The 144179-nt window shown below is 39.7% G+C and overlaps 3 long non-coding RNA genes across 3 annotated transcripts; 1 reads left to right on the top strand and 2 right to left on the bottom strand.

Annotated features, from left to right (window-relative positions):
* Positions 1-52705: 52705 nt before the first annotated feature.
* LOC140626800 (uncharacterized) lies at positions 52706-77651 on the bottom strand. The gene is made up of 6 exons (XR_012025806.1): positions 76933-77651; positions 61612-61806; positions 56802-56941; positions 55065-55243; positions 54594-54705; positions 52706-54175 (listed from the first exon to the last, which is right to left on the bottom strand). It is a non-coding gene; the product is annotated as an uncharacterized lncRNA (long non-coding RNA).
* Positions 75776-95692, top strand: LOC140626799 (uncharacterized). The gene is made up of 3 exons (XR_012025805.1): positions 75776-76051; positions 79279-79418; positions 95432-95692. It is a non-coding gene; the product is annotated as an uncharacterized lncRNA (long non-coding RNA).
* Positions 95693-131964: 36272 nt separating this feature from the next.
* On the bottom strand, positions 131965-135350 carry LOC140626618 (uncharacterized). The gene is made up of 2 exons (XR_012025681.1): positions 135007-135350; positions 131965-134911 (listed from the first exon to the last, which is right to left on the bottom strand). It is a non-coding gene; the product is annotated as an uncharacterized lncRNA (long non-coding RNA).
* Positions 135351-144179: the final 8829 nt, after the last annotated feature.

Below are 144179 nucleotides of genomic sequence, written 5' to 3'. Positions count from 1 at the left end.
CAGACCTATCTCAGTGCTCATTTTGTCTCCAGTGAAGAGAGTTGTTCTTTTCCTGGTTCTGGAGAGGGGAGTGGGAATATCTTCACAAAGAGAAATTCATGTTCTGCTTTTAGGCAAATAAAGGGAAGCCAGAGAGCTCTTTCTACATTTTCTGCTTCTCAGTTGTCTTCAGCTCAACCCAATCCTTAGGCCAAAGTATACTATTTGGGGACGGGATATATTGATTCCTGACAATATCAACTGAGATTTTGGGAAAGATGAATAAAACATATTTTGTGACTTCAAAGATCCCATTGTCTACTAAAAAAGGCATGCACACAAATAATCACAATAATGCATGTGATACTTTAAAGTTTGGATTCCAAGTCCAAAGTTGGTGTGAGGAGTGGGTGATGACTTTACTTTGGAGGAGTCAGGGGAGGATCAGAGGAGTGATGCCTGAGCAGAATTTGGAGGGCTGGGGAGGTGAGGTTGAGAGTAGAATTTTCAGGCAGAGGGGAAAGTATGTTGAAAGCATGGTGGCAAGAAAAATGTGCTGGGTGTAGTTCAATATTGCGGCCTACTAAGGTGCAACTGGCAGGGGTCCCAGTGTGGGGATGGGGAGATGAGACTGGAGGGCAAGAAGGACAATTGAGTAGCTTATTGACCATCAAGAGCAGGTCAAGGGAAAGAAGACAGTTGGGTTGTATAAACTCCTCTCTAATGGATCAAAAACATGAATCCAGGTTTTATGGGACCACAAGTTATAAAATATTTAGGATTCTCCTAAAGAAGTACAAAACTACGGGCACAAAATTTGTGTGAAAGTTAATATTTGTTTAGAATGAAAAAAGAAATGGCCACAAATTAAAATTTGTTTAAAAATCTGAAAAATAATCATAATAAAAGTAAAAAAAAGATTATAAATTAACTAATAATCATTAATTTTAATTAATTTTTGATTGCATGATTATTTAATGTCTCTTCATATAATGATTTTGTAATACTCTTTTTTTCTACACTGGACTTAGAAAGATTTTTCAATCCTTCCTCTTTTATGGTTGATCCCAAATTATTTTTAATATTGATGTTTCTTTGCTGAAGTATAATTAACATACAGTGTTTTGTTAGTTTGAGGTCTACAATTTAATACTGACAATGTAATAATGGTTCTTTTATTTTTTAAAAAAGATTTATTTATTTATTCATGAGAGACAGAGACAGAGAGAGAGAGAGAGGGAGAGACATAGGCAGAGGAAGAAGCAGGCTCCTTGCAGGGAGCCTAATGCTGGACTCAACCCAGGACCCCAGGATCACCCCCTGAGCCAAAGGCAGACACAACGGCTGAGCCACCCAGGCGTCCCAATGATGTTTTGTTTTTTTTTTCAAACGACTCATTCATAATGTTGCAAGTTTTTAGAATTGTTGCCAAATTTGGGAAAACATCAAGTTTCTTTCGTATTTGATTTACAAGCTTTAGAAGAATTTTCCATAGATAAATTTGGATTCCATCCACTTTAGACCTTACTTCTCTGCTACTCACACATTTGTTGTGCTGGGTGCTACAGCATGTGTTCACATTGTGGGTCTGCGTCTTCCTGTCACAACTTGGGGTGGATCATGAATGTGGCCAACAAGAATATTCTTGGAAGCCATTCCTACACTAGCACTATTAGCAAGAATTTACCAATCCATGCAAGTGTCTATGCTCCACGCAAATGCAGTTCACTAAAGCAAACTAAACTGATCTCAAACTTCATTTCTTTTATTGGGATTTCAAAAATGCCCCATATGAAAAAGATAGAGTGGATGGACTATTTTAGCTGTGTGAATTAAAAAAAAAATATTTGACCATATAAAACACTTTGTTAGAGACCTTCACAAGCCTTAGAAAATCCTCGTTCAAATGAGTTTAAGCTTGAAGCTTAAGCTTTAGAAGCTTAATGGAAAAACCATCCCTATAGTAAGACATAGGGGTCAATGAAAGCATAAAATTCTCTTTCTATGGGAAGAGGCACTCCCACTCAGGGATGTTCCTCTTATCTTTCCTTTTCTACTTACTCTTGGGACTCCAGATGGGTCTATAGAATAGATTCTATTTGTACTGCTTGAAAGATAAGAGTGGAAACCTCTGCCCTGGTGAGGGAATTTGCATTTGTTTAGAACCTTTCGGGCAACAATTGTCTTTCCAGCTATAGATTATTGTGGAGGAGATGGCTAGCATGTAGACACTGGCAAGAATAATGTCTTTAAACTTACTGTTTGCCAACACCAGGCATGGCCATCTTTCTCCATATAAGAAGGTTAATAAACATGGGCTTTAAACCAGCATTTCAGGGCTTGTTCATTACATTACTCAAGAATGAGGAAACAGAAAAATAAACATGAGACCTTGAAAATCTTTTGTGGCCTAAGAGAACAAAGCACCAGTTACTCAGAAAAAGTGGACAGATTTATTTCATGAGGTATAAGAAATATTTACAGAACATCTTGTTCACCCTGAGAATATGATTTCTATTTAAAGCAGGCTGAGATAAGAATTTTCAAAACAAAAACAGTAATCAAAGTAAGTTCTCTTTAAAAAAAAAAAAAGTAAGTTCTCTTTTAAAATACTGAAATGCAGACTCCATGTCACAGAAAACTTAAAGAATGAAATAGAAAATAAACTGAGAAACTATCCCAGAATGCAGAAACAATTAGTGTAAAGATACAAGTACAAAAGAACTGTTAGCAACTGGAAGGGCAACTGATGGAGACTCAGAACTTGAAGAATAAGTATTCTCACTTAGAAATAACAAAAACAAAGTTGGTTTTTGGTGGTTAAGCATTGGACTCTTGATTTCAGCTCAGGGAGGTGATCTCAGTGTCCTGGGATCCAGCCCTACATTGGGGGCTCTGTGCTCAGTGCAGGGTCTGCTTGTCCCTCTCCCTCTGATCCTCCCCCTACTCCTCCCAGCCCCCCGTCTCTATCTCTTAAAATAAGTAAATAAAATAAATAAATAAGTAAATAAATAAATAAATAAATAAAATCTTAAATAAAAAAGAAATAACAAAAACAAAGATGAAGAAAGCTTCCCAGATATAAAAAATTATGATACTAATAGATTAGATTTGCCCTTTCCCAGTTTGTAGTAGGATTCACACAATAAAATACACTGAACACTGCTCAGAGGCTTCAAGGATAAAGGGAGATCCTACCACTCTAAGGCAGAAACAACACCATAAAAACAAAACAAAACACGATGGTCTGAAGAGGCCGTAGTCATCTTTTCCGGGACAAAGAAGTTTGAGACAATGGCTACAGAACCTTTTCCAAAAAAGAAACTGACCTTTGAGTCTCACAACTAGGCAAATTGACCTCCTTGTATCTATAAAGTTTGATGAAATTTATCAACTGACCACCACAAAACTGCTAAAAAATATACTCAAGATAAGGGATGAGTTGAAATGAGCACTGAAAGAGAAATATGCAGTAGATTACCTCTTCTGTGCTTGATATCACAACATTCTGAGGTTCCCATATTTCAGCAGATTTATAATCTTTGTATTTTTAAATATTTTTTCCTATATATTTTGGAATGTTATCTTGAGAGTATTGCTTTCTATCACAGCATTATTTGATTAGGGAATATTGAGTTAGAAGTCAGTTAGAAAGGCAGTATTTTCTTGAATTTTCCTGATGATGCACATGTGTATATGTGTGTTCCCATGTGTATGTGTGCATGTGAAAGGTAGAAGAATGAATTTGTTGATAGAACTAGATTGTCTATGAACTAGACAAAAGCATAGTTTTTTCTTCTGCTAAAGGAGTTTACTTATATTTAACTGGTAACAATTAAGAGGTAACCAAAATGTAGGTAGATGGGTAAATCAGGATGTATATATACTCAATATATATAATTTAAGTGCTGTTCTAATGTGATAAAAAGATAAACCAGCTACTATGTATGTCAACAAAAATGTCACTTTACTTGTATTTTTTGCTAATATAAATCATACTATTTTACATGTAAACTTTTTAAAGTAAGAAATCAGGCAGCCCCCATGGCTCAGGGGTTTAGCACCATCTTCAGCCCAGGGCATGATCCTGGAGACCCAAGATTGAGTCCCACGTCGTGGGGCTCCCTCCATGGAGCCTGCTTCTCCCTCTGCCTGTGTCTCTGCCTCTCTCTCTCTCTGTGTCTCTCATGAATAAATAAAATCTTAAAAAAAAAAAAGTAAGTAATCATGATCTTACTAACTTTGCATTTCTGAATTTCTACTCGAGCTGAAATATTTTGTAAAAAACTAATTTGGACATTAACATAGCGATTGGGTTTAAATTGTTGTTATTTCAAATACAAAAACAAACCCATGCCTCACTTTTGCAATTGAAAAACATAAACAATTGAATTAACAAATTATGGTAAATTTAAAGGTAAGTACTTCACTGTTATATGAATCACAGTAGATAGAATGTAATTCACCGTATGCCAGTTGAATATGAATTTCAAACTGTAAATGTATTTCAACCATCTAAGCTTCAGCTTGTTAAATACAAATTGATATTGATTTATCTCCCTTAGACTGTCTTCTATGTGACCCTACTGAAACACTATATTACCAATTATAAAAGTAAAATTTCTGGCAAATATTATTAGTTCAGAGAAGGAAAATAAGAGAACAGATTAGAGTTAAGGAAGGCTTCAGGGTGGAAGTTAAGCCTTTTCTAGATTAATAAAATCTTATTTTAAAAAATAGCCTTTTCAGGTTCTCCTCTTGTCTCCCCCCAGGGGCATAATTGAGGAGGAAGCTATCTGCTTTCAGACTGCCACCAGGTGACCCCCGGGGGGCAATCATTGGAGCCTAGCACTCTCCCAGCTGTGCTGGTGCCCAGGAGTCATTCAAGATCTGTCCCAGGCTTTCAAATCCATCCTCCTTAGAATTGAACCTGATGATGGTTCAATTGGATTGCGGTAATCATTTCTTCAAGCATGCACATATAGCAACATCTCATTGTACACCTTAAGCATCTACAATTTTTATTTGTCAAAAAACAAAATTAGATCCGAGTGTGTCCACAAACATAAGAGCAAGACTGACATGAACCTTTGCCGAAAATGCAAATCCAACCTAAATTGCCACCCTGTTTTTTAGGTTAAAAAATTCTGGCTGGCTATTTTTTTTTCCAAATTAATTTTGGATCATGAGATTCTATTAGCTGGTTTTTGCTGGCACCACATCGCTGAAAGGATGACAAGAAATAGGGAGCCTTGGAAATTTTACATGTCTGCCCTAAGAATTCCACTCCCATTTTATAACCCAAAAGTCTTAGATCATTTGGATCTGGTTTAGATAAGCCAACTAAAATGAAACCAAATCAGTGAATCTTCTAAGCTTCTCCCAGCCATCCTTCATTAAGGGAAGAGTCATTTTTGCCTTTTATGAAAAGGCAGAGCCAAAAGACCAATCTTCACTGATTTTCCTTTCATCCGAAACTTTTCCCACAGTTCTGCTGCCAACTCAAGAGCAGAAGTTTCAAGTTTTTGCATTGCTGTTTTCAAATACAGGGAAGTTATATGGGGACATTCCCTATAGCCTTGTTGGGCCACAGGCTTCCCTCTGGTTCAAGGGCTCTCATAGAGCCATAGACGTGGGCATCTTTGAGCCTTCAGGCACCAGCGCGTCTGCTCCCGAAGATATGCTGAGCCACGTGCCTCTTTGCTGCTGAAGGCTCAAAAAAGAGTCCTTATAGGGAGGCTACAGTGTTAAAAGCTCTTTTTGGTCTTTGTCAAATACTAGCTGGAGGGGCACTTTGGGACCACTGCAAGAGGTTGTAGAAAGGAGATGTGCGAATATTCTTACCTCTGGCTGTTCAAACTCTCTCTGCAAACCCAAAAGAGGGACTATCATAAGAGAGAAAGAACTGTGTTCTGCCTTTGGTGGATATGTTCTTCCCTGACTTCTTGGGAGATCTCATCTTTAAGGAGGATATTCGGCTCCCCATTCACTTCCAATAGGTGACATGTGAGGCAGAGCAGTCTTGTACTAAATTATTACCCATAGCTGGGAAGCCTCGGTGGCTCAGTCGGTTAAGCATCTGCCTTGGGCTCAGCTCATGATCCCAGGGTCCTGGGATGGGGCCCCGAGTCTGGCTCCTTGCTTAGTGGGGAGTCTGCTTCTCCCTGCTTGTGCGTCCCCCACCCCTGCCTCATTCTTTCTCAAATGAATAAAATCTCAAAAAAAAAAAAAAAAGAATTCCAATCTATAGCAATTACAGAATAGAACCTTAGAAGTAGAGATGGTCTTTGAGATCATCTAGTCCAGTATCCACATTTTATATAGAGAGAAATGTGGCTCAGAGAGATTGGGTGTCTTTCCCACTCAAACTGGTCTCACAGCCAGTTTGAGTTTGAACCAGGATTTGAGGTTAGCTTTTTCCATGCTTGGCAGCTTCAAATCTATCCTTGGAGACTGATGGTTTCTTTTGGTCCTTATAAATTAGAAAATCTCTGAATTGCATTCAAGTAGTTACTTTTTGTTCTTTATGTTATTACATTGCAACTTCTAGTCTAGACCCTTAAGAAGTTTATAAAAGTGGCTTAAAAATCGCTAATGTTCTCAGTGATGACTGTGAATGCTTGAATATAGTTTGACTAACCTCAAAAAAGGGTCCTTGATTGTGACAGCCCATGAAACTCTAGAATGTATACTGTCACAGGCACCATGAGATTATGACTTCTGGAGAGCAATTAATTATGGTTCTCCTGCTCAGAGCCTAGCACAGAACCTGTATATAGCAGGTCATTGACAAATAATTTTTCAAGAAGTTCTTCCCCCACCTACCAGTTGTCCAGTTTAGCAACTCAAGTGATATTGTCCTTCCAGCAGCATCTCATGTTCAACAAGTTTCTACAGTCAATCCATCAATCTCACACTGATCTTCAATTGGATGCTCCCTAACTTATGTTCTATGACTTCCTATTTCTCCACATTGGCTTGGTCCATGCATCAATTGTATGCATGGCTGTTTTGTTAAGTCTCATTTATTGAACCATAATATAAAGAAAGATATTTATAAATGCATAAGCTTCCTGAATTTTCTCCAAATGAAGAACGGTCTGCTTTTTAATGAAAACACAAAAATAATGGTAGATCATGTCTATGGCACTGAGAAATTCAAAATCTCTTAGAAAGAAAATACCTACATGTAAAAAAAAAAAAAAAAAAGATTCTTCAAAAGACGTGTGCTAAAATGAACAGACCGTATGATATTTGTTGGGAGAGCTCCGAGGCGAGAGAAGACTAAGCTAGAATAGTCTGGGAGGATTTCATGGAAAACAGAGTGTAGGCTAGGATTTAGAGATTAGCCATGACTTGGAAAAGGAGAAAGAGAAGGAAAGATAGTTTTGATTGGAGGGACAGAATGACCAAGTGTCACCATGGTCAGGGTAAGGCCCGTTGGTGAACAGTAAATGGAACTACAGTGAGTTGAGAAGACTGATGTTGTCCATTACAAAAATTCTGTTTGGAAAGACAGGGCCTTATGCTTCACACTATACTGTATGTGGATTATACCAGAAGGGTGAATTCTTTTTTTTTTTTTTTTTTTTTAATAGGACAGGAGTGAGAGAAGAGGACAGGCTTATTGGGTGGTGTAGGCTCCTGTATAGTGTATGGCAATGGTATGTGTGGGAGATGTTCAGCGCTCAACCTGCGCATACCCATGCACCAGCCCTGATGCGCCTTGACCTAAAGTGACAGCATCAGGAATGATGTATGAGAGACTGTCAAATAATTGAAGTGTTGCTGAACATGATTTGGTGGGTAGTAAGGAATTAAAGGCCAATTATGATTTAATATGTCATTCCCCTAATCACATTTTAGGTTGACCACTTGATGTTTTAATTCCAAAAACTAACCGGTGAGTTTTTACTATGAGATTCGCCCAAAAGGTGATATATTTTTTGGTCAAAGGCTTTTTTGATGAGCCTTAAGAAACAACTCCATACTTCTTTCATTTGTGAGCCTGACCCCATGCGGAGGTATGGGCTAGGCAAATAAATAACAAGAATAAGAACGTCTTTATTCCTCTTACATTCCCTTGACTTTGTCCTTTGTACCATGGCAAACTGGAAGGGGACATTGAAGCATTAATATGGTTGTGTGAGGCACTCACAGTGGCCCCGGAGGAACAATTTTCAATTTGCTCCACTGTTATGCTAAGAAAGTTTGCAACCTGGATTGTTCGACTCAATCCCCTTCTAGTAAGAATCAGCAGCATCAAGGTGCTCAATGAATATTCACTAAATCTAAATAAATATGAGAATTTTAAAAATTCTCCACGAAGATTTACTGGGCACCTCTTGTGAGGCTACAACTCTGGAGTGTCTTCTTGGCCTGTAGGTCAGTACTCGATAAATATTCATTGGGAGAAGAATGAATGAATTGGTGAACACCAGTGTTTTAGGAGTCTAATGGGCTGGATTTGTGAGGAAGGTGGCCAGACACAGGGACAGCACAGGAAGTCTTGTAATCCAGACCTGTGATTGTGAAGGCTTAAATGCCAATACAAAGGACAGGTTAGGATGTGATATTCTATGGGAAAAGCCAGAGGTTCATTGTGGCTCAATAGGGAAACTATCACTGTAAGGAAAGGAAAGGAATCTGACAGTTAGGTGTTTGAATCTGAATAGGAGTAATCAGGCTGTGGGGAGTGAGGAGGGGCAGCATCATTTGTATGCAGATTTGATTGGGGTTGTGATAGAAACCTTTGCATGGAGACATCCTGAGTATAGGACTCTCCAACTGGTGTCCAAGCCAGAGGTCTGAGCTAAAAGTGTCCTCAACCAATCAATCAGCCAATGGAAGGTACACTTGCCAGCTATTATGTTAGATGGACATGTTACCTTGCAAAATCAACCATGTTAGGCTTTAAAAAAATCATTTCAGGGGCGCCTAGGTGTGTGAATCAGTTAAGCATCTGCCTTCAGCCCAGGTCATGATTTCAAGGTCCTGGAATTGAGCCTGGCAGCATCGGCTCCCATCTCAGTGGGGAGCCTGCTTCTCCCTCTCCCTTCTGCTGCCCCTGCTTGTGCTCTCTCTCTCTCTCTCTACTTTTCTGTCTCTCTGTCAAATAAGTAAATAAAATCTTTTTTAAAAAATCGTTTCACCATAGCCCAAGAATCAGAGTTCTTTTGCAAAACTGGAGCATTTTATTTAAATTCAGAAGGCACTCAATCTGATCTGAACTGCATTTGTAGTGTCCAAATCAAGGGCAATGCTGTATCAAAGCGTTTCTCCATCTTTTTTCATTATCATCCCCTGAGGAGCCTTGGTGGGCAACTTGAGAGTGATGGTATTTAAAGATAATGAAAAGAGATGACTTCACTGGGAGAAGAGCATAAAGAGCAGAACCCTAAGGACCACACTGAGAGGACAGGGAGGGGGTGGGTGGAGGCGGCGCGTGGAAATAGTGACATGAGGCTAGATGCACGTAAAGGATTTTGAGTCTGCAGGTTTGCAAGTCACTGAGTCAGGCAAACAGAGTTGTAATGAGGCGGTAACAATAATTGTCAGGTACTAAAGAAAGGTAAAAGAGAAAAAAATCAAGACAAGGCTATTGAATTACAACTTTTCAAACTGGACTTAAAATCTACGTCTCTGGCCATGCATGTGTGACTTGTTGATAACTAGTCAGATCAGTTTCACATATTAAGTGGAAATAATTGCTTGCCCTGAGTTATTTGGAGCTCTGCATACATTTTAAAATAAAGTAGTTCTGTAGCTGGTTTGTAGCTCTCAATGAGCTGTGTTTGCACCGGGGAGCTGTATCACAAGCACTCAGATATACAGTCCCTTTCCCTAGTAGTGAAGGCTACTCATTGTGAGCATCAGGGAAAACACAGTCCATCTAAGGTCGAGACATATTTGCAGCAGGAACTGGCAGTCGTTGGGTGGCTAACAAAGAATTTTCAGTGTAAGGACCAAGGGGGTGGTCACTGGGCTCCAATGTTCAGGTAGCCAATGCGCTCAGCGTTGTGGTTGAACAGGCATGAAGACACATCACTAACCACAGAGGGAAGATTTTCAGGCCACTGCTCTGTGGGATTTTGTTTATGGGTCAATTTTGCAAACAACTTGCCTCAAACCAAATATTCAAGTAGCTTCGGGTTGGAGATAATTAGGTAGGTGGTGGTTCTGCATACACATTGAGTTTTAGACCTGACACAGTCTGAGAGATCACCTAGCCCAGGCCCCCAACCTATGGTCTGGTCTGCTTTGCAGTATCACGGACCAATACACAACCAGTTTTTGCTTGAATACTTCCAGCAAAGGGGCATTCATTATGCTGCGAAAGAAGCACTTCCTGAAATTAGAAGCTTTATCTCAGAATTGTTAATTTCCTGAAACTAACATTGACTGGGATGGTGCACGATATCTATTGGTCGCTATTCTTAGCACTTTACATACATATAAAAACTCATTTAATGTTCTCTTTAACCTCATGGATAATATGGCCATATAATAAAATAAATGCTATTAATATCCATATTTTTTAGACGAGGAAATTAAGGCATGGATTGGTTACATAATCTTCCTAAGGTCAAAGGGTTCCAACCAGCATCCAGGCTCATAGTTTGCTTTAATGCTTAATCCTCCTTGCTGGTTATTCAAATATTTGAGGACAGTTATTGGGGTTCCCCTAAGCACTCTTTTCTCAGGCTGACTGCCCCTGGTTAATGTAACCATTTTTTTCCCATGCCATAGTTGTGATCTTCTAGAAAAGCATAATTTAGTCTGTCATTGCCCCTCTTAAAACTAATGCCCAGAACTGAGTTACAGACTCAGCCAGGGTCTGACTAATGCGCAGAATTGTGTGGAATCATTCACTGGTTGGGTTCTAAAATCAGCATGCAAGGCGAAAATTGAGTAGAGCCAAAATTACCCTTGAGAAAGCCCTTAACTAACTCATAATAGAGAGTACATATGATATTGTGTGTACAATCCTGTACAGAAATTCTTCTGTTCGTTAAAATTTGAGAACCATTGTGGTCAACTGCAGAAGGAACAAAAGGAAAGTCGATATGCAGATGCCTGGGCATTAACAACATTCTGCTTTTAAGGTAATGATCAGATTGCTAGTGTTGAGTGAAGGGTGGGCGGAAGAGAGTTCATTGGTCCTGTTTACCTGCAGTATTATTTCATTCTGATTAAATATTAATCTCTATAACTTTGCATATGTTAATATATTTGTGTTGCCGCGCAGATTCAGCAAGACAGGAGAGGATAGAGTCTAAAATCAGTTTGTAAGTTCAGCTTCATGTAATAGTAGGCTACACCATCCAGCGGCCATCGTCAGCAGGGGAATATCACCCCCCGGGGGCACAAATTGGTTCTTGAAGAGGGGCTCTTACTCTTTTTATGTATAAAGCCCATGCACACAATGCACAGAGAGATAGACACCATATCTACATCGTTAAAATTTCATGGGACAGATGCCAATTATGAAAACATGTCTACAAAGGCTCCTCAGGGGGTGACAACAGAAAGATCAAGAAACGCTTTGGTACAGAATTGCCCTTGATTTGGACATTCTGAATGTGGTTGAACATTGATTACATTTGTTATTTCAGCAGGCATAGTGCGCGCGTGCATTTACATAAAATCTTACTGGTTTTACAAAAGAAATTTGGTTATTGAGTTCTGATGAAAACAAAAGTACTATCTACCTAAAGTGACTAATGGTGCATTGTAACATGTCGATCAATTTTAGTGGCTGACATCTGTACGTCAGTTGACTGATGAATTGAAGGTACTTTTAGCAAAACAGAATAGGTGAGTTTTCTCAGCAAATGTGGGGCTTTCAGCTCATATGCTGTACTCTGTATATATCTGTAGAGGCAGATGAATTCAATTGCTTTTGATTTCTGATTTATGAGTCCATGTAATGCTGCACTGAGAAAAAAGCTCACTAAATCACATGACATGACTCATTCCAGCAAAAGTTCTCTCAAATCTATCATCATCATTATCATCGCCAGAAACGAAGCTCCCAGCTCACACCTATTGAGAGGGAAGCAGTTGCATCAGTGTGTTTGTTTGAGAAGGATGGAGCATTTGGCTTTTGCAGGTATCTTTTGTAATAATATATTTTACAAAATATATTATTTATAATATATATTATTTATAATATAATTTATACTATACTATATTTGTTCTTTTCTCCTTACCCCTTAACAACACCCATCAAATTCCTTTTTAGGGAAGAAACTACCTGGGTAACATGAAATACCATTTAGTTGTGAAGTAATATGACCCAGGAAGGGTCTAGAAGGAGAGGGCAGATTGAAAGATAAATTGCTCGCACAAGAAAATGCGATCCCTGGAGAAAGGGAGTAGAGGGAAGGACATGGTGGGATTGAGATGGGTTCTTGTGGCCACACCTTGAAGAAAGAAGGGGTTGCTGGATAAAATGGCCATGTCTTTATTTGTAAAGAGCCCAGTGTCTATCTCCCAAGGCTCAACCCTGAATTATAATCCCTCTTCCATTATCTGTCATGTCAGTGTGTTCTTTCAAAATAAAAAACATTTCAAGTAATTATAATGGAACCTCATGTGTGCATTGAGACAGAACAGATGTCGATATTTTATATATCTGTTTCAGATCTATTTTTATTTTTTAATAAGCTTTACAAATACAGCTAACATTCCATCTCTACCCTTTCTCTTTGTTTCTCTTCCAGAGGTAACCAATTTCTGAAAATTGGTGGACCATCATCAGAGTTTCTTGTTACATATATGTTTATTGTATCCTCGCATATATACATAAATATTTATTAACAGCACTCACTATTATTTTTGCCTTTACATTTTTAAAAAGATTTATTTATTTATTTATTTATTTATTTGAGAGTGAGAGAGAATGAGTAGGGAGGGGCCGAGGGAGAGAGAGAATCTTAAGCAGGTTCCACGCCCAGCGTGGAGCCTGATGTGGAGCTCAGTCCCACAACCCTAAGATCGTGACCCGAGTAGAATCAAGAGTTGGACACCCAACTCATTGAGCCATCAGGTCTCCCTTGCCTTTACATTTTTTTTTTACATGAGTATTATCAAACTGAATGTTTGTAATCAAAATTTCTATGCAGCATGTTTCACTGAACATTATGTGGAATTTAGCCATGTCAAAATGCATAGTCCTGGTTAATTTATTTAACTCCATCATAATATTTCATTGTGTATATTAACTTAACTTCATTCATTCATTCCTCTGTTGAAAGAAGTGAAGTTGATTCCTTTTTTCTTATCTTGGTATGGAGTTTTCAGGTTCCCTCAGGAAGCCTCAGTATCCTTGAGAACATCTTTTTATAGAGCTCTGCTGCTCTCACTACAACTCTGATCAACTACCCATTTCACTGTCCCATTTTCTTTATCTTACTTGTTTTATTGCCTTCTCCTATTCAGTGAGTCATCTAGCCTGTTCCTTCTTGTTGCTGCTTTTACTTAAAATAGGAAGATTATTATAAAGTACTTCATCACTATATGAATAAACCAGAAACTACGTTTATTTTATGTGCATCCTGGCCAGTTAATAACATTGTGATTTTTTACTTTTTCTTTGCTTTGATACTCTGTACACTTGATTTTATTTTTGCTGCTTTCCCCTACCCTGGGTCCAACATATGTTTATTATTTCCTAGTGGACCATGCTCTATACTCCAAAATGGCTTTGAGACCCTTCACTGAAAAGTGCATTCTGTAGCAAGTGGTTGTACAGAATGCTCAACTTGATTAGCTAACTTTAGAAGGTGATCAAATATTTGTTTTTCCATTAGAAATTCCATTGATTTGAAGAAAATAACTAGTTTTCTGGGATAAAGCCATCAAGGTGGTCATCCTTCCATGGAAAAAGTGGTCCTGTGTTAGCATGGCTTTCCAGGCCAGTTTTATTTGATGCAAAGGAACTGATGCTTGGAGCTAAAGACACTTTGAGGATTTTTTTTTAAAAAGATTTTATTTATTTATTTGAGAGAGAGAGAAAGAATCTTTTATTTATTTGAGAGAGAGAGAAAGGACAAGCAGGGGGAGGAGCAGAGGGATAGGGAAAAGGAAAAGCAGACTCCTCACTGAGCACAGAGCATAATGCAGGGCTTTATCCCAAGACTCTGAGATCATGACCTGAGCTGAAATCAAGAGTCAGATGCTCAACTGACTGCACCACCCAGGTGCCTCTGACATATGAAGGATTTTTAAATATGTTATAGAACAATTCTTTATGTGCATGTTTTATGTATATACTGGACAAATATGTATTTGCTAGAAAATCGTCATCAGCAAACATTTGTCTATTTAGTACTTTCATTGATTGTGTGCCTTGGACACCGAAAGAATTTTGAAAAGTTCACATATTGTATCTGATTATATTTTTAAGACAACATCTACTTCCATTGTATGTTATAATTTTTAATGCAAAGGTGTGTTGCTGAAAACAGAGTTAATTTATTAAGTATGCTATATCCTAGGCTCATTGCTCGGTGGCTCATGTGAGCTTCTCTGAAGCTCTGTGATTTGGAAAACTCTGTTCAAGGCAGGCTGTGTCATGTACTTCTACAACAGTTGGATTTCTTTCTTTGCTTGCTATGGAGTCTCTGCAAGTCTTCAGATGTCCAGCACTTGGCACCTGTAAGGCTACAAGGAGGCAGCAGATAAAAATATTCTTTTGCGTGAGCTCCATGAAATGCAGCTTTCAAGTTTTGTTAGCACTGCTCTGCTGCCTATGGGACTGAAACCCATTCCTTTGCTTGTGATCATTTACTATATATACAGAAGCATTTGTGCACAGCAGTCCCAGATGGTGAAGTAAGAACGTTCCTATTGGCAGCGCTCTGTGAAAGAGGAGATACACAGCACCAAGGACAGACCCAAGAGGCTGGCCACTGCTCACAGGGCAGGATAGGGTCGTAGTGAGGGGACCACAGGAGACTCATATGTACCTAACTCTGGGTCCTCTCTGAGTGTGCATGGGCTTTGGTCATGTGTTGGCTCACAGCCAATTGACATCACTTTGGATTATTTCCTCTGGGCCTGAGCTGAAGGGAGTAATGGAGCTGGATTTTTGACACTGAATCGATGAATAATCAGGGGCAACATTCTGGCAAAACATACTTCTGTGAAACTTCTTTTTAGTCTTATAACAAGATATAAAATAAAACAAAATACACATTTCTATATTCACTCTATCCTTAATGTTTTAAAACTACTATTTGATTAGATACCCATGAAATGCTAAGTTTGTCTCTTAGAAATAAGTTTTATATGTATATGTATGTATATATACATATATAAACTACATTTATATATTTAATGCTCTTGTTCATGAAGTGTTTCCCCGAGAGGCCATATGAATACAATTATGGGAAGCAAGATTAAAAGTTCCAACAGATGCTTTAGTGTGAGCTACAGAGGTGCACTATTAACAAAGAAGTGATTTCCTGGATAGAAACCGAGTTTCATCACTCAAAGATATCTGTAGAAGGAAAAGAAATAACCAAGGCATTAACTGTTAAATGTGAGGATTATTTCTAGGGCCACTGAAATCTAAGCAGTACAGGTCAACCAAAGAAAATTCCCTAACCATCCTCACATGAATGAAGTGGATTTTTATTCTATTTCTCCATAGGTGGAAAATTCAAAGGGGAAATAGTGTGTTTCAAGCATTTCTTAGTCATTCAAGCACATACTTTGAATATTTGCTATGTGCAAACAATGTACCCTGCTAGGTGCTCCTATACTTCGTCTTTTCCCTGGGATCAAAAATCGTGCAGAGATAATCAGTACTAGGAATAAAATATGGATTTAAAACTAGAGCAAAATACCAGCTAGTGAAAATCATTATGATACCAGAAAGGTATGTTTCGTTGGTGAAACCAAAGGAGGAAAATGTAAATAATATAAGAAGTTAATGTAAGATAGAGATGAAGAACATTTAGAATCAACCAGGTTTAAATCCTCGCTCTGCCGCTGACCTGCCATGAGACCTTAGACGAGTCATCTACTCTCCTTGTACCTCACCTTGTGTATCTGTTAAATGGACATCCTAACAAGACCTTTCCAGAGAGTTCTTCTGAGGATCAAATGAATACATTAACGCATTAAAAGTACCTGACCAAATATCTGGGATAGAATAGCATTTAGTTATTCTGGTAGCTGCTACTACAACAACAACTGCTACTACTACTACTACTACTACTACTACTACTACTACTACTACGATTACATTTAACAATGAAATCTAGCAAAAAGTGAATCCCAAATGCAGTTTGATGAGAGAGAGGAAGAGAAATCTAGATGGGTCAAACACTGAGATGATACAACTGAGGATGAAGTTGCCACTGGACAGAAGATTCACAACCAAATCCTCATTCTCAGAGTCCTCGGCATGCAGGACCCATTCCCTCAGTGCCATGCTAAGTGTTCCCAGGGATGGATGTATATCTAGCTCTTCCAAGAGCCCTTGATGCTCTCTGTCAGAGGGTCCAGGCAGTGAGGGGCTGCTGTGGATCAAAACTTGAGATTCTCTTTCAAACTGTGGTCCATATGGCAAAGCGTTCCTCTCTCAGGAGGTGATTCAGCCCTGTGATTCTCCACAAGGATTGCATTTCTTACAGAAACTCCAATTCTAAGGCCTTACTCAGTAGCTTTCAGGTTCAATAAAATGGTTTTATTTAAGAACTCTTTTGTCTGGGACAATAGAACATTCTTCCTCCAGTAGAATTGGCAAATGAATGTGCATACATTTAACTGGCTTTATGCTTGTATTTTTTTTAGTAAAGTAGTGTGGGGGCTGAGTATGTAAACTAGAGAGATAACCACAGAGTTTAAAATTCAAACCTGTTAGATTTAATGACTACCTTTTCTTAGATTTTAATTAACTAGCGAGAATATCTTAACAGTTTGAAGTGAACAGTAGGTGCAGATTTTCTTTTTTTTTTTAAAGATTTCTTTTTTTTTTTAAATTTATTTATTTATGATAGTCACAGAGAGAGAGAGAGAAAGAGGCAGAGACACAGGCAGAGGGAGAAGCAGGCTCCATGCACTGGGAGCCCGATGTGGGATTCGATCCGGGGTCTCCAGGATCGCGCCCTGGGCCAAAGGCAGGCGCCAAACCGCTGCACCACCCAGGGATCCCCGTGCAGATTTTCTTAATCCCCTTGTTGCATGTAGTATTTCAGTGGGGAATTTTTATATGTTCCAGTTTTTTGACCAACACTCAAGTGTCTGCCACAATGAAAGGGAAGGGAGCTAGATTGAGGATAATGGCTTGGAATATGAATTAGGAGTCTTGGGGTTCTAGATCCAGATTGCCACTTACTTGGCAAATCTGTGTGACCAAGGCAAATGGCTCCCCTTTCCTAAATTGTAGTTTGCTCACTTGACACAATTGTGAGTCTGGGCAACACAGTCCAAGACCCATGGTTGTAGTTTTGATATTCACAATGCTTCCTCAGATAATTTATCCCTGTTATAAAAAAACATTATACTTGTAGTGGAGATCAATAAAGACTGTATTGCCGACATGATGTTTTTTGGCAATTACAGCCAAAATTTATTGAATGCTTCCTATGTGGGATATAGGTTAAGCATCTGACAAATATGACCTCAGTTAAATTAATCCTTATAATAATACTGTGATACTATTATCATTATGCTCATTTTATAGCATAAAAGGAAATTAGGACAAATAAAAGTTAAATAAAATGACAAACACCAATAGATGACTCCCAATATCCACAAATTCCTTATTCCCCAACAGAATCTCTGAATTTTAGCTGGCCACCTAACCTACTCTCCCTAACTTCCCTTGAATTAGGTGTTGTCGTCTATCTATGTTCTGATCTATGGGATATAAGTGGAAAGTGTTGTATGGCCACACCAGGGAAACTTACTTATATTATGTTCGCCTTGTGTCCAGTTTTTGTTTGTTTATTTGGTGGTGTTGTCAGTTTGACTAGAGGAGGCACAAGCATTTTCATTATTCGTTTTGCCTATCCTGCAGGACTAGCCAAGAGGGTCCCTGGTGAGGCCACAGGATGGAAATCAACTGGGAGCCAGCAGGAGGTGAAAGCAGAGGTTATTGAAGGTATAGAGAGAGTATAGGTACAGAGTGTCTGGGAGACTCAGAAAGGAAACGAGGGAGAGTCCCACCTTTGTTCAGCATCTGGGGGTTGTTTTTTTTTTTTTTTTTTTTTTTGGGATTGGATAGTCAGTCCTCTTGGGCATCCAGGAACAAGTTAGAACAAAGATGAGGGCCTAGGTGTTATTTCTTGGAGCCAGGGGGTTTTGGTGTTGAGATGTCTAGTGCTGGTGGTCTGGAATACATATAGTGGCTCACGCCCATCATTCTCTCCTGGTCTTTCCTTAGATGTTATCTGTTTTAAAGAGATCATTAATTCCTTGTCCCTTACAAGAAAAACATGCACCACTTGCATTATGAGGCATGTGCAAAGTGAGGGTGCAGGTTGTAGCGAGAAGAGAAGTGAGAAAAGAAGCAAAAAGTGTTTTTTTTTTTTTATGGAGTCCTTCAGTTTCCCTATCTTACTGCCAGAGATGCACACATGACGTCTGAACCACGAGGAGGAGGGAAGGGCAGTGTGGTCTCTGAGGTCACTGTGAAGCTGAGCCTCTATACTATTCCCTTAATAACTAAGTCCAGACTTTTAGAGGAAAGAGAAATAAAGCTGTCTAATTTTATGCCACAGGTACTTTGGGCTAGAATCAAATCCAACCTTAACTAACATGGGTATATAGCCCTAGGTCACACGGCTAGTGAAAGGCAGAGCTGGGATTTTGACCCTGGTTTCCTAGACTAGAGGAGGCACAAGCATTTTCATAGCATTATCCTGAGGCTGGAATTAGACCCTTCGCTCTAAAATACTAGATATTTAAACTAGGTATACTTGATCCTGGAATACAGTCGATATTTTGTTTCCAGTTAGTCTGTCTTACTAATTACATTTGACTCTGGCTGATATTAAATTGAGTTCTATGCCATAAGCATCTGCATACAGTTTTTGGCAGCAGGAAGAGTCTTATACAAAGGCCAGTTTGACCTTAAATTTTTGTTGCAAATGCTTGGACAATGTGGATAATGCACACCAAAGCTCTTGAAAAATTAGATTTTCATCACAATGATTTCCATCTGCCTTCTTCCTTTGCATGAAGGGAACCATGCCTGAAGGACTTGCTCTGTGACATTCTGGGGTGCCTATCTGCACTTGAAAGGGGTTGCTGGGGGCCCCATGACATTACCTGCATAATTTGAACAAATAAAAGCACTCAACATTTCTTGGCTATTTTAAATAAATGGATTTTGGATATCATTAACCTGCGAAGTACCTCAATTCTGCACTTAACATTGCAAATGAGATGACAATGAACTATACCTTGTCCTTGAAGATGATGGCAGTGGAGAGGTAGAAAACAATCGTTATTTGTAGGGAATTTGACTTCACTGCTTAACATCCTGAGAGGACTAAAAAGAAAAGCTGTTAAGTCCATGAAGAGTTCATAAGGTGGACAGATGTGACACAGTTACAAGTATTGGTAGTTTCCTGTATAAGACATAATTATGTAACATATTGGAAAAATCTCAGTTATGTGAACAATCAAAAACAAAACAAAACAACTAAAAAAATAAAGGTTTAAAGTAACCTTAACAATAAATATACTGGACTTTTAGGAAGAACATTTCAAAATTTCTGAGGACTTTAATGTTGATTGAAATTAATGAAAAGACATATTACCTTCTTCTCTCTGATGCTGGCAGGCTGGGTCAGAGGACCCAAAGGGGGTCATGCAGGACCTGCCAAGAAGGTCCTTGATTGTGGGCAGGATAGAAATCAAATGCAAGCCAGCAGGAGCTGAAAGCAGAGTTTCCTGAAGGTATGGAGACATTGTAGGTACAGACAGAACGTCTGGGAGACTCAGAAAAGGAAAGGAGGGAGTCTTGTCTTTGCTTGGGGTCTGGGGTTTTTATTGATGATTGTGGCCTGTTGCATGTGTCCTCTCAGGCATCCAGGGACTGCTCAGAATAAGACCAGGGTCCAGGTGTCCATCATAAGTCACTTATTCCCTGGAGCCAGGGGGTCTTGGCGTCAAGATGTCTAGCACCAGTGGTCTGGAATATGCACATGATGGCTTTGCCTGGTCGTTCCTTAGATGTTATCTGTTGTGCTGGAAGATTCCAAACAAATCATTAACTCCTTGTCCTTTACGAGGAGGACATACATTAAGGCATGTGTAGGGTGGGAGTATAGGTCCTGGCAAGAATAGAAGGAGGATAAGGGAAGAAAGAGCAGATTTTCATGGAGTCCTTCAGTTTCCCTATCTCATATGGAACAACTGAATATTGCAAAAGTATTGGCTTTTCCAAGTTGATTTACAGATTATTCATTCTGATCAAAATTGTTTTAGAATCCTGTGAGTTAGCAAAATATATTATAAAATATATAATATATATATTATAAGATGAAATATTCATATAATGTGGTATATATAAAGACATACATGGACCAACATTTTAGGTAACAGCTCAATAAATGACAAAAGGTAATGAAAAAATCGAGAGACTAAGAGAGCATTCAACAAATGGTGTTAGGATATTTTCTATTTGGAGAAAAGTTAATTTTGATAGCAATCATGTGTCTTAAGATAAATTCTGGATGTACTAAAAAATAAGGTGTCAAGTTAAGAAAACATAAAAATAGGTGACTATTTTGCCAAGTTTCCAGATGGAAATGAATTTCCAAGCCTAAAAGAAGTAAAACAAATAATGGGAGAAAATATGAATAGATCTGACTCTATAAAAACTTAATGGCTTTTCTATGTCAAACAAACAATATAGAATTAAAAGAATAATGGGAGTTCCAAACCTGGGCTAGCATCATGGGGAGCCTGTGGACTCGCTCCCCAGTGAAACAAGCGTAATTGGTGAAAATTATACATATAAGTAACCCCAACCATTTCAAGTCTCTGGCAATTGTCCTAAAAACATATGGCAAATGAAGAAATATTTATTCAAGAAAATCTAATCTCAGTAAGAACAGCAAGAGTCTGTGGCATTTGAGCCCTGACCCGCTCTCTCTTTCTCTCTCAGCTCCTTTCCCAGCTCAGTTTGATGATGGAAGCTTCACTCTGGGCAGATGGGGCCAAATATACAGGACTCCCTCTCCACTCAGCTCCCAACCTAGAAGTATGGTACCTTACCAAGAAGAGCAGGTTGCTAGCATTTCTCATTCCTTTCAGCCTTGAGATGAAAGTGTGAAATTCATGGTAAGCACACCATGAATTTAGGTTGGGGGCAATCTTCCTCTACTTAGCCCCTGTCACAGGACTGAGGCTCTAGCTCAGATGGCAAGTGGAGAATATTGGAGTCCCAAGAACCCTCAGCTAACCTCACTGGTAGTTGCAAGGATACAGGACAGAGGGGAAAGCCATCAAGACCAGAGGCTACAGTCTGACCCAGTACCCAGAGCAGCGGCTCAGAAATTTTGCCAAAGGGAAGAGGCCGTAGTTTCATCAAAGGAACTGATTTTGTTTAAACAGTGTTGGAAAGTTCAAGACTAAAGTCACTCTTAAAAATAACAGCTCCTCTTAATTAGGAACAGTATGCAAAACCATAGGTCAGTTAGTTCATCAGAGAGAGCCAGGGAGAAGGAGAGCCTTCCTGGACCCAGAAGAAAGCTCAAAGACTGGCATCAAACACTGCCCTTACTCAAACAACAGAATAATCAGCCAGTAATTAGTGAGGCCTATTAGCTGGGTGTGGTACTGAATGAGACAGCTGAACAGAGGAATCAGGGGAAAAGAGTCACTGATTCCAACTAGTTGGGTGGCCCCAAAATACTCAAACCATGAATTTAATCTCAAGTATTATTGATTGGTAATCTCTCTAGTCTCTTAACAAAAACCGATGCAAATTCTCTCTGGAATCACACACCTTTTCTCTAGACCTCAACAGAGTCCCAAAAATAATTTTTTGAAGATACTGGGCATCTTACAGTCACATATGACCAAACCTACCTCGTGTTCAGATCTGGGTGTCAAATGCTGTTTCTTTCTTAAGGGAGAACCAGGAAGCAGTGGGGAAATAGCTGGGCCCAGGTGTGGAGCAAAGAAAGGAAACATTGAGTCTGAAACATCCTTTTGTGTGAGAGACCCAGAGAGTGGTCCATCTGAAAAGATCACTGAAGCCAGCTTAAAGGGGCTTCCACCAGGTAAATTGGGAAAAATTTGAGCATCAAAATTACCCATAGTAACGAACTACAGTACATTGTATAAGATTATCAGGACTCCATGAGAAAAATATACATAAGGAAAGTGAAGAAAAAGCTTTATTTCCTTTTTTGTTCATTTGTTTATACTCTATTAACTGTCAGGTAACTCATCAAGAAGAAATGAGAGAATTGGAAAATCACCATTTTGCAAGTCTCATAAAAATAATTGATGGGGGCAGCCTGGGTGGCCCAGTGGTTTAGCGCCGCCTTCGGCCCAGGTCCTGATCCTGGAGACACCAGATTGAGTCCCACGTCGGGCTCCCTGCATGGAGTCTGCTCCTCCCTCTGCCTGTGTCTCTGCCACCACCCCCTCTCTCTCTGTGTCTCTCGTGAATAAATAAATAAAATCTTTTAAAAAACTAATTGGGCCAAGAATCTTCAATGGAAACTTAAACTATGGAATGAGAGTTTGTTGGGTAATCAGATAATTAGTCTCATCTTCCCACAGGTTATTTATTAGCTAGAATGTTATAAAAGGTACCTTCAGACTGGAGAAATTTGGCAAACACCGCCTGAGCTAGGTGATCAAAGCTAACATCCCTAAAAAGGGGACCCACTGACATCACATGCCTCTTGATGAAGGAAGGACACAGACCACTTATGTCACTTTCCTGCCGAACATGCATAACCTGAAACCAACCAAGGGGAAACAACCAGACAAAGGCAAATTGAGGCACATTCAACAACACAATTAGACTGTGCTCCCCCGTGAATTCTGCTTCCTTCTCATCTCTCCCATTCAATAAATCATCTTGTTCTGCTGATTTTCCCTCCTAAATATCACTAGAATTCATTCAGTTCTCTCCCTTCTCCCAGTTACATCATGTCACCTAATTGCTAAAACAGTTGCTGGCCATGTTCCCCTTGAATCCATGCTTCACAGGTTAGCTTGAGTGATATGTCTACGGCATAAATCTGATCATGCCACTTCCCTGCTAAAAAGGTTTCTGTGGCTTTCAGTGGCTATTAGAATAAATGCAGACTCTTAAATCTGTTTAACAAAGCCCGTCTTGATTTGACTCCTGCTTTGCCCTCTCACTCTATCCCTTGATACTCCTTGGAGCCAGCACCGTACTCTCTCAATTGGCCACTTCCCTTCATTTTCAGGCTGAGGTATGTTCTCTTTGGTGTAGGCTGTTAACCATGTCTAGAATGTTTTCTCTTCCTCTGCTTCCTACCCCATTACCCTCTTTCTGAGACTAAGCCCTTTTCATACTTTGGCTTAGATAGGATTTATTCCGAGAAGCTTTCCTCTACCCCTCGCCCCATGTCTCGGAGGTTCCATCTGCGTGAATCTGATATACTTCATGCTGCTTAGGTCTCCATACTTAGCATATTGCTTTGTAATTTCTTCTTTAAAGTCTGGTAGTCTGTAAGTCTCACAGAGCAGGGATTTAATCTATCTCTTTCACTGGTTTATTACCCAAGGCCTAACACAGTGTCTCCGACACAGAATTTTGATTGATTGAATGGACAATATGCAGTGGGAGAAGGAGGGACATTTTATACAAGAGTAGTGAATGTTTTAAGTGGCATATGCTGTGTGACACCAGCCTTAGGGGTTATTACTCAAGATGATGTTTAAAGGCTGTGGAGTAACTTTTCTAGTAAAAAAAAAATATATATATTATTGGTGTCCGGCTCTGAGTTCCTACATATCATACTTCAGTAAGGGTTCCTTGGAGATGTGCTTGGTTCCAGGATTGGGACAGAAAAAAGTAAGATGAGCCTGGAGTATTCTACAAAGCCTGAATGCAAGGAGGTGCTCCAAAAAAAAAAAAAAAAAAAAAGAAAGAAAGAAAAGAAAATGAGATCATGTTGATAAGACACAAGGGCCAACTGAAGGAGATCCCCTTGGCCAAAGCTGGAACAATTTGAGCAACAGAATGAATACTATGGAATTAGAGTTCCCCAAATAAAATAAATACCCATAAATCTAAAATTGATATAAATTAAATAAATGAATAAATAAATATATGGGGGAGAAGATAACTTATAGAAGATTCCTACAGAAAAATTCCAATTGGTAAATGTAGAAGGAATGAGGAAAATAGAAATCACCATTAGGTAAACACTACAGTGATCATTGTTGCAGGCTGGAGGCATCAATAAGTCCTAAGATCAATGGGCAAATGTTTGAGGAAGAACAGAATATTTGTACAGCCTCACAATATCTTCCCTGAGACATTTATTAATTAGAAAGGAAGAAGTAGTGACTTTGTAGTTGAGAAACCTGACAGATACCACCTCGTCCAAATGCTCAAGCTTACTATGACCACGGTAAGCGACGTGGACATCACCTACCCCCAGATAGGATATATTGATGGGCACAGAACATCACCTGAGTGGTATTTTTGCCAAAAATGCATAACCTCAATCTGATATTTTCTCAATGAGAAAATAGCAAACTGAAATCAAGTGACATTTTATAAAACAACTTTTCAAAAAGTGTCAATGTCATAAAGGACAAAGAAAGACAAGGAAGAGACGCAGCCTGGAGAAGACTAAGGTGACGTGACAACCCCAATGCAATCCTGCGCCTTGCGTTGGAATCTGGAACAGATCAAATGAGTGGGAAGCAGAGTTCTGATGAAGTCTGTAGGTAGGTTAACAGTAGAGGGAAAAAGGTTGCCCTAGCAACCAGATTATTGTGGAAGAAAGCAATTATTTGCAAACATATTAAAATTGTAAGAGGTATGAAATGAAACATAATATTCAAGGCGTTGAAATATCTACCGAATTTTTTTCTAAATTGAAACAAATCCTTCAAGGTGCCTGGCCCTTGCCAAAGTGCTGGGAAGTCTAACAATAATTTTCTTTATTTTCTTACTCCTTTGGCCTTTATTAGAACCCATGGCTTGTGCAGTTCAGGTTCTCCATATGGACTGATTTTGTATGGACTGACTTTGGTATGGATTGACTATGGGTCCTTCTGACTACTACACGATCTTGTTACGGCATGCTGATTCTCCAGATTTGGTCACGTCTGGGGTGCTTAGAGTTGTGCTCACTTCTGAGGCTTCATTAGAACATGCTTGCTGCAGCTCATGGGGTACAGAAATCCTTCCTCGCCAGCTCCACAGGACTCATGGGAACATTGCCATCCGAAGGGCTGCTAAGGTCTGGGTCTCTGGGTACAAGTGAGGCTATAGACTATGCACTAGGCAAATGCTTCACCCTCCTCTCTACTCCCTGGCATGTCATCTTCTCTTAGGAAAGATCCCCCTAGGGCAAAGCCACTTGCCTCCAGCAAAGCCTCCAACTGACCCTCTTTGTAGAGTCTCAGCCAGGTGGTGTGTGTGTGTGTGTGTGTGTGTGTGTGTTGATAAGGGGGGATGCGATAGTTAAGTCTATGTGTCACCTTGACTTGACCACCAGCTGCTCAGAAGTTTCATTAAATATTATTCTGGATGTGTCTGTGTGGGTGTTTCTGGATGAGACTACATTTGAATTGGTAAACTGAGGAAAGCAGATTGCCCTCTGGAAGGTGGATGGACCTCACCCAGTCTTTTGGAAGCCTGACTAGAACAGAGATCAGAGTAAGAGATATTGCACTCTCTCTGCCTGACTCTTAACGCTGGGACAACAGCTTTTTCCTGCGCTTGTACTGAATCTTAAGTTTCCTGAGTCTCCAGCTTATTGATTTCAAAACTTGGGGCTTGTCGGCCTCCATAACCTTGTGCGCCAATTTCTTAGAACACATCCCTCTCTCAACATATACACACATCCTATTGGTTCTGTTTCTCTGGAGAACCCTTACTAATAGGAGGTGTTTACAGGATGGGCTCTGCCCCTATTACATTAAAAACGTCTATCAAGTGCCCATTGAGGATAAATTCCCAGAGCTCTGAAACACACAACTGTCTTTCTCATGAGGAAAGTTAATTTCAAATTTTAGTTTAATTTTAAATTATGAAATATAATCTAACATGCACAAAGGAAAGAGAATAATATAATAAACACCCATTTAAAAATGTTAATATTTGCTCTAGTGGAAAATTTCCTATTCATTCTTTCGACAACCAGCAAACATCAAGAAAACATGAAGTAATTAAATTATAACATACTGCTTTGCCATAGCAGCTTTCCTCTCCATGCGTATGATTTCATTTTATTCTTACAAATAAAAAAAAAACATTCACAAAGAACTGGATTAAAAATTACTTTGAAGTTATTGTATTTGAAAGAACTTGAAAGTGATAAATGATATTTCTTTTCAGAATAATATTAACTCAGATTTTTCAAATTTACCTTCTGCCTAATTAATGAAGGTTTTATTTCTTTTTTTTTTTCCAAAACCCAGAGGCTGCAGGGGGTTCTCTCTATGACTCACTTCCTCTACCTTAAATACTCTGAAGAGGTTATTTGAATTTATAATATTTTACTCACAGGAAAAAAAAATCAGTGTAGCAATTTATTCAGGGACCGGTGTCACTTTGCCCACACGTCTCCAGCATTTTTGGAAAGAGGCTGTCCTCTATGAGGAGTAGTTTGAAAGAAAAACACCCAAAGCAGCCCATGACTAAGACTGAGCCTATTTCAAGCTTTTTTCCTAAATGAACAAGTCAAGTCAGTTTACTCACCAAAATATGATCAACTCTATCCGACACCTTGTTCTGATATTTTGAAGTTGATTGACCAATGATTTGACAAGGATGACGGGCTCCACTTCATTAAAATGATTAATGTATGTGGGTCCAGGCCCATGCACAGCCCTACTGTCCCTGTGTCTCAGGAGGGGGAAGTCAGAAGCAGTCAATCCACCTCAGAGAATTCTCTTGGTGGCTCCAGCTCCAGAAAGAGAATCTTTTTTTGAGATTGATGAGAATAAGAAGAGTGATTTCCTGAACCCATGGTACTTGGCTGTGTGTTTTCTGGAGCAAAATCTCATTTATAACTCATATAGCTTATATGTTCCTTTCGATGCCCCAAACCAGGGTGACTGTAAGGTCACTACAGAGTTGACTAACTTCTTTGAATCTTGTCACTCTTCAGTTGTGGAAGAAGGGCAGGAGATGGCCCATCCTCTGTAAACATTCTTTCCTCTTCTTTGGCTTCATTTATAAAGCCCACACAATACTTCTGTGAATGTTGATTTTATGTGTCAACTGGGCTAAGCCCTGGTGCCCAGGTGTTCGGTCAAACACCAGTCTCAATGTTGCTGTGGAGGTATTTTGTACATATGATTAACATTTACTATCAGTTGCCCTTAAACAAAGGGGAGCCCACAATAGGGTGGGCCTCATCCAATCAGATGAAGGCTGTAAAAGCAAAAGCAGGTTTCCTGCAGGGGAAAAAAATCTGCTTCAACACTGTAACATAAAATCCTGCCTACGTGTCCAGCTTTCTGTCTGTCCTGATGGATTTCAGACTTGCCAGGACACATAATCATGTGAGCCAATTCCTTAAAATAAATATTTTTACTTAACATAAATATCTATCTATAAGTAGATACACAGATAGATAGATGATGGGTGGATGCTGGACACATACCTATATATACCATCTCTCTCTCTCCCTCTCTCTCTCCTGTTCATGCTGTTTCTCTGGAGAACCCCAACTCATACAACTCACTAAAGACTTTTCTTTCACTTTTTCTTTCTCTTCCTTTTTTTCTCCTTCTCCTGCCCTTCCTCTTGCCTTTTCTTCTTGAGGCTGGAGTCACTGTTCCCAGCTCAGACCCCCACCAAGGAGCATGACAGCTTACAGCCATGCCCACCCACAATATCCCAGGATCCAGCATTAAAGAGATGGAAGACAGGAAAGTTGTCTCCCAGGACAGCACCTAAGAACCCCAATGGTTCCCCAACTCAGGCCCCAGAGCCCCAGGGGGGTAGTGAGGAGGCAACGCCAAGGTCAGCACTGGGCTCCTTTCCCCCCTCTCAGAGGATTAGCTCAGCTCCCCAGCCCTACCTTGGTACATTTCCTTATGGACTTTCCCACTCATGGCGTGTGGTCTTACCAGAAACATTGTCACATTCTAACAAGGAAATTCCTAGACACACATGAGACAGAGGCACATCCCCTTGTGTGGGATGACATGGGCCCGTTCCATCTCACTGATGAGCAGCTAGCCCTGGGGGACAGAGGGACAGCACAGGGAGATGCGAAGCTTCCCCTATGGAACTGTTTGGAACGCTCAGGCCATCTGAGCGCCTGGGTGGGTACGTCACACATTCGCCTGATTTCTCCACAACTCTTCAGAAAAAAAAAAAAAAAAAAGCAGGTAGATTTTAAAAATAGTCACTATTTTTTAGAATTTCTAAACAAGTTGCTTCGGTCTCAAGAAAACTCTGTGAAAGCCAAATCATGAATTCTTGAAAAGAAGAAATTATATGGAAATGTGTTCAGAACTCTGTTGTGTTAGCAAGAAAGAGATGTCAGCACTATGCTTGATAGTCAATTTTTCTTGGTTGTTCTTCTGGTCTTAGTTACAATACAATGGAAATTATTCACACAAATGTGTAACCTCCTTGCTTGCAGTTTTTGAAAATGCTACTTTTCCCCAACATTTTCTTTTTCTCCCAAATTAGGCTACTTTTGAAGAGTACATTTGAATGTGGGAATAGACATTTTAATCTGGAAGCATTTATTATAAACACACACTGGTACAGCAAATGGCCCACACTCAAGGAGCAAGCACTGTCTGTATCACTTTTGCCTCTCTGACGTTGTTTGAAACAGGATGGAGTGCTTACAGAGAGCACAAATTCAGTTAGCTAGCATTTCCATGGTGTCCCTGAGCCAGCTTTGTATGCGATACAGACAGGCTTACAAATGAAGAAGCCATTTATCTAGTGTCAACTTAAATATCAGGTTGGTTCTTTTTGTCCATTCATCACTAAACAATCAATTTCAGGGATTTTCTTTAAGACATTTGTTGGACTGGGCTGGTTGGGTTGGTGTCATATAGACCCAGTTTAATTTCCTAAAAATCAGTGTCAGGACGGCCAAGTACATTTGCTGATGATGAATTTTAGACATTTCTGTGTCTTAGAAAAACATAACCCAAACACCCCCATTCCCAGCAGCCTAACAATAAGTAAGTTAGCGTGTGATGCCGATGACTTCAACTTTAAAAATTTATGGTGCCTCTATTTATTCTTGTCAATTTTAAGAGTTAATGCAACTTCTTGAAAAATCGTTTAAAGGCAATGCGGTAAAACATGGGTATGTCTCATGGCTGAAATGTGAGATTTGCTCATATACAAAATCAAAACGGATCATAAAACAGCCACTGAAACCTTTTGCCAATTGTCTGTAAAAGGAGACCCCCAATGACCTACAGCAGGAATATAGATGCAAAGTTGTACTTTGCTGCATGCCCTAGGGAAGATTTTGGCTTTAAGATTTTGTCTCCTTGCTGCCAAATGCTAAAGCCAAGTGCATTGCTAAAGCTTTAGACACATTTTCATCAATAAAATTTCTTATAAAACAGATCCTGCAAATGCTGGACTTATCTGCCAAATAGCCAATTAATTATTTTACATCCTTGTTAAACAATGAAATAATTTATGATGGGTAAAGGTTTTACCATCACAAATTAGTGTTCTGGAAACCACAAGGCCTAGCTTTCAATTAGCAGGAGGCATCACAATTAGGGATGAAAAGAAGTAATGCTGCGTGTTGGAAATTCTCCCTGTAGAGAAATAAAACTCCCGAGGAACAATGACCCAACTAATTTGAGAGAGTTGGGTTTCTAGAAAAGCAGATCCTTGTTAAAGGAAAAAGTTCAAACGCTACTCAGATGCCTAGACCCCTGTCTTTGCCCTCTCTGATGGCTTTCTTTCCATAAATTACAGCTATTGAATGTAGACCATACCTGCCCACCACACATTAATGTGTGTTAATCCCAACTCAGGTGGTCAGTAAGTTCGCTCTCTCACTGACAGTCACAATTTCCTGCATTGGGTCAATGGTGCCTCCAATTCTCTGAATTTTCCAGGGAAGAGGAAAGCTTGAAATAGTACTCACACAGTTACCTTGTTTGTCAAGCTTAGGTCAGATCTGGCATAGAAGGAGAGGCCCTATAGGAGAGCGCGTTCCAGATTTCAGATGGCTGATTTGGATCTTACTGCAAGCCATTTGCAGATGATAACCAAATGGGCTGGGTAAGTAAAGTGCTGTATTTGGTTAAGTAACCAAATATGAAATCAGCATCCTGCAGGGACATGCATGAAGTAGGCAGTTGGGGCATGGAACCAGGACTTGTCTTACAGGTCACAGTCCAGAGAAGAGTGAGGCTGGAATGATCTTCATTCATGGCTGAAATTCTTGAACCTTCTGACATTGTTGGATGTTGAAGCAGAAAGAGGTGAGGAGAAAACGCAAAATCTCTTGGATCTGTTTCAAATGATATAACTGGATGAGGATTGAAATTGGGAAGCTTGACTTGTCTTCTTGAGAGTCTCGATATCCCCAATATTGTCTGTGGGTATCTTTACTTCCAAAATTTAACAACTTCCAGAAAGTGAACTTGGCCCCCTAGAAAACACCCACTCTCAGCTGGCTTTGCATGAACAGAAATCCCCTGAGTTGTGGATTTTGACCTTGGAGTCATAGGGGCGGCTCCTGTTGGAATTCCTGGAAGCCACATATTTACATCAGAGAAAAAAAGTTGGCTTAGCCTTTTCCTCTTTACCCAGTCCAGGATGAAATCCCATCCTTTCAGAAACTTGTAAGTGAAAAATGTTGGCAGGTCTTAGTATATGTGTTCAACACTTGTACCTTCTCCTGTCCCATGTGAATGAATGTTCAGCTCTGGTCTTGGGCATGTTTTCTATCTCTGTGTTGTTAGCCAAGGCAAAGTCAGCCACGCTACTTCTTCCCCCGATAGACCCTAACAAAGGCCCCCCCGAAGGAACTACGTGGGCCCTAACAAAGGCGCCCCGAAAGGAACTGTAGTATGGCTTTCTCTTTGGTACCAACCTGTTACCTGTGATATCCTCACTTTAAGGTGGCCCCAGATATGAAAGAAATTTGTATTTGGAAGTAAGATGAATGAGGTGGACTGTAACTCTCTCTTTTTTAAATTGTTCAACCTTTTAACGGCTTTCTTTCCTTTAGAAAAGGATTTTTGTTTTATTAGCAGAGTCGCTGATGGTTCCCTTAATAGCATCCCACTCTGATGTCCAATTGCTATGATGCTATGATTCTGATTCCTCCAAACCTGATTTCCAGAAAAGTCTTCAGAAACACGTCTATGACGGATCAATTACTAGTAAGCATTCTTTATGGAGACAGCCACAAAGTGCTTGAAACAAGTTGTTCCTGAAAAATATGATTGAAATTCAGCTGTCTGACAGACAAAACCAAACAAAACAATAACTTACGTATTATTAAGAGATTGTGTTCCCAGAGAAATAAAAACATTATGACTCCCCGATATGTCTCAAGCACCACCTCCCTCAGCATAGGCCCTCCCTAGGTTGATGAGAACCTTCTCTGGTGGGAGGAAGGGGGCTGCTGCATGCAGGTGCTGGTTTTCCCCTGGGTCTGGGAAGTCAATCCAAGCGCCTTCCTTGCAGAAGTCAGCACTGACAGTGCAAAGCCTGAATAGTCCCGCCTCTCATCTTCTGACCACCAGTAAGAAGTTGGAGTGTGGTTTTAGTCCTTGGGGACAAAGAGACCGACTTAAGGAGGATTTCTAGCTACTGCTTGTCAGAGGGTGGGGCTTGAGCCAAGAAACTGAAGCAGAAAGGAGGTTGAGGGGACATTAACAAGGGCTTGATAACGCCATTTGGGTTAAATAAGACCCCTGCCTTAAGAGAACTGTCCCCTTGGTTTGCTGAATCTGATGTTTCCTCTTCAACACACACACACACACACACACACACACCACACGCACACACACACTCCGAGCTAAGCAGGGAGCCAGATGCGGGGCTTGATCCCAGGGCCCTGGGATTATGACTTGAGCCAAAGACAGACACTTAACCAACTGCACCCAGCACCCCTGTGGGTACAATTTTAATGTTAGTAATAGCGATAGGAAGTTGGTTCCTGCCCAGATGGCAGAAAAAATAAGAGCTCTTCTTGTTGTCCTTCACTTAAATCTGACTTAATGGCTTATTTGTGAGTTGGGTGTGCATTCATTTATAACTCTTTTTTCATGGGCTCTAAAGAATTCTGCTAAGTTTAGGGGAAGGAGGAGATACCTAAGGATAACAGATCAAGAAATCACAGGGTTTTTTATGCAGTGCCTCCTGGAAAGTCAGTAGCCCCATAACTGGAATGAACCCTGTAAGATTTCGGGGTGTTCTGGAATTTCAACTATTTTCCCAAGTTGTTACTTTCTTATTATTTTCTGTCTTCCCCAGGATGAGCTGGAAAGCTTTTACACAAAGAAACACACACACACACACACACACACACACACACACACACACAGACACTGTGTTTCCGTATTCTACAAGCAGAGGCTAAAAACTAAGATGCTATGAATTATAAAATGTCTTTGCCTCCTAAAAGATCATAACCACCTTTTCTTGAAGTATGATGAAAGAGAAGGTTGAGGCCTTTATCTCTAAGAGTTTGAAAGAAGGCCAGACTCTCAGGCCCAATTGTATCCTTTACTGAATTTGGTGACTCTGTGCAAGTCTTCAATGTCCGTGAGTCCCATGTTTCTCATCCTTATTGTGAGGAAGGCCATTCCTACCTCAATGGATTGTTAAGAGATGATGTGTTGGGAAAGCACCTAGTGTACATAATTCCTGGAACCTCATACCACCTAAAAATAAATACTGAGTCCGACAAACTTGTATTACCGAAGGGCTTTTAAAACATGGGTTCTTTTGTTCTGTTCGAGATGGAACATTCACTTTCAGATTTTCCCTTTGCTCTATATTGTGTGTGTGTGAACCTGGGAAATAAGGGAAAATACAACAAAAATCCAACAACACCTCTTGATATATATTTTTTTTTTCCTTTCGGATATTTACTTTATTTTCAGTAAGCATCAGGTCTTTATTTTTATCCCATCCTGTCCTAAAACCTTGTATTGGAAAGGTTCAGAGAGGTAGGAACCCTTAGTTTTGAAGAAGCCTTTCCCAGTTCAGCCGACAAAGATGCCTACCTCTGAGAGATACCCACAGCTGCATGGCTCTGGGAGTACACACTTCTGAAGTAAATGGCAAGATGTTGGACCTGACACAGAGCCCTCTCCAGTTCCCCAGGGCCTGGGCAAGGAACAAAAGAGATCCAGAAATTTCTAACAAGGGGCACAGAAGACAGCTATCGCTAAGAATATTAACTAACGGGTGTGTTCGAAGAATATTGACTAATGGGAAGACCCAGGGCAGTGGGGGGTGACTCTGTGGGCAGAGGGCATGGGGTGGGCCACTTAGCAGCAAAGCAAGTGGGAGCTACAGTCAGGCATTGGGCACCATGAGAGGACCCTGAGAGGGTCCCTTCGGCACCGGGAATACCGAAGCTCTGCTTGGGATTAGCAAACAAGACCTGTGTCAAACACCCTGTGGACGCTTCAAGGATGTGAAGGGCATTAGAAGGATCAGAAAATCCTTTCTAGGGATCCCTGGTGGCGCAGCGGTTTAGCGCCTGCCTTTGGCCCAGGGCACAATCCTGGATACCCGGGATCGAATCCCACATCGGGCTCCCGGTGCATGGAGCCTGCTTCTCCCTCTGCCTATGTCTCTGCCTCTCTGTCTCTCTGTGACTATCATAAATAAATAAAAAAAAAAAGAAGAAAATCCTTTCTAATTGTCACAACATCCTACTTGAAGAGAGGGTTATTTATTATAGAACAATATCATCTCTCTGAGCACCCGGCTGGTCTCCTGGAGTGAGTTACTGGGGAGGTTGTAGGGTTTGTACAGGATCATGGAGGAAGGAGCCAGGACCAATTACAGTCACTTTGATTTTAAATCAATCCGGCTCAGTCACACTGGGAAAGCCGAACTCCTTTTGAGCTTCCTTAACAATCATGTATAATCAGTATCTTATTGGGATAAATCTATACCTTTAACACAGAGGAGCTGCACAGAGTAGAGCCACACAAAGACTCCTACGCAAATGAAATCATAAACTTGTAATGAAAAGACATACTGTTTTCCAGGACTGAATAATCTGCAGGAATCTTCTCTTTCCTGGTCGTTAGTTATAAGCTCCACCAGGTAGGGAGTTTTGTACGTTTTGTTCAGGAAATTGATCCAGTGCCTAGAATAGAACCTGGAACACGCATGCTGAGTCAATATTTGTTGAATTATTAATAAGGTCTCAGTAATTAGTAGGCTAAGGGAGAATTAAAAAAAGACAAATTTTTGAGAAAAGGCCAATTTAGGGAAAAAATCTGAAGTTTCGGGGCGCTTCGGTGGCTCAGTCAGTTAAGCATCTACCTTCAGCTCAGGTCATGATCTCAGGGTCCTGGGATCCAGCCGCTCATCGGACTCCCTGCTCAGTGGGGGAGTCTGCTTCTCTCTCTGCCCCTCCTCCTCCCCATGCTCTCTCTCTCTCTCAATAAATAAATAAAATCTTTTTTAAAAATATGAAGTATAATAGGTTTTTTTCTTTTAAATGATTTTTTATTCGGATATAATTCATGTAGAGTAAAATGCAGCCTTCTAAAGTTAATGTGTGATGAGTGTTGACACTTGGAGCCCAGTGTAACCACCAACCCAGTCATGACATAGAACATTTTCATTTCTTCAAAACGTTTCCTCTTGACCCTTCCTAGTTAACACTGACAATCCCTGCCCCCCCCAAGCAACCACATATCCCATTTAGGTTCTAGTTTAAGGTTAGGTTTTCTTCGTCTAGAATTTTGTATAAATGGAATCAGAGAGCACGTACTCTTTTGTGCCTGACTTTTTCACAGTATAATATTTTCGAGCTTCATCTTTGTTGTGGCATATATAAATAATTCATTTCTTTTCCATGTGGAGTAGAACTCTGTCGTAGTTGTATGAATATCCCGCAATTTGTGGTATCCACTTACTTCTCAGACATTTGGTTTGTTTCCAGTTTGTATTTATATTATAATAAATATGTGAACATTCATGTCCATGTTCTGGGCTGAAACACTGATGTGCTACAAACTACTTTATCACTACCAAAGGCCAGAGTCAGGCTTGAGACTCCTTTAAACTACATGTGCGGGTGCATGTTTACAAATGTGACATTGAGTATCTTTCTCCTTCCTCCTTGTCTCCACGACTGCGTTTCCCTTAGAGGATTAGTTTGCACAATGTGCAAAGAACAGGTTAAAAAATTGGCAATTTTAGCTCAGCCTTCGTTTGAATAGACCAAGGTCCACCAGACCACTTACCTGGTTTGTCTCTACCTCCACATCCACACACTGTACTTAGATAGCCAATAAGTGCAGGCCCTGGACACTGCACCCTTGCAGCCACCAATGATTGTCCTTCAATGACTGCCCACCTGCCTTGCTCTGTTCTTCGTCTTGAGCCTCCTTCATCTCTGACTCGTGATCTATCCCATCAGCAGCCAATCTCTCTTCTCTTTGAGCTCTAGCTTAGTTTCCCCATTTTAGCCCAAGGTGTCCCCAAATGGTAGCGGATTAGCGGTACCTCTTAGCCTGGGTTTTTCAAATGTTATCAGGCTTATTAAAAAATGTCGGTGTCTAGGCCTCGGCCACAAATTCTTGAATCGCAGTTGGTCTGAGATGGACCCCAACTAAATTTGCATTTTTCATAAGCACCCTAGCACCTGAAAAACATTTTGAGGAATATGTAGGCTGTCTCACCCTGGCTCCCACCCCGGGGCCTCATGCTCTGGTGGTGGCTGACGTCACTGGCTCCCAGGTCTGCTCTGCCTTGGGCCCTGGAAAGGGACATTACTCATTGAGAGTTTAACTAATGTGGTTTATGGCTATTTGAAGTGATCCCTGCCCCCCCTGGGGAAAAATAATCAGAGGATTATATAGCATTATCCCCCCCAAAGGCTATGAGGACATAGCCCATTATCCACATAGGGTGGCAGTATGGCGGATTATGTGACATTCATCTTCGCTACTCTCTGACTCAGAATATTTAGAATGTAAAGTTTAACTCAGAAACACCTGCCATGGATTGTCTCAACTATTCTCGGGCAATCTGGAAAACCCTTTCTCATCTGATACACATAGTCTCCTCAATATCTTAAGCTATTATTCAGAACATTTCTATTCTTCATTTTATAGTTAGGACTGCAAGCCAAGCCAAGAAGACATTTTTGTATTCCCCAGTCTCCTCCCTACCAGTGCTGGAGGAATGTCAACATGAAAGAACAAGGGATATTATTTAGGGTGGCCTGAGGGGTAATAAGCAGGATTAATGGGATGAAATTGAGCAAAGGAAAATTTAAAGTGAACATCAGGAACATTTTCCGAAGATTGAGATCAATGATCCTGTGGAATTAAGATCCCAGGGGAGCTCGTGGGAGCCCTATTACTTGAATCAGTTGAAACGAGACTGGACCAAATATTTGAATATAATCCCACCTTGGCAGAGAGTAAACCTGCAATGGCTGGAAGATGGAAAAAATGACCTAATAGGTCTTTTCCATCCCTGACTTCCATGAGTCATCCAATGTATGCTGTTGTGCGTCACACAGCCGGCCAGACCTGGGTCATTCGCTATACATTTCAGCCACAAAATCCTCAGATTCTGACGGTGCCCCAAGCGAACGGCTACCTCAGCAGAGGCTGGGGGCTCCTTTGGGATTTCTGGTTAGTTTATAATCAATTAAATATCAGAGATGAAGGCAGAAATCAGTCACAGGAGCGGAGGGTGGTGAGTAACCGGGTTTTTTTCCTTGCCCTCTGGGAGGCTCACCCTCAACCCTGCGCAGACAGACAGACAGACAGACAGAAATCTTTCCACTGCCCTAGCTGTCTGTCCCTCCGCCTCTCCTGCTTGGCTGGGTCCCGCCTCCTGCTGCCTCGGCTGCTGCTGCTGCTGCTGCTGCCACAGGCTGCCTGTGGCCTTCCAGAAGCCCTCGACCCCGGCTGGGGCCTGTGTGGGGGTGAGCCCCCTCCTCCCTTACCCTGAGGCAGGAGACCTGCTTCTTTGCTGTCAGCGGACCGGGGTCCCCGAGCTAAAACATTGCTGTCATTATTAGCTGCTTCCTTTCTTCAAATACAATTTTAGGAGAACACTAAAACTAGAGCCTCTTTGGTTTCAGTGGGGTTGTGGGGGTGGGGGCAAGGAGGTCTTGCCTAGAACCTTCCTTCTGGCCACTGCCCTGCCTCATCCCTCTTTCCTGAGGCTGCAGAGAGGAATGCATAGAAGCCACCATCAGGCACAGAGTCAAAACCCCTTCTCTAGGCCTTTCCATGGCTTTCTCGCCGTTTTATAGTCAGTTAAATCCACAAAAGGCAGACTCAACAATTGTCGCAGCTCCAGGCCTTGCAGAGCCCAGGGGTGGGGGGGTTGGGGGGGGGAACAAGGCCTCTGCTCTAGGCCTGCATTATGTGTTCTCTCCTCCCCCTTGTCCGACGTGCCAAGCTCCCATGGAAGCTGGTGGCTGCAGGATGCGTGGAGGAGACGGCAGGGAAGGAGGCTTGGCCGCTGGGCCTAGCAAGGGCTGTGCTGCCTATTAATCACACCAGCCCTGGCCCACTGCTTTCCCTGCCACGGGGCCAGAAATGGCAGTCACCTGCTCCCCCTTTTGCATTTCTCCTCTCCTGCACCCCTTGCACACTGCTCTCTAGACTTCAAGGCTGCCCTAAATACACATTGCAACTCAGTTCTGCTAGGCTTGCAAAGGAGCGGGGAGGAACACACTCCAGGATCAGTCCCAGCCGGGTGGCTTTAGGAGGTTTCGATGGCATCCGTGGGTCCCCCAGGGGACGTGTTGGACCAGTCTCCTCAACTGCAACTGGCCTCTGTGTGACTCTTTCATCTTACGGTTTTTAAAGCATCCTTAGCTAAAGTTCTAAGTCTTCGGTTAGTAGGGGGAGAAGTAAATGGATTTGAACCCAAGCTTGTCTGGTATCATAACCCCCTGCACTGCACTTGCCCTCACTTACCTAGAAGCCTGCACCACAGCTGGAGTTCTCGCTTCTGTGTTTCTAGACTTCTGCTCTGTGCCGGGTTTCCTTGGCAAGGCCAGGGAAAGGAGCTTGTGGGGTTCATTTTATTTCCCGCCTTCTTCCTTTGGCATTACTTCCCTGGTGCTCTCAGTTCAAGCATGCTGAGATGGGAGGGGACGGGTTGGAGAGGTAAGTTTCCAGTTCCTTGGGAGGCCACCGGTTGGCCTCTTTCTCTTTATCGTCCCTCCCATTTGCCAGAGCTAAGTGCTGCCCTTAACCAGAACCTATGGTTCCTTACTTATTTTGGTGCCATCAGTAATTTCCCACATTTGGGTTCGGAGCAAGTTGGGAAGCCTGTTAGCAAACCTGGAGGTCACTGAAGCCCATCTGGGTGGGGAACATTAGCATCCTAGACTTAGCACCGGGGGCCAGAGAGCCTTCAGGACCCTCTCCCCACCCTTTTTCCTGAGTGAGAGGAAGAGAAAGCTAAGGAGGTTATGTTTCTGTCTGAAGCCACACCGATTAAAGCAGAGAATTAGGAGTGGAATTAAGGAGTCAACGTCCATGCTTTTTTGTTTATTCCATATCAACTCACAGAAAAGTGGGGCAGAGGGTTAGGGGCCGGGCTTGAGCCAAATGTGGCAACTCTTAGAGAAAAGGGTTTGTACAGAAATTTCCTTGGAGGGCAATCTTTTATGAGCTGGTCCTCAGAGGGCCTTGTGTGAACACATCAGAGACGTCTGGATTACAAACATTTAAAATCCATATGGGCTGAAGAATGGAGACCAGGGGAAGATTTTGGCAAACGCATTTGCTCTTTTAATATATGTGTGTGTGTGTCTATATATGTATATATATTATCAAATTTAAAACATTTGAAAAGCAATCCCAGGCGTTTCAGCCTAAACCACAGAGCGGTTCATCCATCCCCACTAATAAGTTCCAATCCTTCTGTTGTGTGGTCTTTCCATTCCACGGGTTAGGACCCCACTAAGTCTGTTATATTTCAACCTAAATCCTGCCTGTTTTATACATTTTTAAGATAGGTACAGAGAGACTAACTCTCCCTCTCCTGTACAGGAACCCAACTCCCGGGAGTCAGCATTTAGCCAAATGGCTTCATTGTATTTTAAAGTGTTTTAAGTCCACTTATAAATGAATTGGGCTATACCAGGGCTTTTGTAATGCACATCATGAAAAATGAACAGTCAGCTTAAAATAGATTTTCTTTGACTGCCAAATGCATTATGTGAAAAATGTCCTCCATCTGGCAGGACGGGCCGTGTGGTCGTGTGGATGGATCTCAGATAAGGGAGCAGTCCTTTGTGTAAAGAGGACGCCACTCAGACCCCGATGGCTATCAGGATTCAGGCCACGATCCATCTAGAAGCCCATGATGGAACAAGTCATCTCCTCTTCCTGACACGCACTAACTTCCCTCCTCCAAACAACAGCAGCTGACACTCCTGACACTGGAATTAATCACACTGGGCCTCACTGTCTCCCTCAGTTTTCAACGTCCCAGCCCGCAGACCAGCACCTACAGTGGGTCAGTCTAAACCCCCCAGCCCAGCATCCGTCATTTCTCAAGAGCTGCCACCACCTGGAGCTTTGGACTGTTTCTTTACTCCGGGAAAGCTGACCTCACAACCAGCTCCTTGTGATTCTTTCATTTTTGACCTTGTTCACTTGCTTCTCTGACCTGACATGCCCTCCACTCTTTCCCATGAATGCATATCTGTCACTTCCTTCAAGGTCCATGACCATGTCCCCATGCCTCACCCCATCCCAATGTGATAGTCCCATTCCTTGAATAGAAGTACCCTCATATTCTCAGGCTTTTCTCCCCTTTGCCTTCCCTCTTCCCTTTCCTTCATATTTAACAAATACTCCCTGGGGGAGGAGCTGGCAACTTAAACCAAATAGAATATGGCTGCTAATCTGAGTCCTGCCTGGTGATGGGCACCTTGAGTCCTAGTTTCCTTCTAGGGACACTTTCTAAGACTATCTAGGTAACTACCCTGGTTACTATTCCCTCCAGAATTTCTGCTAACTAACCATATCATTCCTGTGAAACTCTTAGCCAATAACTGGTTACAACTTGGATGACCCTCTGAGTATTTGCATTTTAGAAGAGAATCTTCAAATAGGCCAGCACTACATTGAGCCTTTAACTGAAGCCACCTCGTCCATGTACCAGGTCATCATCACCAATTATCCCTATTTATTGCCAAAGTCCTGGAGCCATTCCTTATTCCTGGTCAACAGTGTCCAACTGCTCTGTGCTTGTAACTTCCTGGAAAGGTGATGTGTGGTCACCAGCTCGGACTTATGAGGCAAACAGAACTGACTTTGCGTCCTGATTTCAAATTCAGACTTGTGCACTTATGAGCTCTGTGACTTAAATCTATCCAAGCCTTAGTTTCTTCACTTGTAAAATGGAAATAATGCTCATTATGTCTTTATAAAAATTACTTAAAATTATGCATGCAAAATATTTAGCCCAGCGCCTAGTAAAGAATCCATGACTTTTAGTTAGGAATATTATCTGTTGCTCTGAATTTAATTTTCAGTATTGTATTTACTATATTTACTTACCATTTAGATATACATTATACTTTGTAATATACAATGTATATAAATGCATTTATATGTATTTACCAATCTAACAAATTGGTAGATTTTTTTTTTCTTTTTGTGTTTTGACTCTAGACTTTTTTTCTCTATATTTTGACTTTCTTTATATGTGGCTGTATAGCTTCTTTCATCCTAATTTGAGTGACTTCCCTGCCTGGTTTGCTTCCAGTGGCTGGGTCCCCCCCACCATACACTATTATACTATGTCCATTCATGAGAAGAAAAGGTCAGGACTCAGGGAGTGAATTTCTAAAATGGTAGGATAGCAGGAATCTTTACAGGCAAATGGTTAACACATTTAAGAGCATGCCCTACTCACACTAAAGAAACCATCACTTGGATCCTTCTACCTGGATTTTGTTTGATCCAGTGCTATACACAATAAGCAGTAATAATAGCTCATGGAGTAAGTGAAGGAAGAGGGAATAAACTAAAAATATGGTAAAAGCATTCCCATGGACCGTTTTGTCAAATGATTAGTTGAAGTTTGTCTTGTATCTGAAATTCTCCTGAACTGATTACTGTCATAAACTAGGCGTCACTCAATTTTCAGCTAAAACTTAGACCTGTAAGATTTTCTGACTGATTACCTTTCATAGATGCCAGGGTAAACTTGGAAGGAATGGTGGGTGGGCATGTGGGCAAACTCTAGGGAAAGGCTTCGCTAGCTTAATACCCAGAGAAGGTTAGAAGTGGACCAACCCTCCTAAGGCCTGGGGAAAATTCATAATCAAGTAGGGGGCTGAGATAGAAAGACCATATCAGTCCTCTGCACAAAAGTGCAAGTTCAAGATGGGGGATTGGGCAAGATGGTCAACATCAAAGGCAAGTTGAGAAGAGGTAAAAGCAATTATTGGAACATGATCTAGAAACAAGGCAGAAACATGGAAACTTCATACTTAGGGGCTGATGATGAGGCAACATTGGTTTTGAAATTGAGACAACTTTGAATTAAGAGCCTACTTAAAGCCTTTCTTCATGGTTTTCAAACTCAATTCTGCTACAAAGAGAGCTCTCCCTGCTTCTGCTGTTCCCTACTGTAGCATATTAGACACGTGGATAAAAAAAGTTCAGGGTGTCAATGATATATCAAATATAGTGTTACTTTTGTTTTTGCTCTTAAATCAGAGAAGGGGACCCTTGCCTAGCTTGTGGCTTATCACCAAATGAGGATTTCAGCCAACTTTTTAGTTACCAGGGACACTAGTAGACTGCAGTAGTAGGCAGAATAATGGCAGCTCAAAGATGCCCATGTCCTAATCCCCAGAACCTACGAATATGTTTCACGGCAGGAAGGACTGTGTAGATATGAGTAACTGAAGGATCTTGAGATGGGGAGATTATTTTGGATTATCTAGGTGGGCTCAATACACTCATGAGGGTATAAGTGAGAGAGTGGGAGAGTGAGTTTAAGAGAGAGATTTGAAGATGTTCCATTGCTCCCCTTGAGGAGGGAAGGGGCTGCAAGTCAAGGAATGTAGGCGGCCACTGGACGATGGAAAAGGCAAGGCAATGGATTCATCTACAGAGCCTCCAGAAAGGACACTACATTGCCATCAGTCCAGTGAGATCTATGTTGGACTCCTGACTTCCAGAACTGTAAGATAATGAGTTTGAACTGTTTGAAGCCACTAAGCTTGTAGTAATTTGTTATCGCAGCAACAGGAAAAGCAAATGCAATCGTGCTGCAGCTGTTATGTTAAGGACTACTCCCCCCACGTCTGCACTCAGGGTGAAATTTTTTCCTCCTGGGCATTTTTTTTTTTGAGATTCCATCACTTATTTAAAAAAGGAAATATTATACCTTGTGGCTTTAACTGCTTTTTCTGTAGAAAATACTAAGGAAGAGATACAGGTATGCCTTTTTACCTTCTATCTTCTTTCAAAATAATAATTTAAAAAACTTTCTTTAAAATTCTTATTTTAATCAGCTTTTCTTTTTCTCTGGTTACCTCCTTAGGAATATTTTGAATGCTTCTTTCAACTAACTTTGAGTTTTTACCTTAGAGTCAAAGCCCTTATGAGTTTGAAAGAATTTATAAAAACCAATCTTCTGTTTATCTCTCTAAAGGAAAAGGGCTTTTGTGCTACTCAAATAGCACACACTGTTTTGCCCTTTTTCATGCCATTTTTCCATGTTATCTGTGTCTCAGCTTCTAAAAAGAAGATAAATACCCTGGAAATGAAAATGGTAAATTGGTTTTCTTCCTTTGTTTTCCCACAAGATCCAGATTTCTTCATTTTCAGGCAGTTTTAACTCTTAAGCAAGAGACTCTCTCATCCTTCCCAAATCTGTTTTTCTCTACCTATATTCTCAATCTTATATACTTATTCTTCTGGAATCCTGTTCTACAAATTAATCTTTCTATCTCCTTCCCACATCCAATAATGTAAGCTAACAAACACACACAATCAATTCCTTACATTAGATCCTGTTTTCGTCTCTGCATACTCTTCTCTTTTTTTATCTCTGTTTACTTTAATATCAGATTTCTTATTCCTTAGTTTCATTCATATTTCAATTTTGGCAACATGGATCCCATACCAGCCTCATCACTGAAATTATGTTTGTAAAGTCATAAGTGGCTCCTGATTGCTAAATCCAAAGAGCATTTTGAAGCTTAAAAGTCCATCATCATATAACATCTTTAATCTGTAAGGACCCTTTGTACCTCAGTAAGAAAGAAGTGAATAGCTATATCAAAAAGGCAATTTATATAATCTAATAATCCAGGAAAGAAACATGGTCTGTCAATATGAAAGCATTGACCCTCTGGTAGTTGACTACTTGTTAAGATATTTGAAAAGTAGATGTCATTTCCAGTGCTAGTGAGGCTGTGATGAGTAGGTATTCTCAGAATTGGGCACAAAATTTGTGAGGATACTCATCAATTCTTTTTAACTAGTGGCATACATTTATAAACAAATCTAATGCCCAATAATTGAAATAACTGATTAAGTTACAATATGTTTTAATATTTAAAGACTATTTAGATAGTTTAATGACATTGGATAATAAGTAAGATTTAGTAGAGGGAAAAAATGCACAGAACCCCTGTGGTGGGAAGAAGAGAAATATTTCATAATGTTTTAAGTGGTCATGGATGATTTAAAAAACTTTTCTCTTTGTTTTTCTTTATTTTCCAAATTTCTACAAAAAGTATTGATTTCATAAGTAGAAATAACCAGAAAAATATTTTGTTCTAAACCACAATAATCTGTAATAACAAAAGAATCTTAAAAATAATTGCAAGGAGGTGAGATTTTTGCTAAGTCTATCGAAAAGCCATAAATTTGAGGTGGTGTTATTTGAAAACAGCCGGGAGGTAGCTATTTTGTGAGATCTTGTGCTCTAACCATCTGAAAAGCCTCATGGTTGGATCACTAATCTCTAAGGGGAGGAGGCTGATGAAAAGTATATCTGGTGAGAGAACCACCCCATCATACCATGGAAGAAAAAGCAGATCTATGGGCTTAATGAGTACAAAGAACTGATTGTGGTCTACTTTTCAGGAATAAGAGTTTATAGGAGTTGGTGAAGGTATGATTTTGGATGGGTCTTGAATAAACCGACTTGTTTCTATAGGCCAAAGTCACATGGGGAGGAGGTAGGAGGCCATTATGGCTCTTATAGGAGTTAGGGGCTAGAGCCTGACCTAGGGTCCTGTCCAGAACTGTGGAAAGAAAGCACCACTGTAAAGAAAGAATTTTTAGCACTTGGGGATTGTCTGAGGACAGTTTCCAAACTGACTGCCTTTCTGAGCCAGGGTATGTCAAGAAATGGGCAAAAAATCTGTCAGAAATGCACTTATGAGTTGAAGTTGGCTTTGATGGAAGATTGTGGATTTTGCTTTTGATAGAACATGTGAACAAAATGGCAGGATGGTTTAGTGGGTGCAATGTCCAGGAGGTGAATGAGAGCACAGAGGACAGGTTAAAATTGGGTGCAGAAGATGTCATTGTAAACTCTGCAGAGAACTCAATATAAATTGAGACTGTGTGACTGTGAATGAAATGCACTCATGTCACTTATGGCCAATAAAGGCATAGATCATTTTTTATTATATGTGAATTCCATTTCACAAATGCCGTAAGATTTCTAGGCAACACGATTCAGAGTTTCTTCTTCTTGGGTGGTTAAAACCACTGACTTTGGCCTTGGACATTTACAACCTGACCTGTGATGGGTTATCATATCCTGGAAATTAGCTTCATGTAATAAGAAAGACTTTTTACTACATAAAAGAGCAAAATCCACCGACTCTCACTAACTCCCCAGTGCTGCTGTGGGAGAAATTCTTTTTGTCTAAATCTTCAGCATGACTTCTGGTTAGGCTGCTTCTAACTCCTAATGATGCAGATCAGAGTAAGGAAGAAGTAAAGATGAAACCAACTGGATAATTCAACAATTTTAGTGTGAAGGGTTGTGCAATTTCATAACGTGATGGAACATGTGCTCGTGTTCATTTGTATCTCACAGGAAGTTTATGGTTATATTTTGTTTGCTTTAAATGGCAGGAAACCTGGCTTCTCGTCCTATTTTCTCCCCTAATAGATTTTGTGTGACGGTAGATATGTTATTTATTTTCTTTGGGCCTTCTTTTCCCCCATTTGACTAGAGACTTCAAACTATGGTCCTCATAGTTCTAGCATAAAATAAGGCAATAAATGTGAAATTACAATGAAATCAATTTTAAATATTAGTTAAATCTGATTTTTGGCACATGTTACATTTCAAAAGACCTCCTTTCATACAAGAAAGGTGTTAGTGAAAAAATAAATACCGGCTGACCCATTTGGCAAAGCTTTATATGAATGTAATATGTTTTCTTTAAAAAGTTAACAAGTGCTAGAAAGTTTATTTTGTCACATACAAATGTGCACATGCATATGCATTGAATGCACATGCACACACGTACACACACTGGCTGTAATGATGCGGATATTGTTTCCTAGTATTGAGTACCTCTTATTGTTACTAATAGTTGATTGAATGATTATAACTGACCCTAAATAAATCAGTAAACTGAAGCTCAAGACGTTATTAGCAATGATTCACATTTTCTTCAGGAAGTTTGCGATCAGTAATATTGCAGATCTTTCCATGAGGCACCCTCTAGCTCTTTAATGCACCTCTATCTTGAAATGACCAGAGCCTTTTATTTTTACGATCCTATCCAGGGTCAATATTTAGAAAGCACCATCTTTTAAAAACTCTTACGTGTTGAATTGCGTCCCCCTAAAATTCATCTACTGAGGTCCTAATTCCCAGTAGCTCAGAATGTGACCTCATCTGGAGATAGGTTCGTTACAGAGGTAATCCAACTAAGATGAGGTGATGAGGGTGCGTTGTAAACCAATATGGCAGATGTTCTTATTACAGAGTGGAAATATGGAGACAGACATGTATACAGGTTGAATGCCATCTGAAGTTGAAGGAGGGACTGGGGTAATGATATAAGCCAAGGAAAACTAAAGATTGCCAGCAAACCACCCAAAGCTAGACAGAGGCATGGGACAGATTCTCTCTCACAGCCCTTGGAAAGAGCCAACCCAGGCTGATGCTTTGATCTCTGACTTCCAGCCTTTAGAGCTGTGAGATAATAAATTTCTGCTGTTTAGGCCACCCAGTCTGTGACACTTTGTTGTGGCAGCCCTCGCAAACCAATGCACCAACAAATCCTCTTCTGTTATTTACAAATTTGCTGAACAAATTAACAGAAGACTTTGAAGAGCTTGAAAATGTTTACTAAGAAAAGTGAGATTGTGTAGGTATTCAAAGCCAGTTACTTTGAAAAAAGTCCATTACCAAAGAGATATTATTTTTATTCCCAGGCTGGCAGCTAAATTATTTAGAATATTTTGGTTAGAACAGATTTCTTCTTCAACAGAATTCCAGCAAAGTAGTGTGAGTATGGGCTGTGAGCCAGGATATAGAAATGGCCTCATGATGGAGAACAGAAGCTTATAATGGGATTAAATTAAAGCTACCTCCATCTTTATTTAGCTTTTAAATGTGATAATGCAGTAAAAACATCCAGTTCCATGCCTGGAACATAGTAAATGTTCAGTAAATAAATGTAAAATCTGAAACCTTTGAAGTCTAGATAAACTTACCGAATTTGATTTTAAAGGGGTACATGTTTTTAAAAAGCTGCTAGATGAACCCCGCTGTGATCAGAATTGGCTATTAGTAGCTTCTGATCACTTAGCATCAGGACACTCAACTAAACATGTGCATATTCTCATTCAGCTTCATGAAGACAGCATACGAGTGGATAAAACTGGGCTTTCTGGAGTTCCCAGTACACACATTCACATGTACTGCTATTAACTCAGGCTGAGTTAATTCCTGATACTCCTTTCTTTGTGTTTCTGTTGCACATTCTGCATTATCTCTGTTCTAGTTCCTACTGTAGTTCAGTGTAATCACTGCGGATGTCTTTTCCCCACCAACTCCAAGTCCCTCCAGGCAATTTGTGTCTTTCTTCTTTCTGATTCCAGAGCTTAACCTTGTATCTGTTCCATAACAGGCACTCAGTACATATGACAAACATGCTTAGAGGTTGAGAAATGAAGTCACACTCTCAGAACTTCTGTAGTATGAAAATAATATATAAAATTTTGACATTTAAACTTTACCATTTTAACATTAGCGTAACTTGAAAATGTTAGCGGCCCGACATTTATGTGTAAAACTTGAACACCAGCAGTCTTTACATATGGTATCTTATTTGGTTTTTAAAACAACCTCCAGAAAATATTATTATTCCCTTTCGAAAAATGACAAAGCTGATCCAGAGAAGAAACATAACTTGCACATGGTGATACAGATATTTGTAAACCTAATCAGGCCCCCAACGTCTATAGAGTCCCAACCCAGCAAGGCTGTTTGAACAGTTCTGCTTCCCACAGCTGTCACATGATGTAATTTCTTGTATGGTAATTGGTATCAGTGACCACATGATTTTCTAATGCGGCCACTGAGACCACTGAAAGTTCTAGATGGACTGAAGCCCATCCAAATTCGTTTATGTTGTCTATGCAAAAACCCAAGCACTCCCAAGATGGATGAGATAAAGGATATTTACAGAGTAAAGAGGACGTGGGGGGCAATACTTTGAGGGAGAATCCACAGTAGATTAAGAATAAGATGTGAATTGGAATAAATTGCACACCAAATATCCTTTAATAGGATTTTTCCTCCTTGAAGCAGATGAAATAGTCATAGGACACACACAGTCTGACATTCATATGCCCTATATGCCCTTCCTTCAGGTTCCCCTCTGAGTTTGTAGGTTAACTTCTATCTAGTTGCTTGTAAAGCTGAGCCAGTATGGAAACCCACAGCCATAGGGAGCACACCTCTGAATGCTGAGATGCCTGGTTCTTTTTTTAATTTTTTAAATTTTTATTTATTTATGATAGTCACACACACACACACACACACACACACACACACACAGAGGCAGAGACACAGGCAGAGGGAGAAGCAGGCTCCATGCAGGGAGCCTGACGTGGATTCGATCCCGGGTCTCCAGGATCGCGCTCTGGGCCAAAGGCAGGTGCTAAACCGCTGCGCCACCCAGGGATCCCGAGATGCCTGGTCCTTGAATGTGCCCAACAACTACTGCCAGAGGCCAATTTCTTCCTGACATTTAGGTGAAGGGAAAAGTGTGTATAAGCACGTTTAAGTAGGGTTAGCTCTTAAAAACAACTATCTACACATATGTGGGTGCACATGTATTTTCTTTATATGTGTATACAGATGTGTAAAATGTGAGGGTGAGTCAGCATTTAGAGAGGCGTAAACACTTCCTGTCTGTATCTATACCTGGAGGGGATGTGGAAGGAACAAGGCAACGTTTTTTGTTTTTTTTTGTTTTTTTGGCACTTGTGCTATGGTAGATGTGACTGCCCCAGAGACTAAAATGTGAGATTGCTTATATGGCATGATTTAACACATCCTAAAAACCCTGCCTGTCACCAAACTTCCCAAAGCATCTTAGCATGGTAATAAAGGTGCTATTTCAATAGGGTCTTCCAGAGATGTATAAATCTAACAATCATAGCCAATTTTAATGCAAGACTTGCACATACTTTAGATTCATTACCTCATTTAATTTCAAAATCACACTTTGAAGTTAAGGCCATCAACACCCTCATTTTACCAATTAAAAAGAAACACAAAATCAAGATAGATTTGAATCTGGGGAAGCTGCCTGTGGAGCTTGTGTATTTGACCACAGTCACCACCCTGGCAGCGAGGTTCCAGGATGGGGAATATCCCGTGTCATCAACACTTACTGCCCGAGAGTGGATTAAGTTGTTAGTTTAGCTATCACAGAGGGCTCTGACCAAATGACAATTAAGATGAGACTATTTCAGAGAGTAAAGAAAAACTTAAGGTATTTTGTGGAATAAACTACTTACCACTTAGAGGGGACTCAGTAAAGAGGAGGACATATGACAGTCCAGTTTGTTTTAAAATACTTCTTAAATACCTATGATGGGTTAGAGCCCATATTATCAACTACGGAGGGACAGAGATGAATAAATGATGCTTTATGTTTTCTAGAAATGAATTGTACATGAAAGGTAAGTGAAAAGGCAGATGAACGAACAAACACACCATGTATAGAACAAGATAAGAAAGTATAAAATAAAAACAGTAGGTGTCATGGGAAAGTATCTCTGATCAGGAGGCCCTGGGAAGAGGGGACATTTGAGCTGGATGTAGTATGAAAAGGAATAATGTCCTAGATGGGGTGATTGGAGGAGGGCATGATAGCAGAGGGACACCATGTTCAGAGGAGGGCAAAGCTTTGAGTAAGGACCTGGCTTTGTGAGAATGGGTGGGATGTGACTTAGGGAATAAGGAGCATGGGATGGAATGGCAGGAAGCAAAGGAGGAGAGCTAACCTTGTTTCAGCTTGTGAAGGGTCTCATAAGTCAAGCAAACAATTTAGACTTTGTCCTTCCAGACAGTGGTTCTTATCCAGGGGTGACTTTTGCACACTCAGGAGATATTTGGCAATGTCTGGAAACACATTGAATTCTTACAGCGGAGGAGATACTCTTGGTATTTAGTGGATACCCAGGGCAGGGTGACCTTTTAATAAGGACTAATCATTTATTAAAGGCTCAATGTGTATATGAGTCAAAACCATAAGAGCATTAGGAACTTTAAACTAATAAATTCAAAATAACCCTACAAGAAGGTGTAGGTATGTATAGATGAAGTATCCCCATCAAGTTTACCCAGTTAGTAAGCAGCCAAGTTAGAATTTAAACCTTGACTCCAATGCATCAGCATCACATACAATATCCTGGCTCTCTGGTCCCCAAGTAACTCTGTGTAGGAGATGAAGGTTTAATTCTGAGAGTAGGAATTGGAATGAAAAGAGAAGCCAGGGGCTTCTGGGTGGCTCAGTTGGTTAAGTGTCCAACTCTTGATTTCAGCTCAGGTCACAATCTCAGGGTTGTGAGATGGAGCCCCACATTGGCTCTGCTGAGTGTGGAGCCTGCTAAAGATTCCCCTTTCCCTCTCCCTCTGCCGCTCCCTTCTCTCTCTCTCCAAAAAAGAAAAGAAAGGAAAGGAAAGAAAGGAAAGGAAAGGAAAGGAAAGGAAAGGAAAGGAAAGGAAAGGAAAGAGAGAAGAGTGGAGAGGAGAGGAGAGGAGAAGAGAAGAGAAGAGAAGAGAAGAGAAGAGAAGAGAAGAGAAGAGAAGAGAAGAGGAGAGGAGAGGAGAGGAGAGGAGGAGAGGAGAGGAGAGGAGAGGAGAGGAGAGGAGAAGGGAAAAGAGAAGAGAAAGAAGAGAAGAGAAGAGAAGAGAAGAGAAGAGAAGAGAAGAGAAGAGAAGAGAAGAGAAGAGAAGCCAGATTTGAGAGACAATGGAGGTAGACTTAAATCAACAAGACTTTGAAACACCTTTGATATAAGGGGTAAGTAAGGAAGGACCTAGGATGGTCCTGAGGTTTCTAATGCTGATAGCATTAATGATAGGATATTTGATAACATTTCATTATTACATCCTTAATAGCATCAATATCAGACAAAACTATTCCCTTGAAGTACCTAAGATATTCTTGAGTGGGTGGTGAGGAGTGATGATGATGGCATTGCTGGGGGGAAGACCATAATGAGGCCATTTATAGACATATAAACAAGACTTAGAGATTTGAGGATCCACTAGGCTATAGGTAGGGGTTGAAGCCGTTGTGGAAGTGATGAGAATGCCCAGGGAGAGTGTGTAGAATAAGAAGAGAAAAGAACCTGGACAAAATCTTGGGGAATCCTTAAGGAATACTCAAGACAGGACATACTAGAGGAGTGGGGATACATATTTATATATCTTTGGTATATAAATCCATTGTTGATATAGGTGTTCACATCTCTATATGCCCGTATCTCTAAATACCACATCTCTATATTTATCTGTCTAATCTCTCCACCTTTCAATGGTAGGTCCTTGGAAGAGGGAAAGTACATGGCTGTAGAAGTTAGGAATTTACACTTTCCTTTGAGAACAGTCTTAGCTTCTGCACTATTAAGAGTGGGCTTTCCTGGCACAGTACGCACTCGCATACCAAATCCTACTGACGGCTGTTACCCCACAGTGAGATGTGGCTAATTAAAAAAGCCAGCTTGTGGTCCCTTTACCCAAGGAAAAGAATCTGTTCAAATAGGAGACCGGTAGAGGGGATTCTCATTTCTCCATGCGTGGAAAGAGAATTCCTGCCCTAGAGAACTAAGTTGCTCTCCAGCATTTCATTCATTGAACATTAATAAATTCAACTGCATTTTCATTTCTAAGCCTTTAATGGTATTGGGGTCAAACCAAATTATTTCTTTGAAGTGCCCAAGAAATTCTTGAGACACAAATCACAGATCATGAATTATGATCCCCTGCAGAGAGTAAGAGTAAGTTTTGGCTTACAAGGAATAGACAACTGAAATCAAGCAATTGGAAAGTTTTCAGTTGGCAAATTGCTCTAAATTGTAGGGGCCAAGGATTAGTTTGTGCCTCAATGTTTTATACATTTCATGTATACATAAACAGGCATTTATACATAAACACACACAAATATGTATTATTGCACAAGAGCATTTACACCAGACTGCTGGTTTTGCTTGTGCCGCATGCCAATCCAAGCCCATGTCTAGCAAAGTCTGCACAGCTAATTAAAAAAAAAAAAAAAAAAAAGCATTCAACAAAATAGTTGGTTTTTCAGAGAGTAGAGTAGAATGGAGCAGGTGGTCTATGCTGTCAAACTATCAGCTGATTGCTTTTTATTGTATTTTTAGTGACATAGACGAGCGAAATCAATATATTAACATTGAAAATTCAACCACATACGTTTGAGCCTAATTTTGCCCAACAAGTTCCGATTTGTTAAACAAAACAAAACAACCCACCGAACTAACTTGTGTGTAAGCTCTGTGCTTCCCATCAAAGGGTTTGTCTGTGTTCCCCAAAACAACAGGATAATGAGGTTTTTGATACTGTTATTAGAAAGCCTAAGACCAAAAAACCAAAAATACAAACCTCACATATATTTTCATGACATTTTAAACTTTTATGTACCCACAACTGAGTAGACCAATAAGAGCAGGACACACCATAAGACCAGCCTCAAAGATTTTCCCGGTAAATGAAGGTCCCCGGGAAACTGATCATCAGCAGGTGAATTGCTCTACGGTGAAGACCGTCTCTGCTAAAATGAAGCCAAAATGAACACTCCTTGTGTTATAGTCAAGAAAATGTTACTCTAGTAACATTGTCCCCAATATAACCCTAATGTCATGGCCTCATAAATTCAAATCTATGACTACAAAATAACAGTATTTAATATTTGCTCAACAGTAACCAAAACACCTCCATAATCGCAAAAAAATGTTCTTAAGATCCAGGGCAAGCAATCTGGATATTTGTATGTTATGTGGGAAGGAGGGGATTTCTCTGCAAAGTATCAGTCAACTTGCCTGATAAAAGCGAACAGGATTCTTGCTGAGACTTCTGCATTCAGGCCCCATCTGGGGTCCTTAGGTTTTGTACCCCTCCCCCATGTCATCTGTGTCCCCTGTGCACCAGGTGGCTACCCTCCCATAGAAAGTGATGGAATTAGCCGTCCTGAAGGTAAATTTGCTCACTTATCAGAAGGCAGTTTCTACTTTTATTTTTCTTGAAGGAATATTGTTTTCTTTGTATTTTTTTCCTGCACTGAGGTTGAAGCAAACAAGCCTATGAAGACAAAGCAGGGTTTCAGCCAGAATTTTGGTTTTTAGTTCTGCAGTCTGTCTTCTTCTTCCCTCCCTGCTAGTCCAACTCTCTTTTTGAAGATTTATTTATTTGAGAAGGTGGGGGCAGGGGTGGAGGGAGAAAGAAAGAGACGGGGGGGGGGGGGGCAGAGAGAGAGTCTCCAGCAGACTCCCTGCCGAGTGCAGAGCCGGAGAGGGGGCTCCACCCCCCGACCCTGAGATCATGACCTGAGCTGAGGTCAAGAGTTAGACACTTACCCCACTGAGCCACCCAGGCACCTCTGTTTTATTTCTTTAAATTCTGGCATCTGTCCTCTCCCTTTTCCGTCTCTGCCAGTCCAGCCTTTCTTCTTCTTCCTCCACCTTTATCATCTTGCCCTCTCTTCTTTGTCCTCCTCCTCCATGAGTTTTCTTTTCCTTCCTCTTCCTTCTCTCCTTTCCTCTTCTCCCACAGCCCCCCCACCTGCTTCCTCTTCCTTCTTTTCTCTTCCTCCTCCACCCTGCTCCTCTTCTTCTCCTCCTGCACCTTCTTCCTGGCTGTTTGGCTCAGGTGATCCCTTCTTGCTAATTCCTGGGGGGATCTTACATGGTTTAAGCTGTGCTGGGTGAGGGTCCGGCTTCTCTGCCAGGACACAGCCTGGAACTTGGCTGCATGGACAGACCCAGGAAGGCACAGGCCTGGTCAGAGGGGGTCTGGTCCTGGCCTGACTGAAGATGCTCAAAAGCCTCACAAAGACTGCTTTGCACTGATTTTTTTTTTTTTTTCCAGCGAGCAGCACAGAGGAATATTTGGATCAGTTTGCCTTAAAGACATCAAAGGCAAAGCTTCGATTCTTCTGGATGATTTTTCTGGCTCTCTTCTTTGACTTCAGTCTTCCTCCATGCATATCTGTTACAGAACTCCTCACGTTTAGGGAGTAGCTGTGTCTCTTCTTCCTCAAATTCATCAGTGGCAGGTGTATTTGAGCTAACACGTATACCTGGCAAAAGCTGATACCTTACAATAAAAATAAAATAAAATAAAATAAAATAAAATAAAATAAAATAAAATAATAAAATAAAATAAAAAAGTAACAAAAGCATTGTATTAAGTCAGCATGATAGAATATAGAATTTCTTGGAAATCTGCAACAGTTCGTATAAGCTCAAGATTACTATTCTGCAGCGTTTGATTAGGAAGGGGATGCTGTGTATGATTCTGAGTTTTCACTTTTACCTCCCAAGCCCGTGATCTTTGTTGTTGGGCAATCCTGCTGCCTTCCTGGTGATGGTTCCAGCAGACACTTGGTCCTTCTCTACTCTGAGGTGATCACTATGAGCATATGTAGATGTTTATCTTATGGGTAAATTTTATGGACCAAAGTACTAATTCTGTTTGTGATAAAACAAAACAAAACAAAACAGCTTTAGATTACCTTCTCCCAGAAGGCTGAGCAAATCTGCATGGTGTTGGGCTGTTACGTAGAATCACCAGAGATAGGATTTCCAGGGATGGGTCATCCCTAGCTAGCAAACTTCTTCCAACTTCTGCAAAAGTATAAATAGCAAGTTACCAAGTGACAACTTAGAGTCATTCAAGGAAAAAGCCCCTTCCTGAGAGACATTTGGCAAAACAATTTCCCCTCCCCCCAAAAAACACCTTTTAGAGATATGTTTTGTCAATGACTTATTTTGAATATCTGGTAATTTCTAGACTTTCAATGATCCAGCATTACTGCTTGTACTTGGAGTAACTGTTGCTTGAATGAGTCTGCTTTTTTTTTTTTTCCCTCTTCCTCTGAATTTATTTGCTGTGTAGACACAACTTCAGTGAAACCTGTTTAACTAGGTAGTCCAAAGGAAATTTTCAGATGTGGTAGAGGCTCTCCCCCCCCCCCCATCCTTACCCATATTTCCTAGTGGAATTTTGGAAAGCACTGATGACCTTTCGTAAATGTACCACACCTCAAATTCTCATTTTTCCATTCTGTGGGCAGTTCTTTCTTTCTGACTCTGTTCTCCATCAAAGCAAACCAGACAACTCCAGGTACTTCCCTTAAATATTTGAGCAGCTGGACTTCCGCACCTACGGCAGATCAGAGTAAGCAAGATCACCTTTGGTGTGCTCTCATAAGCCACTGATTCTGATTAGTCTGAGGAAAAGTACAAATGACTTCCAGCTGAAGCAAGCTTCATCACTATCCAACTGGCTCAAGTCGGGGAGAGCTTCCTGTTGGCTCCCTGAACAGACCTACTGCCTTCTGACCAGGTCTTGGTTGGAGTTCAGGGAGTAGTAATTTGAGGATACGCCCTTCTTCCTCAACCACCAGAGAGGGGATTCAGATAATTAAGTTTTCTAGTGTCTTTCCAACACTGGACAGATGCGTTTTCTGTCATTGTGGAATATAAATAGAGCTGGGAATGCCTGTACAACAGGACATTACAGCTAATTTTCCCTCTCTGATGGGTTGCCAGGGCTTTGAAAATAAGTTTCCTTGCTCTCTCATGAAAGAGCATCCTTGATTCAGTTGAAATTTTGGTTGAAGAATCACACTGGTCCTCATTTACAAGTTTATCGCTCCTGATTGAGGAAATCAAAGTAATCCAGCAAATGCCCATTTCTCTGCTTTTAAGAGCAGCGTATCTCTCATGAAGCTAAATCTTGCAATTCCATCTTCTATAATTTTGCCTATAAGAAACTGGAGAGTCACTATAGACATTCTTTCAGGGGACTCTCTTGGGTCCGTTGGGATTATCAAGTAGTTCAAGGTCAAACTGTCGAGGTATTGTGTAGGAATTGATCATAAGACATAGTCTTGGGTGTGAAAAGAAGTGACTCAGTTTGACTTACCACTCTCCCCAGAAGTCAGTGGGAAAAAGCAGCAGATCAGGGTAGCTAGTGTCAATATACGGGATCCTGAGAAATTCTCTAACCTTTTCATTTGTTTTCAGGCAGTGTCCTATTTACCCTTCCTAGATCACTTCCATGAAATAACATATGAAGTAGTCTCATCTCCCAAACTGAATGTGTTTTTCTTATCTACTCGCTGCCTTTATCAATATTATGTGTCCAATATATTCTTGAATAACCAAGTAAGTTTAGGGAAAGTGTTCCATCCTATTTGATGTCAGATTTGCATTTTTTTCCCCTCATAAGAGTGACTCTAAGTTACATAGTGTATAACTTCAGAATGCAGTCTTTACAAATGAAACCCGCAATGAGTATACAGAAATAAAAGTACCGTGGAATATCAGAGAATGAATGAAATCTAGCAGTCTACTCCGATTTTTTACTTCACTGGTATACAGAACCTGAGTCCTAGAGAAATGATTTGGTTAACAAATATCTCTGAGGGAATTAGTAGTCAGGGATTATCAGGATATACCACCCCAAAATATGTCACTTTTGGCATACAGATTATTCTGAGCTGAAAGCAATTGAGAATCTGTCATATAAAAAAGACTTGTTGGAGCTTCCCTTACCTGACTAAAAGCAGAAGCTGAGAAATGAGAAGTGCCATAAATCCCCTCTCCAGGGGAGTTTTATGGCCACAAAGATGGAAAAGTCAGCAGTGAAATGAATCTGCACAAACAAATGTTACTAAAATAACTCTTAATTTTCATTAGTCTCCCCATATATTTACCTTTTCACAATTTACTGCTCCTGGAACCCCAAAGGCCTGCTTCCTTTTGTCTAGTCACTTCTCCACAATTTATTGACGCTTTATTAAAATGGTATATAAACTTCCAAGTCTAACCACTTCTGTGGGTTTTCACTTCTTTTCTGTGAAGTTAAAGGCATGTAAAAATATTAACATCAATAAAGAAAGATATGACTTTTCTCCTGTTAATCTAACTCTTGTGAATTTAATTTGCAGGCATCAGGAACTGAATCTAAGAGGATAGAGGAAAATTTTTATCTTCCTTTACACTGGGGAAACTACCCTGTTTGGTACTCAAAGGAAAATGAAAAGCAGGGTCACATCCTATTTATGAAAGTTTCTTATATACTACAAAATTTATCACTTTGTGTAATTTTTATAGTTCTCTATTGTTGAAAAGGTTTGGAAAATAGAGTGAAGACTTTAATTAAAATTGGGTCTACCTGAAATTATTGAGAGCACTATTTTCTTTGAATTCACTGGACAATTTTCATTTAATGATCAAAACAGAAAAAAATGCTAGTTTGACAGTCCCCCCACCCACCCAAATGGCAAGCGTTTATGCGAATGAGTATAGGATAGTAGATAAAAGCTCAAGCTGTAGAATCATATGGACTTGCAGTGAGTTATTTCATAAAGGCTGGTTATGAGAGCTTTGACAATATTATTTTTAGTGTACACTGACCCAGCAGACAATTGCTTGGGAGTCCTGAAATTTCAACCTGATATTTATCTTAGTCTTTTGAAAAGTGATATATTTCTGCAGCTTCTTTTAAGTGATTGTTGAAAATCCAAAAGAGGTTAAGAGTAGAGTGAGCCTCAGTGTTTGGTTTTCTGCTTTCCTAAATGAAGTCTAGCCTATGCTTTAGAGAAAGTTTTGCATTTTTCATAACCAGAGCGAGAAGCTGAAGGAATCCTTTTGATACTGCGCATTAGCAGTGAACTGACTTGAGAAGGCCTACGCTGCTTGTTTAGTGCTAAAAAGGTGCCATCAAAGGTGAAGACCACAGCCAGTGTCAAGTAGTTAAAATCCTAAACATCCCTAATGACTTTTAAGTCATTGCTATTCCTTACCAAAACAAACTAGCGCTAGATTAAGTGCGGGGCATTCACGTTACAAATGATACCAGTCATCTGGATTTCTCATTAAGGAGCTTCTGCCAAGTTCAGACTCTTTGCCAAGGATGATTTAACCATTCAGAGTGTCAAACTGACCTTGTACTTGGGGTTGGGGGTGGGGAGAAGCTGAATTGCACGAGCATTGTTTTCTCGAATTCTAAAATATTAAGGAGATGAAACCATAAGTTTGAAGACCTTTCCTCACCAGCATAGTTAAAATCTACACCCCACCTAATTGCACTATTGAAACTGTGTGTGCTGGAGGCCTTGTTAGCTTTCACATATTAAACCAAACCAATACTTTTTAAGAAAGGTTTTAGAGGACAGTGGGAAAAAAGACAGAGATAAATGGATTGGAACCCCAGAGTTGGCAAAATTAAATATGTTGATTGCTTAATTGTCGGGGTGTGTGTGTGTGTGTGTGTGTGTTTTACTGCCCTGAAAATATTAGGCATCAGTGGTAGGCCTGTGGAATAGGAATGAAAGATAGTCTGAGCTGGGAGTTCCCAATTCTGAATGCATTAAAAAATAAGGTCGTAAGTCCTCTTCAACATAAGTAAGCACAAATAATTCATTTTAAATGCTTCTTTGTCACTCTGCTATTGGACTGGTAGATATTGTTGTAGAGCTAATAGGACCAAACTTTGCCTCGTTATTAAAGTAATCAGATGTGTTACCTAATGAGGGTTGTCATTTTTCTGCTGAATAGAATTGCATCTCCTGGCTATGGTTAAAGCATTATTAAAATATTCTGGAATATTAGTAGTAGTGTATTATTTATAGTGCCTAGGTAATGGTCCCGCAGGGAGAGGCAAGTAGGTCTTGCTGAGGTAGTTCTACAAGACACGTGCTCAAGATGTCTTTCTCAAAGCACAAAGGGTGGCCTGGAGAAGAGCTGCCCTCTGTGAGGACACAATGGTGGTAAGAGAAATTCATAAGACTCTCCCACTTACCTGAACCGTTTCAGGGCTGGCATTTGTTGATAAGGAATCATAAACATGTTTTTGAGGTCCCAGATTGTTGGATTACACATGATGATGATTTCCCCACTGTTTCTAGCTTCCTGTACAGCCCACCAAAGTCCTAGGCAGACCTTTGGGGACTATTCTATCAGTAATAGCCTGTCTTCTTTTCACGAGCATCTACTACATCTTAGGAACTGTTTTACATCAATTAATCAATTAGTTATCAAATTCATTATTGTGGAATGTGAGCACAATATGAGTGGTTTTTTTTTTTTTTTTTTTTTTTTTTTTTACAATATGAGTTTTAATTCCACTTACCAATTAGGACTGAAGGAAAATTTAAGTAATTACCCCTTACCCACAGTTTCAGTTTCTCAAGGTCAATAGAGGTCTGAATATATTAAATGGAAAATTGCAGAAGTAGACAATACATTGGCTATAAATTGCCTGGAGTTCTGAGTAGTGTGATGAAACCTTATGCAATCCCACTGTCCCTTCCAGGATGTGAATCATCCCTCTGTCTAGCATATCCTCATACCATAGGCTATCTACCCAGTAGTCACTTAGTAGCCATCTTGGGGTTATCCGATTTGTTGTCATGCTATCACAATGCTTGTGTTCAAGTAACGCTTATTTTGCTTAACTATGAAATGCAAAAGTAGTCATGCTAGCAATGCAAAGATGAAAGGTGAAAATTCTTGACTTAACTAAAGAAAGAAAAAAGATTGTACACTGAGGTTGCTGAGATCTGCGGCAACATGCATCACAGTATATTATTATTATTGTTCTATTTTGTGATTAGTGTTGCTTTCTTACTATACTTAATTTATAAATTAGACTTTGTCATAGGTATGTATGTCTAGGACAAAGCACAGCATATTTAGGGTTGGATCCTATCCGAAGTCCTTGGATCTACCAGGGGTCTTAGAACATGTCCTCCTCGGATGAGAGGGGACTATTGTATATTGCTTAAGACTGCACAACTAATATTCAGTGTAGGTGAGGTTTAAATTAGGCCTGCTTCCCTCCAAAGCCCAGTTTTCTACTGCAACATGCCATCCATGCTTGCCCACACTTGTCCAGAACAGTCACCCTAGTGGCATGGGTAGTTCTGTTCTTATTGCTTCACTATGTCTTATTTATTTACTTCCGTGGTTATGGATTTAGAAGAGGCTGCAGAATCGTTGATTCAAGGTTTTTTTTTCCCCTTTGCTTTTAAACGAAAGCTAAGTTGGAATAACAGCTTGGATGTAGTCCTGCTTAGAAGCTGCTCTGCGAGCCTCTCATTCAAGCAACCAACAGTAAACTTGACATTCATTCATTCATTCATTCGTTCATTCATTCATAAGTTGGTTGCTAAGAAAGTGGTTTGAGAGCCCAATTAAAAGCAGTCACTGTTAGGTCACTACTGTATGCTTGATTTACCAGACAAATTAATTGCCCTTAGATTCTAAAGGTGATTTTCAAGTGTCCTTGAGAAGGTCAAAAGATAATGAGTTATGCTGTTTTTGAATAAACAGGAAGTTTCAATATCTGGATAGGATTTTAGAAGTTCAAAACGTGTACTGCCTCTGAGCCTTTCAGTTTTGGCCTTTTTCTTTTTATTCTTAATCTACATGCCCCAACACCTCTTTGTTTATTTTGGTCCGGAATAAGTTTGCAACTCTTTGTTTATACTGCTAAGAGTGGTTGAACTGTCTTCCCCTAGTTGAAGGACACAGCTCTGCTAGGGGCAAAACTGTAAAAAGGTAGTTTATTCTTGGCACCGTTGTAATCTGCCTCACTTCCAGCTTCCAGTCTTGGCCCTTTTAATTATTGCCTATGACCTGTATTCAGTGGTGTCCTATTTCCCCCATCTCCTGTCCCAAATCAAATATTTCATACTCAAGGATCCCTAAATTAATAATATACTTTCTAGTAGTTTGGTTTTCCTTTTAATCTACCAGGAAAACCTAGAAAGAGGATAAATAATGATTTCAAAGATATAAAGGACTAACTGTAGTGAAGCAATGCTGTATATGTGTTTAAATCCAATCCCCTGACTCCTTCTGCACCTTTGGGAAGACATGCTTTTCCCACCAGATGTCAGGGACAGGCATGTGGCAAAATGGGCTAACCATGGGGTTTCATCTCCCTGGCAATAATGATTAGCTAAGAGCTTCTGTGCTTGAGACATTAAGCCCAAAGTCCCCTCTTGGAATCAATATAAGATGGAGGGAGAGAATTGCTCTTTCTGCTGGGGTTGCTAAAACAGATATGTGTAAAAATGAAATTATTGTTGGCCCCATACAATAGGCTCCTATGCAATGGGAAAAAAGAAAGTCAGCACAAAGAAAGAAGAACCAAGACACGGAGAGAGAGCTCTGCCATTGTGAGTCCTTTCAAGCCAATCTAGCTGTACTTGAAATCAGATGCAACTGTACCACTCAAATGGTGTGTATGGGTGTATTGTACGTTTATGTTATTCACACAATCCCTTCCTTATGTGGAATCATGTATTTCCCACTCAGTGGCAGGGATGGGTATGTGAATCAGGATAGCTAGGCTTTCCAGTTATGGTGAATTGCAAGCCATCCCGCTTTTGGGAGATTGGGTCTTAAACTAGATTGATTCAAGTTTTTGGGAATTTGGAAATGAAGGATTCTAACTGATACATTTTTGAGTGAAACACATTTGGGAGGACAATATTCCTGCTGCCTCTCTCATACCTTAGGGATGTTGCGTTGCTTCTGGTTTCGAATAATAATTCTACGTTGATCTTGCAAGCTGCAGTTATTTGCTGGTAGACAGTTGGATGTGTTTTTCACCAGTTCTTGTTGATATATTCAATATGATTCAATTTGATGGACTTCAGTTTAGTTCGTTTTAATCAATGTGGACTAGGTGCTCCATGAGGTTCTCTTCTAGAAAGAAAGCAGTAGACTGTTTGGATGTCATATTACGGTGCAACAGTTCTTCCACTTCTAGGGGTTTGGAAAGTATGAGCCACCATTTCAAATTTTGTATGGCAATCTACACATCCTTTTAGGTCCATCTGTTGAGCATTGATAAAAATCAATGACTTGCCACTGTTTTGACCTTTGATTTAATTTTTTTTTTTAATTTATTTATGATAGTCACAGAGAGAGAGAGAGAGAGGCAGAGACATAGGCAGAGGGAGAAGCAGGCTCCATGCACCGGGAGCCTGATGTGGGATTCGATCCCGGGTCTCCAGGATCGCGCCCTGGGCCAAAGGCAGGCGCCAAACCGCTGCGCCACCCAGGGATCCCCCCTGTTTTGACCTTTGATGCAACTCTGAGGTCTTTAGTAAGCAGCAGATGGGATTGGTGCTTACAAGCTGATACTTGAGAAATTCACTGAAAGGAAAAAGACCATTTACATTTATATTTCTAGTCCTGGGTGGTCATATGACTTTTTCAACATTACTGCCAACACTCCAATTAATGAAAGACTATACAAACATGAGATGAAAGTATGAATCCTCTGGTTCTTGTTTTGAATTTCTATTTATTCTGACTGATTGTGACTATGTATTTATTTATATGTGCACATGTAAACTCACACAATTCTTTATACAGAATCTATAAATAGTTATATTAACCATCCTACTTAAATATCACACATATTCCAGTAGAAAAAAAGATCACACTGGTGGGGCTGTTATAACTTTCTTTCACTACTCACTTGCTTTTTTATTCTCTCATATGACTTTGTTTTTGGCTCCCAGACTGTTGACATGGAGTGTGACTAAGCCTTTGCCCCGAGGACCTTCCATTCTCCTCATCACTGACTTTTACTTTCCATCTGGGAGCTGGGGCCCTCACTGCACCTGTGGCTGCCTCTTGGCTCATCATGCAGTGAGGGGTCCTTGGGGAGGGACCCCAATCATGAAAGTGATCCTGCCCTGTGATGGCTGCTGCTGTGGTAGGCACCAAAACAATGTCCTAGCAGGTCAACTGAGGACTTTCTCATACTTGCTTTTATAAAGCTCAGTCTTAGATGGGACCAAAATCTACAAAATCAGCTAGTTGAAAATGAAAAATGTAAGCACAACCGGTACCTTTTTCTAAAGATTAGTAAATAAAGTTTGGGGGCTTGTTTTCTTCAAACTTAATTGCATTATGTTAAAACTGTATCATATACAGCAAAACCCAGCATGCTTTCTTTGATTAGCTTGACTGGTCAAGAAAGTCATCTGGAAAAAAATGTGTGAATTTTGTGTATTGATTCAAATTAAAATAACAACTTCATTTTTTGGTGACTGATTTTAGTTGAATCTTAGTTTTTATGTCATGCGATAGAGTCTTTAGTGATGAGAATTATTTTAGTAGGAAGAGCCTTTAACAAGAGAAAATAGGGTTATAGCATCAATTAGTTAATTTGTCATTAGCTTAAAGATTGAGTTTCTTAGTCTGCTGTCTAGTAAATTGACTATACATGTCAATTATTTTGATTATTTTGATTATAATTATTTGCATATTTATGAGGCAACACAGGAATTAACTTATTTAAAAACCAACTATTTTCTTTTCTCTCAAATGATGTCACTTAAGTTAAAACCTTTTTTTTTTTAATTTAACTTTTCAGTGAGTAATTTTGACTTTATAAAAATATAGGTTTATGTAAAGAAATCTGTCTCTTCAAATGACTAGATCAAGTTGATTGGTGATCATCTATTATGATGCTTGAAGAAAGTAATTGGTGGTTGTGATTCTAATACCAACTCCAATGTGTGTGTTTTTTTTATAACACTAATCAAATCTCCACATCAGCTGGGTGTCCTACAACTCAACTAAATTCTGACAATATGTACCTGGAGATAGTATCAGATCTCACAGATTAGGAGCTCAGTCTAAGGGACTGCCCTCTACCATTAGATGCCAATTATAAGTCCAGGCTGTGACCTGTGTTCCTGATCCATCAGCTATATATCAGAGGTTCCCATGACCCCTCCTTGGATTCGATTGATTTGGTAGAACTTTCACATAACCTAGAGAAATTTTTTTTTTTAATAATTACAAATTTTTTAAGAGAGAAAGAGCACATGTGTGTGCAAGATGGGGGGTGGTGAGGGGTAAAGGGAGAAGGAGAGAGATTCTCAAGTAGACTCCCCACTTAGCAAGGAGCCCAAAATGGGGCTCAATCTCACAACCCTGAGATTGTGATCTGAGCCAAAACCAAGAGTCAGATGCCACCCTAGCACCCCAGCACTTAGAGAAGATTTTACCTATTGGTTTTACCACTGGTTTATCATAATAGTATATAACTCAAGGTAGCCAAATGCACAAGTCGTATAGGTCAAGGTGTGTGGGAAGGGGCACAGAGCTTCCATGCCTTCTCCGGAGTACTTCACTCTTTCAACACTTTGACATGTTCATCAACCAGAGGCTCTTTGGGTCCCTGTCCTTCTGGGTTTTTAAATAAGTCTCATTATATAGGCTAGGCCATGGGTAATTAAACTCAATCCCTAGCTCTTCTCCCCTCAAGGGAGTTTAGTGGATGAGACTGAAAATTCCAATCTTCTAAACACATGGTTGTTTCCACTGGCAACCAGCCCCCATCCTTAGGTACTTTCCAAAAGTCACCTCATTAACATAACAAAAGACACCTTTATGGTTCTCATCACAGGAAATTCCAAGGTTTTAGGAGTTTCATGCCAGGAATGGGAACAAAGACCAAATAGATATTTCTTATTATAAGTCATAATATCACAGCTATCAAAATAATGTATCCAATAAATGAATCATATCTACCTGAGGAGCATTTGTGGACATGCACGTACAAACACAAGATAGACTCTAGATGACAAATAAATGTTGCAGTGAGAAATATGAAATAATCCCAGAGGGCTGGAATGACCAGAGATGAGAGATTGGGGCTTGAAGAATTAAATATTCCTGAAATAGGGAAAAGAAAATCCTGTGGGGGAAAAATCATAAAATGAGTTCTTACTCTTCTCACAGAGTAAATAGCATAGCAGTATTGGAAAATAAAGAAAGAAAAGATTTTGATGAAAGGTCAGAGAAGTGACCTGAGATCTTCGATTGAATCCACATTATTCATTATCTTTTTCTATCTACATACTTAGCTCAATGTTTCTCATTAACTAAATTAACAAGCTATTTGATTAAATCAAAAAGTCAGCAGATGCTCTGATTTTTCATGTATCATAAATCACCCCAAAACTTAGTAGTGAACAACAACAATATGTATTTATAATTTCTGATGGTTTCTGATGCCAGGAATTTGTGAAGGGCTTGATTGGGTGGTTCTGGCTTTGGGTCTCTTATGTGACTGTAGGCGGACTTTGGTGAGAGGGGGAAGAGCAGGGCAGATGGATGTTACAGAAGCTGGAGGGTGGCCAGGCACCTCTTTTCCTGGATTCTCAGAGCCTCTCTGTGTGGTCTACCCACACAGGGGAGTTTGGGCCGCCTCACATCATGGTGGCTCAAGGACAGCCAGACTATAAACATGCCTGCTGAAAGAGGAGAGAATTTTAACAAATCAAAGGCTTTATTGACCATTTTCTACAGTCCAGCCCTGAAAGTCAGCATCACTTCCACCATATAGTCACACTACATCCAGTTTCAAGAGGAGGGAGCATAGACTCCATCTCTTGAGATCAAAGTTCAGTTGTAAGGAAAGGATATGGAATAGAAGATATTGTTTTACCCATTTTGGAAAATATAATCTACCATGACGGGTCATGTGAGTCATTTTGTTTGATTAAGTACTGTGCCTGAGGAGTAAGAAATTAGTAGAAAAACCTTGAATATGTGATGCTTATATTAATTGGCTGAAATGTATAGATAATATACATTCAAAAGAGTGGATAGCATTCATTTATATTCTGATCTAATCACATAAATACTAGTGACCCAAATAGCCCACCTCCTATCCCTAACTCATGGCTCCTGGTGGTCCATAAAAATAATACAACTTTTGGAGATTGGCTCTATTAATAATAGAAATGAAAAGTCATCTTCAAAACACCTCACAGGGTTTTAACATTTTGGTTTCTTATTTATCCTTCACTTTGTTGTTGTTGTTGTTGTTTGTTACATATTTTATTTATTTATTTGAGAGATAGAGCACAAGTGGGGTGGAGTGGCAGGGGGAGAAGCAGGCTCCCCACTGAGCATGGAACTAGCTAGATCCCAGGACCCTGAGATCATGACCTGGGCTGAAGGCAGATGCTTAACAGACTGAGCCACCCAAGCGCCCCTTATTTATCCTGCATTTGAATGAAAGCCCAACCTGGTAGTGTTTCACAGCAGCTTCCTTTAGGCTGGATTTAATTGCTGGAGAGGTTTTTTTGCTAATGAGACTGAGCAATCAAAACCATAACCTGCATTCCTGAGACTTGGCCTCATGCATTTTAAAACATAGCTAAGGGTTAAATAGACTTCTGAAACAAAATAGTCTGTTTATTATTGTTGTTGTTATTATCATTATTTCAAACATGAAGCTTTATGGTCCAAAAATATTTAGGTCCTTTCATAAGAAAGGGCACTCCTCCTTGACATTCTCAAACATGAACCAGAAAAGATATTACTGAACATCATCATCTCATCTAAATAGGAAATAAGGTTTTTCTTCATTTGCTAGTGCTATTTGTTTTTCAAGAGAAATATTATCTTATCTTTGCTTTGGGCTTCTTTGCCTTGTTTTCCATTCTTTCAGGATGAAGTGTCCCAGAGAAACATCAGCTACAAATGCATGTGGTTAATTGGCATTCACCCCAGTTTTACAGGGCACTTAGGACTGACTCAGATTACTTCTCTCCATGCTTCCCAACTAAAATTTTCATAAAGATAAAACTTGGGTTTGTTCACTTTCTCTGAGTGCCTTCACCCCTTCCCCAGCAGAGTCCTCCTTCATGAGAGATCATTAGTGCTTCATCAAAGGGGCAGTCCATATAATAAGAACTATTGTTTAAGCAAGAGAGAAGGTCACAGAAGATCCATGGCATTGACTTTGCCTGTTATGAATATCCCCTGAGTATAAGAAGATTATAATTAAATCTTTGGTGTTAATATCCAGAATCTAGTTGGCATCCCTAGTGTTCTGATTTGGAATGAGTATTGCTTGATTTGACATCGAGAATAAAAAACTAGAAAACACAATTTTCTAAGAGGTTCTTTCTTTCTTTTTTTTTTTTTTAACTGTCAGCATTTCTAATCATCAGGTTAGACAAGACTGTGACAAGCTTAACTATTTATCTAGTAATCCCTTCAAGTATTTCTCCTTATGTCTAGTTGCTATTAAGGCTATGACTAGCAAAAAGTAAGCAAGAAGGTTTGTTTAGTTCTTAAAAAGTTTATGATATGGCACCTTCATTTCTGGATATTAAAAAAAGTACCAAAGCTCTTGAGAATTTCACTTTCAGTTTCTACTTTCTAGCTCCAGGCAATAATTTTTGAGTTTTTATTGATATCCTCAATAAGAATTAAATAAAAAGTCATGCAGCCTTCAATGTAAAATGTAAAATTATGAAACGTGTAGAAAAAAAAAAAACAGAAGAAAATCTTTGGGGTCTAGGGTTAGGTGAAAAGTCTTTAGACTTGAGCAAAAGCACGATCCAGAAAAATTGATGTTAAACCTCATCAAAATTAAAAACGTAAGGTCTGCAGAAGACCCTGTGAGGAGGGTGAAAAAAGCAAACTACATATTAGAGGGAAAACCTTTGCAAACCACACATCCAACAAAGGTCTTATATGTAGAATATATGAAGAACTCTCAAAAGTCAGTAATAATGCGAACGTTCAATTGGAGAGTGAGAAAAAGACATCAACAGACATTTCACAAAAAAGAACATATAGGCGGTAAATAAATCAGGGAAAGATAGTTAGCATCAATAGCTATTAGGGAAATGAAAATTAAAACTATGATTTATCATTACATGACTGTCAGTGGTTAAAATAAAAATAGTGACCATACCGGATGCTGATGCGAATGCACAGCGAGTGCATCGTTCACAAATTGCTGTTGGGAATGAAAATGGCACAGCTCTGGAAAATAGTTTGGCAATTTCTTTAGAAACTCAGCATGCAGTTACTATACAGCTCAGCCATTACAGCCTTGGGCATTTATTCCAGAAAATGAAAACTAATGTTAGTACCAAAACCTATACATGAATGTTCATAGAAGCTCTATTGGTAATAGCCCCAAACTGGAAATAACCCAAATTCATTCACAAGTAAATAGTTAAGCTATGACACGTCCATACCAGGAATGCTAGATAGCAATAAAACTATTAATGCAGGCAAAAACTGGGACCCATCCTAAGGGAACTAGGCTGAGTTTATAAAACCAAACTCAAATGTTACATAGTATGATCCCATTTACACAGCATTCCTGAAATAACAAAAATTTAGAGATAGAATAGAGATTAATGGTTGATAGAGGTTAGGAATGGGAGAGGGATATGCAGGTGGCTGCTAAGGAGATCTCTGGAGATAGAAGAGTACTGTATCTTGATTTGTGGTGATAGTTACATGAATCTATGCATGTGATAGAATTGCATAGAATAGATACAAAGCCACTGTGCACACACGTACCCACAAATGAGTGCATGAGGGCCCCAAAAATTTGCAAAACTTGACTAAGCTCCCCAGATTTTGTCATTGTCATTTTCCTGCTTGTGATATTGGACTAATGATAGGAAGTTACCATTAAGGGAAACTAGGTGACTGGTACATGAGAACTTCCTATAAAATGTTCCTGCCACTTTCTGTGAATATAGAATTATTTCAAGATAAAAAATTAAATAAAAGTCCTATGTTGGACTCAATTTAAGTCTACCCTTGTATTGTTAATAAGGATATTTGTATTTCTGTTAAGAGCAAAGAATAGAAGCAATCAGTACCCAAACAGAATATATAGGAAGCTAGGAACATGGATAGGGCTGTTGTTGAAATTCATTGGATATTCAGTTAGAAAGTCATGTATGATACGTGTGTTTGCTAAATAATATGTTTCCTTACTCATCTTTTATAAATGCAATTGTATGAGATTGAGAAGGAGAGCAGAGGTAAATGCTACCAAAACACATGGCAAAGCCAGACAACCTGGGCCCAAAGTTCTTTTGGCTCAGTTGTTATAATAGCAATTTCTTCTAGACCTGAGCCCAGAGAAGACAATAATAAGAACAATTGCAAGTATGCAAACAGGAATAAATCTGTTTCCCCAAAGGTTTTAATCACATTTAAAAATTGTTCCATTTTGTATTATTCATGTTGGAATTCACTTAGACCTTAAATCAGATGTTTTTTGAAGAAAAGAAAGCATCTTGGGAAGAATATTTTTCAGGTGCCATATTCTCTTACTCTTTTGTATAAACAGCAAATTTTGAAGTCTTTCTATGTCTTGTCAGCAAAGGTAATACAGATCTTCATATATATATATATATTTTAAGATTTTATTTATTCATGAGAGACACAGAGAGAGAGAGAGAGAGGCAGAGACACAGGCAGAGGGAGAGGCAGGCTCCATGCAGGGAGCCCGATGTGAGACTCGATCCCAGGTCTCCAGGATCAGGCCCTGGGCTGAAGGCAGCGCTAAACCACTGAACCACTTAGGCTATATTATATATATATATAATATATATAATTTATATTTTATATATACATTTACACTTATGTGTTTATTTATTTATATTTTATTATATATATATATGTTTCAGATGATTCCAAAGTAAATATGATACCTTATCAAGAACCTTCTATAAACATGTTAAAGTTGTATAATTTTAATTAAAAAGTAAACCACTATGCATTACAAAAATAGGGGACTTCTTTAAAAATTATGGAATATCCCCATGAAGAGTATTGTACTGTGAGCTAAATATGTCATATTTCAATATATTACTATGGATGATCTTTAAGAAATATTGTTAACTAAAATATGCAGAATAGAGAAAAGTATGTAAAGTATACACTAGTTAATAAAAATGGAGGCAAACAAAAATGTGTATTTTCTTACATTTAAAAAAAGCAAAGGAAAATATACACATTTTTAAAATGGTTACTGAGGGGTGGTAGAGAATCTACCTCACTTTGTAGATCTGACACTGAAACCATCTACATATTTCACACAATTTTAAAATAAAATTTAAAAAAGCAACCCCTAAAAATGTAAAGGAAAAGGAAACATATGAACTGAATTATGTGCAGAGCTGGTGACATAACAGAGAAGAACTTTCTAAGTGGCTTTAAAGCATAGTCATCTTACTGTACATCCCAAGTGGGATATAGTTTGAAGACAAATGAGTTGCAAAAAATGTAAGCATTTTTCATATTTTTGAACCATCATAGTTTTTTGAACCATCATATTTTTTATCTTAGTATTAGATTATTAAGAGCAATGATTGGATTTCTGATATTAAATTGTTTTTTAAGATGTGATCATGAATATGTTTGAAAAGAGTCATTATTTTCTGGAGAGACTTGCTAAAATATTTAGAAATGAAATAACATGATGCGTATTTGTTTCAGAATCATCTAAGGGTAGGGATGTGAATAAAAATGTAGCGGAAAGGTGGCTGTGAGTTAGTAATTACTGAAGCTGGCTGATGACTACATGAGATTCCTTATTTTATCCTATTTTTTTCACAAAGTTGAAAAATTTCAAATGTGAAGATTAAAAATATCAAATAAGTGTTGAAAAATTGTAAATAAGAGAAGGTATATTGCTTCCTTCAATACTACAGAAGACGGTCTCCATAGAAATTGTTGGTAAGCCCAGCATAAGTTCAGAAAATTGCAAAAGCAAGTGTTTTTCTTAAATCTTCTCCATCAATGTTCATTATCTTACTTCATTTCAGACTCTAAGGGTATAGAAGTCTAATATAAGATTTTTGAAAGTCATCTTCAATTTTACTAATGTAAGAAAAGCAAATTAGTTATTTTCTTGGACCTGGATGGAAATTTAGCTTGTTAGCAAGTTTTATGGGAGAAAAACCTAGAGAAGCACAGCACGAGCTTCCAGCTCCTACTTCCCTGGGTCTGCTGATGGGACTTTCCATCACTATTATTCTGCTGGAGAGAAAGGATCATAACTCAGCCGTTAGAAGGCCTGGGTTTCAGTGCAGGCTCTAATTTTCCTGACCTTTATATACTTAACAGTAAAATGAGAGACGATACCTATTTCACAATGCATTTGTAAGGCGTAAATGAAAGAAAAAAAAACATTTAAGTGCTAAAGATGGAGGCTGGAAATCACTACATGTTCAATAAACATTAGATATAATATATACTTTATTTTTCCTTTTCCAAAGGAATAATATTCACTGCATATGGTTGTTATTAGCTTCAAGTGAAATAATAATGTATGTAAAAGTAGTTATTATTTATTATTATGTCTATGTTACCACAGGGCCACGGGGTGATGAGACCACCACTCAGTAGACTGCATATCTCATACAGAGTTTCTGAGAAACATGGGGTTCAGAATTTGATGGACTTCCAGAGACCTAAGTGGGTTGACATGCTTACCTGGGTGAGACTGCTGCTGACTTGCAGGCACTCAGATTGTGTTTTTCAGTGAGTCTGCCATTGATTTTGTCTGACTTTCAGAATGGAATTGCTGACACTGGGTGCTAAGCTTGAAAGGTGTGCTCACTGAGGTAAGTTATTGATAGATGAAACATGTGAAACCCTGGTTCTGCTGATTATTTGTTACCAAAGCTACAGAAGGATGAATCATTCTTGAAATTTGTGGGAACTTTTAGATTCTCAACTCTTGTTTTTCACAGATCTACCAATTTACTTAGGAGCTATCTCATCTAAAAGAAATAAATCTTTTACCCCCTGATGCTGAATGCCAAGCTACTGCTCCTAAGAGAAGGGAAGTGAAAAAAAAACAATCCCCTACCAATGTTTATTAGCATGGACCACGATGTTTTAACTCAAGGAGGAAGATTTGAGAAAACTGATTTTCCATTTTGTTTCATCTACCCTCACCACCTGATTGATTAGAGAACTGGAATTTGTTGGTGAGTATAACAACGCCAAATGCTTAGCTAACTTTACTACAATTGCTGTTGATGCAAGTAAATTGATAGTCCTGAGGGGGAAGTGGAGTGGGCACCAATTCAACTATCTGCAAGCATATTGAGAGAGTGATCTATAAAAAAAAAAAAAAAAAAAGACTCATTATCTCCAAACTTTGTTTCTCAGGTACAGAGGTAGCTATCTATCTATCTATAAATATAAATAAATAAATAAATAAATAAATAAATAAATAAATATTAAATATTTAAATATTTAAAATATATTTTGAAATATATATTTTGATTAAATAATATTTATTAAATATAATATTTAAATATGTATTTATAAATATATAAATAAAAATATATATATACTTTTTGTTTTTTTACTAATTTTTCATTGCATTCACAATTCATTACAATTCACACACAACTCATTACGGTTGTGTTTGTTTTACCTAATGATTTGTCCATTGTGTTGTTTCTAAGCCAGTGAGAAGTGATGAGTCAGTCTCAGGGATACTATGCCACACAAGCCCACAAAACTCAATAAAAGCCACAGGGTCAGCTAGTGACTCTAGTCATAATTTCTTACTGCTGTCTACATATCTTCCCCTTGGCAGAGTAGTATTCATTATCTGCTTAACACAGCCTTCCTAAAACTAGTTCTTTCTTCAGAATGTGTACATCAAACCCTGAGCCTGGAATAAAGATGTTACCTTACAATGGCCTTCCATGGTCCATTTGATGACAGTCTTCATCCCGGTGCCTCAACCTCAGATAGGACTGAGCCAAGATATTTGGGCATACCCGGAGCAAGCTGATAACTGGTAACTCTTAAAATGGATATCCTTTCTTGTATGTTGTTTGTTTCTTTTTATTCAACCAGAGTAGGAGTTGGACTGATTTACCTGTCACTAGGTGGAATAAAGGACTTGATAATAAGGCCTCCCTTTAACTAACTTGTTCAATAGACTGACACTCTTTCTCCTTCTGCTATGCATGATGACTAATGTCAACAGTTGGCCAAAGCTCGCAGCTTGTAGGCTGCTCTCTGGTATACAATCAACCCTGGGACCTCCCATCACTCCCACCCAATAGTTACTAAGGTTTAGTCTTGTTGTTTCCAAACATGATGTTGTACAAGTTACGCTTGTTATGGTGATTATGCAATTTAATGAATTTTTATGCAACCTGATGAAATTCAGTGCAAAAGATTGAGATTATTGTTTCTGTGAAATTCAAATTGAACATCTCAGAAAGACTTGATAGAAATGGGGGCCTAAATATTTATAACCAGTTAATGTATGTGAAATAAGGTTTGGGAAAGAAGTTAAAAAAATCTTAAAAAAAAATTCATGCCCACATTGCTTTGCAATTGTCTTAAATTCTTGCCCACTTTGAAGGAAGCCAAACTTAAAATTATAGCCCATACATTATGAATGTGGTATGTGGTTTATACAAGAAAGAAAGAGCAGGGCAATAGACAATAGATCCATATTCAAATAAAAGCTCTTAGTCCTATTGCAAAGACTGGTGTATTTGTATGTTTTAGTTAGAATAAAATTCTAAAATAAATTTTTTTTTTTTTTTTACTTAAAATTGCCTTTTTTTTTTTTTTTCCCCCTTTGGATTGGGAAGTACCAACTGCATCAGATGAGGAGGTTCCTATCTGTGTAGGAGTCACTTATTGAGGGGATCCTCAGGTCACAAGTATGTATTTATTTATGTATTTATTTTAAAAATATTTCATTTACTTATTTGAGAGTGAGCAAGCACAAACAGGAGAAGAGGCAGAGGGAGAAGGAGATGCAGACTCGCAGCTGAGCGTGGAGCCTGATGTGGGGCTTGGTCCCAGGGCCCTGAGATCATGACCTGAGCCGAAATCAAGAGTTAGATGCTTAACTGACTGAGCCACCCAGGCACCCTGGTCACAAGTATTTAAATTCTTCTGTCTCATCATCATTATTTTTTTTCCTGTATTGCTCCTCTGCTTTTCCAGACACTTTCCCTTAGCATAGTCATTACCCATAGTTCTGACTTAGTTCTGAAAGCAAATCTGCTCAGATACCTGGGTATTCCACTATTCTGAATTGGACATGTCACTGTTGCTCCATCCACCTCTCCTGCCCTTCTAATACGCCATCTGATCCAGATTTTTGCCTTGCCATTGTAACCTCTGTTTACCACCATCGATATTCTAGTTCATCTAATCAATGTCATGAAATGCTTCTCTGCTAGTCCTGGTCTATCTGCTGATTTTTCCATGGAGGTTTGTTTGTTTTTTTTAATTTCTTTAAGATTTTATTTATCTATTTATGAGACACAGAGAGAGAGAGAGAGGCAGAGACACAGGCAGAGGGAGAAGCAGGCTCCCCAATGGAGCCTGATGCAGGACTCGATCCTAGAACCCTGGGATCATGCCCTGAGCCAAAGGCAGACACTCAACTGCTGAACCACCCAGGCTTCCCTCTGCCATGGAGTTTTAGACTCATGCTTGAATGACCCATCTGAAAATCACAGTGAGGAGTTGAGGAAGAAACTTGTTGCCAGACAATATCTAATTATAGTTATAATAGCAGCATGAATAGAACACTGGTGTTTTTTCTCCCCTACTGCTGTGCTGTCAATATTGCAAGTGGTATTGACCGTAGGTTTGTACAATGAACTGTTGAGCAGTTCCTGCATGCCAGGAATCTTATTGATTATGTCCTATTTAATGCATCAACTTTATGAAGTCAATATTCTTATCCTGTTTTAAAGGAGAAGAGTCTGAGGCAGAGAGTTGAGCGGTTTGCTCAATGTTAGATAGCCACAGGATGATAGTAAGCAACAAAGTGGATTTGAATCCACACCTGTATGTCTATGAAGCCCAGGCTTCTGGCCTCCAAGAAGGTTCTGCTTGCTACCAGTTTTGTTAGAGTGTATGTTAAAAATGTTACAATTCAAAGTAAAGGATTAAAACAAATGAGTTGTTCACTCAATTATTCATTCACCCATTTAACACATCTGTTGGGGCCCCATTACTTGCCAGGCACTGTTCTTGATGCTTCTGAAGATACAAAGAAAGAAACAAAGTCAATGCCCATTTAGACCTTGCATTCTGGTGAGAAAGGTTATGAACAAATAAATATAAAATATGTTAATGTCAGGTAATGGTAAGTTACTGAAGTATCGTGGTAGAACTTGAGGAACTAAGAATTTGGTCGAAGAAGCAAAGTGTGAATATATAAAAAGTTAAATGGTTAAAAATGTCAAGTAACCTAAATAAGAGTTGAAGCAAGGCGTCAAAGATTGATTTCTATTAAGCTATCATAGAAAACATGATGGAAGTGTAGAAGGGGGAAAGTTGCTCTGGACTGGAGCGTTCTGGGAAGATTTTGGGGAGAAGACTGAAGAGTAGATAGGATTTGGCTGGGTGGAGGAAGGGCAGCGAAAACAAGTTAATTGTCTCAAGGAGACAACTGAAAGTTCATTTTTCTGCTGATAGCTGCTAAACGTGACAGATTTAAAGAGTGTAAGTTTGGCCCTCATGGCTCTTAACACTAAATCTGAAGCCCCGTTCAATTTCATCAGCCTGACCTCAAAAACATGAGCATAGTGCCTAGAGGTTCATGCATCAATTTCTGAACCTCGACAGATGGATATGCTTTAAAAAAAAGGCAAACAAAACACTGCATTTACCATGCCCTGTAGAGTATGAAAACCTAGCTGACATTCTCATTTACTCATCATCCGTCTCCTTTAATATGTCATCCATCATTTGCTCCCATTTCCCTTAAGAGCTTGTGAAAAGTTGGAGTGCAAATGGCCGAGCAGTCAAACGCCTTCCATTATTTCTCTGATGGGAATTCCGAGGGGAAGTCAGGTTCTTTTGACAACAATGGCTGATGCACGACAGAGTCTTGAGACAGGCTGAATTAGAAACTTGATTTTGACCTAGCAAAGCACTCCTCTGTTGGGTCGGGCATTGAAAGGATGGTTGGAAATAGGACACAGCTCTGTATCTATCCAGGGATTGGTGTATTTGGAAATAAGGTGTTGCCAAGCAACCATTCAAAAAAGGAGCCTCTTTGTCCACACTGCCCGGAATTTGAGCAGATGTCCAGAAAAACAAGGCCAGATCCTTTTGCAGATTCTCTTGGAATCCTAAAAAGGTAAACTCGAAATTAATCCTCTAGACCAGTGTGGCTGAAGCATATGTAGGGGAAGTGAAGAGAGTATGTTTTCAAGTAATTTGAAAAGGAAATAGTAGATGACTTTTTTTTTTAATATCAACAGAGAAGTTGATTAAAGAACAATGGCGTATTTTAAAAAAATGCAACCAACAATATATCTTTATGTAACTGCTACTTAACTTCAGCAATGCCTTAGGTGTCAGGGACACATTAAGAGCAAGGGGTGTCAGATTTAATTTCCAGGGCTCAATAATTGCCCGTGGAGCCTTGTAACCTGAAGACTCAATTGCCTTCTTAGTGGGCTGTTTTTCCACTTGTAATTTTTTTCGGGCACTTTTTTGGGGGGTGGGAATAGTGGTATGGGGTTGAGGTAAAGACAAAATTCACAAATGTTTGTGACATGTGCACTTCAATTATTCACAAATATTTGAGCTGATCTCATTAGAGGTAATGTGTTCTAAAATGTAAAACATCTCATAATTCAATATATTAGTATTCTAATCACCAAATAAACGTAAAATTAATTCAATGAGTTTAGGTTAAATGCTGTGTTTAAAATAAGTCACTGTGCTGCATGTCAAGGAGGATATCAATAAAGACATTATATACATCCTTTGAGAAGAACCAATCTTACCAATGTCCAAAACAGAGTCTGAAAAAAGAAGCAAAACAAAATTTTCTTTGATATAAAACCATAGTGGTTGTGATACATGCTGGTTTTAAAAATTCTACTGATGTTCAATGTTGTCAAATCAGATTTTCTATAGGTGGAGCTCATTTTATGAGAGATTAGATTCTAAGTCAGAGGAAAAATGAAAATAGTAAAATCTCATTTTGCTTCTAGTTGTGTATCCTTTTACCTTTTCATAGTATCACCAACACAGGCAGGTTTTCCTCCAGCATCCGAAAAAGTTGTTGCTGCTTGCTGTGTCCGGCAGTAAACATTGGTTTGTGTTTAGAGGCTGTCCTCAGCTTTGTCCTTGAACCTGGACATGAGCAAGGACCTGTCTTGCAGCATGTGTTTCAGAACACCTCCCTAAAAACCACAGTTAAAAACAAAACAAAACAAAAAGGTAAATAAAGATATTAAAAATATATAACTGCTTCTGTCCCTTGCGATCCAAAGCTCAGTGCTGGTCCAGAATGATCCATAACCAGGGCCGGCTGTGTTATTTGCGGTGCCAAGAGCAAAATAAACATGTCCCTGTTTCCAAAAAGCAGGAAGGAGGGCTGTGAAAATATATATGAAGATATTCTTTCCTTTTGCCACCAGTCTCCCTCTCTCTCTTGACTTGCAGTGGTGTTTTCAATTTGCTCTTTAATGTTGTCCCAAGCAAGGAAATGTAAAATTGTAAATTATTAGCATCATCTCACAGCTCATCTCTATCTTATGCAAGGCCAGTTGTGAATGTAAACATAGGAGCATTGAGTTTGTACGCAGAATCACTGAGATTGCACAATCTGCATTTTGTGGCTCAACCCCTGGAGCTGGCCAGGAAAGCCAAAACACAAGGCAGACTCAGAAAGGTCAGAAGAAGGAAGAGAAGATTCCACCCCTCGTCCTTCACTGCCAGGCGTGGAGCCAGCTGAGGGAGCGCTTGGTGTGGAGATACTAGTTGGGATTATGCAGGGATGCAAGGCGATCTTGCACAAAGAAGTATTGTTTCCCAGCAGTGCTGAGTGTCCACAGTATCCACAGTACTGCTCCCCTTCCTGCCCCCAAGTGATGGTTCTGGAGATTTCTCTGCAGTGTTTGCAACCGTTGGGCATAGTAGCTGAGAAAACATGACCACATGATTAAGCATTCCTTTTGATCTTCAATTTGTGAACCATGGGCCTCGATATAATGTGCATCAAATGAGATTCCCATTATATTATTATTATTAATTATTATTATTATTATTACACAAGCAGCTAGATAACTGAATGCTAGAAAGGTGAGTAAGCTTTTTATTTAAGAAATTAATGACTTCATTAATTGTGCAAACCTTTTCAGTTTTACTTAAATATTAATGGCTCAGATGTCAGATAAACATAAATTATAGTTTATATTTAGCCTTTTAATTGTAATGGATGACTTTTAATGAAATAGGAGGATAGCTTTTAAAACATGTATACACCAATAACTTTAATTTTTTGTATCTACTTTAATTTATATTTGTGGATACCTCGTATGTATTTATCTTTTACTTTGAGCTAGCACAATATATATGAAAACAAAAACTTTTTGAAAATCTTGTTTGTAACAATATAATTAATGATTTCACTGAAACAAAGGAAGAATAATACATTTTTATGGGATAAATACATAATACTTTATGTATTGTGTATGTCTTTGCTTTATTACTCATCCAGACATCACCAGCCCATAAACAGGATACCCCTATGTGCATAATAATAATTAAGTTCTGTTGTCTTTGATGTTTTGCCAACTTTCAGTCATAAAAACCATACCTTTATGCACATTTATTTTTTAGCTTTTGTCAATATGAAGGTATAATTTGCAAGGTTCAGAGGAGAGAGTTTTTTTACTTAACTCTTTCTTGACTTGGTTTGTAACTTTTAGGTATTAGAGGTATTATATGGTTTACAGGCCTCCATTTGTGGTCTTGTCCTGGGACTCAAATGTTAGGGGAAGGCCTGTTGTTTTATGAACAACTTGTCTCTTGAACTATAAATTCCCCACTCATAGTAGGGAATTGGCCTTTGTGAATAGGACCAGATGAGTAACCAAAGATTCAAATGTCTCCCCTTCTCAGGCTCACTCTGTATATAGACTCTGGGCCAAGCAGTTAGTAAAATTACTTGCATGGCCTAGGCTGACTTTTCTCTTAGACCAAACACATATAGTTGAATGTCATAACTTAAAGGAAAGCATAATGCTACTTTACTGTAATGCAAATGCTGACATGAGTAAATGGTTCATAATTACTTAATAAGTTGTTTAATTAAATCTGACATGTTATGGTTTTGCTATCATTTTATGATTTAGGGTTTGCCTTCATTCATGCAGTCATTCATTCAATACAACTTTGTTGCTGGGCATGGAAGTCATGAATATAAATAAGATACTGTGTTTTTACTTCTGGCAAGATATTGGAATAGATACTAAAGGGGGATTTACTACAAAATAACTAGCCATGCCTTTTACAAAATTGCTAGTTTTACAGAAAATAAGAGGAAACTTCACTATGTCTCTCCCACAGTCAAGAACTGTGAAGAGTCTGAGACTTTACTCCACTGCCAAGCTAGCAAGTTACCTGCCACAGTTTCATGGATGCTGATAGAAGACATGAGACACCTGGACCAGAGACAACGGACTTCACTACTTACAACGTAGCAGGGAGTATGAGTTTCATGTTCTTCTAAGTTCCTTTGTCTTGTAAGCCTCACAAGGTGGTGGAGAAACCCAGGTGGATGTTCAGTATGTATAGTGTGGTTTATATCATAGCTGAGGAATGCTCGGATTAGGAAAACCCAACCTTTTAAAGGGCTATTAACAAACTTGCTCAACTTTTGCCCAGGAGGGAGAAATTATGTTTATTATTCTGGATAAATATGTGCTCTGCCCTAGATGGAGATAGCATGTGTATCTTCTGAGGCTGTTTGCTCTACAAAAATCCTTGGAAACGTAGTTTAGAACAAATGCTGTCAATTCCTCTATTTCAGGGAACACAAAGAAATGAGACAGACTCATGGATAAATTTCTCCCAACACTCTCCAAAAATAACATAATGAATAAACAAACCGACAAAAACCAGTTAAAGGTGGACAATGAGTAGTTAGCAAATATCAAGTGGGCTTACTTTGAGAGCAAATGCCAATATTGGCATACCAAGCTTTGGGCCAGCAGAATGGTGGGAGTGTTGAAACATAGAATGTTTTGGACACCAAAAGAAGTGAAATGGTCCCTGGTCAATAACATTCACTGATTCCCAGAATAAGCAAGTGGTTCTGAACAAGAATAACAACAAAATGCTCTAAAATCATTCTCTGAATAAGTGCTCTTGATTACCATGTAATAAGATCAAATAAATAGCACATGGTTCAGAATCACCAAACACATGAAGAAGTAAGCCACCATGGGTAAGAATGATTAGAAAAAACGGACAGTATATTTAGACCCAAAGCAACTCAGATATTGGAGATTTCAGATACTGAATACAAAATAATTTTGTATAGGTTGCTTAAGGAAATAGAATTTGGAATCACAAAAATTAACATGAACTAGAAGATTATGATAAAATTATCAGGTAAATCCAAATAAGAACAAAATATAACTTTCAGAAGTGAAAACTATTGGCACAGGAGACTTCATGGATGGGTTACATGGCAGATTAGGTCAGCATAAGAGAAAAGTAAGTAAAGTAAAGAAGAGATATAAGAAAAATTATATAGAATTAAACTCAGGGAGATGTAGAGATGGAAGCATAAGAAAAATTCAGAAGTATGAAAAATAGAATGAGAATGTTTAACATAAATTTAATCAGAGTCCCAGAAGGAGGTAATAAAAGTGAGATGGTTTTGAAGAGACAATAATATAATTTTTCTGCCCTGGTAAAAGCATTAATTTTCTTTTTTCTTTTTCTTAGATTTTATTTATTTATTCATGAGACACACACACACACACAGAGGCAGAGACACAGGCAGAGGGAGAAGCAGTTCCATGCAGGGAGCCCAACATAGGACTAGATCCTGGGTCTCCAGGATCAGGCCCTGGGCCAAAGATGGCGCTAAACTGCTGAGCCACCCAGGCTACCCAAAGCAGTAATTTTCATATAAAAGATCCACAATTTATAGCAAATGATAAATAGAAAGATAATTATAAGATGTACATTGTGGTAGATCACAGAGTATCAAAGATGAAAAGATCTTAAAGCAGCAAGAGACAAATGTCATTTTGTGACAAGACAACAGGAGCTGTTTGCATAGCAATGTAAAATAACTTGTGTCATTTGCTATCATCAGATGCACCTCTTGATTTATGCTTTGAATACATCGCATTAGTGAGCTAATGTTTTATATCTTCAGTAACACTATGAGTTTCTAAGATCAGGAATTATTATATATTTTTACATCAATAATTAGCATGTTTCTCATTGGAGGAGGTCAATGGAAGGCTTTGTGAGCCACTGATGGACTAATTGGCAGAGCTACTGTGATTATCTCTAGATACCAGAGACTAGAAGTCTTTATCTTGAGTAAATCACCATTAGAGGTTTATGTTGGTAGCACTAGACTTAAGTGCATAGTTTGAGGATACCAGACATATATGCATTAGGGATCTTCAGTGTGATAATACAATCTGTATGTCAACATGACATATAAAATACCGTCTCTCTTGGAGCTTACATTCTAATGGAGGTAGGCAATAAAAAATAAATACCTAAAGGAGGTTATCTCAGCTAGTTGTAAATTCAGGGAAGGAAAAAAAAAATCAGAGTACAGTATAGAAAGTGATTGGAAGTAGGGGTGAGAGGCCACTTTGGGATCAGGGGTCAAGTGATTCCACTTGAGCATCTACATGAATGAGAAAGGGCACTCCATGCAAAGTATCTGGGGAAAGAATATTCTAGGCAATGGTTCCAGCAAGTAAGACAGACCTGAGGTTAGAGTAGAGTAGGTTTGCACTTTTCAAGTAACAGACCGTGACTGAGCTTTAGTAAACAAAGAGGAGAGTGTGATGGAAGATTTAGGTGAGAGAAGCAGGGCCAGATTCTGTAGGGCCTCAGAGACCCTTGGAAAGGAGTTTGCATTTCATTTTAAGTCCAATGGGAAACCACTGAAAGGCTTTAAATTGTTGTTTATGTTTTAAGAAGTCTTTCTTATTGTCACATGGAGATTTATCTCCTTGCAGTGGAACAAGGGTGTAGGAAGGGACACCATTTTGAAAGTCTTCTAGGCAAGAGACGACCTTGTGCTCAGCTGGTGACTGGCTGAGTGACTGGATGCAGGGTTTTAAAACCAGTTGGATTAGAAAGTCAGCATGGCATTCCTTAGAACACACATGATTTGAAAGTTTCCAAACTTGTCTCCCAGCTCTGGTAGGACCACAGCAGCACAGCCCTCACCCCCGCTCATGTGGTCCAGTCACTTTGACCTAAGTCAGTTCTTAGAGCCCACCAAACTTTTTCCTTGGGACCATACACTCTACCCTTTTATTCCCACCACTGTCATCCCATCTTCTAGGTCTTCACATAGATATCACCTCAGAGATCTTCCTTAAGTACCCAAGATAATCACATAGTCCTTTCCTGCTCTTGTCTATTCCTTCCCATCCTTCCTGTTAATCATCATAATTGAATTTATCTGTGTATTTGTCTGTCTCTCTCACTAGGATATAAGCTTCTTGACTGGACTATGTCGTGCACATTCATGGTTATTTTCCCAGCATACAAGTACTCTGAATATACAACAAAGAGTATCCTAAGCACTTTACATATATTAACTCATTTAATTCTCCCAACAATGATAAGAGGTTGCATCTATTATAATTCACCTATTGTGTCTGAGGGAATTACAAAGAGGTGAGGGAAGTTGCCCAATTTCCCCAAGCTAGTGAAGGTGTGATCTGGGCTGTGGATCTAGGTAGCCTCTCTCCTGAGTCTGTGCTCCTCACTGTTTCATTATTCTGCCCTTAAGATAATGGATAAACCAATAACAATGATTCTCGGTCCTCCCCTTAGCTCTAAATAATGCTTTAATTTTTTTTTCATTTTAATAAACAAATGACTGTCCTTATGCATGAATGGTAACAAAACCTAAACAGCGGGGTGCCTGGATGGTTTAGTGTGATCCTGGGGTCCTGGGATCCAGTCCCACATTGGGCTTCCGGAGGGGAGCCTGCTTCTCCCTCTGCCTGTGTCTCTGCCTCTCTCTGTGTTTCTCATGACTAAATAAATAAAACCTTAAAAACAAACAAGCAAACAAACAAACAAACAAAAAACCCCAGCAAAACCTAAACAGTTCTTAGCTCCATGTATGACTTTTTTTTTGAAGGGACTCAGTGGAGAAAATGCCATTTTCCAGCTTCCACTGCCTGAGATTGTTTCTTTTTTTCCCTGCCCAAATAATTGGAGGAAGGGCAGGAATGATCTTACTCCCACTGCTTCTCACCTCTTGGTTTCTATGGACCATGTGATGTTTTGCATTTCAATGAGTTCTCCTACTTGGAAGCAGCCAGCTTCAAAGATGTCTCTTAAATTCTTTGACTATATATACATATGTATATTTAAGATTTTATTTATTTATTCATGAGAGACACACAGAGGGAGGCAGAGACATAGACAGAGGGAGAAGCAGGTTCCCTGAGGGCAGCCTGATGCAGGCAGGACTCGATCCCAGGACCCCAGGACGAAGAGCCGAAGGCAGACACTCGACCACTGAACCACCCAGGTGCCCCTCTTTGACTACATTTTTAAGCAATTAAAAAAAAGCAACCTTTAAAAATATTTATAACACAGTTTCCTCCATAGCCTGGTGGTTATGAACTGATTTACATGCACAGCCATGACGGGGTGAATCTAAGACAGATTTCCCCCACGTTTGTGACCCCTTCACCCAGCACCGTGCTTGGCACATAGTGGGAACTTATTATCTATTTGTTCAGTGGATAATGAACACAGTATCTGACACCTATTAGATCATTCTGGCCACGTGGCTCATTTAGTGAAATCATATAAAATGCATCCAACGGAGCATCTGCTACCTGCTTAGGCCCTGGCTGGTACAGAAACAACAACACTGAGGACTTACGGCAGTTAAGGATCATGGCATGAGCTCCTTGCTGTCCTCCTGCCAGTCTATCAATACCAAGTTTCCTCCCTGACTCCCTGGTCACCCACCTTTGCTCATTCCATGGCTGATTTCTTGCTCAGCCCCTTCAGCCTGACTCATGGTGTGACCTACTTTCCAGGCTCTGCGCCTTCCTTCTGGTTCCCAGACTCTGACAGGCATTCTCCTTCCTGGCACTGTGCTTCTGTGGACAGATATCTGGGAACAACCCTGTCTTGGCCTGGCCTGGGGGATCTTACTCTCCAACCCCCCTCCATCCGTAGCCACTTGCCCCCCGCCCTGGAATACACACTGCCAGCCCTGATAGGTCTTGTACTGGGTTAAAATTAGATCTATTTTCTTCCACTGCCAAATACCTCTTTGCTCTTAGAGCATCTTCGGATGCATGAACTACTTTATTTTTTATATCACTTTTGATAAAATCAATTCTGTCTCTCATTTCTCAGCTTTAGTTTTCTCAAAAATCTTGTTTGTTTCAAATATGGACTCAGTCAGTCTGTGGACAAACATCAGTGCCTCCCTGCTCCTTGAAACCTCGACCATAACACACTTTGGGTTATGGGGTGTACATGCAGCTGGGCACAAAACTATGAAAATCAAGGCAGCTTCTGTTACTATTTCTGGGTTGCCATCCTTGTGTTCCTGGGGCAAGAAAGGGGCAACGAGGACAGACTTTCTATATATCAAGAAAGTCCTTTAATTTTGCCAGCAGTCACATTCTGGACTAGGAGATTGTTCCTGTTTATATTTCCATTCTTTCTTTTGCCAACTCTCTAATGCCTTTCTTTTGCCTTCAAAAAGAGAATATTCCCAGGACTGTGGTACAGTGGTATACAGTTTGGAAAAGTTCACCTCGAGTGCATCCAGCATCAGCATCAAAGTCAATGGTATTTTCTTCATTATCTCTGATCATCTACTATTTGTTCCAGCAGATTTCCCCTCCCAAAACTCGGCGTGCCCCAAGACATCTCCAAGTGCCATCAGCTCCTTTAGTTTAGTGAATTGTTTTTCTCAGGGATAATGAAAATTAACTCTGATCTTAACTTAAGTGAAATATAATTAGGTAGGTTGCTCTCTAGAAAAAAAAAAATTCCATGGCACTACATGAAAAGGTAGGAATAATTTTGGATTCACCATTACTACTACTACTGCCACTACCACTGCTATTATAACTATTACTACTACTACCATCATGACGACTATTATTTGGCCACTTCACACTTTAAGGCAGATTCCACACTTTCTTTTTCTGAAATAATCCAGCTAAGCCAGACACTGTTTTGAAATTCTCTTTTGAGTTAATGCAGAAGCCATAATTTTCTCCTAATGCTGAAGAATCATTTGGAATAAGGCCATTTCATTAGCATTGCAAGGTTGGAAGAGATCTTCAGAGTTTACCTCATACAACCACCGTCCGTTGTTCTGATCTCTTCTCTAACATCTCTGCCAAGAGGGTGGCTGGGCCTCTGATGGAACATTTTGGGGATGGACTATTCTCTGAAACATCAGGGGGACCTATCTTTGATCATCTTTTATCTCATTCCCGGAGAATTGTTCATTCACTGTGATCAAGTAGCTACACACCCAAGGGGGTTGAAGGTAAGAATTGTAAGACAGGTCAGCCAAGTCCAGTTGCATGAAATCAATTTGCTATCCCTGGAATTAGTTCAACACAGATACCATTCATGCTAATAGGGAACTTTTTTTTTTTTTTAATAGGGAACTTTTTGAATTTGAATCTTATTTACATGAGCCAGTGAGAATATCAATTGTTCTCCTATTGTAAGTTAACAGTTTTGCATACTTGAGAAGCAATGAGCCTAAACAAAAAGGAATTTTCTTCCAGTGGTTTGTGTTAGAGCCAATAGGAGCTGCAGTGCATACCATGTGCAGAAAGGATTTACTGGATTTCAGAGCAAGCCCTCCTTGTTGCTTATTACTTACCGGGTGAGCCTGAGCCCTTCTTGTCCCAGTACTAACCCTTAACTAACATTTACCATTAGGCAACGGTTCTTTCCTTAAGCAACAGCTCATACTTAATAGGGGCCATTACAAAGAACTTTGCTCTATTGTATTAAGTACTAAAAAGAATGGATAGATTTCTCATGTTTTCTTGTTTCTCATATAATTAACTTGTTAAAAACTAACCTTACCTGTAATAAGATGTAGTTATTTGGGGAATAATAGCCTGCATTAACAAAACATATCTTGATATGAAACAAATCCTTTGTCCTCTCTTGCTATTTTATATCTCCCTGGTCAGAATTACAAAGGGGTAACATTCAGGAGTAAGAACACTGATTAATGAACAGCCACTGAATTCATCTTTGGGAGTACTGAGTCTGGGAACTCCTAGCTACAGGGCAGAGTAACTCTGGTGGTCCTTAAGCAGGACCACAGAACCACCAGCTTCATAGGACTTTAGGCAATGGGTGTGAACAGCAGCCTCATGACTCATCAAGGGTGAGCTGGAATGGGGTGATCCAGTAGGCAGGAGAGAACTTTTAAAGAGAAGCTAAACTGTAGCCAAATGACTACTAGGGCTCGCTGCTAGGAAACTCAGTTGTCTCCCCTCTTAAAAAAAAAAAAAAGAAAGAAAGAAAAAAAGGCTTGTTTGTTAAAAAGGCCCGAGGCATGGAGTTTAGGTACAGGATTGGACACATCTGGAAGGTATAATTACAGAGCTTGCAATTAGTAAGTACAGTATTAATACACATGGAAGCAGATTCATCTATTTATCTCATACCTTCTGTGAGAGTTCAAACTTTGAAACTTCTGTCTTAATATTTCAGCTGGGAAAATTTGCAACTATTCAATTATTTGTTGGAGATAAATTCTCATTGGGGTGGTGGAACATGGCTATTGTGGAAATGATTTGATTTCGTCAGACCTGTAAGTTTCTAAGCCCTCTAAAAGGTGATTTCTTTAGACACAGAATGGTCTATGAGTATGTGCTTTGACATCATAGCACTACAATGTAAATCATTATACTATAATTGTATTTCAAATAGAGTTAGCCTGTGAATGAAGTAATTTCTGTTAAAAAATGTCACCCAATGAGTGAAAATTCACTGATGATTTTTCTAGAAGAATGAAAGAAAATGGAACTCACAAGTTATATGATATATATATAAATCATTATATATATATAATGATTCCATTATATATATATAAAACATATATTCCAGAAATTCATGTATTTAGAAATTTATATTATTGTGTATATATATATATATATATATATATATATATATATATACCCACAATTACATATATTTATATGAATTTCAGAAAAACATACATGTGTGTTTATCCACGTAGGTCAACCTTGAGATCTCATTCTCTATATGCTTTATTAATTAAGTTGACTTCCTGGGCTTTAAGGGTTTAAGGAGAGGTAGGAATAGGGGGTATTTCTATGAAAAAAGACAGTTCTCATGTTGTTTCAGTCTGGGTGGAATTCAAAAGTTTCAGAGTTTTCACAAACGGCCTTCTTCTCAAAGGTTTGTTGGCCAAGTTTTGATACCCCAAGAGGCTGGGGAAAGCATCTGACCTTCTGGGCACATACCACACTGTCCAAACCTTTTTAGGCTGACCCATCACAGCTAAGGGTCTCAACAAAACGGACAGCACCTTGAGCAAACACGACAGCTACTTTCTAACGACAGACAGCCTTACACTTGAGTTCTTGTAAGAAATGGCCAATTCAAAAATGTTTTCTTTTAACTGAGCTAAAAATAGTATAAACTGAAATAGCTCATCCTATGAAACACTTAAGAGTAAAATGTGCGTTTTACTATTTTTTTTTCTTCTTGCCTTAAAAATGTGTTGCATTAGGACGAATCAGGCCACTGCAGCCAGGATGGAATGTGAACCATGCCACTGGACAGCAAATTGGAGGGGAACATGCCTTTCGTCTTAATTATAGGCTGGACAAGGGAATGCACTGTATGCTCTGCTATGTATGAGCAGGGAGAGAATTTTCCCAGGGTATTTTTCTTTTGCATTTCTGACTCTTATTGGATTGGAAGCTTGTCCATGTGACCCAGCAGGGTCCATTTTTCCATAATAAGGCTAAAAATATGCCAGAAATGTTTTCTTTAGCACAGTCTATGAGTGTCAAACATGAAAGTGACAGACCTCTCTTTCCTGTTGATTCTATTTCACCTTTTCCTGGAGCAAGTTCCACTGTGATCCCACCATTCCCTCCCAATGTTCTTTTTCTGATAGGCTCCATAAACTGGAGTGTGATCCAAAGTGGAATAATTGTCGAAATTTATTCCATGTCCCTGTAAAACACAGATTTTGCTCTCTCTTTATAGTTGTTTCTAATGACTCACCTTCAGTGCATCATAGCCCTTGAAATGTTTTTCCTGTAATAGTAATGTATTGTCACTGAGTCATTCATTCTCTTCACCAGGGTCTGTTATGAGATGAATTACATCTAGAATTGCATTTAGAATTCGGGTAGTCCATGACTGTAACGGATTATAAAGGAATGATACAGTGAATAAGAGCATGTACTTTGGTAAGAAGAATCAGGTTGAGCCAAGTAATACCCATAGCACTTTTGGTTATGCTTTATTTCCAAACCTTTTTCTTTGTAAGTTGGTTGTATAAAGTTGTTGCAAGGATTAAATTAATAATGTATCTAATATATTTAGCAAAATGCTGAGGTTACTTTGCTCTCATTTTTAGTCAATTAAATCAACTAACCATAAATTAGATTAGATTAGATAAATTCCTTAATTGCATGGGTAAAAGTACTCTTACTGTGATTAAGAATAATGTCCCAGTCTTCTCCTGATTCTTAGCCACTAGTATCATTCAAGCTATTTAAACTTGTGGTTCTCAAATGGAGGCAAATTTGCTCCCCCCAGCAGACATTGGCTTTTGGCTGTCACACCTTCGGTGCAGTGGGTACTACTGGAGTCAGCGAATAGAAGCCATAGATATTGCTGAACATTCTATTAGATGCCAGAGAGCTCCCCCCCACCCCCCCGCCCCTGCCAAACTCACACCAACAAAGAATTATCTGGACCAAAATGTCAGTAGTGGAGAGAGATTGATAAAACCTGGGTTAGATAAAAGCTTTAGGGTCTATTGTTTGGTCTGGAGTGCTACCATAGGAGGCATTCAATGAAATGAACCTATTAAATTTCTCTCCATGCCCCATTGATTCTGAGAATGGTTTTGAGTGCCTACTATGTTCAGAGCTGCATTACTGGTGGCTGACAGTCTCAGTTTCTGAGGCCAATATGCTTCTAAAGAGGCCAGGATGCTGGATAATGGGTAAGGGACAGAGTGAGGAATTAGCTAAATCCTCCTGATGGTAAGTGCATGCATTTAATACTAAAGATTAAATATAAATTAGAAGCAGCTTTAGATGGTTTAGTATCATTCCTAAGACGAAGGGAGAATTTTCCGAACTAAATTCATCTCCACAGCAAGTTGATATTTTTACCGATTTAGGAGGATTTTACTAGCTTGCAGTAATACGTACAATCCAGCCTGTCTACCGAATAGCTGCTTCTTTTCTCAATCCAGGGGTTGCCAGATGCCAGGTATGGAGAATGCCAGATCCAAGGCTTACAAAAATGATATTCATTTAAAAGAAATCAGAAGTCTTGTTTTTATTGAACTCAAAAATTAAAAGTTAAAATTTTCTTTTTAATTCAATAAAAGTATTTTGTTTTAGCCTCACATTTTTTGGAGCTCCCAGTCTCTCTTTACTTTTCAGGAAGTGTTATCTGCCTCTGTCAAATTGCAAAGAGACTGGTTTTAATTTGGAGATCTAAATTTATATATAATCATATACATTAACAAATAACGATTTATAGTATACATTTTCCTTCACATGTATATAATAAATATCTTCAGGGTTACTCCATTTCTTGCTCACTTCCCATGCTTTGATGTGTTTGTCCTAATTTGCCTGTGATGGTTTTTTCTTGATGTCCCCAAGATTTACAGGTCATTTGACTTACCATAGCCAGCTAAGGTGGTTGCATAATCAGAGGAATGAATGAGTCCAGGCTCCTATCACTTGTAGTCTATGTTTATGGTTCATGGCAAACTGAGAAGTTCTCAGCTACATATTATTCTATTCTTGGCACTGAGAAATTATTTTGCTTGTGTAGGCATGTTCCTTTCAGATTAAATTTTTATCAGTATTAAAATTGTTGATGTTGTAATTGATTGATGACTGACAGAAACTAGAAAAAAAAGCTAGAAAATCTTAGTGTAAAAATATTTACAAAAAACTACACTGTACTTTATATATATATATATTTGTTTTAAATAAGGAAGTGGGTTTTCTTTTTTCTTTTTTTTTAAGATTTTATTTATTTATTCATGAGAGACACAGAGAAAGAGAGAGGTAGAGACACAGGCAGAGGGAGAAGCAGGCTCCATGCAGGGATCCCGATGTGGGACCCGATCCTGGGACTCCAGGATCATGCCCTGGGCTGAAGGCAGACAGATGCCCAACTGCTGAGCCACCCAGGCATCCCTGCACTTTATTTTAATTGCGAAATTAAAGATCATGCACAATGAATAAAGATTGTGCAATGGAAAGGACCTTGTCAAGGGAATTTATAGATTCTGGCTTTACTCCTAGGTCTGAACTAGGTGAGTTCACTTAGTCCTTCTAAGTGTCCAGTAACTCATTCATAAAGATGGATGGATTGAACTTCCCCATCCCCTTTTAATGCTGTGGTCTACAATTCTGTCAAAATAAGACCTCATTCCAAGTAAGCAACATTACATAGAAAGAGGTCTATAATTAAATTTAGGGTACAGGTGGCCACTTGATTCAATAGTAAATTGTTTCTTAGCAAGAAGTACTCTATGAATATCTGTCATCATCATAACTTTGTTTTGGAAAGCCACCTCCGTTGGCTCTTTTTGTCACTTGAGCTTACTGCTCTGATCACAGGTGATTAGATGAGGCTGGAGAAGCACCCAACACAAAGCTAGCAATGTACATTTGCCCGATGACCCCTGAAATTCCTTACTATATCTCTTTTATACTGTAAAGTAAATGGCTGAGCCAATTCTAGTTGAGAAGTATGGTTTTAGGGGAAGTCAGCAGATATTAAAGTGGTGGGGAAACCAAGAGCCATAGGAAAAAAGCAATAAATAGAAGAGATGAGACATCGGAAGACCTAAGAAAGCAGAATCCATGGAGCAATAAAAGCCTAACACAACATTTACTATAAGTAAGCAGAAACCCTGAAGGACTAGTACCAAATGTTTAGCCATAAGTGACATATTCAGGAAAAAGACAAAACCAACTTTTTAGGTTGTGAAATCCTCATGTCTTTATGGTATCCAGGAGAAAAAGACAAGGAGCTTCTCTTAAGTGAGATGCATGGCAAACAAATGCTGATTGCATGTTTATGAGGAAGTGTGATCCAGTGTCTCTGTTGCTGCCTGTACAGTTTACCTTGACTTTCGCTCTGACCTTGCGTTCGGTGAAGTTTGGATTGTGTTCGTTAAAATGTAGTTGCATCATCTCTGGGTGTAAGTACTAGAATTTTGGTATCCCATACTGTTTGTCCTTCCCCCCAATTCCCCATCCTCCTCCTTTTTCACCATGATCATGTCTTATATACAGCTTTTTAGGCTACAAATATCTGGAAGATGCTAACCATCAGTCATCCCCCTTTGAATTCCTGCTAATGGCCTGGCATGGTGCCCCACACATAGTAGGTACTCAGTAAATATTTGCTTAGGTAGTGATAAGGTGACAAACAGCAGAATTAGTTTTCCAAACACCCACACTTTAGTTAAAGCACTTTATGAAATGCATAAGGTGTTTTCTACATATTGGGAAAAAGCTAAAAAAAAAAAAATGTATGTGGGCTAGACATATGAAACATTCCCTGGAATATCCTGGCTCTGGTTACCTAAAGTCATGGCTGGGTCATGCATTTACCGGAGGTCAAAGCTTAGAGAATGCAGCTTTGAAGGTTCTCTGCATAAGGGTGTAATTTCAAGTTACTAATAACTCAGGAACACTTGATCTCTTTCCTTATTCTTGCCCAGATGAGTCATTTTCTTGGTAGTTTACCTTGAACTCCTCCTATTTATACACAGCAGACTAGCTGGCATGGAAAATTGTGTGCATCTGTCTTTCATATTGAAATATGTATCTATATGTATTTTTTTCTCCCTTTACTATTCTTTTTCTCATTTTCTCATTTCTCTATTGTTTTTGCCTAAAACTGGGGAAGCCTCCTCCAGGGTGAGCTAATCTTAAATCTATCATGAAGATGGGGTCTCCACCTTTGAATGAATTTATTATATAAGAACGAAGCCCCAAAAAGACCCACTGCATTGTTTCCCAAAGAATTGTCCAGAAGAATTTCCACTTCTCAGAGCCTCATTTGTTTTCTAAATCCCCGAAGAGAGATTTGACTCAGCAAAAATGAGTTTTGAGCCTTCTTCAGCAGCAGCAACAGCGGCTGAGCTGTGGATCTTGGCTCTAAGACTGGCCTAGTTATTCAGCAGATACTGTCCCAGCCAAGCCCTGGAATAGCTTTCAGCCACTGCCACAAATGCTGCCTACCAACCGTTGCTTAGGTGAGGAGAGCCTTGGCCATAAATCCTGGCACCCTCCCCTTCCCCAGATCTGCCTGATTCATTTGTTCACACCACACCTTCAGAGTGGAAGGTATGATTGCCTGCCTTCTTGCTTGCTTATTCTTTCCTTCTCTCTGTCTCTCTCTCTCTTTTTCTTTTTTGACCTGGCAAGGGATCCAGCCAAAAATGGAATTAGAGAAGGCACCCGCACCCATGGATCACCAACAGACAAAACAAGAAAAACTACTGCTGCTTATTTAAGATTTTCTTTGTGTTCTTTAAAGTTTCTTTCACTTTTTTTTTTTTTTTTTTTTTTTTTCTGAGAGCATCTTGAGCTTTGAGCAAAAGTTGGCTTTTTGTGGGTTGGACTTAAAGATCTATCTTTCCTGAGTCTAGGTAAATGCAGGCAAGGCAGTTGATTAAGAAGTAGTGTGACCCAGAACTCAGAAATCATTAAGAGATATTGATGTACATGACTACATAAAAATAAAAATGTTTTCATACCCTTCACAAAAAAAGAAAAAAAAATTAGGAAACACCATAGGTGAAGTCGGAAGACAAACTTAATAGGGAAAAATGCTTGAAACTCAATTTCACAGGCAAAAGCCTAATTTCTTTAATATGTAAAATCCCCTGCAAACATCAAGAAAAAGATCAATAAGTCAGTTAAAAAATTGTAAAATGTGTGACTATAAAGGAAAGGAAAGGAAGATTAAAATGAAATTAAATTAAAATGGCTTTTAAACATATGAAAAGATACTCAAACTCACTCATAATTAGGAAATACAAACTAAACTAAATATGGAAACCATTTTTTACTTATGATATGGGATAAGACCCAAGTTTGAGTCTTGCTGCTAAGATTGTGGATGACCAGATATTTCTGTGCCATGCTGACAAGATTATGAATTGTTACAGCTTCTAAGGAAGCAATTAGGCAAAATCTATAAAAACTATAAATGCATATATCTTTTTATCCAACAATTCTACTTCTAAGAAATTATCCCATATGTATACACACCCTTGTGTGTAAAGTAGCATATATATATGACTAGTTCTTGAGGCAGGGCTTATTATAGCAAAAGATTTCTAGATAATCCAAGTGGAATAGTATTAAGCTATTAAAAAGAGCGAGGAATCGCTTTGTGTACTGACATAGAAAGCTCCGTCTGCAAGAGATACTATTAATTGAAAAACTGAGGTACATAATAGTATGGATGGTATGTTTCCATTTGTAGAAAAAGAAAAATTATAGAATGATATAGAGTACATATTTGCTTGTATTTACATAAGATATCTAGAAGCAGGAAACACATAAATTCTCATACAAAGGGAATAAAATGCCTGGGGCATTAAAAAATGTTTATGCAATGTGAATGTCCCTTCCAACAAAAAACTGAATGAAAAAATATTTAAAAAAAGAATGTCTCATAGAAAATAAGGGCCAAATACAAAAGAGTGGCAGGAGCAAGGAGATTATTACATGTATCACTAGACACAATTGGTGCCATTTTTTTTCCCAATCTCTTTTGTCTTAGTTTGGGCTGTGATAATACAATATCATAGACTGGGTGGTTGAGAGAACATTTATTTCTCAACCTTCTTGAGGCTGGAAGTCCAAAATCAAGGCACTAGCAGATCCAGTATCTGGTGAGCACTTGCTTCCTGGTTTGCAGATGGCCATGTCCTCATTGTATCCTCACTTGGCAGCAAGTGGGAGGAGGGAGAAAGAGAGGGAGAAAAAGAGAGAAAGTCAGAGAGAGAAGGAAAAGAGAGTGAGAAAGCTCTCTCTTGTTTCTTCTTATAAGGGCACTAATCTTATTCATGAGGACTCCACCCGCATGACTTAATTCCCATCACATTGGGAGTTCGGATTTCAACATAAGAATTTTGGGGGATTGCAGACATGTAGTCCATAGCACCTTATACATGGCTTCTTTGATATGCTACTCTTCAAACTTTGTGCTTTTCTTGTCTCCAATTCTCATCAATTTTCTAAATATATTTCTGCTCTAAATTTCCTTGTCCTATAATTATATACTTATTTTTCTATTGATCTATGCATGCATACATTAACTTGCTGAGAACTTAAACAACATTAAACCCTACTTGTAGACTTCATTTAAACAGGAGACTGAATGAGATTTTAAGCCTGGAGGTCTTGTTCTGAGAATCAGTGGACACAGGAGTATGATTTTGACTTATGTAGTAGAATTGAACATGAACAAAAGATTTAATCAAGCTGATCGCTTACTGCCCTAGGAAATTTCCTTATAAGGGATTGACCTTAAGCCTGGTATGTTAACCAGGTCCAAACAGATTGGGAAAGCCTTTCAATTCATGTCTTATTTTATTGCAGAAGAGCTACTCAAAGAACTACCACTGAGTAACAGTAGAAGATTTAGGGATGGCCAGTGAATTCCCAGTCACCACAACCAGGAAAACTCTAGCAACTGAGAACAATTTACTAGCAACGTGACCTTTGTTCAAATCATCAAATCTCTCAGAATCCCAGCATCTTCATGTATACAATGGGAATTTTTTTTAAAGATTTTATTTATTTATTCATAGAGACACACACACAGAGAGAGGCAGAGACACAGGCAGAGGGAGAAGCAGGCTCCATGCAGGGAGCCCGATGTAGGACTCGATCCCGGGTCTCCAGGATCACACCCCGGGCTGCAGGCAGCGTTAAACCACTGCGCCACCGGGGCTGCCCACAATGGGAATGTTTTTGAGAGACCAAATACATTACAAATAAAGATGGCAGCAAAACCCACTGCCAGTCTCCAAGCTGGCCTCAATGACCCTTATTTCCTGGTATATCCTCATGCACCCTTTCCACCTTGTATTAGGGTTGGCCTGTCACAAATGACAGTCATTCTGAGGTTAGGTTATAAAAGTTCTGTCTTTGTCATGCTCACTGTCTCTTCTCGCCTGTCTCTTCCTATCTGTCTGTCCCTTTCTCCCTCTCTTTAGGGGAAGTCAGCCATGTTGTGAGCAACCTTTGGAGAGGCTCATGTGGTGAGATGCAGAAGCCATCAACCAGGGCCACAGGAGTGAGCTTGGAAGCAACTCCTCTCCCCTCATCAAGCCCTCAGATGACTACAGCCCTGGTCAACATCTTTGAGTTCAATCTTATGAAGGTATCTTGAACCAGAACTGTCTACCTAAGTTGTTTCCAGATCCATGATCCACAAAGACTTTGTGACAGAAATAAATGTTACTTTAAATTGCAAAGTTTTAGTATAATTTGTCATGCTGCAAAAGATAATGAATACAACCGTATAACAATAATAACTGATCAATCAGGTCCCATTATTCTTCACAGAAAGAACTTCATGGCATTGCTAAAGTCTACTTAGGTACGGTGATTCCAATGGAACAATCGTCCTTCTGACTCACTATTTAGCTACCTGAGGCAACATTTTGCACGAACTCAAACCTCTGTCTCTTATGCTAGGTTGTCCTGATTAACTGTCACCCCTGGCATCCATTACACAAGTCTCACCGACAGCATTCAGAAGAACAAGGCCCCTGATGGAAGCAGCAGTTCTGTTCATCTTTGTTGCTCCCAATACTGAACCACCGTAACCAGATTTGTTGCCTTGATTCTGATTCAAGGTGGTGTTCACGAGTTATATTGTTTTAACTTGCGGCAACAATTCCTAGAACATACACAGGGATTAGGTAAATGGAGGAATGAATGATGCCTCATCATTCATGCCTCAGTCCTTTTTTTTTTTTTTTTTTTCATGCCTCAGTCCTAAACCACCTCACCCAATAAGCTGATTCCTGGCCTTTTGGAGCTTTTTTTTTCTTACCAGTTGGGTCTTCGTCATGTCTCTGCTCTCTAATTCTGATTTTCTGTCCTTTTGGTCACCTTCAATAAATATCCTACTCTATTTCACTTTGCCCTGGGATCTCTCTCTAGGTGCCGCCTCCAGTGGTAGAGATTTGCCTATATTTACCTCAGTATTATAAGTTGCACTTAAAGAAATTCTAGATTTATCTTACCTATAGAATGTTGCCTCTAAGTACCTGATCTGAGCAACACCCTGCCTCTGCCTTTTGACTCTTCCATATGGCCCTTTGGGATTACTCACTTATCATTAGTCTGGCCCAGGGTGTCTTCCACTACTTTCTCCATCCCCAGATTTCCTAGTTTTACCCTATTGCTTATTTCAGGGCCCCTTTTCAACGATGCTCTCAGTCCCTACATACAGATTGCACTGGTCCTCAACTGCAGTTAGAATGAAAATCACTTTGGAGAGCTTGAAACATATTCAGATGGCAAGGCCCGATTAAATTAGCATATCTCGGTACAGGTTTCAGGCATGAATATTAAAAGCTTCCTAGTGGATTTTCATGAGTAGCCAGATTTCAAAGCAATAATGTGCAGCCAGGGCTGAACGAGTTCAAATACTACACTCACCAAAGGAAAGGCATCTGGGAACCAGATTCACCCTCGGGTGGCCAGTTTGTGACCTCTGACTAGAGGGTGAGTTGACAGTCTTGCTGGGAAGCCAGGAGCTTTGTTTGTGTACTCCCACAAGATGCTCCAGATGGGTAAAGGAAACAGTGAGCAGAGAATTCAGAAGCAATTAGCCAGTGCATGTGCTCCCAGGGCAGCCCTGCTCCAAGAGGACATCTGATAACCTGCAGATAATTATAAGTTTATGGTGAACAAACCATCGCTGAAAGATGGCATCGTGCACATCTGTTGTTTAGAAAAAAAAAAACGTTGCAGAGTTTTTGACTTGGCACTAGGAATCCCAAACCATGGCTAATGCATTTTCCTCTAAAAAATTCTGTTTGTGCACATGGAGATTCAAGAAAGAATGAGTGTCAAAACCATAAGAAAGAAGGAATCAGAGGCTTGGCTTTTTGGGGTAGAATAAAAGTACTGGTGTCTACAAATACAGTTCCTAAACTAACATGTGAACGGGCATATCCTATGGTAGTTGTTAGCAATAAACATAACATTGAGAATATGGATTTGATCTTTCAATTAGTGTGAACAGCAAGAGTCTCAAGAGGAATAAAAGATCTATTTAATCACTTTCAAATTTATCTCCTCTAACACATTTATAATAATGATGGCACTTTTAGGGGTGTTAATATGCAAAGCAAATGCTTTCTAAATTTTTAAAACATTTTAACAGAGCAGTTTAAGATGTTTTAATATAGCCATCATCACTGCTCTGCTGATTAATTGGTAGAAATGGTATTGATGACTTTTAAAATTTTTAGTTAGTTCTATCCATAAGCTAGATGCATGAGGATGGATTAAACTCCATCCAGAGTCTTGATAAAGAAAATTCATGGACACAACATATTGTGAATATACTGAATGTATATGAATACTGATGAAAGAAAATTCAATATTTGAAATCAGGAGTTCCTAAACATTTCTTAGTGTTCCAGGCTCCTTCCACTTGGGAGGTCCAGGTTATTGGGGATGAGAGCTTCTTAGGGGGCACAAGAGTCTGTCAGTCCCTAAAAAGTATGGCAGGTAGAGGCACACAGACCTTCTTTTGAATCCTGGTTTCTCCACCCACAAGTTATATGACTCTAGGCAATCACTTAACCTCTCACACTGAGTCTCCAAAAAGATCAGAATACCTGCCTTCCCAGGTAATTGTTGTAATCAGATATTGTGAATGCAAAGCAGATACATGATATTGATTGAGTGCTCATTCTGAACAGACACTTGGTTAAATGCTTTGGGAAAGAATGAGAGCATAGGACACAGCCGCTGCCCTATGCTAATAGCAGCTGACAAGATATTTTAGGGAGATAAAATACAAGTAATCAAAGGTAATGAATTAAAAATACTAGGTACCCATGTCAAGTCAGAAAATGATATACTCATTAGATGCTATTAAAGTATATAAGTTCAGGTGAGAACAACTGTTTTTCACAAATTCATGTATCTGGTGTAGCATAGGCCATAAAGTTTCCTTCTATTAAATAGGTCTGCAAACTCTCACCCTCATCCTATGTGTAAAGAAACATGATTTAATTTCATCCTCAAAATAATCTTTATGAGATATTATTTTATTGCTAAGAAGCTAAAAAATTATCTTAACTAGGAGGTATGTAATTACTATATATAATTAGATATTTTTTATATATAATTAGAGATTCTGAATAAGAATCAACTAAATGCGATTTGTAGAATGGATGGGATAGTAACTACATCTGAATATTTAGATTATGTCAGCTGCTGTTGTCAATCTGAGGCCCACTGGTCTCTAAAAGCCAAGTGAGTTGAGACTCAGTGCAAGTAAGCCTCAAAGGGTGAATACAAGTGAGGATTCCTTGACTACCAGTGATTTGGTTGGCAGGCTGCTTTCCAAGGGCTGATCTTCAGTACATGTTGGCAAAAATGCTCTTGGGGCAAAAGTGGGGTGAGAGTCATCTTAGGGGCTGGTCAGAGTCAAGGAAATTAGGGTAGCTGAGAACAGAGCAGGGATTCCGCACCTACAAATTAAATTCTCTCTCGAGAACAAAGGAGGGAATATAGAGATTTAGTTTCTCTCTTTTTCTGTGAAGTTGGTATACAACGAAGCTATTCATTTTGCATTAATGGCAGCCCAGTGCTAATAATAGATCAGTTTTATGACATTTTCACAAAGATAGACTTTGTAAAATTATTAAACTTGATTATAACATTAGAGAGTATTCACTCACTGAAGCTGTGGTTATATATGTTTCCTATACTGTTTTTGAAGAACTCCAAAAACAACTGTAAATCCAGGTCAAAGGTCACTTCATGGATTAAGTGTCAAGATTTGTGATGCCCTAAATTTTTGCTCTGTCTATACAATCCATTTATCTCTTTGACAAAGTAATTAAAATCATGTACAATAAAATTTGGCGGGTTGTATAAACAAGGTGTTTTTGATGTAGTGTAGATCAAAAAATTGATAGGGCATATGTTTCTGCCACCTGACGATGACTTGTCTCACTATTTGAGGAATCATTTAATATTCACTAGTACATTCATCGTGTGAAACAAAGAACCTAAGATACATGGTTTATGTCTGAAGAAGTGACCTCTGAAACCCTAGAGTTCTTTAAAGACAGTAGGAAGTAAGATAATCCATTAAAATATTTTTCTCTAAAGATCTGAACAAGACAACACATCTTTCTTAAAGGAGACAATTTTAATGTCTGAGGGACACATGAAACATGGTGCCTTAGAATAAATTCACATTCAGAGGGAGGGTAATATTATTTGGAAATTATAGTGTCCTAAAACTCACCACATTTGTGGAAAACAAGCACTCCTCGTTTCCTTGGAAGGCCTTGGGGAAAATATGTCTCCAAGTGTTCCTAATGGAGCCAGGATCTCAGAGACAACATAGGAACCACATGTCCTTTTTCTTACATGTCCAGTGATGTCTAATGTGGGTGTTCATTGAGCCTGACAACCAGATTGTCCTTAAAAGCAGCTGATCTCATTCCCTGTGGGCGCTGAGTTCCTCGTTCCTGAGGTGGATGAGTTCAGAAGCTCTGGCACTGCTCCATGACTCACCTCCCTGCCGGCAGGCTCCCTGAGAGGGCCCTCAGACCCCTGCTGCTGTCAGGCAACAGAACAGCCTCTTTTGCTATCAGACATCTTCAAGAATGCGGATGCAGCAGTTAGCTCTCTCTCTTAAGCCTCTTGTGGTTAACATGAATAGCATTCTTTCAATTGCTGCAGATATGAAATATCCCAAGTCTTCAAGTCAACAATTAAAAACTCAGGGTCATATTTTTGCGGGAGATGCTGAAAATGTTTGAGTTTGGGGGTAAAGCATTTTAAACTTGAGTGCTATGTATATTTATTCTGGGTCTCAACGTTGCAAATGAAGTAGAGATTTTTCAGTTATTCAGGTTTTATTAGGATAGAGAAAGTCAAGACAGATGGCCTGCTTGCCCAATAAATTTTTTTTTTTATTACATTAGCTGGTTACTTAACCAAGAGATACTTTTGTTAGTGTAAAGTGGAGTTAGCTTCTCTGCTTCTCAGTCCCCTCATCTGTGAAGTGGGAATAATAATATATACTCCTAGAGTTAGCAAACCTGTCAATTTTCATATCTGTAAAATGGAGATAATTATTATTATCCCTACTCTACTAGCTTCACCCTACTTTCCTTAGGAATTTAGAAGCACGGCCAAGAGAAAGTGTTTTGTCAGAATCCTTTTTCTTTTCTTTTTCTTTTTCTTTTTTTTTTTTCTTAAAAAAATTCTACATCTCCACTCCTATCTACGAGTACTTCCCTGGAGCACCTTCTCCATCATCATTCTTGCTGGGTTCCTAAGAGCATCACACAGCCTCCCACTTTCACTCCTTCCTACATTCTACTCTCTTCCCTGGAATGGCCTTCTTCCTCAGCCAAATTAACTGCCTCTGCCCCTTAAAGTATCATTCTTGAGAGTTCCATCAGCTGGAGATGCTGTACCCTCTCTGTCCTCGGTCAACCCCAAGAAGCTTTCCAACATTCTGTGCACACCAGTGCCATGGCACTTGTCATGCTGAACTATATATAATTGCTGATTTACAAGCCTGACTTGACTATATTGATGATAGTCTACATATTTTGGTTTGGAGTTCCGGTAGGGTACCTGACACAGAGCAAGTGCTTATTAAATGTATATTGAATCAACTGATCAAATTATCACAATAAGTCCAATATTATGCATGTATTTCTAGCTGCCTGCCTTTTAAAATTTCCTTGCTCCCCAAAGAACAAATACATGGGAGAAATATCCATTTCTCTGCTTCTTCTCTCTTCAACAGCTCACTGGAAGAGCTGACATGGAAGTATGCAGGAAACTTGTCCCTGAGCCTGTGTTTCTTAGGTAAAATACATAAGTAATTATAGTGAAAGTTGTTTGCTGAAATAGTCATCACCAGATCTTCATAGATCGATTAATGTGTTATGATATTCAATACTACATTTGTCAGAACAGATGAACCTATTCCTTTATTTTTTAAAAAAATTTTAAAAGATTTTATTTATTTATTCATGAGAGACACAGAGAGATGCAGAGAGAGAGAGAGAGGCAGAGACAGGAGAAGCAGGTTCCACACAGGGAGCCAGATGTGGGACTCGATCCTGGTACTCCAGGATCACGCCCTGAGTGAAAGGCAGACCCTCAACCACTGAGCCACCCAAGTGTCCCAAGCATATTCCTTTTAGGATTCTGGACAGTGATCCAATTTAGTTTGACCACCAGACTGGAGATTTCTTTCTTTCAAACAAGGCAGAAACATGCTACCATGTACCAGTGACACGGTAAAAGCCTAGATATATGGGCCCAGAGCCAAGGAGGTAGGATACGCTATTTTATAGTTTGTCTGAAATAGCCCCAGTTTACATGGGCTGTTTACACATAACTATTTTAGCATCCTGTTTCTATCTTAGAGATATCCCAGATTGGAAAATAATGGTCAGTAAATTGAGAAGGAAAAAAATGGCAGCCCACACACACTCGGATCTGTCTGCTCATGAGTGTTTCATGCATTCCTCTCATCTTATTTCTTGTCCTCTGTCCTCCAAGAAAAATAGTTGTCTCTGTTGGCTACACTAGACCCTTGTGCATCAAGGGGTAGTTACTTCAATCTTAACTAGTCACACCCCACTTCTATTATCTCTTTTATTAGATAATTTGGAATGAACAATGCTAATTATTTCATTAATTGAATTATGTAAGTAAAACCAATGGCAATTTGAACTATAACCACGGGAGTTGCTTGTCCTTACACTTAGTCATTCTGTTCCAACAACTTGGAGCTGAAGTGGAAACACACAGAGTCTTCTCCAGAGATAGTTCTTCTTGCTTGACCTTCCAAAATAATAAGTGTCAGTAAATTCAGAGGATAAGTGGAGCAGAATCAGGATGGGCTTAGAATAACTCTTCTAGATGACCGCTCCTGTCCAAATTACAGGTTGGGTCTTCCCAGGAGAAAGAAACAGGTAATTAGGGTTGGCCTCATCCATGGTCTGGGGTGGAAACTGGGAAACAAATAGCCACAGTGCCTGTAAGCTCAGCAGCTAAATCGAGCCCGCTGTGTTTGCACATGTACAAAACCTCCCGGGAAAATTTGAAAAGTGCCAGTTGCAGAGTTTCCCTATTTCAAGGGCAACAATCGCTCATTAAAGTTGAAATTCAATGATATTGTGAAGTAGCTGGAAGGGTTTGTCTGGGAAATAGGAGAACAGAAAGTAGCAGAAGCAACTCAGATGAGTTTTGGAGGATCTGAAATGTGAGGTAGTCAGGCAAAGTGTCTACAAAAGGAAGAACGAGCTGCTTCTTTCCCTCTTCCTTGTTCTGACTACAAGTCTGAATATGAAACTCTTTACATCAGCATTAATAGCCTTTCCTTATTCCAGGTGGAACATACTTCCAGAATTTTACTTACATCCTTTAATTTAGCTTCTCCTCCTCCTCCTCCTTTTTCTTTCTTTACATTTGAACACACATACATTCTTGTTAATGAGCATATATAAGCATATAAGGCTAGAGGCATGCAGCTTCCAAAAACCTAATGATTTCATTTGTCTTGATCATGTTAGTTTTCATTATCTTCTCCATTTCCACTCACATGACTGTAAGAATAAGGCCAAAATTTGGTGAAATATTGCATAATTGCACAAACTGCTGTACGGGCAGCCAAAATGGAATGGTTTCCAAGGCAGATGATAAAAGACTTCTGTGTAATAGCTTGAAATGTTTATTTGATTGATGGATGAATGAAGGTCCATATTTGGCACAGCAAAGGCTATTTGTGAGTGTGTATAGGAGGGTATGGGAGACATAATGCTAAGTATATGAAAGACCACCTATACATACACACATACAACTGTGCACTCATCTACACTTCTTTACACACGTATACATATGGCCCCATGGGTGCTCAGGAAATCAGTTTCATGATTCAACTCTCAAGGTCTTGTTTTTCATGATGCATAAAATCCAGTATTAAATTTGAATTGATCTAAAATGATAGCCTGTCTTCAAAAGGAGAACAAAATATAACAAAGTAAAAAGCAACAGAAGAAGTGCTACTTAAACAATTCAGCCATCCTGTTTCCCTTCAGCTTCTCTTCTCATTTCCTACATTTTAAATCTCCATGTTCCTCAAATTTCTGACTCCACCATCTCCCCTTTTCAAAAGATAATTTAATTTCCCAATTTCCTACTTCACAGAGGAGGTAGATGTACTAGGATGGGTTCTCCATCACCCTCTGCTCTCCAACCCAGGGCCTTAACAAAATTAATTTCCATCATTTCTTTCTCCTGGTAATTATAATGGAAAGGATGTCTCTCCTTCTGCCAAGATGAATATCTCTTTGTATATCATGGACCTCATTCTCTCTTGCCTTCAAGAGACAATGTGCTCCTTTTATGTCCTCATTTACTTTGCTGAAGAGATTCACTATAAGGTCATCTGCATTTTCCTTTGTTTTTATTTATTTATTTGTATTTATGTATTTATGTATTTATGTATTTATTTATTTATTTATTTATTTAAGATTTGACTTATTTATTCCTGAGAGACACAGAAGGAGAGGCAGAGACATAGGCGGATAGGGAAGTAGACTCCCTGTGAGGAGCCTGATGTGGGACTCAATCCCAGGACCCCAGGATCAGAACCTGAGCCGTAGGCAGATGCTCAACTACTGAGCCACCCAGGCGTTCCTATATTTTCCTTTGAAACATGTATCAGTCTATCATATCTGAGTTCTCTAAAATCTTTTTTTAAGGTATCTTTCTTTAAAATTTTATTTTATTTTATTGTTTTTAAATTTTATTTTTTAAGTAATCTGTACACCTGATGTGGAATTCAAACTCACAACCCTGAGATCAAGATATGCATGCTCTTCTGACTGAACCAGCCAGGCACCCTTTAGTTCTCTGAAATCTTTGATGATATGGATCCCTCTTACTTGAAATCCCCTCTTCTCTTGACTTCAATACTATAATCCATACCATATATGTATGAATGAATATCTACGTGTATAAATATAAATATCTATATTTATTTATATAAACATTTTATGTGTCAGATCTTGGTCTAAGTGCTAAGGCTATTGCAGTGAACAAATACACATGGATCCTACCCTCATGAAGCTTATTGTCTTTTTGTAAAAGATTGAAAATTAAAAATAATAAAACCAATAATAATGAAATTATTTGGTAGGTTTGAAGGCCTTAAGTGTTTTTATTTTTACATTAAAAAAAAAAAGGTTTTATTTACTTTTTCATGAGAGACACAAGAGAGAGGCAGAGACACAGGCAAAGGGAGAAGCAGGCTCCATGCAGGGAGCCCGATGCGGGACTTGCTCCAAGGACCCCGGGATCCTGACCTGAGCCAAAGGCAGACACTCAACCACGGAGCCACCCAAGTACCTCGAAGGTGGTAAGTGTTAGGGATAAAAATAAAGCTAGGAGGGAAGAGACTCAGTCTTTAAATAGTACTGTCCTCAGGAAATTCCTCATATTAAAAGAGTAAAGGAATATTAAAAAAGTAAAGGAGCAACCTAGCCTGACTCATGTTTTACAGGATCATTCTAGGTGGATTGTTAAATAATAGTGGGAGACAAAGCAGATATGGAAGGCCAGTTAGAAACTATTGGGATAATGTGTTGTGAGGGAAATAATGGTCTTGGGTGAGGTGGTAACTGTGAAAGTATTTGGAGGTGCTCAGATTCTGTATATTTTGAAGGTAGAACAAGTGATGGAGGATGAGAGAGAGAGAGAGAGAAAGAGAGAGAGAGAGAGAGAGAGATCAAGAATATAAGGAAATAAGTATGATCCCAAAGGTTTTGTCTTGAGTAACTGGTAAGATTAGTTGAGATGAGGAATCTTGAGAATGGAAGAGACTTCAGGGAAAAGATTTTAAACAACTTGAAGGGTTCAAGATTTTTAAAGAATTTATTTATTTTTAATTTATTTTTAATTTATTTTTAATTGAAGTATATGTTATGCTGTGCTCACCAGAAATGTAGCCACCATCTGTCACCATACGAGGCTATTACAGTATTATTGACCATATTCCCTGTGCTGCTGCTGTTTTTATCTGTGATTTCTTCATTACAAAACTAGAAGCCTGTACCTCCCACTCCCTTTCCCCCATTTTGCCCATCCCTCCACCTTCCTCCCCGCTGGCAATCACAACTTGGTTCTCTGTGTTTATGGGTCTGTTTCTGCTTAGTCTTTGTTTGTGCATTTGTTTTGTTTTCTAGATTCCACATATAAGTGATATCATATGGTATTTATCTTTCTCCATCTGTCTTATTTCACTTAATGTAATAGAAAGTTTCGATATTTTACTTCAAGCTAACAAGTTGGCTTGACAGATGGCAAAGGACCTTATTACTCACAGCGTTAGCAGTAGCCAAATCATGTAGTATCATGTGCAGTGGAATCAATAATTTATTATAGTTTCTTTAAGAACCCCTACAGGTAGGATTAAAATGACTAGACTGCACAGTACGCACATTTGGAACCCAGAGCTGCCTCAAGTGTGACGCTAACTTGAGGGCAGCCAGCCTGAAGTGAAAGTCTGACATAGGGGAGCGTGGCATCGACACATAATGAGAGGAATAGAGCAGAACTTGGGTCAAATCATTCCTAGAACTAACATATCTCTGGATATTTTTGCTTTGCTTTGCTTTAGTAAGATTTCCATAAATGAATTCCCCTCATTGTTCAAGCCAGGGTGAATTGTGCTTCATAAGCTTGCATCCCAAGACATTCCAGCACATCCATCTTTTGGTACCAGAAGTGGTTACTCATCCACATTTTAATGCACATTTTAATGTGGAGTTTGCTGAACGGAGGAAATAAGTAGGAGATCAGCAAGGCTTTCCCCCGACACCTCCCTGCTGACTCTGCCCTGGCCCCTACCATGCCAGAGTAGGAAGTTGGTAAGCTTTCTCATGTGCAAGCAAGATAAGGGCTTAGGGGGATCCCTGGGTGGCGCAGCGGTTTGGCGCCTGCCTTTGGCCCAGGGCGCGATCCTGGAGACCCGGGATCGAATCCCACATGGGGCTCCCGGTGCATGGAGCCTGCTTCTCTCTCTGCCTGTGTCTCTGCCTCTCTCTCTCTCTCTCTCTCTCTCCTCTGTGACTATCGTGAATAAATAAATAAAATCTTTAAAAAAAAAAAAAAAGATAAGGGCTTAGGGTTGTCACTTTTATGTGTTGTTACTCAGATTTAATGAAGTTGTAACATCAGGGGACTTGATAGACTCTTCCGGCATGGCATGCAGGAAGATCTTATACGAAAGAGACAAGCCTAGGCTGAAGGTAGCACATCTGAAAGAGTATTTATTCAATGTTTACTCTGCCAAGCACTGTGCTCATCAGGGGCCAGGGGCAGTGTGGCTGACAAGCCCCTGCCTTCATGGATCTTACTTTCTAATTCATGGAGATATGCTATTGGAAAGGAGAAGTTAAGTAGTAACAAATTGTTTTTGAGAATAAAGCAAAATAAGGGGATAGAAAATAGCATGTGCTGTTATTTATAGACAGGATGATCAAGACATAAGAGGAAAAGTTCCTGGGCAGAGATTTCAGCAAATAGACATTTCCTAAGGCAGAAGCATGCCTGGTATTTCAAGGAATAACAAGCTAGGTGATTGGTGTGAGTTCTATGTACAGTGACCAAGGAACAGAAAGTAGACCAGTCACATAAATACTGTATGTAAAATTACATCGGGAGACTATTATGATATCTACAGAGAAGCTAGTGGTGGAATGATTGGACCATCTTAGGGCTGGTGATGGATGGGGTGAGAAGTTTTCCAATTTGAGACATGTCCTTAGGGTAGAACTGACAGTTGCCTTATGTATTTGATATGGAATGTAAAAGAGAAAGAAGAGCCAAGAAGACATATTGCCAGAGAGGCCACCAATCTAATCTGGAATCTTTCAGGGACAGAAATGCCAGTCTCTATCTCAAGTCAAGGTTGGTGACAAGAGAAGCAGAAAGTTGGGTGAATTCAGGAAGAAATAGGAGTGAGACTAGGTTTCTTCCAAGCTCATCCTGCTACATATTCTTTGCCAGACAAAGGGAAGAGTCATACTGTGAAGACATAGATATGGAGTAGTGGAAATATAAGATATATTATTAGGGGGTCCATCCATAAAAGTAATGTTCAAATTGCCTTGAGGAATAAGCCAGGAATATGGTTGCAGCCATTAAACAATGGCCTGTGAGATGAAAAGACCAAAGAGATATGTTTCTAGAAGATAAAATTTCCCAGGTTCATATAGCCATGAACTGACAAGGAAGTTGCTTTTGGTGCTGGTGCATGGAATTGATCACAAGCACATAGACCCAAAGCAAATAGACCAGCAGCCTACTACATTTTTAAGTGAGTTGTACTGCCAAAAAACCCCAATGACTCGCCAAAAAAGCCTGTATTTCTCAAACCCTAAGATAATCCCAAAGATCCAGGAATCACATCAACAGGAAGTGGGCTACTCAAGTGGTCAGGCCCCAGAAATTGTATCCTTTCCAAAGTCTATCTCCATGGAAGACAATGGACAAGGGAAATCCATTCATAGGTTAGAACCAGGAGTGTTCTGATTAGTTGACCAAGGAATGCCTTCCATTGCCAGGGCAGGTTGTCCTTGTTATTTATGGCCAGAAGATTATGATATGTGCCATGTACCAGTGATTTCTGCATGTTTCTCACTGCCCTCTTTTCCAAATGGAAGTTTTGTTTTATTTATACAGTTCTCGACTAACTTTTGCTAAAGGAAGTGCCATTATATGTTGTCGTGGCCCATGATCCCCAGAATAGAAAACCTGAAACAAAGGCTTATGTACTATTACTTTATTATGATGTGCAAACCATGGGTACAGGGTTGAGAGGCAAAGGGGGTAAATCAGGTAAGGGGAGAGAGACAATAAATGGTTATAGTAATGAGCTGGTTGCTGCTAAGTGCATGTGTTTATTTTATCTTATAGGGTCATCCCTTGGGAAATCATATAAAGTCTGTCTCCTAAGTATACACAGGTGAGGAAGAGGAGTAGAGTACACGATGGGAAAATTTTCCATTAGCTTTTATCTCCCAACAGTCAAAAGTTTATCCTTTGGAATTCAGCGTTTTTGCATTCTGAGTTTTGCATACATGGGTACCAAGTAGACTCATGGTATCCCAGGACCTAAGCATCAACAGGGAAGCCACAGGGCAGGAGAGGAGAGGAAGAAGTGCCAGGTTGCACCTGCATGACAGTTATGAAATCCTACTTATAGTATGACATGATGGTAGAAGGACCAAAAAAAAAAAAAAAAGACAAGAAAGGTTGAATGCATATGAAATGTTGTATAAGAGGATCCGAAATACTTCAGGAATCGTTTCAGAATGGTGAGCAACATACCTGGATCCTAGACTCAGAGTTGGATTCACTAACTAGGTGAGGATATTGCTTGTCTATTTATGGAGGGACTTCGTGTAGTTTATGTAACTGAGAATTTCTGAAAGCACAGGTTCAGAAACAGAGGATGAATGGATGCTATGTAAGCAAAGGGAAGACTGAAGTTGTCTCCTCAGTAATCATTACCTTGGCTTCCGCCATCATGTAGTGCCCACGTATTTTCTGTGGGCTTGACCACCACATCCTCTTTCAAGGGTAAGCTTCAGTTAAGGCAAACTCACCAAGATAGTCTCAACCCCTTTGGGGCCACAATGATCAATATTTGGCTCAGGAATGTTCAGAAATCCAAGCTCAAGCCAATCCGACTTAACATCGAATGTAGGAGGCTTTTGTTTGGTGGAGAATTGCTCTGGATCACATGCTTTGTAGATATGAAGCCCAGAACCACTGTTGCCATTTTGCTAACCTTGGAGAAAGATAGTCTGAGGGTTAAGCCAGCTCATCGAGAAGCAAAAGAGTGAGAATAATGACAGGAAAAAAATGGTCAATGCCTTGAACAAACTGCTTGAAAACTTAGACCAGAGACTGCAAGAAATAGTAAGTTCATTTAAAAAAAAAATATTCTATATATAGAGCCCAAGCAGGGGGAGCAGCAAGCAGAGAGAGAGAGAGAGAGAGAGAGAGAGAGGAAGCAGTAGGCTCCCTGCTGAGCAGGACCTGAGCCAAAGGAAGATGCTTAGCCAACTGAGTTACTCAGGTGCCCCAATGAGTTCTCTTTTTTGTTTAAACTAGTTTGAGTTGGCTTTTCCTTCCCTTGTACCTGAAAACACCCTCATTGATATACTTATTGATGGGTCAAAGACAAAGATAATTTTGCCTGGGTTACAAACTACTAAATGATGCATTTGTGGAGTCATAGTGGTAATTCAGGATATTGTAAATGTGTGGTGGACACCTGCAAACCACCAAGTTCAAATGAGGGAGACTAGGTTAGGTTCCTGATATGCTTATAAGGATGCAAGATCAGAATTTGGTCTTAACTAGCTGAACTAAAACTGAGTGAACCAAATTGAAAATATACAAAAAAAAATGTGTTGTCAGAAAGGATATGAGCAGCATAGGACATAGAGTCAGTGGTTCCAAAGGAGAAAAGATTTTTAGTGTTTATCTAGTATTGCTCAAGGATCTGAGATACTGGGTTTAGGGTCAGGAGGCCTTATCCCTAGAATGATATATTAGGATTTCCAAATAGTCATGAAGCCAATCTATCCTTCTGTTTAGATTATATACTTTTCAAACAATTTTTAGAAAGATAAAGTATAAACTCACAAAGAAGAAATATATTCCAGTATAATATTTTCCTCTGGAAGAACAGCTATTAAGAATGCTAAAACTTAGACATATTAAAATAAGGTCAGTTATTATCTCTTCAATTAGGTAGTTTCACATTAATTAATTCTTGTGTACTAGAGAAATAATATTTTGGTATCAATTTAGAAGTTAGTAATTTTACACATTTGTCATATCCTTACAGAATTTAAATGTCAGCAATTTTAACGGTGATTTGATAAATGGGACCTACTTTGTTATAACTCATATTGGGTGGTTAAGTATATTTTTCTTCTTCTTCACCATCACCATCGTCTTAAAGCCAAGGGAGAGGTCATAGTGGTGGCAGACCATTGCTTTTCTCCATTATATGAACCTCCGATAAGTGCTTCATGAGTGTATACACCATATCACAATATAGTTTGAATCTTGTGCTCAACAACTATTTGTAAATTTTTTTGGATGGATGGGTTAATGGATGAATGATCAGAATGGACGAAAGATTAAGCAAGGATCAAACCAAAGCAAAACCAAATCTTCGCACATAGAAATTCTAAAGTTTACCAAATGTCTTTAAATATGTCATCATGTAGGGGATCCCTGGGTGCCTCAGAGGTTTAGCGCCTGCCTTCAGCCCAGGGAGTGATCCTGGAGTCCTAGGATCGAGTCCCACATCGGGCTCCCCGCATGGAGCCTGCTTCTCCCCTGCCTGTGTCTCTGCCTCTCTCTCTCTCTGTGTCTCTCATGAATAAATAAACAAAATCTTTTAAATAAATAAATAAATAAATAAATAAATAAATAAATAAATAAATAAAATAAGTCATCATGTATAATCTACACACACAAAGCCGGTATTATTATCCACATATTATAGGCATAAGTGGGACTTGATCAGATTCACACAGGGACACAGCTGGTGATCAAGGGTGGTTGCTACTTGCACTGAGACCTAGCTCCCAAACCATTTGGACCAATGTCACAGCTTTCTTGTCTATAAATGGGAAAAAATAATGGTATCTACCTCTTAATTCTGCTTGAGAGCTAATTGAAAAAAAAATCACGTAAATGCTTAAGATGGTGTCAGGGATGTAATAAACATAAGATAAGAGTTAGCTATTACTGTTTTTGTTGTTGAATACCTTGTATTATTTCACAAGCTAGTGTTCTAATCAGAGCTTAAATAGAGAGAGAAAGAGATATAATGAAAATTATAATCATATCTCATGGAATATAAAGCCTCATTGAACATGGACCTGCAATAAGAAAGCCATCAGGAGTCTTTTGCATCTCTCTTTGTGGCCACATGTTTTCTAGTTTTTTTTTTTCCTCTCTCTGTGTATGTCTATACCATTGCTTCATTTTGCAGAAAGAATGTCTCTTACGCTCATCAGAACAAATGGCCAAAGTGGCAGTGCTAAGTCTTACTTCTATATAGTCTCTCATTCTAAGCATCTACTTTATCTGCCTACAATTTCTGTGTCCCTACACTGAATTCTTCAACATGAGAATCCCATCAGTTTTCACCATGTAAAATCTCGCCCCTTAGACCAATCAGAAACAGCTGAATGGATCATAGGATTCCAGCATGAACAGAGACCCACTCCTTCTGCAGGACTTTTTTTTTTTCCTTAGGGAAAGCAATAGCAGAGAGTTGGGCAGTCACCCCAAAACATAACTTCTGTGAATTATTGGGTACTGAAAACTAGATGGACTCCAGTGGCTCATTCTGACTATTCTGACTCCAAATGACATTTGTCATCTGACTCTATTCTGACTCTATGCACTCCTGCCTAACCTCATGGAATGTGTTTTTGGAACTCTTTTTTTTTTTTTTTTTCCTGATGGCACGTAGATACAGTAAAAGATCACCAGTTCCTTCCGTGGTCCAGATGGAATCCTGTGCTTCTGACATGGAGCTCAGATCTTAGCTATTTGTATTGTTACCCCCTGGATTGGTGCTGAATCGGCAACATCTTGAAAAGCTGGTTTCTGCCCTTCCTGGACTCCTCTCCAGGCAAGCCTCGGCAGCAGACCAACCCCTTTCTCCTCTCACTGTTAGTACCATTATGATGATGCCCCTTTGAAAAAGTGATAGTGTTGGTCTATCATTATTCATGAACATGTTGTTACTAGCATGGCATGGTTTTCTCTGCCTATGAACAATTTTCTTTTTTTGTTTTCATATAGTCTTACATTATTGATATGCTTACTTTGAAGAGCTCGAAGTAGAGACTTGGGCCCATTATCATTATCGTTTTAAAATAAATACAACTTCTATTAGAACTTCAATGGAAATACATTTGATACTACATAGATTTGCATATGTTAATTTCATTGGAAAAAGAAGACATTAGAACCTATCTGTTAGGCTCATTAACCTCAATATTTGGAGCCATATACCATGAAAGCTTAAGCTGTTCATTTTATTTGAGGATGAAAATGCTATCCTTATTCAGGATCGTTTTCTTGATTTATTCTGACTGATGATTCTCTTATTCAAATGACTTGCATGCCTGTGGATACTACTGGTTTCATGAATTTTCTTTCTCTGTTGACCATTTGTCCTGAAACTTGTTAGTTTTTTAGTTCTGTGTAGAGAAAAACAATGTAAAATCTTTCCGCACCTACTCTACTGGAGGAGTGAATCATTCCCCTAATCATAAACACGAGGATGTTTATTGAGATGGTGAGGAAATAAAAGAGCTTAAAAGGAGAAATTGAGAAAAAAACAAACCCCTTAAAATTGTTTACCCAACTATAAATAGGAAAATAATTAAATTACATTTTAAAAGAAAATGTACCCAAGTCATTCTATCTAAAGTTCCAAACTTAGGAAAATTTTGGATAAAATTAATGCACGCCACAGTATTTGAGGTGGTTAAATATGCAAGTAATTGGAAACGAAAAAAGATGAATGAGATGCCAAACTTCCAGCTGCAGTTTTAACAACATTCTCTGTCTTCTCTGACTGTGATTCCTAGCCTGGCTCCCATCATAGCCCATCTCAGGCATGAATTTCAGGACAGTGACATACTTGGAGTTGTTTAAATTTATCATTTCTTCTCGTTCTTTTCAGGTTCTTTGAACCAACGCTTGGTAAAAGCACCCCTATTCCTTGTGTTATGAAATCTGATGCACATTTTTAATTCCTTTCATTACTTGATGTCTCCACATCCTTTGACACTGTTAACATGGTGGAACATGCCCTTTCTTGAGACACTCCCCTCCTCTGTTTTCTATGACTCATTGCTCTCTTATTGTCCCTCCTGTTCTGGTTGCTCATTCTTGGCGCCCTGTTTCAGCCGAGTGGCCTCTGTCAGATCTCCAAACTTTGGAATTTCTCAAGGCCAAATAATGGGTCCCCTTTTCATCTCTCTTTATACTGTACTTCCCTTAGATGGATCCATGACTTTGATGATCGTGAAGTCTCTCAAATTCATAGCTTTACCTGAGATCTCTCAAGTGGGTATCTCAGTCAGTTCAGGCTGCTATTACAAATTCCATAGACTGCATGGCTTAGCCAACAGAAATTTCCCACTGTTCTGGAAGCTGGGAAGTCCAAGATCAAAGTGCCTGCAAATCTCATGTCTGGTAAGGGTCTGCCCCCTGGCTTATAGATGGACACCTTTGCTGTATCCTTACATGGTGGGGAGAGACAGAGAGAGGAAGCAAGCTCTTTTGTGTCTCTCCATAACATTGCAAATCCCATCACAGGGGCTCCAATCTCATGACCTAATCACCTCCCAAAGGCTTCACCTCCAATACCATCACTTTGGGGATTAAGTTTCAACACATGATATGGGGAGGGGGGCACAAACATTCAGTCCATAGTACCTAGTATATCACAAGGCCTCATGAAAATTTCACTGGGATTTCCAGCAGGCACTTTGAATTCAACTTTCTAAACCTAAACTCATAGTCAGAATTCAGGGAATATCACAGAGGGCTTAAATGGGCCCCCACTCTTTTTTACTTTTATCATGAACTAACCCACATGTCTGTACCTAATTAGCTTCTGCATGTAATAGGCCAACAGAGCTGGTGGAAGAGAATCGCTTTTGAATTGGCCAGATTCACAGGAGTCTTGAAGAAGAGATCTGGTACTCTCTCCTTTTGGTTTGGACAAAAACTAGGGCTTCCACCAGAGAGTCTTACAGTGAGGATCAGAAGGTGATGGGCATAAATCATGGTGAGAACTTCGGCACAGAAATCTTGGGAGGAATGAAGACTCCTTGAGCATAGCCTGTATGGTCTATCATCCACCTCCATGGAAAGGATGAATTTACATAATTTGACAAGTCTATTTCACATTTTGGTTTTTGTTGTTACTGTTTTTTCATCTGTTTGTTTCTGTAGCTTGCTGCCTAAAATTAAAAATGTCAAATATAAAAGAAAATAGAGACCTGTAACAAGGGCTAGTATGGTAGTTCTGTTAGATGAAACCCCCAAAGACCAAGGCTCTTTCCATCATAAAAGAAGGGAAAACAAATATCAGATACACATCTTGCTATAAAGATAACAAACCCTCCTTCCTTCCCTCTAAGGAGAAGGTAGTAATTCTGCCCCATGGGAGACTCCACATGCTACCATTATTAGCAGCAAACATTTTTATAGTATTTAGTGCCCTGTTCTAGTAATTAATTATATGGAACGAACAAGTTGTTACTTTCAAGTATTGAACTTAAAGTAAAAATAGTGATGATAAAAAAAATAGTGATAATAATATTATAGACTCAATATATCTCAATCCACAATTTCAAGTATCTAACAAATATTAAAAATTGGGTTAAGGAATCCCTGGATGGCTCAGCGGTTTAGTGCCTGCCTTCCGCCCAACGCATGTTCCTGAAGACCTGGGATCGAGTCCTGCGTCGGGCTTCCTGCGTGAAGCCTGCTTCTCTCTCTCTCTGCCTGTGTTTTTTTTTTTTTTTTCTTCCTCTCTGTCTCATGAATAAATAAATAAAAATATTTTTAAAAAATAAAAATTGGGTTGTTTTCTATGATTCCTACCTTTTCTACGGTGAAGTTTAATCCATCATTCCTTTTATTTCTCTATTTATCACTCAATCCATGAAGAAGTTGTTCCATCAATCTAGGATCTTCTTGGGACACTTGGGTGGCTCAGTGGTTGAGCGTTTGCCTTCAGCCCAAGGTGTGATCCTGGAGTCCCGGGATCAAGTCCCACATCAGGCTCCCTGCCTGGAGCTTGCTTCTTTCTCTGCCTATGTCTCTGCCACTCTCTCTCTCTCTCTCTCTGTGTATGTCTCTCATGAATAAATAAATAAAATCTTTAAAAAAATAAAATGACAACCATTTAATTATATATCATGGTTTTGTTTGTTGGGGATTTAGAAAGGGCTTATTTGAGAGATTTTTCTGTTTCATGTGGGATTATCTACTATATTAGTCTGGGTTCCAGAAATAATAGGATCTATCTATCTATCTATCTATCTATCTATCTATCTATCTATCCATCATCTATTGAGAGACTTATTATGCATTGGCTAACATGGTTATGGAGGCCAAAAAGTCCCAAGATACATAGTTGGCAAGATGGAGACCTGGCAGAGACAATGTTATAGCTCTAGTCTGAGTATAAAAGCCTACGAACCAGGAAAGCCAATGTTGTAAGTTCCAGTCAAATCCAAAGGCAGAAGATTGTTGTTCTAGCTCAAAGATAGGTAGAAAGAGTGAATTCTTTCTCATTCATCCTTTTTGTTGTATTCAGGACTTCAGTGTTAGATGAAGCCCATCCACACGGGGGAGGACAATGCTATTCTCAGTCTATGGAGTCAAATGTAAGTCTTATCCAGAAACACCCAACACATGTGTTTTATTAAGTGTCTGGGCACTCTGTGGCCTAGTCAAGTTGGCATAGCAAATTAACTGTTGTGGCTAGGACCACTTCATGGTATTCATGTAGCAGAAGGGTATACAAGATGGCTTCAGTTACATGCCTGGCGTTTTGTCAGGGATGGCTTAAAGACTGGATTGAACAGAAACAATTAAGCAGAGTATCACCACACAGCTTCTGTAGCATAACAATCTCAATGGGGTCAGACTTCTCCATGGTGGCGCAGGGTTCACAGAGACAGTGTTCCTAGAGGCAAAAAGTAGAAGCTGCCAGATCCTTAAGGTCTGGGCTGAGAAGCTGGCATGGAATCATTTCCATATTCTATTCATCAGAATAGTCACAGAGCTCACCTAATATATTAGTTCTCTAATGCTGCATAGCAATATTACCACAAATTTAGTGGCTTAAAACAACATATATTTATTATCCCACAGTTTCTGTGGGTCAAGAGTCCAAGCATGGCTTAGCCAAGTCCTCCACAAGTCTGCAATCAAGGTGTCAGCCAAGGCTGAGTTCTCATCTGAAAGCCTAACTAGAGAAGGAGCTGTTTCCAAGTTCATAGGGTTGTTGGCAGAATTTAGGTCCTTATGGGCTGTTGGATTGATGGACTGAGTTTCTTGCTGGTTGTTGGCTGGATGCCATCCTCACTTCCCTGCCACATGAGTCTCCCCAACAAGGCTGCTTACTTCATCAAAGCCAGTGAGGGAGAGAGTCTGCTAGCAAGACCAATGCTACAATCCTATGTAACACAATCACTTTTGCTTCATTCTAATGGTTAGAAGCAAGTCACAGGTCCTGCCCACATCCAAGAGGAAGGGATTACACACAGAACAAGAACCAAGAAGTGTAGAAAATTGGGTGCCATCTCAAAATGTCCATCATACTCAGGTTCAAGGGGAGAAGTCTGAACTCCCACTAACTCCACTCTCCATGGGGAGATCATGAGATAATCTGTGGTCTTTACTCTTCCACAGATACTGATTGTCCTTCATTATATGGCCTCCTTAGACTCTTAGCTGCTCACTTTTTCAGTGTTATTCTTTGAGAATCCTTTTTCAGGTTATGTATTATCCTATCTGTCCACTAAACTTTTCTTCTCTAGAACTTAGTACTAGTTCACTTATTTATTCATTCATTCATTCAATAAATATTTAGTAAGTGGCTATTACATAACTTATAAGGGTAGAGCATGAATAAAATAAACCTTCATCCTCATAGAGCTTGTAATGTAAAGGTAGGAACTAGAAAACCAGAAAATAAGTGCTTAATATGCTGGTGATACTGGTCAAGGAAGCGGAGAGCAACAATAGGGTAACTGTGGGGTAGTTAATGTTAGTTCATTCTTAAAAGTATCACAGTATGATACTTTTTTTTTTTTTTTGTATGACTACCTTAGCAATGGTTGTGGGAAGGAATAACTATTTTAAATAAGTTGTATACAAAGGACCCTTTTACAAAGCAACACCTGGGTAAAGTAAGAAGTCAGTTATCTGTATGTCTGGGGGAAAGAAAATTCCAGGTAAAGGGGGCAAGGGCAAAGGACCAGAGGTAGGAGCACATTGGTGTGTTTGTGGAATAGTGAGGAGACCAAGTGGCTGGAGGACAGTGAGGTGGGTGGCTATTAAAAGATGAATTTGCAGAGGCAATGTGGATTCAGATCACATAAAACCTTGTGGGCCATTATACAAGCTTTTCCTCAGAGTGATGAGGCAGGCACTGGACGGAGGATGCAGTTTGATTTATGTTTTAAGACTTGCTCTGGCTGCTGGGCTGAGAATAAGTTGAACGGAGACAAGGGCAGAAGCAAGGAAGCCACTTCAGACACTGCTGAAATAATTCAAGGAAGAAACAGAGGAGGTTGTTGTAATCATTCAGGCTTAAACCACTATTTGGAGTTGGCAAAAATCTAGTGAGATTCTGAAAGTAAAGTGGAAAAGATAATCTGACTGACTGGATGTGGGATAGGAGCTACAGAAGAGGGCAAAGAGGACTCCAAAGATTTTTTTTTTTTTCAAAAGAGGAGCTATGGGAAGAGCAAGTTGGTAGGAGAGACCAGGCACTAATTTGTGGATTATTCATTTTTAGGTGTCTAATAGACTTTTCCAGTGCCTAGAAGGCTGCTCCTTAGTCTTCCCAGGGCCTCAATTCACCAAATCTCTCCCATCATCCTTTCAGATCTTCTCATGCATGTCCGCTTCAGCTCAGGTATCTCTCTCTACTGGAGAAGGCGTGGAAGAGGAAATCTACGGTCCCCCTTGCTCCACCATATATTCTGTCTCTCTCCACACATTTTCTATTTATCTATCCAAACCATCTGAGATCTCCTAAGAGTTTAAACCTCTGGGGAAACAATCCAGAAAGACTTTCAGGTACTTTGGCTACCACCCTGCCTTTTCTCTGGAGAAAATAAAGTATATCACACAAAATATTCTCTAGGCACATTAATATTACTTAACAGGTATTAAGGGTCTACTCCATTCCAGATGTGTGCATTATTTTATTTAATTATCTCTATAATTCCTTGATTGAATTTGGGTAGTGGCATATACTACTCTGCGATTCTTGGCAATTTTCCCAAGTTTGTTAAAGCTCAGATGCCTGAATTATTAAATGGGTGCAATATTTATTCCCTTAGGGTTAAGGTGAGAATGATGTGTGATGCTAGCCTAAAGCACCCAGCCGAGAACCTGACACTTATTAGATCCTCCTGAAATATTAATTTGTAGCTTGTTTCTGGCAAAGATTATGTTTCTTACATGAAGTGATATATGTAGACAGCATATATAATTCATAAAAATATAATTATACAGCATGAATTCTCAATGTCCTCTTCATTTCAGCATAGATTGAGAAACAACAGACAGCATCACAGCAGGTCATGTGACAAGTGAGAATTTAATGCAATAGTCCAGAGAGGAAGTCTTTCAGCCTTAGACAGATGACAAGGGTAGGACTGAGGCAGGAAAAGAAAACGTGAAGGACTTTTAGACATAGGGCTTTGGGTGAAGTGAGATATGGAAAGCAAATTGTGGATGATTTGTTTATAAACAATGAATAACTAACTTGCCTGGAGTGGTGTTTTCAAAGGAAGGAACAGTGGGACATGAAATTTAAAAGTCAGGAGACATAGAATTAAAGGCATCTAATAATCCTAGTTGAAGGGTTTTGGACTTTCCTTACTGGGCAGTGGGGTAGTTATTAAAGGCTCCTGAGTTGACGATTGGTGGTCATTTATAGAACACGTATTTGTGGGACACCTGGGTGGCTCAATGGTTGAGCATCTGCCTTTGGCTCAAGGTGTGATCCCAGGGCCCTGGGATCAAGTCCCACTTTGAGCTCCCCTTGAGGAGCCTACTTCTCCCTCTGCCTATGTCTCTGCCTCTCTCTCTCTCTCTCTGTCTGTCATGAATAGATAAAATCTATATTAAAAAAAAAGAACCCATATTTGTGAAGTATTTAGTACACGCAAAGCTCTATATTAATCATGCAAAGAGACATCATAAATGCTGGATTTGGATATTTCAGTTTGACTGGCTGGAGCAAAGAATGGAACTAGGGATCCCAGTCAGGAAACAAGAGGTGAGGATGGAGGTGACTGGCGCTGAGCTAGGATGTCAGCCGTCACAGCTGAAAGGGCAAAAGAGCTGTTGGAGGAAATAAAGAGCAAGGAGTGAAGTTTGGAGGAAAAACTGGCTCTGAGGGGAAGATAATGAAGTACTTTTGAGGTGATCTGTCTGCTGTAGACGATTATCAGGAAGAGGAGAAAAGAATTGTCTTCCTATCCCTACACAGAATGCTTTCAGTCGGATGGGAAAGAACAGCCGTATGAATTAACAAGGAAAACAATGTGTATGTGATTTGGTCTGCCTGTAAGTTAAAATGAGGACTTGCATTAATACTTCAATTTATGACTTCAAAACACCACATTTATTCAAAGCACATTCCTTCCCTTCCCTAGATTTAGCTAATCTGAATCTTGAAAATGCTACTGCAGGATTGACCATCCCTCCTGCCCACCTTGACTTCCATAGTTCAGATCTGCACAGACAGTAGACACTTTAAACATGTAGATATTTAATTTAAAAAATGCAAATCACTGGGAAGGAAACCTGGGAATCAGCTGTGAGCCGGAGGGAAACATTGTGATTATCAGGTGTTGGTCCACATCAGCAGCTTTGGGTTTTTTGTTTCGTACATTGTATTGCTAGTTCGTTTGTTTACTTTGCTTCTAGATAGACTTTGGTGGTGCAAACTCCTTCTGTGCAGATCCTCATTCAACTGATTACGGCTCATGCTTCCGCAGGCTTTCCACCCCCTGTACATGGCCTCCGTCTGCTTTCACTCTGCCAAACTGCAGGTTTTTTATGAACCGAGTCTCCCCAGATTGCAATTCTCCCTCTGCACATGCCTGGTGAACTGTTGAGTTATTACTTTTCCAATACAGAAATAGCCTTAACTTAGAAGATTATGCTCTGTTAAAAGGGAGGGAAGAAAAATAAGATAAAGGGAATAAAATCTTCATCCCTTTCAGAGGTATTTTTGTTGCTTTAAAAAAAAATCTTCAGTCTTTTCTTAATATGGGGTAGCATTCAGTTTTGCCCTTAGTTCTCACATACATTTGAAGAAAAGATCATACATTTCCTGTTTGAAAAAAAAAAAAAACCCTACAAAAAGCAAAATACATTTGCATCCTGCTATCTTGCCTCTAGATTATTCAAGAAGTTAGGGTATAAATAACCCAATAATTTTAGTACTGGGGGCAGACTGAGTTTGTTATATGTCACAACAGGTGGAAAGCATGCTCTAGCAACTGAACTAGAGTATAACCATGTCCCTTAAATTTCTAATGAAAATTCCATATGCATATTTGATCATTTTAAAAGTGGTGGAATTTTTGACTGGCTCAGAGACAGGTTGAGAGGAGAGATAAATTATGTGTCTTATGACTTTCTTTAAAAAAAGATAGAATTTAGTGTTAATTTGATTTGGAGTGAAGAATGGGATGAAGAAAATATTGTTTTTCAGCTTCATGGTCATATTACTTAGAAATGCCATGCAATGCGAATCTAAAATCTTTCTCAAAGTGATTATTTCACATTTTAAATGTGGGTTAACTTGGGCTGAATAGCTTTTTTGTTGGCTCCTGCCTTCCCCCTTTCCAAGGATTTTAGGGCCAAATGTAAAATGAAAACTAAGTTCAGAATTAGGATATAAAAGCGGAAAAATGCAGATAGGTTTCTGGCACCAGCTGCTTCAGACATGCAAGCCAGCGAGTGCTTTGCATTTTGTTCAGAATACTTGGAAGTGGACCTAAATTTCAGAGATGTCTACCTCTGGGAACCCAAGCACCAGGCAAAGGAATCTGCCAATACTCAAGAAAGACTATGAGTGAAGTCAACAACATTTTTCCTGTGGTATGGTGCAGGGTTGCTCAGTGTTGCCCACCCACATTGCTATGTCCCCCCCCTTTGCCTCCCCCTCAAACATACACATCATTGCAAACTTTTCTGGGACCTGAACAAAATAAAAACTGGAAAGATCCCTTTTCTTTGGCAGAGTTGAAAACACATGATGAGGTGCTTTCTGGCTTTTGGAAACAGCAAACCTCGGTGATTTACAGCTGATCTAGGATTTGAAACAGACTCATCTTTCAAACGGAGGACATAAAGTGTATGTCCCGTGTAATTGGGAGGGCTGATGGCTGAGGGTAAGGGCAGGTAGGCAACATGCTGTCTTGGTTCCTTGGCTTAGATGAGAACTTGCCCTGAAACCTTGAGAACACTTCATCATCCCGTGCCTCAGTTTCCCAATGCATAATGTTACTGCTTCTCTGAAGGAAGTCTGGGGACTAACGTGTGGCTTAAGTGTCACCTCCATTCATTGCTTATATTCTCTTCCTGTTTGCTGTTTTACTCCTCATCCTAGCCTGGCTTTAGGGGTTTGGTTTTGGGAGGAAGACAGGGAACCACATTAAACAAAAGGATGGGGAAAGGTGTGGTGCCAAGTTTAGAACCCACTCAACCTTGTGGCTTAGGAGTTTTTAAGCAACCTCCTGCCTCTGGAGCTTTTAGTTTGTTTATTCTTGGCAAAATGAAGCTTCCTGTTTTTAAGAAAAACAGCTTATAAAAATGCTTGAAAAGCTTTCTTGGACATCAAAACACTCTCCCCAAATAATATTTTGATGATTTAACATGTAAATGAATCAAAACAATGTGAGCAACATTTCCTATAAAGTACATGTGGGTTTTAAAAATTAAGGGGATAGTGCTTAGCTAAACATACTTGGGTTATAGAAGATCAAAAGCATTTGAAAACCAGTTTGAGATGTTTGCTAAATCTCAAATGAGGCCAATCCAACCACTCTCAGCTGAAATGCAAGCAATTTATTATTAAAAGAGCTCATGGATGTGATTACTCTTCAATCTCTGGGCTTGTGACTCTTGTAGCTAAAATAACCTCTGTAGAGTGACTGTAATAATGCTCATGAGTGATCTTGGGACCAGAGTGCTCAGTCTATCCGTGGAGGTGGGGGGGATGACCCAACACCAAGCACCCCTACTTTTTGGCCCACTCATTTTCATGTCAAGGGCCTGGCTCAGAAAATGTGATATTTCCCATCACTGCTCATTGGGTGGTTTTTGATGTTTTGTTTTTATTTGTTTTGTTTTGTTTTTTCTGTTTTTTGTTTGTTTGTTTTTTGTTTTTTGGTCAGATGAAAACAACATATCAACTCTCAAACTCCTAGCTCAAATCTCAAAGTCTATGTACAGATTCAGAAGCAGAGAAGGCTTACATTCTGCTGAAGGATCACAGTGCTGCTCAGAAGTGTACTCTCTTACCCTCAGGGGTCTGTATGCCCATAGATGTATTGGGAAGTACACAAATTCCATTTTATCCCCAAATGATCTCCTATAGAGTACTCATAGGGACGACTTAGAAGTCAACAGATCTAGGTTCTGGACCTATCTGCAGATTTGATTAAGTACCCACTATGAGCAAGTGATTATAACAGATAAAATTCTGAATAAAAGTGTGAATAAGGGATAGTCATTTGATCTTAGAGAGCTTTGGGTCTAGCTGAGGAAATTCTGTGACAACAACAAGGCTGTGTATAATAGAATATTAGGGAGGAAATCTAGATTTTTCAGATGAGAAATTTCTCTCTTGAGGATAATCGTAATTTTTGTGGAATATGGGGCACTTACATTAGGAAGGACTTCTTGAATTTATAGACATAAATGTGGGAGGATGATGGAGGCATTCAGGTGAAATGAAATCATCACAGTCAAAGTCCTGGAGAAGGGAAGCACTTGTAAAGTTTGTGAAAAGGTCTGGAAAAGGTAGAATAAAGGGGCAGCGTAGTGTTTTCCATCTCTATTCCTCTGAATAATGTATGATCCTTGAGAAAGGGAGTTATATGATTAAACTTATTGGGGAAGTTTTGTGTCAAAAATGCTAAAATCTGAATAATTGTAGGCTTTTCTGGAATGTTTAACCGGTTTTTCTCCCAGGGAAGGCATACAAATATAACATTTATTTAATCCACTTGACAAAAATATGTGGCAAAACGATGGTATAACTGGATTAACAGATTAGAAAAATACAGTAGCTGTAGGAGTTGTTGTGAAGACTGAATGAACTTTAATATGTAAATTGATGCTCTTTGTTCTTAAACACAGTGCCTGGTGCTTACACAGTATCTGTTGCTTGTTTTGTTAGAGTTGTGGTTACTTAGACCAGGCATTTGACAAGGCCTTTTGTGATATCTTTGCAGAGGAAGTGAACATAAATCACCTGAATGATAAAGAGGGAAGGGACTTTGTGATAAGTTGGATGGCTGCGCTTGGAGTGTGCTCAGCAACAGTGAAGTGGCAACCTAAAAGGGAGCTCTTAATGTTGTGTGGAGGACTTTGGTCATCATCTTTAACCTGGTCAAGGCACCAATTAGTGACTTGAGTTAATTTATAACTGTGTAAATCAAATTTGCATCTCATGGGCAGCTGGAAGGAGAGTTATGTTGATTCACAGGATCTTAATACAATTGTCTCAACAGACAGAATGAATGATGATCTAAATATATGTAAAAAGGAAAAATATCCAGCCTTAAAATAAGCTATATATATATATATATATATAAATGGCAGAGAGGGGCTGTGGCATGAAAATTAGAAAAAGATTAAGGATTTATAGGGGCACCTGGGTGGCTCAGTCCATTAAGTGCCTGCCTTCAGCTCGGGTCATAATCTCAGGGTCCTGGGATCCAGTCCCACGTTGGGCTCCCTCCTCAGTGGTGAGTCTGCTTCTCCCTCTGCCGCTCCCCCTGTTCGTGCTCTCTCTCTAATAAATAAATAAATAAAATCTTTAAAAAAAAGACTTAAGGATTTATAGAGGACAATAAGCTAAATATGTAACAACAGAAAAAAGTGACTTATAGAAAATGTAATGTGATTTTGAGTTAGATCAATAGACATGGTATCTAGATTTAGGGAACTGGGAGCTCTATTTGATCTGCACAGGAGAGATCACACATTGTAACACTTTATCTAGTATTTGTGAAAGATGAGGATTAATTAGTACTAATTAGTACTTGGTCTGTGACCAAGACAGTGAGTAGACTTTAAAAATGACTCACAAATAACAGGTGCATTGGGAATTTTTAGTCTAGTGAAGAGAAGAACCAATGGTGGGTATGGCAAGAGTATTCAAATATTTGGTACCTTTTCATTTTAAAGGGAACTGAATTTGATTTCTAGAATACCTGTGGTAGAATTAGCGCTCACAGGTCTATAGCAATCTTTTCATAAGTATTTTTTTTTTTATTCATGATAGATACACACACGGAGAGAGAGGCAGAGACACAGGCAGAGGGAGAAGCAGGCTCCATGCAAGGAGCCCGACGTGGGACTCGATCCCTGGTCTCCAGGATCGTGCCTGGGCCAAAGGTAAGCGCTAAACCAGTGCACCACCCAGGGATCCCTTCATAAGTATTTTGAATGTCAACTGTGTGCCAGGCGTAATGCTAAACAAGAAAAAATAAAACATGAATGAGAGGAGTTCCTGCCCTAAAAGAACTCAGGATCTATTGGATAATAGAAACATGGGCTGCCATAACCCAGCATAACATGGGACCCTCGTCAAGCAATGCCCTACGTATGGTGAAGTGGAATTAGCAATGGACTTTGCCTGATAGTGATTTGTTTTGACCAATGCTATATATCACATAATTTATTCATTTTTTATCACATAATTTAAATATTCATATAATTTTTGCAGGATTTACAATTAAAACAAAAAAACTCAGCAAGTTGTAGCTCTTGTCTTGCAGTTTTTCTTTCCCTAGAAGCAATCATGGTCACCTCTTTTAGCTGATTATTGTATTATTTACCTCCATGTTTTTAAATGGCATGGTTCTTACACTATTTTATTTTTCAGTCTTAGGCTTTATCTATCAACTTTCCTATGGAAGATGAGGAGTTAGCTCTATTTCCTTTCACCACACATGTCTATCCTCCCCCTTCCTTCCCCCATGTATTTTTGGTTAAGGCAAATACTCTATTATCATGTTTATGAAAACTATTCATAACTGAGTCATGTAAAATATAGTTACTTTTCCTTCCCTGCATATATTTTTTTAAAGATTTTATGTATTTATTCATGAGAGACACACACACAGAGAGAGAGGCAGAGTCATAGACAGAGGAAGAAGCAGGCTCCACGCAGGGTGCCCGATGTGGGGATTCGATCCTGGGATCACGCCCTGAGCCAAAGGCAGATGCTCAACCGCTGAGCCACCCAGGCAGCCCCCCTGCATATTTTTTTTATTTTCCCAAGAATTAATATTTTCCTTATTTTAAAATTTATTTCTTATGTACTAATCTCTAATTCAACCCCAAGCCCATCAACATTTGTCTAAATCTTCTCTTAAGACATTCAGGCCATTTGATTGTCATTCAGTTCCATCTTCCAGAATTTCTCCCAAAGCCTTCTGAGCTGCTCAAGCTGGACCAGAGGTGGCTCTGTACCCAGGGCACACTCCTTTCTGGGATCTCCTCACACAGCCTTTGCTCTGCTCCTACCACCCAGATCCTGTCTTCCTTTAGTTAACAATCTCTTTTCTGGATGAGAACATGCTCTAGTAGTTTTCCATGTGAGAGAAACTGAGAAAGAAACTTTTGAGAAATTGTAGATTTACCCTCCTATTTGATGGATGGTGTATCAGGTTCTAGACATCTAGATTAGAAATCTTTGCTTTCAGAAGCTTCAAGGCATTGTTTTGTTGCCATCCAGAGTTGCTGAGAAATCTAAAGTCTTTCTGATTCCTCATCCTTTATGTGTGACCTTTTAATAACTTTTTATCTTTGGAAATTTTGAGGATCTTGTCTTGGTTGAATTTCATAGTGATTTGCCTTCATGAGTCTGTGTCTGTCTAGGTGACTGGGCACTTGGTGGGCTATTTCATTCTCATCCTCCCTTGGGGAATTTTCCTTGAATAATTTTATCCCTCTCTTCATTTCATTGCTCTTTCTGGAACCCCTGTTCTTTTGACGTTGGACCATTTATACTGGTCCTGCTATATTCCCATTTTTCTCTTCTTTTCACAACTTCTTCCTTCCGTTTTTTTTTCCAAATCTCAGATTCTTATTACATGGTTGCACTTATATTTCATCTTCTTAATATTAATAAAAACTTGATATTGAAGTTTTTCATTCTCTGCAAATCATCATCTCAGCCAAGTTGCTTTGTGTGACAAAGAGAGAGGCATGGGGGTTCTTTTCTGCTTTGTATATTTCATGTTGGAGGCTTCCTTTCAAGGTCTGCTCATTTTTATATATAAAGATAGGGCACTCATAAGCTGATCTGCTCTTCTGAGTACATGAACAGGGGTTGTTAACTTTTCAGGTTCACTGTAGAGTGATTTGGCTTGGCTGTTTTTTTTTTTTTTAAGATTTTATTTATTTATTCATGAGAGACACAGAGAGAGAGAGAGAGAGAGAGAGAGAGAGAGAGAGAGGCAGAGACACAGGCAGAGGGAGAAGCAGGCTCTATGCAGGGAGCCTGATGTGGGACTTGATTCTGGGACTCCAGGATCACACCCTGGGCCAAAGGCAGCCACTAAACCACTGAGCCACCCAAGCGTCCCATGGCTGGGCTGTTTTAATGGAGAATCTCCACTCTCAATATCTTTATATCCTTCTTTTTAGCATGGAAAATATTTCTCAATGAAGTGTTTTGTTTTGTTTTGTTTTGTTTTTCAATGTTCTCTCTGGCAGCTAGTGTTCTGAGAGCCAGGTAGATGCAGAGAGTGGAGGGTGTTTGCTTTCATTATGCAAAGGATTACTCCTTTCAGTAAGAAATCTCCACCATCAACTGTGCCTGGTGTTACTTAAGACCCTGTGTTTTGTGCTTTCTAGACAATAAACTGGGGAGGGATAGTCTGGTATACTGAGCTAGGAAACTGGTGATCTGTCCATTTCTTTAAAAATACTTTCAACTAATTAAAAAAAAATTGTCCACTCCCCTTGACTCCTATTTCCCAAGGTACCTGATAAGGCCAAATTGTGAGTCTTTGGGGATTATGTAGCATAAATCTGAGTTTGTTTTCAGTTTTCCCTACTGCTGGCTAAGTACTTCACTTCCTTGGGTGTCTGTCATTTACCACACATCCATCTGCTTTTTAAATTTTTTTTAATTTTTTTAAAATACTTTATTTATTTACTAGAGACACACACAGAGAGAGAGGCAGAGATATAGGTAGAGGGAGAAGCAGGTTTTCCATGGGGAGCCGAAAGTGGCTCAATCCCGGAACCCCTGGATCATGCCCTGAGCTAAAGGCAGATGTTTAACCACTGAGCCACCCAGGTGTCCCTATTCATCTGCTTTCTAGCTTCCAAAATTATTTCTTCTCTCTTGTTCTTCTTATCTTTGAAAGTTTGTGTGTGTGTGTGGGTGTAGGGGTGTAACGGAGGATCAATTTTTGTGCCCGATCTGTGGTGTTTGCAGGGAAACTGACATTCCTGGAGGACTCTGAATAATAAGTAAGATTTTTTCCTAACAACAGAAGCATCAAGGAAGAACAACACAAACAACAAAAAAGATGTGCAAGCTTTAGCAAAGAATTCAGGAAATGGTGAATGTGGCCAGGACCCTGGGGGTAGGCTGCGATGGTGATCAGCAATACTAAAAGCAAAGAGTAAGAGCCACTGTAACTGGATAGAGACAGGGAGAGAAGAGAGGAGTCAAAGATGATGCTGTTGTTTCTAGATTGGAAAAGTGATTGTCTCACAATTAGTGAAACCTAAGGGGTGTGTATTTTTGTCACATTAGAAGTCATATGCATTCCACAATGGACAAGGTTGCCTCGTGATATGATACATCATCTTTCTATATAACCCCTAAGCTCTTAGGCGGATAGTGGTAAGAAAGGTTCCAGATTGCTTTGCCTATGAGAAATGCCAACGACCTTCCAACATGTGTATGTATCTCTTTTAAGCTACTTGGTCTCAGGTAAGGTTTGAGAAGCACAGAAAGGAGTGGGAGTAGAGGGGAGGGAGGACTAAAGAGACAGAGAAAGAAGAAACACAAAGAAAAAAACACTTATAGTGATGACATCATTGCTGTATTGTAAAACTGAGCTTTAAATCTGTAAGAGTCATTTCTGTTCGATCTCAATAGGGAGAAGTGTGCTGAGCTCTTGGGGTCGTTGACTAACATGTCTACCAGATGGATCCTGGGTTTGGCTGTTTGAGCAGAACATTCCATCTTAGGGTTTAAGATGCAACAATGCATTATTAAACCTGTTTGTAACACAATGTGCAAGATGACATCATATCCCTGGGTGTGTGTGACCTCACCAAAAATGTGTGCCCTGCTGTGTAGGAAAAGTGGAACTCCAGGATACAGACTGTTAGGTAGAGTTATAACACTTTATAAATAGCTTCCCTTCCCCCAGTCTTCTCTCTCTCCTCTCAAATCCAAAATGTTCTTTAAAAGAGGAAGCAAAAAATATTTTATGCACTCTTGCATCAAAGAGGTATAATAAAAATGATGAGAAATAAGCCTCTGAAATGAATGAAAAATGGATATAGCCTCAGGAGATTGTAAATTTTTGTCTGGTAGCTCAGTAATGGTCGGCCAGGAAAGAAAAACTACTGAATATTTAGAACAGTAGGACTCTAATACAGGGAGCGAGTCACACACTGGTGATAGAATTGCTAAGGAGCCTAATGGGACAGTGATGCAATCCAGAAACGAAGAGAGGCAAGATGACCTGCTACCTCTGAGCTGGATGCAGGAATAGGGCAAGCCTAGTAGTTGGGCAGAAAGAGGCAGCTCCTGCCAGAGATGATACCGGGGGCAGAGAGACTTCCTTGTACCCTCCAATCTCCTACCTGTGTTTCTTTTTCAAAGGCTGAATCCGAGGGGGAGCCAGTTGACACAGAGGCCTGGGAAACCCTGCACAGAGGAGTCAGTCCCCTGCAAAGCAAAGCAGAGCTCAGGGAAATGATTAACAGATCCAAGGAGGAACAGATCCATAACGAGCACATCTAGAAACCAGCACACTAGCTCCCTAAAACGAAGATGGCCAGTGTCAACAAAATCATCAATGTTCTGTGTATAGTGAGGAACGATTATCCATCAGATCCAAAATTAGATGCGGAATAATTAGGAGATAACTTTGACTGAACATTATAGAAGGTTCTATATTGATATGGAGCCTCTACCACCTTCATAGCCTGGGCTTTGGACTGGGTTTTAGTGAGAGGCTTACCTAATAGGCTTCATTATCTTTTAATTATTATACACTGATAAAACTAAGCATGAGATAATGGAAATCATTATTTTGGAAAGGAATATTAAAGTTTGTGTTTTATAGATTTATGGTTGTCATTGTTTTTGCTGCTACTACTGTTATCCGGTATGCAAGCATTCGCTTATAATTCAATAACCAAGTGCAGGGTAATCATACTGTTTTCACAGGTCAATCTTGTTCCCAGACATTCCTATTGCAAGATTGAAGTAATTTCTTTAAAAGTGATATTTGACAGTTGACTGTTGATGCAATGTTCTATTATTAACTAACATGTAATTAGTTCATTAAAAAATACCTCAACTGAATAGCGTGTAACTTAATACAATCTACTAAAGTGGAGAAATCCACAGTTTCTCACAAATGGGAGCAAAATTACAGTGCAGGGAAACTGGAAACGAGAATATGCCAGCTGGCAGGATGCTAGGTGTTTCAGATCTCTGTGTTTATGATCTCTATATTCTAGAAAAAAAATTAATTAGATTATGCTATTTGAGAATCTTGGAATGTTATGGCTCTGTGCCAGACTTATCAGAACCACACATCTGAAGTTTAATTAAGCTGTTTTAAATTTCACTTGTATTTCTAAGCTTTGAAAAAGCAATAAATATAGGAACAAATAAATAACGGTGGAAGAATGCTGAGATTCCCTCAGATGGCAACATTCAGTATAAAATTATGGGCTGTCCCAAAATCTAGTGTATACTCATTTTATTGAACATGAGCATTTTATTGAACATGACGTGAAGCACTACCCCCTGTTCAAGAGTATTTGGAAAATCAGTGTTTGCAATGTGGGAACTATAATTGTCAACTTCTCAAGCTATTTTTGAAGATTCAAATAATTCTACAGTTTTTCAGATAGGGGTCTAAATGGGGAAAGGCATATTAGTTCCAATATGGAGAAATATTCTCGGCTTCCCCCTCACCTTGATGAGAGAATTGTACTGACTGACCTTCTAGTTAGTCATAATATGAGTAGGCTAATTTTTTTTAAGATTTTATTTATACATTCATGAGACAAAGGCAGAGACACAGGCAGAGGAAGAAGCAGGCTCCCTGTGAGGAGCCCAATGCGGGACTCGATCCCAGGACCTCAGGATCATGACCTGAGTCAAAAGCAGACTCTCAATCACTGAGCCACCCAGGTGCCCCAGCTAATAGTTTTCAAAATTCATTTCTTCACCATTTACTTTTTAATTGTAAAATGTACATAATACAAAGTTTGCCAGTTTACCCATTATTAAGTGTATGGCTCAGTGGCATTAAGTACATTTACACTGTTGTGCAACCATCACCACCATACATCTCTAGCACCTCTAGAGCTTGGCTAAAAGTTCTTTTGCTAACTTTCTAACTTTTTCTTTCTAAAAATTACCAAAAATCCTTTTTTAAATTTCTAGAAACATCTGGTCACTTTAGTCAAGAGCTGAATATACACAGGACACTACATTTTTGTTCACATATGTAGAGGTCAGTATGATCCTGCCTCATGGTCCTGCAATTGAAGTGTCTAAGGGGTTTGATTGTGATGTTAAATAAATGAGTTGTGACAGAATTAAACAACTATCCAACTGGACTTTTTTTTTAAAGATTTTATTTATTAAAAAAAAAGATTTTATTTATTTATTTATTTATTTATTTATTTATTTATTTATTTATTTATTCATGAGAGACACAGAAAGAGAGAGAGAGAGGCAGAGACACAGGCAGAGAGAGAAGCAGACTCCATGGAGGGAGCCTGACATGGGACTCGATCCCAGGACCCCAGGATCATGCCCTGGGCTGAAGGCAGGTGCCAAACCACTGAGCCACCCAGGGATCCCCTCCAACCAGACTTAAGGAAGGAGAATATTGACTATTTTTTTTTTTTTTGAGAAAACAAGTGAACATGACAGGATAGAAATGGGTACTACTAGTCACTTTGATGGAACTATTTCATTAATTCATTCGACAAATACTTACTAAGCATCTACCTGTGCTAGATATTGTTCTAGGCAGTGTGGAGTTTGTGGTGAATAAAGACTAAGGCTTCACTCCCATATGCCTTATATTCCAGTAGGAGAGACAGTCTATGCACTGATAAATATTCAATAGAAGGTGGAAATAAGTATGAATAAGACAAAAGCAAGTTTGGTTTCCTTTTTCCAATTTATTTCCACTTATAGCATTGCAGAGATAGAAGGAGGAGACCTTCTTCAAATGGAAATCCTACTTAGCAAACAAGCCATGGGATCTCATTCCTTGCCGTGTTCTCCACCTGGTGCATGAGGCCATGGGCTAGTGTGCTCTGAAGATGAGCATAAGTGTGTCAGAGTGTAGAAAGCTCATTTCTCTTTGCTCTACTGTTTCTCAGCATCCCAGTTCCTTTTCCTCCTCCTCTTTCATTTCATTGACCAGACAAATGACTAACAATACTCACCCATTTATTTCTCGAACAAATTGGAATTGGAACTCTGCCATCATGTGGCACGATGCTGGTGGATGCAGGGGGTCAGGGAAGTGTAATGCACTGTTCTGACCCCCCAGAATTCATTGGTATCCTGAGATGTAGTTGAAGAAGGGACAGCCAATGTCCTATATCCCATGAGCAGCAGAGGTGACATGTGCTTTGAGGATTTCAGGGGATGCCAAGGTAACTTCTGTTAAGGCGGTTAGAAAAGGTAACTCTAGAGATGGATCTTGACCAATAGACGAGCAGCACAGAATCATGAAGTTAAGAGGAGAGGATCTCAACATGGAAAAAGTGATCAATATGGCCACCACTGAAGAAATGTTCAGAAGAAAGGAGACCTTCAAGGTTAGATCACATCAGTTCCCTTTGAAATGATACTTGTGTGTGTGTGGGGGGGGGGTTGGGGGGAAGAAAGGCCTGGCAGAAAATGAACATTTGGCAAACCAATTGTTTTATCTAAATAACACCAACTTACATATATGTCTGACTTCATCACTATTAAGTGCATTCATTCATTCATTCATTCATTCAACAGGTATTAACAGATTTCCTAACTTATGTGTGCACTGGAGTACATACAGCAGTGAACAAAACGGAAGCACTCCCTGCTCTTATAGGGCTTTACATTCTAGAAAAGATAGATTTTGGACAGAGCAGTAAGTAAATATGGAATATTTCAAGTGGCTATAGGTGCTATGAAGGAAGGAAAATCAACCCGGAGAATAGTGTCTCAACCCTGAATAACAAGTGTGTCTGGCATCTGTGAGGGACAGAAAAACCTAGCATGGCTGGACCATAGGAGCAAGAGGGTGAAAGCAAGTGACATTGTTCAAGGAATTGGGGCTCAGATCTTGCGGGTTTGCACACTGACATAAAGACATTGACGTTGACCATGAGTGCGAGAAATTAGTCGGAGTTTTAAACAGTGGAGGGAGATGATCTAACCCGTGTTATAGTAGGATAGCTCTGGTTCCTGTGTTGAGAATAGACTGAAAATTTTATGTAGTCGTGGTATAGACATGCCCTGAAGGTCACTGCTAATCTTACATGCTATCTTTGGGCACTGGCATTTGATTTAGTTAAAAAAAAATCATCAAGTTGGCTGTTTGTTACCTCTAAGTAATGATAAGATGATGTATCAGTGTCAAAGTAACAAAAGTAGGAGACGTATGAACACATATGAATACATATCTACATGCTCATAATATTAATTGCATACATTAATAATATACATCCTATGATACATTGAAATCTATTATATATGAGTATAATATATTAATTACATTAGTGTATATACACACATATACATAGAGAGAGAGAGATTGCAAGGAATTTTTTTTTTTTTATTTTTTTTTATTTTTTTTTTTTGTGATTGTAAGGCTGTCTGGGCAAATCCAAAATCCATAGGTATGTTGTCAGGAAGGGTGGGGTAGAAACTCTCAGGCAGGAACTACTCCAGTCCACAGGTGGAATTTCTTTTTCCAGACGGAAATCTCAGTTCTGTTATTAAGGCCATTCAAAGGACTGGGCCAGATCCACCCAGATTATCCAGGAATCTTCTTTATATAAAGTCAACTGCTTGTAGATGTTAATCATATCTACAGAATATCTTCACAGCAACACCTAGATGAGTTCTTGATCGAATAACCCAGTACCATAAGCATAGCCAAGTTGACACATTAGAGTGATCATGACAGATGAGTGACCGACCAATCGATTGACTTTGTGTAGACGATGACAACTCTCCCCTCTACTTTCTGTTTTGTAACTGGCTCTTTTAAATTATGCAGACAGCCTCAGAGGTGAATTTCCCATCTAATAGGCTATAGTCGGTTTCCACATGACAAAATAGTAATTAGAAGGACTGTACATGGCCCTGTTTACAAACTCATGAGCGCTGCAAGCCTGGCTTCTTCCCACTGGATGCTCCAGTGCCAAGAGGGTACATTTCAGCCCCAGACAGCAGCCACGCGGATCTCACATCCAACCCTGTTGACACTCTCCTTGCCAAAGCTCTAATGTCACAGGAGTACTGCGTTCTCTGCTGCCCACAATTCAATATTGAAATGCCTCTTTCCGAACAAAAGGAAGCCTGTGTGACTTTGTGTGACTCATGGTAAATTCTAAGGATGAAGGATAAACCGTCCAATTCATCTTACTGACCCCAATGAACTCTGCTCAATCAATATTTGCAGTGTGACTGGATGCCAAAGCAGGCCTTGGGTTTATGCAATTTGGTGACATTTCTGCTGCTAAAAGTGCTACTACAAACTTTATCTTGGAGAACTCATGATAGATGGTGAAGTTGCTCTGAACCTAGGAAGCTGTTATTGGCCAAATTATGTGCTCTTGGAGAGGAACATTTCCTGTGTATTAAAAAAAAAAAAAAAAAAGAAGAAGAAGAAGAAGAAAGCCCAGCATGACTAATATGGTCAGAATGTTCTCATCTTCTCTAGGAGAAGAAAGGAGTCAGGTAGAGCTTTGCAACAATCCGTGGTCACAAACCTCAGTAGACACCCAGGTCATTAACTAACCACATGCATGTGGCACACGGAGTGGAACATCCCAGGGCTCTGAAACCACAGGCATCTATCTGCTGGATTAAAGGAAGCCGTGTCACAGGCCTGGACAGAAAAAGGATGTGGTGAATTTTCAAACGGCTCTGATTTATAGGCAATAAGGTGCAAGGTTATGGTACACAGAAAAACGAATCACTTACGCTTCTCCTCGTCACCCCCTTCCAGAAGCCCTGGCTGCAGCTGGTTTCTAGGAAGATATGGAGGGGGTTGCCGTTACAGTCACCATGCCGGGTCCTTGTTCCTGTCACCCAGCCCCTCATCTGTGAAGGGATCCTTCAGGAATAGCTGTGAAACCCCTGCCTTTGGTAACCAGCCAAGCCAGGGTGTGATATTTTTTCCTGTTTAATTAAAAAGAAAGAAAGAAAAAAGCTTACCCGTGTGCTTTTGCCAGCTATCTGAAAGTTCAAAAGGTAAAGAACATTTCCCTCCACAAATAAGCCCTGGAATGTATCTGGAAGTTGGGATTTCATCAGCAACTGCTGTTTTTCAGTCACTTATTCCATTGCTAAGGAAGGTGAAGTCGGGATCTTTCCTGAAAGGGGGGAAAAAAAAGCAACTTTATATTTATAATTCGATACCTATGGGAGGGGCCCTAGGAATGTAGGGCCATCCTTCAGACGTTAATAGAGGCTACTGACCCCTTCAGAGAGAAGGTACTTGTCATGCCCCTGGGCACAGGAACAGTTCAAATTTCCCTTTAAAGGAAATAAGAAAAGGAATCTGAGCTCACTTCTTGGCCTTCTGATGATAGACCACGATGGCATTTTGTAAACCAGCCTGTCCTTAGCGAAATACTCTTTTCATAAAATTATATTCTCAATTTATAATGATGCAAAGCTGAATTTCATATTTACTACTTTGAGCTCCCTACGAGCTCCTACTAGGGACCAGGGCTCCCATTCATGGAACTTCGCAGAATACTCCCAAAGTGTCCCCTCTCATGATGACCCCAGGGTGGATATGAGTTTGTGGAAGAAATGACTTTTGAATTGGACCTTGTAAGGTAGAGGATTTGAACAAGAGAGCAGGATATAACCTAAGTGCCTGCTGGCATCTTCTAACTGGCTGGGCTGTTTTTTCGTTTTGTTGTTTGTTTGTTTTTTGTTTTGGTGTTTTTTGTTTTTGTTGTTGTTGTTGTTGTTGTTGTTATGGAAGAAAATTGGCTTGAGTTTCCATCCTCCATACTGTGGAGAGCCTGCCACCGCCTCAGTAAAACTCAGAGGTCTTGAGGGGCTTAGCTTTCTTCCAGTCACTTTACTACAATTTCTCAGTCTCTGTGTCTCATCTCCTCAAGCCAATTTTCCCATCTCTCTCTGCCCTACAGCACACCTATCATTAGTTTCTCAAAAACATCCCTGACATAAGGCTGCTGCTCAGTGTCTGGATTTTCAGATTACCAAGAAGAGCTGCAGCATGGCACCCAATTGACAACACCTTTAAGTTTATATCACATATCCCCCGTCCAATTTCCCTGCTCATCTCAGGATAGGAAATACCTCACTAGCCACTCTATTTGGGATGCCATGTGTCATGGGTAAGGCAACAAGGATGCATAAAGAAATCCCCTGATATTATGGCTCAAAGGCAAAAAATCTTTCTCTTTGACATAGCAGTCTGAAGTAGAAGCTCCAGGCTAACCTTTGGCTCTGCTCCACATGGTCATTCAGGGACCTAGTTGTCCTCCCCATGCTCTGCATTGTTCATGTGGCTAACATTTGCCACACTTCCAGTGGCAAAAGAGGGGAACAGAGTGGAAGAGGAATCCTACCACCTCTGGCACTCATTCAAGGAGTGGTGCATGCCACTTCTGCTCAGTTCCATGGGTGAGAAGTCGGTCCTAAGACTAAACCAACTGCAGCGTAGGTTAGGAAGTGTAATTGTTCCCCGAGTGGCCATGTGTTAGGCCTGGTCTCTTTTACTATGAAATCAGGTGAGCACACGTGTCCATGGAAAACCAGCAGTCCCTGCCACATCCTTCCCCTTATCTTTCAGAGACTTTTTTCCTTATATCCGGCCTTTTTTTCTCCACTTCTCAGCAGCTCAGTTTAGATTCTTGCCACATTTTTAATAAAAACCAACTTGGTTCCTCATGTTTTAATGCTTTCATTTGGAACAAGACTCTGTGGCCTCAACTTTGCATACTAACACAGCCTGGTAAAGCTCTCTTTCTACCCCTCAGACTGGGCTACTTCTGAAATGGGTGTCCCCTGTTCCTCTGACTTGTCAGCAGGCAGGGGGTTCACCCTGGGTGCACATGTGCATGCCCAGGTAGGTGCAGGCAGGGACGCGGGGAGTTTTCCTTTCCGCTACAAGAGCGATTGAGAGCAAGGTAGGTGAAGGGAGGAAGTATTCCCTGAGAAGATAATGCTGGAACAAAGTAGTGACAAGATAAAAGTGTTGGATAACTTTAGGGGTGATAGATAGGTCTAGTTTGTCTGGCTCCTAGATTGCATGCAAAGCAACTGGGGGCGTTAGCAGGACTCTTCCCAGCCGCAAGTAACAGAAACCAAATGCAAACCAGCAGAGGCTAAAAAGGATGATTAGAGGACAAGTTGTAGAGGTAGCTCTAGTTCCAACTTCTAAATTTCAAGTTCTAAATCTAGGGCTCCAGAAAGTGTCAAGTTTTTTCTCTATCTCTGAGCTGTTTGGCCTCTGTCTTCCCAGATAGGCTGTCTCCACAGGGACCCTGATATCTCTAGGCCACATATTATCTGGAAAGCATTTTAAGTTAATGTTTCCAGTGAGTCGCCAAGGTAAAATAAAGGTGAAATTCCAGAGCCAGATCATCCCATGCAGAGTTTGCAAAGAAATGGATAGAGAGCCATGCTACCTCCTGTGAGCTACCTCCTACCCTCAAGCCTCCTGAGGGTTTAACTCTGGGACAGCTCAGAACTGGAATCTGATGTCTGAGTCACAAGCTGGACAAGCTAAAGCTGCCATGAATGCAACATAGAGGGACTGCTTTGGAACAGCCCTATCTGCCCAAAGTCTGCTGAGACAGGAGATGTGTGAAGCTTTCTGATAGACTAGAGATAGGCCAGCTAGGAGAAGAGCCAGTGCAGGCTCAACCTGGGTCCTGCCCATTGAGAAGGATGGAGGGAATCTCAATAACATGAAGCTGGAGGTGAATAGTGTATTCTCGGGGGCTGCAGAAGGATTCACAAGAAATCTATCTAAATGGGTCAGGGGAACTGCAGGAAGGAAGTCTCCAGTAATGGGAACATCCCAAAGATCCATGAAATAACCTGCAAGAGGTAGGGTTGTAAACATTTGCCACCCAGATGGCATGAAGCCAGCTTAGTAAAAGAACATCTTAAGAAAGAATTCTCCTCACTTTTTGACATTCCTCCCTCTCCCACCCATAACTCTGATTCCAAAAGGATTGGAAATTAGTTAACATGCTTGGAAGTGGGCAGTTAGAAGTTTAAGGTAGAGAAATACAGAAAAAAAAATCAGGGGGATCCCTGGGTGGCGCAGCGGTTTGGCGCCTGCCTTTGGCCCAGGGCGCGATCCTGGAGACCCAAGATCAAATCCCACGTCGGGCTCCTGGTGCATGGAGCCTGCTTCTCCCTCTGCCTGTGTCTCTGCCTCTCTCTCTTTCTGTGTGTGACTATCATAAAAAAAAAAAAAATCAATTATGGCATTCGCCCCTACCCCTCTCCCTCACTGCCTCCCAGTCTAAAGCAGGCCTAAGTCAAGAAATGGAAAGGTATTTTACTTTAAGTCAAGTTCAAAGTTTTCATTAGCATCTTGGACTCAACACCACAATTTCTAAAGTGGAGCTGCATTTGTGACTTAAAATGATTTTAGGATATAAGCATGACTAGAAACTTGATCTATAGGAGTTTTTACGTAGATAAGATGAAATTTCAAAGGGTAGTGGAAAATAAAAAAAATAATGTCAGTTGATTACATTATAAACTCTGCTGGTTCAATTTACTGTTTACAACTCCCAACAAATCATAACTTCTAAGGAAAAAAAAATACACACACTCCTCCAGAGTGCATAAAATTCCCTAAAAAAGACTTTTGGTATCGCTCCTTGAGTCAGCGCCCTCCCTACCCCCGCCAAATCTGTGACAAGGAGTCATATGGTTATTAACAGCCCCATCTGGGTCACAGAAAAAGCAAGAGATGTTTCTAGAAGGGGAGATGGCTGGCAGCTCATAGATATTCACTATGACAGAAGATGATGGGATAGGAATTCTGTAGGATTGTTGGAAGAGTGACTCTTAATGAAAAAGAAGGCCTGACATCCAAGCAGAACCTCAAACTCCCTGGGGTGAGCTGGGGTCCAACATGTTGAAAATATTTTGCCAGAATGTTAGAAATCTAGCAACATGGAACAGTGCCTTCTGGGGGGCCTCACTGTGACCTTTGTCATTCCCATGCCACCTGAGTCTACATTCATGCACATGGGGGGTGCGCTGTCCTCCCTGATATGCCTACTGGTCAGGCATATCAGGTCAGGGTGATGGGCTGAAGCCACAGCCATTCCTGTGGGTTGACTTCAACCCCATGGCACTCCGTGGTGGATCCTTCAATAGTCAGCAGATAGGTGGGAAGACTGTAATACTTTCAGCGGGTATTACTGGAAAAACTGGGATCACTTAATCCACATTTCAAAGGCACTTCATTCTTCATACACCTTGAAGTTACAGATCTTTTTGCTTATTTAAAAAAAATATATATATATACACACATGCATATATATACACACATATGTATGTGTACGTATACACATTTGTGCGTATACATTTTTACATATGTAAATATGCATATATGCATATGTCTTATATATATATATGTAAATATGATCTGGGAACATAAAAGTATTTAGAAAAAATGTCTATAAGTTTATCTGTCCTGCCCAAAGTAAGTTCCACTAGAACAGGGTCTGATCAGCCTTGTTCACTACTAAGTCTTCAGTGCCTGGAAAAATGCCTGCTATATGGTAGGAGCTCAACACATACTACTTGATGGGATAAAGCAGCATAATCACTGCCTTTAGGAAGTTTAAAGTCTAGTAGAGGAGAAAGACATGTAAGCATCATACGGAACAGTGAGTTCAATGACACAAGAAATCATAAAACTGTATAACAGCAAACAGAGGGTGGGGGTGAGGGAGGAGCGGATGAGGCTTCCAAGAGCTGATGCAATGTGGGACATTAAAGAATGAACCGAGCATTTCCTCTTCAGGCTGTTGTTCCCTTCTCCTCCCCTCCTTTTTGAGGGTTCTTGATTTCATGTCCCTTTTGATGGGAAGAGATCATGGGCACAGTGGAGCACGCTGGCCCTGCTCTTTCCTGGGTGTGGTCCATTCTGTAGCTATGCCAGTGGTATGACTTTACAGGATCTCAGCAAGATGCCTGTGGGACTGCAGCTCTGTGGGATCTTGGCAGAACTTCTCCCACTGCTAAGATCAGAACTTGGGAAAGATGTGGTAATCACCATGAAGGCACAAGAGCTCAAAGGCAACACTGGCCCTGAGCAGAACTCCTCTTGCAAACTGTGCTTGCAGGGAAGTGATTGAGAGCTTTTCCTGTGTGTGGCCTATTTGATGGTGTTAAAATATGATTAAGCCTAAACATGTAAACAGCAAATTCCCAAGTTAGTGATGATGTGACATTCTGGTAGGGTTAGGCTGGACTAAAGCTGATTGTGTTGTCTCATATTGGAATTTGGTCCAAAATGTTGATTCCTTTAATAAATTCTGTAGTCATCCCCAGAAGCAGCATGACCCATCAAAGAGAAGCCTTTCTAGAGTTTCAAGGAGACATTTCTCAGCACCACCTGGCAGGACCACAAACAACACTGACAGGCTCTTAGGGGCCTTAGGAAAATGGCACACATCTGGAGCGGAGAGCCAGGGCTCCCCTTTTCAGGCACAGTGACAGCACAGGGCTGGGTCAAGTGTGCTCGGCTTCACATCCTAACAGAGAAGAGGAGCAAAAGGTAGTTAAACATAAGGGAAAAATAATACCACTCTTGGTTGAAATCACATTCCACTGGGGCCGGGGCCTAGTTTGTAATCCTCCACCCTTTCTGGTATTTACTCAGCCACCATGGACACCCCACAGAATGGGTGATTCTTTTTCCAAGGCCACAAATGTTTAGTTCGGTAGGAGACAGAAACCCTGCTCCTTTGCTATTCCTCCAGGATCCTCCAAGAGTCTGAATATAAATGGAAACCAAAGATAAATTCATTTTCCAACCTCATTTAAAAATTACAATCCTTATCTACTCCTTTCCACATGGACAGTGTTCTTATTCTGCATCATGTTCCTAGTGACTTCAAAGGGAGTCTGGAAGGAGGCCCTGAAGATGAGCTACTGTGCTCCGGTCCAATCGCAGCGTTTCTAACAGCCTTGAAGTGCAAAAGCAAATGTTTCATCTAGAAAAAGATCTAAAACAATGAAACTCTTTTTCTTTCAAGTTTAGCTACAAGAAATAAAAATGCTGCAAAGTCATGACAGTGAGGGTTAGCATGATATTAATATGTAACATCTGGGCTTCCAGGGATTATTTCAGTAAGTACATTCAGGCCGCTAAGGCCCTCGGTGCAATTAAATCTCAACTTTGTGTCAGTGAAAAATCTGAACACAGTTCTTTTAGTTTGAATCTGAGTCTACTCTATAAAATTGTTGGGATTGAAGCAAAGCAGCCTCACTCTTCCATGTTGAAAGGGGAGATGTTTTCCTATTGGATAAAATCATCCGATAGATTCTAAACTTTCAAACGAAATATGACAAAGGATCCAGAATAAAAATGCTTGTCATGGCCTACATCATTCCGAGACTCATCTGGGAAATTCCTGTCCGCGTAATTTCTCCTGTGACCTTGTTCTTAGAGCTAAGCTGTGTTCCAGCTTCCCCAGCGCTATCATCTGCCTGGCCTGCTATCAGTGGAATAATGGGAAAAACAGAGGTCTGAAGAATGGTGCTCTAGTCACCGTCTCCCCTCTGCTGATTACCTGGTGACAGGTTAGTTGGCCTCCTCAACCTCAATGACTTCATGGGAATAATAATATTTTGCCTGTCTAAAGGCAGGAGGCCAGACAAGATGAATGATGTATCTCAACTTTATATATACTTTATCTACTCTACCTTAAAACAGTGCCATGAATCAGCCAAAATGTTATGCTGTCAACACAGAACTTCCATACACACACAGATTTTGAAAAAATGTTATAACTCATGTGATGTTGCTTATATCCACTTATTTCATTTGAGCAACTTGATATTTTCTCGGTTTATGGTGAGGCCTTTATGTCATCAGATGATTCCTTCAGGTTTCATCCAGCTGGAGAGTCCACAATCTTGTTGTTTTTGGGGAGGAACTTAAAATAAATGTGAAACCAAGTGGGCCAAAAAGTCAAGCTAGTCACTAAAATATGGCCAGGAGTCGCCTCTTCTTTTCTGTTTTTACAGCGCTTCTGGCCTCGATGATCACAATAGCTCCCCTACAGTCTCCCTGGTTGTAGGACCACCTCCCTGCAGTCCATTTCATACTTTACCATGTATGTTTCTAAACATGGATGTAATTATCTATTTGTGCCCAATCCCTGTTCACCTCCTTAGGATCAACCTATAGAAAGTAGCTCCAAGTTGACTTCCTTATCTCACTCCCTGTCATTCCTCAACAGGAGACGTCTGACTGGCCACAGGGGACAACCAGCCATTCCGCCGCATTCCATGTACCTTCTCTCTTACGAGGAAGCTCATGCTATTACCGTTCTGTAGGATTCCTTTCTGTATTTGTTTTCTATTGCTGTGAAGGCTTAAAATGACAAGTGGCTTAAAGGTTAAAACAGCCCCCATGGGTTACTCTGTGCAGGTCAGAAGTCCAGGCCCAGCAGAGTGAGGTCCTTTGCCTCGTGTCTCCCAAGGCTGAAATCAGATGGCATCCTCCCAGCTGGAGGCTCAACTAGGGAAAGATCTGCTTTCAAGCTCTTTCAGGTTGTTGGTGGAATCAACTTCCTTGTAGCTGGAGGACTCTGGCCCCTGGGGTCTTGCTGGCTGTTTACTGGGGAACATCGGGGGCTCCTAGAGGCTGCTTTTGGGTCCTTACACACTTCCAAACTCTCTGACTTTGGAAAGGACCCAGTCCCTTTTAAAGTCTCGCCTGATTAGAACAAACTCACCCAGATAATCCCCTTTTGATTAATGTGACTAGTAGGGACCCTGATTACATCTACAAAATCAATCGTGGGAGTAATTTCTTATTATATACACAAGTTCTACCCATACTTCATAGGATGGAATTACATAAGAGTAAAGATCACTGGAGTCATCTTCAAATTTTGTCATACCTTCCTTTTCCTTCTCTATTGGGAAAACAATGATTCATCATCCAGGAGCTACTTAAATGCACCTCCTGTGTTAGGGACTCCTGATATCCTCAGACTGAGGCTCTGGCCCCGTGCTCACTGTGGGTTCTTGTTTATCTCAATACCATTATATTTATCACACCCTATGTATCTAGCTTTGTCCGTGTCTGAGTTAAGATGTAAAAAATTGCAATATTGTGGAATTCTGTTTCATTTTGCAACCTGCAAATCCCATATATGTTGACGGCTGATTCTGTCTGTGAGTTAAAACCTCTTTCTAAACACCGTTTGCACTACTTGAAAGGGAAGTGCAATATTTTCCCAAGGAACAGTGGAGGCTTAATGCTAAGTGAATCGTGAATCCCCTTTACCTTACACACTACCCAGCACGTTCAATAACTCAGGCCCTTAATGCCAGTGGTACAGACATAAAGCTTCAAACATAAGATTAGAGCTGCTATTCATGTCCATTACCCATTCACGTTTGCTCATGAACGTGAGCTCAGGTCCCATGAGAAAACATTCTCAACAAATTAAGTGGAACGATGCTAAAGAAGAGATACGGTTGTTTTTTCATTTAAAATTTAACAGTTATATTGCATCTGTTGTCCAAATGAATAGACTGGTGTTGGTCATAAATGGAATAAAATAATGAAGTGAGAGCGCCACTGGCATCCATATAAGCACAGAATGGCCATTAGTCGTACATTCCATTTTCCCCTGGGAAATTCTCTTCCACAGAGGAAGTAGAAGGAATTCACATTTCATGGGTTTGATTCTTCCACCTGAGAACTAGTTCGGGTCTCAACCATGTTTTTCCAGGTCTAGTGAATCCAGTTTTTTTGTACCATTCACTCTAGGTATACACAGTAGGGATGAAACCATGAGGGGTCATTGGATGGTACATAGACAACGATGTGCATTCAAGATTTGGAGGAAGCAGTTGCTTTTGCCTATTTAGCAATGCAAAATATATCCTGCTCT

This window comes from Canis lupus, chromosome 38 (assembly GCF_048164855.1).
Source record: "Canis lupus baileyi chromosome 38, mCanLup2.hap1, whole genome shotgun sequence".
NCBI lineage: Eukaryota > Metazoa > Chordata > Mammalia > Carnivora > Canidae > Canis > Canis lupus.
The sequence above is the reverse complement of the archived record's forward strand: the minus strand, read 5'-3'. Positions and strand labels throughout refer to the sequence as shown.